The sequence below is a fragment of the Dendrobium catenatum genome, unplaced genomic scaffold (assembly GCF_001605985.2).
Source record: "Dendrobium catenatum unplaced genomic scaffold, ASM160598v2 fragScaff_scaffold_636, whole genome shotgun sequence".
Classification (NCBI taxonomy): Eukaryota; Viridiplantae; Streptophyta; class Magnoliopsida; order Asparagales; family Orchidaceae; genus Dendrobium; species Dendrobium catenatum.
Window position 1 is genome coordinate 516,562 of NW_021319098.1, and position 144,179 is coordinate 660,740.

The following is a 144,179-nucleotide window of genomic DNA, read 5'->3' on the forward strand; positions in this document are numbered from 1 at the left end:
TCTCCATTCCATTGTCTAATAATTTAGAAGATATGTTAGGAACTAGATTGCCATCAGCTGTAGAGGTCTGGGAAAACAGCCCGAACCTGTGAGAAGGAAAACTATACATGATATACCGAGCGGCTTAAATAAGAATTTATATCAACTACAGGGAACTCACAGTGGGTCAAAGGCCGCTTTGGATAAATCAGTCAAGAATTCTTTCGACAAACCCCCATAATCAAGACCGGCCTCAGGGAGACCGCATTCACTGATGAATGACACACTGATTCCAGATTTCAGTCTTGGCCCTAAAGAATTCAATTGTCTAAACCCATCCTCAACAATGTGATCCCGTCGAACAACAATTTCAACTGAGCTAAGACCACTAGCAGATACCTCACCAGCTGCTCTTCTAACTACTTTGTCCATTTTAACTAATTCCCTAAACATTTGAACCCTGCAAAATTTCTCATAGTTTAAACTATCAAGAAAAAATTAAAATAATAGATGCACATCACATTAGAGTAAAAGGTAAACAAAGTTATATCGCATTAAGCTAAGCCCTTTGAAAACATTGGCATATACTAACGCAACTCATAATTATATATCGAATGAGGTCCCTATAAACTTTGTAAATAAATTAGTACCCGTTCAACTAACTTAAAGCCATACACATTACAAAAATTAAGAAAATTAGACATTCTTTACAAGTTAGTAACTGCTCTACACAACCACAATATATTTGACACAGCTGCAGAAATGGCAAAATATGCCAACTAAAAAAGCTAGCTCAAATCTCTAATTATGCACCTAATTACAAGAAATTGAAGACTAAACCACCAAGTAGCAATATTATGAATCTCCTAAAAAAAATTAGCAATATTATGAAAGAAACTCAAAAAGTATTAGTGCAATAAGACTAGCTTACATTTTATGAATCTAAGGCAAAGCCTATGTAATAAGTTTAGAATGATCTCAATTTTTATGAAATAGCCATGATGTAAAATGTTATATTCACCATCAACTAGTGGACAAAATACATGCATACAAGTTAGCTTCGAGAATAAAACAACTAAATCCATCCGGTAAGGCATCGATTGCTAATTTGCAGTAAGGCGTTGATTGCTAATTTGCAAAAAGGGGTGGAAAGAGAAAGGAATACATGTTATCATTAGTAGGTTCGTGAAATAAAGTAAAAATGGATAGTTTGAAGTTTGGAATACTACAAAAGCTTACCAAAATTTCAAATTCAGAAATATCAATCCCAATGCCATTGTATGTAAAGATCTTGGAAGTTGGTTAGCATATTAGAAGTTGTTGCCGAGGTGTTAGGTCATAACCTCACCTACATCAAATTTTTGCACTAGCACTCGCATGTCCCAATGCACTCTATGGTTTTATATTGCTAGTTCTTTCTTATAGCTAATTTGTTAAGGGTCATCATAGGATCCAAACATACTAATTTAAATTAAACATATGTCCTATCAGTCAGCAGTGAACTTGTCAACCACTTATGTTGTATTAGGAAATTGCACAAGTTTCCAACCCGTCACTCTTTCATGGATCTTCTAGTAAGTGTATGTGGTGTTACCAAATTGCAGCAATAATCACACCAAAATCATAACTTCAAGGGTTTTTTGTTGACGTAAAGTTGTCGTTAGGGACCACAAAGAGCTAGGCAGCACCCTTCTCCAATGGATGAGGAAATTGAGAGTTCCATCAACAATTTTTAGCAACTATCCTCCAAGCGAACCTTTAAAAAACTTCTTGAACAATGTGTAGTGACATTGTTACTAGAACTTTCTCATACATTCCATCAAAGATCCATGTTTAAACAACCATTTGTTCACAATGATTTGATTGTATAGTCTTTCATCTTCAAGACACTCCCACCCATGCACTTCAAATAGATCAAGTTGTTGGCAATAGCGTCAAAGGATATTGTATTCCTACGTAATAAAGGATTCTACCTACTAAAGTTCTTGAAGAGTCCTTTTGATAGAAATAATATAGATGTGTTTTCAAAACTAGAATAATTTTTTATGGTTGCATTTCAAATTTCATATTTCATGTCATAGAGAAAAATAATAACTCTCTTATTTCTTTTGTAGTTGAATTAATGAGACATGATGTTACCATTTGATTTTGAAGTCTAAAGTCTAGATCTTATGTCTTCAAGGTTGTAACTCCATTGAATCAATCATCTTTACTCTTCTACTAGATATACATCATTACAATTGGGGCCATTGGAAATAATTGTGGCCATTTAGTTTGGGGCCAATGATGGAAGGATGAACAAGGGTCTCTTAACTAGATGCATTGTCTTAACTGGAGATATCTTTCGATAGTTATGTTGTATTTGCTCATATAAGAGAAAGCAATGCACTCAATCAAAGGAAAGAGAAAGGTTGTCAATAATTATTGCCTATGTTGCACGGATACGCCTATTTATGAGGCATGCTGTATCGGACACGTGTCGGATACGGATACGGATACGCCTCTGATACGGCACGGATATGTGTCGGATACGGCTTTGCCGTGTCCGATTAAAATATTATTTAAATTTGATCGGACATGCGTATCACTTGGTACTCGGTACTGCTCAGTACTCAGTATTGCTCGGTACTGTTCAGTACCGCTCAGTACCGAGCGATACTAGAACTCAGTACTGCTCGGTACTCGATACCGCTCGGTACTGCTCGGTACCGAGCGATACTAGAACTCAGTACTGCTCGGTACCGAAACTCGGTATCACTCGGATACCGCTCGGTACTGCTCGGTACCACTCGGTACCGCTCGGTACCGCTCGGTACTGCTCGGTACCACTCGGTACAGAGGGGTATCGAATGGTACCAAGCAGTTCCGAGAAGGTAGAGAAAACTTTAAAGCAACTCTTACAATAAAATTTGTTCCGGGGGCGCTGCCCCTGGAAACACCCGCAGGGGCGCTGCCCCTTATCCCCGCGACCTGACCGGGCAGGTCGAACCCCGCCAGGGGGCAACGCCCCCTTGGACCCCCGGCATAGGCGCAACATATCTATACTTTTTATTAAAAAATTTCATGTTTCAAATTCATGTGGATTAATTGTGTCGATCATTCTTACTTTTAATTAAAAACTCCATCTGCAGGACAATTTATGTTTTTGTTTTTGTTATTGTACTAGACATTTAAATATTTAATGCTTACTTTTATTTTAATATTATAAGATACAATGCTACAAATGTTGTTGCTTTCTCTTTTTTTTGTCTTTTCAAATATTATGCTTTGATTAATTTGTTATTTTTAATGTATGATTAATATATTATAATGATGTATCTGCGTCGTATCCGTATCCTGTATTTTTAAGAATTGTCGTGTCCCGTATCCGTATCGTGTAATATCCGTGTCGCCGTATCCGTATCGGTGCAACATAGATTATTGCAGAAAGAAGACTACAATAGAACAAAGATCTAGCCAAGTCTATGAAGCGAATTATAATGAATAGTCAAAAGAATGAGTGTCTATGTTGAAGGCAGTAAAGGCAAGCTACATCATCGAGAGACATAAGTCATAATAATGTTGAATCGCAACAATGAGAAACAAAGAGAGTCAAAGGCATTGAAGGCTTGTCACAAGAAGGCCTAATACTCTAATATAATAGGGTTGAGACATTATTTATAGAGGAAAGAACAAATTTTTCCTTCTTCTTATAACAAAAAATTAAATCATCTAAAATTGGAAATAAATAAAAAAATAACAAGGAACTAAGTGCAACCCATCAAGAACCACAAAATAAAAACCCAAATACCCATCAATCTATGTGTGCTCTTATTCAAATTTCAACACATATACCAATGACTATTCATGATGAAGATCAAATCAAATGCCTAACATCATATCATAGCGCTCAAATGGTCTTAATGAATGGAGTATATAATGTTGCCTCAAAAACATGGCAGTGTATTGAATCATACTAATCTATAAACTAGCACCATGATTTTTCAAATGATCGAACAAGAACAGCATTAACGTCTTCCGCCTCATTGAGTGGTCAATTTATGAAATACAAGATCGTACATAGTTATTGTATGGCCTTCGAAATTACACAATATATGTTTAAAAAGTAATTCTAGAATATTTTAGTATTATGAATTTGTTTAGTATTTCTTTCAATGATTTCACTTAATTATTGGGATTATATTATAAAACTTTAGTACTTAGGTTTAACTTTTAATTTAATTTGGATTTATCTTGTAACCTTATTTCTAAAAAAAGGGTTTAAATGGTTATAATTAAATTGTGAATTGCAATTGAGATATTACCCCTCTATTCTTTATCTCTTTTATCTCTTTTCATTTCATTCTATCTCTTCCCTGATTTATCCCTCCACGAGTAAGCTTCCTCATGAGACTTTCCTCTCTCCATTGATATTTCTTAGGATTCTTTTGCCAATCGGAAATTGGTATCCCCAATTCCTCCCTCCGCTAACACACCTCCCAAGGCAGTCGAATCTCTTTACCTCTCCTAAATGACAACCTATCTCACAAAGGCAATCAATTTTTAAGGCACTTTGAAAGAAGAAGAAGAAGAATAAAGATCAAGCAAGGTTATCATAAGCAAATGCACATCAGCAAATTGAAATCAAAATTTATGCTCCGAGGTCAATTTGATATTTAGATCATCCATCCTCTCCAATAAAGTTACCCAAGCACCGTTCACCAAATAGGAATTGATCTAATTACTCCTCATGTTCCAAATTAATTGATAATTCAATAAATATAACATTGATAAAATATATTAAATTGGGTGAAGTAGAGAATTCCTAATCAAGGGAGATAAGTCTAGCTAAAACTCTATGTCAAACGAAATAGCACCTTGCTCTCTAGGACTCCAAAAAGATATTTTAGAAATATTAATGGGCATTAACATAAAGGAAAAATGACGTAAAATATGAAAACATAACATTTTATTGTTTTTTTTTTAATTATATAATGTAGATTCTAAATCTTCTTTCATCATTAAGGCCAAAAATCAGTGTCTTCCTTTACTACTATTCATCTTCATCTGAAAAGTATTTTTTCTATTTTTTTGGATCACAATATTTTATTGCCCATCTTCAAAATTGTAAAATTTAGTCAGTGACCATTAACTCTGTACTTATTGAAGTAGTCTTATCATGTTATTATCATACTTGGCCTAATCTGTGTACATGTAATGAATTATCAAATTATTGTGGAAAATATAATATAAAAAAAGTAATCATCAATTTTATGTAAAATGAACACTATTTTAAAGTATTATTTGGGAATTCTAGCGCTGGTATCAAGCAATCTGGAAGAGCTTTCTCATAAATTACATTATATACATCTATGGCTTTTCATATTTACTCTAGATTATAAGTTACAATCTACGGTAGAGAAATCCTTCATCAAGGTTACAATCAAAAATTATACTAAAAAGTAGAAAGTAGCATCTTACTTGAAAAAGGCAGATGCCTCTCCCAAGGTGCTTTTGGATCTTAGCACAATGATGGTACTTTATCGCTAATATGTCTGTATAAAGAAACATAATACTTGTATTTATTAAGCAAATGATGGATGACATCTTAAAAAATAGTTGAATAGTTTTACCTTTCCTCAAATGGAAAAACATGCGGAACAGTAGTTAAGACAGAGCTCATGCTCGGAATATTTGAAGCGTCCCCAAGCTGCAAATTTGAACGGGCAGCTTCATGAGCTCTGGCAGCTGCAGCTATTGGGATGCGACCTCTGCCGGTTGGTGCTACCCACAGAGAAGATGGACAAAACTTGTGCCTACAATCTCGTTCATACAAAAAATGTAAACACTTAACAGCCGCATCTACAACAGGCTTCCTGTTTTGTACAGTATTGTGAATAAGAGAATTATACACAAATGTGTTGAGTACTGAGGCAATCTTCTGCTGCTGCTGAAGAGTAAAGGGAACCTAGCTCAAACAAAAAATAAAAAATAAAATAAAAAATAAAAAGACAGCAGGAGCGCAAGAGAAAGATCAGAGTCCATCAGAATGTTTCATCTAGTTAAAATGCATTCATCACCATACCTGCTTCTCATAGAACTCAATGTCATCTAGGATCAAAAGTAAGTGTGCATATATAGCACAAAACAGATGCAAAATGCATGATACATCATTTGAAATGCCATGGGAACCCCTCTTCATGCCTTCAATATCCCATGAATTAGGTCCATCCTGACTAGCTTGACTCGTTTGGGAAGTATCATCTACTAGATTAATATTCAAATCCGTAGATTTCCCCGCAATTTTTTGAAATAGGGTAAGCAACTTGCTTCCAGTATCCTTCGCACCCAGTTTTTGCTTTTTATCCCCACCTGTGCTGTTGCAACCACCAAAATTAGCATCATTTAAAGTATCTTCAAGGAGAGTGCAGCCATTTCCATGAAAAATGGAATCTTCTAAGGTTTCCCACAACTGTGTTATAAACCCAGGAGAGAAGGAAAGAACATTAAGAATAGGCAGTGACCCTCCAATAGGGTTTAAAGATGAGAATATTCTGAGCAAAAAGTTGTAAAAATAAACGATATCTATTAATCTTAAGTTTCCAATGCCTTTAGTGCCCTGATTTGACACACAAGAATCTTTTTGTTGGATTAGTTTACTTTTCTCTAACAAGGACAGAAGCTTCCTTAAATGCCACTGCTGATGTACAGGACTTAGAAGGTCAGCATATGCCAGTTTTCGCCCATTGCATTTCACGGAACTATTATCCTGTGCAGAAGGGTCGTCCATCTCAGCATACCCATGCTCCTTTCCGGTCAGTATCCCAACATTCCCAAGACAGTCTAAAAGGTTCTCAGAAATAGAATTTATGACTTGAACATATAATGTACAGTCTAGACCTTGAATGAAGTGCCCAGAGTCAACAGAATCGCTGCTACGCTCAGTTACAAGGTCTATAATATTGGCAAGAGCCCAGCCACAAGATGGAACTAATTCACCGGTAAATTGTAAAATTTCTGAATGTTCAAATTTTGACATCTCATCAAATACAATATCCTTGGAAACCTGCCACCACCTGCCATAATTGATTAGCTCATAGACTTCAAGTTGAGCCTATGACAACAGCATATAGCAAGAGGGAGATCTAAAAATCAAACAATTTCATAAAGGAGCATAGAAGTGCTTAGTCTGCCTAGAAAAGATGAGACAACCTTAATAAGCAATAAATAACTAGTTTTAAAAGGTTTCCTTAAAACCAATAAGACCATTACAAATTCAAATTTACAGAAACAAAACTGCAGAGAAACATAAAGAAGTGTAACATAAAAAAAGGAGAGTGATGAAAAGTAATAGCACCTACAAAATTAGCATATTTCTTTTTCTCATAGAGAACAAATAAAAAACTTCACCAAAAAGACGAGCTAAAGGTTCAAACAACACACCAGGTTAAAAAAGGGTTCAGAATTGCACAATATCAGATTCTTCGTTCTCCATTCATTAACGTGTCATGGGAGCCATAAAAATCAAAACCCATTATATAGAAAAATAAAGGCAGAGATTGCATCTCTTTCCATCAAATAATAAGTGAAATTATGAATAATAAAAGGCGAATATTAAATAAGAGAAAACGAGCTTACCAATAGAGCATTTAAACATGGACAAATTACAGACAAATGCTTTACAGCAGGAACAAGGAGATTTGGCAGCCTTCTAGTGAGATATGGAACTGTCAGTATGAATATAGAGTATTGTTGAAAGGATGCTTTCAGATCGAACGCATCACCATTGCTTTTCTCTGATTTGGATTGAAAAGGACGCAAAGCTAAAGTTAGTGCACTTGCTGTAATCAAAAAAATGTTCTCTGCTGGCGTAATACTCTTAAACTCCTCAAAGGCATTACAAATTTTGAGCTTCATCAAGAACTTCCTGATACTCGAGTACATAAAACTGCTTCTACCCATAAAATATATCAATCTTTTCACGGAAATATCAGCTTCTCCAATGTTTTCAAGTTTTAAGCTTTTCCATTGCTTCAAATCAGTTAAAGAAACAACCAAGCGCATTGCTAGAACAATAACTGATATCATCTGGTCATCATCATCGCAAGTGAAATCACACTTAGCAAGAAGAGAAAAACATAATAAGCTAAGCTTTTTTGCTTGGCAAAACCAGGTTGATCTCTCTTCAGCAGTACCAACAGCCAGGGAACAGAAGCTTTTCTCAGCATCTGCAATCCAATATTATGATATTTCAGCTATATTACTAATTAAGCAAGATATATCCTTAAAAAAATGTTTCACATACAATTTTTTTTTTTTTTTGGCAAGAAAATTTATACTATGCCAACTTCATCGTATTCTTGCTAAGCCGCAGGGGTTGGGTTCTTCAAATCCACAGCCAACTTCATTCATTGTATTCTTGAAAAGATACAGGGGTTGGGGTCTTCAAATCCACAGCCAACTTCATTGTATTATTGCTAAGACGCAGGGGGGTTGGGGTCTTTAAATCCACAGCCAACTTCAATGTATCATTGCTAAGACGCAGGGGTTGGGGTCTTCAAACACACCATGCTTAAAAAACTATGCATAGAACTTCCAACACATTGGTGAAAAAATGCACACTACAAAGGGATTTCCCCACCGTGTCAAAATAAGTAATTATAATTGGGTGCGGATAGGCCTTTCTCACCTACACAGTAAAAATATGCTAACAAAGGATTTTTCGCCACATCGGAATGGCGCACATGCCTTTTATGTGGCGATGGAAAATATCTTTGAAAGAAAAAACAACATCTAAAGTCAAGGAATAATGAATAAAGCATTTGCTAGGAACAAGAGATGGAGATCCATCAACAACAATTACATGTGGGAGCATCATTGTAAGTGATGAAAATAATTGTTGGTTACCTATCATATATGGGGATACACTAAATCTAAAATTCAAAACATAGTAAAATGAGCAATTGCAAACAGACCTGAGATGAAAATCACATGAGAGTCATGAGACTGAAATATTGAATGGAGAATGCTGGAGTAGAAAGCATATTCTTCTTAGGGGAGACTTAAATGAACATAAATGAGCACCAATAGACTTGATGATGGTATTGGGAGCTATGCTAAGTAACTGGAGGATAATTAAAATTTTCCAACATCAGGAAAATGAGTAATTAATCCTTAAATAATATTGATAATATGGAAAATATTAGCAACCACAATCACCAACATGACCACCACGTCCATAATTACGATAACTTGTCCACTCTGGCAACAAAAGTAGTCCAATCGTGATAAAACAAAAACATGGGCTCATCGACTAAGAGAATTCATGTGATAACAATGGAGATATTTGGAACAGAAGAATCGAACATCAATTGAGCTTGAAAAAATTATTAAGAAGGGTGAAGACTAGAGAAAATTTTGTCAACAAAAAACTCCGTTTTATTTTTGCCAAGTAATCTAATCAAGGGTAAAGGAGCAATATAGAAGAAGTTCGTCACTTTTTTTTCAAATTGCTATAATAATCTTAAATAAAGTTGTTGCATGGTTACCAAGAGAATATGCTAACATAAAGGGAATATACATACCCTAGAGATTTTACTTTAAAAAATGAAAACGGTTGTGGGTGCATAACGCACCAGCACCCACCCTTGCCAATGAATGGAGGGCAACCAACCCAGCCCGCTACACTTATCAAGGCAATTTTTCAAGCCCAAACAAGACTTTCACGCTTTCTTGAAAACCCAGAGGCCGTTTTTCAAATATCCATATTTGATTTTGGCACATTCAACACTGAACAAAGACTCTAAGACTAGTTTTGAGTAATTTTGAAGATTTTAGAGGAAAGTTCTAAACATTTTTTGCTCCAATTGATGAGTCAACTTTGAGGATAATGAAATTATGATTGGGGAAAGTTAGTTGGTTCGCGACCCTAAAGGAAGGTCTACATTGACATCCAAAGAGTGGACTCGCCTTATAACTTTTCTTATAACTAAGTTATGTGTTGCACATATTTTTTTCGTATGACAAAAATTAGGCTACAGAAATTAGCACGATGAAGAGTGAAATTACTATGGAGAACAATTTACTTGGTTCATGACCCCAAGGAGAGATCCCCATTGATGCACATAGAGTAGTTACGCCTTAAACATTTTTAAAATAATGATTTCATGACACAAATTTTTAAGACCCATATTACTTTTATAGAAGACTTTGATGGCTAAAAATAGGAATAACTGATATAACAGTTTAAAAATCCATCCAATCAAACACAAATCATGACGCGATTATGTGAATAAAAAACCTTCAAGATTGACTTTGGGCCCATTTGAAATATATTTTCAACAAACTTATAATTAAAATGAATATTTAGATAAGAAAAACTTAACAACACTAAAATTACTTTGATTTGAGTCCAAAGGATCCAAAATCAAGCACTCAAAAGTATAGTTTGGAGACTTTGTGACACCGTTTGAGGGGTCAAACAATCTTTGAATATTGCATGCTTACAATAAAAATGTCTCAAAAAGAGATATCCAACAAGCCCAATATCGCTAAATTATGGTGTCATTAAGACACTTAAATGCCTACAAAAGCATGCATGATCAAGGAGATCGATACAAGCCATCCAACAATGTGTATAGGGATGTTGGCTAAAACAACCAAAATAACCTTTCAAAAAACTATAAATCAATCCACATTCTACACATTAAGAGGACCTGGCAATGGAGAACACTTATATTTGAAGAATTGTAGAGCTATGCCCAATAACGACATCATCAACCACCGCAAATATCCAACATCACCCAAGTATCATTTCCTAACTATCATCACCTTCTACCAACAAATGATAGCATGTTCCACAACCCGACCATATCCCAACTATCATCACCTTCTACCAACATATGAAAGCATCTTCCATAACCCGACTACCATCTCCCATCACCAACGTACGTCATCACCTGATAACCGTCTGTTGAACGCCTTCATCTGTCCCCAACAAACAATGATGGCTCATTATTTGACTACCTTTGTTGACCACTGCCTGAAATTAATGTGTGTTTGTATATAAAATCTCTAGCATTTTCAATATTCTCATAGGAAGCCAACTAGGCAATCCATATACTGTGATCTCGCCTTCTTTAATTAGGAAAAAAGGTGGAGTTATGTAATTTTCACTTACAAAGTGGATTATTTCAATTGGTTAAAGTATTTCCCCTTCTTGAGTTTTTCAAATAAAAATTCATATATCACTTGTGAGCTTCTCTTATATATACATACGTGAATCTTAGTGCAATGCTAAAAAAAATACTCTCTACTACGATAAATCTTCTGATCACGCAACAATACTATCCCAAAAGTAGGTAGAATAAAAAATGAATTTTAATAATTAAATTTGTGTAATTTATCACTTTTCTAGTCCTACGTATATCCACTGCTATAAATGACATGTCTAACACATTTCAGCAGTATGCTTTCATATAAGAAGCTCAAGGGCTATTGTTCCCAAAAAGCTTTAGTCTCTGTTCATATACCACAAAAAATAGATAAAACTAATATGAATGGATAGTGAAGATAAATCATAGAAGAAACGATTAGGCTTAGATATGTCACCGTAAATGCAAACGAACTCTATCACCATCATTTTTGTGTATATCACCGTAATAGCAACTCTGCAAACGAACTCTATCACGTATATCCCTGAGGGCATTGTTGTCTTTTCTATTTTTGAGTCTTATGTACGAGGCTATTTATAGCCCCTATGTTTCTCTTTGAAAGTTAATGAATGAATGATTAGAAAAAAACTTTCCCCTTGCTTGAGTTCTTGTGAGACCTTGAGAGTGTTTGAGTGGTGAATCCCTAGGAGAGGGAACTCGGATCACCCACCAACCTTGGAGACGGTCGGGTTCGTGGTTTTACCTTTGTTCTACCTCTTGTTCTTCTTCCTTTCGTAACCAGCTCGCCGACCACCCAACCCCACCTTCCCCAAGCCACCGGCCTTCATAAACTCCCCTCCCTCCACCCGCCGGATTTCCCCATCTTCCCTTAGCCGCCGGCCCTATTCCGCCGTCCTCCCCCTATCTCCCTTCCACACATCAATTCATCTTAAACACTTTCCTTAAATAATTATTCCTTAGTTGGGAAGATTTTAAATTCAAATTTGAAACTATTTGAGTTTGAATTCTTTCCTAAATTAAGAGATTTATTTTAGGAAAGTTTCCAAATGCTTGCCTATTTGAATTTAAATTAAATTAGGATATCTTTCTTCCCTAATCTAATTTCCCAATATAAGGAAGCATTAAAGGCTCCCTAAATTTCCTCCCCTAGCCCCTAAGCCGTTGGCCCCCCTATTAATTCCCTTGGGATTTGTTTCCTAAATCCCACTCTCCACTTAGGGAATTAATTCAAATAGCCTCTTCTCTCCTTGGCCGAAATCTCATAACCCCCACACCTCCTTATTTTCTTTTCTAAAGCAAGCATTGAGATTTGGAAACAAATACCCCACCCTAGCTCCCACTCATGCCGCCGCCCCTACCTCTCTCCATCCCCTTTTAATTAATTCCAAGCTTGAGGACAAATTAAATGATTGATTGGCGCCTATTCCTCCACAAAATCTGAACTTAACTTCTCCCTAAGCCCTCATCCTTTGGCCGGCCACACCACTCCACCCCAACTTCAAGATAAAGAGAAGCTTCCTTTCACTTCGACAGAGTTCAAGGTTCCTACTAATCGTTAGAAGCAATTCTCGTCTAGCATTCATGAATGGCCGATCCCGATGCTGACTACGGACTTGCTTATGATGAACACGGCTTTGTGCACATTCTCCATTCAACCTTCTTTGACGTCAACCCGATGATCGATCACACAGTTGAGGACTACATAGAGCGCATCTTGGACACCTTGGTCGAGGCTATTCAAGAACAACTTGAGATCGTCGAGTGGAGGATTGCAACTGATCCTTGACAAAGGTTTTCTGATCTTCCTTTTCTCATATTTCTTAAATCTAATCCTTTCTTTGTGTTTTGATTATAGTCATGAAGGACGTGTTCGTCCGATTCTGCTAAGCTTAGTAAACGTAGGAATTTGAGTGCACTTTTTTGTTTCTAAATCTTATTGTTATAGTAGGGATTTTTCGTTGAACGTCACTATGTTTGCATGATGTTATTTTCTTACGATATTTTGATGATTCAAATCTCTTGATGTGCAACTTAGCCTAAACGACAGTGACCGCTCTTACGTTTTGATTCTTCATTTTATTTGCTAATAGATTTATTTGTTATTTCTCTAATCAATTAGTTGTGCAAGCTCTTGGTAAGTTCATTGCAAGCATCGTAGTCCTACATCACTATATCAAGCAAATGGTTGGAGTGACAACAATTGAGGAAGGAAATTGAAAAAATTACAATGAGTGAAAAGTGCATCAATTAAACAGGTATAAAAAAATTGTTTCTGAAACTTAGGAAGGAGAAAGGATAAACTTAAGGCAACATGTCTAAACTAATTCGGGAAGAATAAGTTTAATAACTTAAATAACACTCCGCAAGAACAGATGGAAAATCAAAATTCATAAAGCCATAGTTAGGAAGAAGGTAATGATGATGATGAAAACAACTAACTAAACTCCTACATAATTTAGACGGTGAAAGGGTACAATGGGCTATGTTGATGAAAACATTGAAGTTCAGATTACTTGCAGTCCCTCTACAAATTATAGAGGGCACTGAAAAAACATGGGAGCTAGGAGGGTTACTAATGAGGAGTTCAAGATGAGCATGCAAGTGCTGGCCTTGCTCGATCACCGGACATGCACCTTTATAATATCAATCCTAAATTAGCAATGAGAATTTCATGATAATATGAACATCAAAAGAAATGCATGGCATAGCTTTTAAATTAAATTAAAAAAAAAGGAAAAGATGGTGTACCAGTTATGTTTATATTTTGCAAGAGAATTCTGAAACACATAGAGAAGCACTTCACGTCGGCAAAATTCAGTTTTCGATGAGATGCCAGAGAATGACTAGTAAAAAAAAGGAAAGGCCTTATCAAGTTGCTAGAAAGCCAATCAACAGTTTCATGGTTATTACAACCATCTGCCAAAATTTCCCACTCTTCTTGAAGGTGCCCTCCAACCTTTTTAATCTCATAGTATCGCCTCCAAATTCGCTGAATGATAGAAACAGAAAGATTGTGAGATATAAGGAAGAAGAAAAAATCCAGCATTCTGGGGATACATCCAAAACGGCTTGCAATAGATCAGCCAGTTCAAGTTTTATGAAATCATTAAAAAAAAACACTGATATATAAAATGAAGAACACTTTACCAAGTTGTACTACATAGGCGCTCTTAGGTTTAATAATTTTAGCCTTACATAAAGCATGCAATGATCCAAAAAAAAATCAGGACAATTAAAAACAAAATTAGAAATATAGATTTACAAACCTTCTTTCTATTTATTAACTGGAACTCATCATCATCATTTGCCTTGTACCAAGATAATCCCTTTCTAACTTTAATTTTAAATTGGAGTTTGACGTAACCAAGACACATAGCCAATAATATTTGATGTTAAAAAAGGATGTCTAAGGATATAGGATTTCTCCAATACAAATCAAGAATGAGACACAAAATAGGCACACAATGAGAAATTAAACAAGCAAACAAAATCAAAAATCATAATCCACTAAATATTAATTTAGGCAAAGTTTCATCTCTTTGAAACAACAAAAAAACACAAAGAACTCGCTCCAACCAATAATTTAAATATCATCAAAATCATAAATATTCAAAAAAATCTGAGATCTAGTGAAAATCATGCAGCAATTAAAATTTACTAAGAAATAAGTAAGCCAAATTATAGCAAACCTGACCAATCCAGTAATGGTTTTCACCTCACGCTGATACAAGGACAAGATTCCTCTAAAATTTATCAACAATACTTAGAAGCACTGAAGGAATTCACATCCAACAGCAAACACATAAGTTTGAGAGGTATTTTACAAAGCCAATACTTCTTTTTACAAGCCTATAGGCCATCAACATATAATCAAAACTAGACCCATAGTTGACAGCTTCATAAACCCTCTAAAATCTATTTATTACTATTCATCATGATTTAGCAAGCATAAAAAATATGAAGTTACAGCCTTCACAGAAAATTAGTAAGTTTCAAAACCATCAACAATGCAGGATACAGAATCTCCAGGAAAGTAAATTCTGTGTTGATATATTAGGAAAGTCACAAGCTAGCATATCACAGGAAAATGGAAAAATGATATCAGCGAATTAGCGAAGGGAAGGAGGTGTGACATTGTTAAGGAGTTAAAGATGGCTCAACGACAAGCAATCGAGTAGAGGGAAACTCGACACACAGATAAGGAACTCTAGCATGAAAGCAAGACATAAAAAGGCAAAATTAACGAAGTAAATATACAATTCTTCCAAGAACAGAAAGGACAAATGATCTAGAAATACCTTGTCAAGAACAAATTGTTCATTATACTTACTAAAGACGACCTGTCATGCAGTCAATCAAAGCCAACTGCCAAACCGATATATGTGAAAATAGCTACAAGCGTTAATGTCGAATCTGCATCATACCCTATCGCAAGGGAGAGAGACGAGCAGAAGAGAAAAAAAAAAAAAGTTTTACCCTAGTATAGGCGTAGGTTTCTAAGCAAGAACACGCAGTATGCTTAAAAGGAGCAAAATATCTTTGCAAAAATGAAGCGCCAATCACGCAGCATATACAGCAGGTAACAGAACACAAAACATACTGGATCACAATCTCACTTTAAAATTTATCGAATATACGTCAATCCAGTACATCCATGAAAGACGCTAGCCCAAAACTCAACAAATGTTCAAGAACAGCCCTAAGGCAACAGCCGCACCGCGTCGTACGATAGACATAGAGGTGACGAGGGAGAAAGACAGAGAGAGAGCACCTGGATGAAGAGAGCGGCGGCGGAGGCGCGGCGGGTGAAGCTTCGGTGCTCCCGCTCGTGGGCCACCTTCTCAAGAAGGGCATCCCGGGATATTTCCCTGGCGCTGGCCCCGCGGAGAGATACCTGAGAGGCGCTTGAAATTCAAGGGCGTTACAATGGAGAAGACGGAATTTGGATCAAAGAGGGATAGAGACAAAGTGATCTTACTTGTGATTGTTTCCGCGAGGCAGACATGGCGTTCGAGTCGCAGCAGATTTGGCACTCACTGCCCTACTCTTACAGCAAACCTTCAGAAGGAACTTTTATTTGGTCCGACGTACGTAGAGCTACTCTCGGTGGGCACTAAGATTGCAGTCACAAAATAAAAAATATCGAACAATATCAATAATAACGAGAAAATATCATTAGGTGAAGACGAAATATCGAGTTATACCGAGTTATATAGAGTAATACCGAGTTATATAAAAAAATACCAAGAAAAACTCTGTTTTTTTTTGTATAATTCAATATTGCTCGGTATTGGTCTTCCCAGAACGTTATTCCTCCATATTATCAAACAATACCTATTTGGGTAAATATTTCATTTTTTTGTGTTTAAATTTTTAGAAACAAAAAATTTGTGTTTATCTATTTGAATCAAAAATAAATTTTTTAATTAAAATTTAATTGATTGTTAGATAGTAAATGCTCAATGATATTCAATTATTGTAATAATCAATCAAAAATTTTATTTTTCAAAAAGAATGGATTTTTATAAAGAAGTTATTTATGAGTCAATTATTTCTAATCTAATGTAAAATATTATCATTTCAATTTTGAATTAAATATTATCTTTGTTTGGCAATTGCCTAAAAATTCTTATAATAAAGACTAAAAAAAAGATTGAGGGGGATAAATTACCTAAATAACTATATAATAAAAAAAAATATTTTTTTAGGGGGGCAATTAGGACCTAAATAGATTGGAATCGGACTCCAATCTCTTGACACTGATAATTTGGTAGTGTGGAAGTAAATGCAATCAATAAGAAATGTCACAATCTTTATCCAACACATAAGAACGCACTTCTTATAGCATCTTAGGACCTAAATAGTTCGTCCATGCAACAGATGGCAAAATGATGACACTAAGACAAAAATTCTATACTTGATTTAAATCACAAGAGAACAAAACCAACCTACCAATTTTCTAATTATTTAACAAAAAAATGAAAGTTCGTTAGGGTGTTAGGCCCTTATGAACTGGCTCAAGGCTAATAAAGAGAGATGTGAATTGGAAAAGAAGATTCTTAAATCAAAGCACAAACCAAAACCAATATCACCATAATAAAAATCAAATGCGGAAGTAATAAAGAAAGAACACACCGAATTTATAGTGGTTCGGTCAAACCTTGACCTACGTCCACTCCTTGGAGGCACCCTCCAAGTATTGCACTACAAAAGTGTCTCTCTTTTAGCCCTCACATCTAGGCGGAGAAAAATTTAGAAAAATTCTGAAAATTAGAAACTCTAGAAACTTTCTTTTGTCTTTCCAAAAAAGTATAAATAGGCCCTTAAAGCCTTTAGAAAAAGTATTCATCTTCTCTTCTTCTCCTTTTCTCCCTTTGTCCTTACAATTGAGGCATTCCCTTGGTCTTCCAAGGCACATCTCTTTGATGGGAAGTCTGGAGATTCTCCTTTCTCCCTCTATCCTTACAATTGGGGCTTTCACTTGGTTTTCCAATGGCCCTCTCTTTGCAAGGAAGTCCGGAGATCCCCCTTATTTCCTTCAACATCCTTAGGAGAAATGTCAGGTGTTCGTCTTCCACCGAGAGATCCTGCGACCCGGGGAGTCCCCGTCGTGGCGTATGATTGCGAGCATAGGCCAAATAAAGATGCGAGGGTGGATGAAACAACGTCGACTGTTACAAATGACTTTCTATTCCTTTTTCGCAAGAATTATCATTTCCCGAATGATGTGAAAACGATGGTCCCTCGGAGGTCTGATCGGGCTAGTCTTCCTCCTCCTGGGTACTTTACTGTTTCTGAGATTCACTTGCGGGCTAGGTTACGCTTTCCACCCCCTACCGAGTTGATTGAAGTTTTACAACGGTGTGGGGTGAACTTATCCCAATTTTCATTCAGAGCGATGTCGGTGACTGTGGGATTGATTGCTCTCTTCAGGGATCGAGGAGCTACTTTGACACCAGAGCATCTTTCACGGATGGGTCGATTTACTAGTGACATGCAGGGGCGTGTAACCTTCCGATCCAAATGGTTAGATGTACGTACTCGTGATCCTTCAAAGAACTGGACTAGTGTATTCTTCTTTGTGAAGAATGATTGGGGCTTAATAGAAAAGCGGGGGAAGATGAAGGATCTGTCATCCCCTCTGCATGTCAGTGAAGAAGACATTATGAGAATCTTGAAGGTTCCTGATCTCGATCATCTTTTATTTGAGGTTCGTCATATGAGTAGATACACCGAGGAAGAGTTCCTATTTAAAGTTGGGCTGTCATTCCATGCTGGGAGGTCTGATGCAAAAATATTGAAGCCGTCTTCCAAGGTTCCTGAGCCTCCTTCAAAAGTGGCTCCCAAACGACCGGCAATGAATAAAGACCCCCAGGTTTTGAAGAAGAAGAGGTTGGAGGGGACTGCGACAAATACCGATAAAGCTCTACCTGACTCTTCCCCAACCAAGTTGCATATCCTTGAGGATGTTTTGAGCCACCAGTGTATTGGACACAGTAAAACTAGCAATTTGGTTAGTAGCATTTCCCAATGCTTTTATTTTCTTTTCTTCTGGGATAACTTCTAATAAAATTTTCTTTTTTATTTCAGCTGTCACATCTTGGGATCGAGATTAATGATTGGAACAGTGAATTTTTTAAGATTAAGTATCTTCAGAGAGAGTTCAAGCGAAAATATGATCAGAAGGTCAAGGAGGTAAAGGTGCTTGAAGAGGAGTTGAGCGAGTGCAGGACTGAGTTGGCCAATACAATGCACTCTGTATCTCTCCAAAATCAGTAGGCAGATCGGCACCAAATAGATCTGGAGGAGGCTCAAGTGATAATCACTGGTCTTTTGAAGGACCAAAAGGCTTCTGAAGATAATATAGCATCACTTGAGGCAAAGGATAAGAAGTCCCAGGCTCTTATAGCTGAGAAGGAGGCTGCTTTATCTGGCACAGAACCTTCGAAAGTTATTGAAGATTTCAAGAAGTCCATAGCTTTCAAGACTATTATTTAGGATCACGTCCAGGAGGCTCGAGATCATGTCTACGATATAGAAGTGAAGGGTTTGGAGCAGCAGTGTACTGAGGATGGATTCATTCGAGGCTTCTTTAAGGGGTTCGCTTAATACAGCGAAAGACCGGAGCTCAAGTCGAAGGGGTGACCCCTAGCCAGGCTTCAGATGACTTTCCTTCAGGTTCTGATGGTGACGAGGTAGATAGTGATCTTCGGAAGGTCCTGGATCTTGATGTGGATGATGAGATTGTAGATGTTAAGTAGGATTTTTAGTTCTTCCTGTTTGTATTGATTTATCTTTTTTAGAGATTGTGATGTACCTGATATTTCTGTTATTGTGTGATGTCTACTTTGATTTAGTAGTGGATTATTGATCTGTTTTTATATGACTTAAACATTTTAGTGTATTTATGCAACCTGAGTGAATTTTATTTATGCTTGCTTAAGGTTCTTTGCCTTCCAACTTGCATGGAGAGGTTTAAGAGGATCTATCAAGGATGTGTGACTTATTTAAGGTTATACACCAGAGCCTTGTTTGATGACGCCAACCTGTATGAAAGAGGTTGAATGCATCCACTAAGGATGTAGGACCTATCCGAGGTTGTACGTCAGAGCTCTGCTCGATGACGCTAACCTGTGTGGAAGAGGTCGGGAGAATCCACCAAGGATGTAAGACCTATCCGAGTTTATACGTCAGAGCCCTGCTCGATGACGTTAACATGTGTGGAAGAGGTCAAGAGAATCCACCAAGGATGTAAGACCTATCCGAGATTGTATGTCAGAGCCATGCTCGATGACGTTAACCTGTGTGGAAAAGGTCGAGAGAATCCACCAAGGATGTAAGACCTATCCAAGGTTATATGTCAGAGCCCTGCTCGATGACGCTAACCTGTGTGGAAGAGGTCGGACCGAATCCCCCTGTGATTGATTATCTAATGACTGAGTTATAACAACGATTGTGTGTTGCTCAAAAATATTGAAGTTCACAGCTTAATACAATTTTTCTCGAGGAAGACAAAGAAATAAAGTCTTTACTGCTTCAAACAAAAATATAGTCCCCAAAGACAGCTAAGGGAGGAAGAAACTACAAACACCACAAACAACAATCAAAATTAAAGACAAACAGTACTGAAGTCACACAATACTAAAGACATACGATACTTAAATCAAACAGCACTATTACGCTCTACTGATAGTACTTGCGGAGATTGTCTATGTTCCAAGTCCGAGGAAGCATTCTTCCCTCAGCATCCTTCAATTTGAAAGTTCCGGGCTTTACCATAGCTGCTAATATGTACGAGCCTTCCTAGAGGGGGGGAGAGTTTATTTCGTTGAGGGCCTTTGCCTGCTGCCTCGATGCTGCGCAGAATCAGATCTCCAACTGATATAAGTCGCGGCTTCATCCTTCGGTTATAGTGACGGGCAATTCTTTGGTGATATGCAGCAATCTTAAGCATCGCCTCGTCTCTTGCTTCTGGAAGGAGGTCTAGGTTGTGCCTGAGTTTTTCGTCGTTGGCATTGAAGTCAAAATTTTGAACTCTATGACTTAGGACTCCAATGTCAACGGGAATAACAGCCTCTGTGCCAAAGCAGAGGTTATATGCCATTTCTCCAGTTGGAGTCCTTGCCGTAGTACGATAAGCCCAAAGGACATTTGGGAGCTCGTCAACCCATTGCCCCCCAGCCTTATCCAGTCGTGTCTTCAATCCTCTCAGAATGGTTCGATTAGTGATCTCTGTTTGTCCATTGGTTTGAGGATGGGTCACAGCCGTGTGTACTAGTTGAATGTGGAGATCTTTACAAAATGTGGTGAAGACTCTTCCGGTGAACTGTGTTCTGTTATCGGTGATAACTTTTGCTAGAATGTCAAAGCGACATATTATGTTCCTCCATAAAAACTGTTTGGCATTTACTTCGGTGATTTTTGCCAGAGGTTCTGCTTCTACCCACTTTGTGAAATAGTCCACAGCCAAGATGATGAACTTCCGCTGTCTCGTGGCTAAAGGAAAGGGTCCTATTATGTCAATCCCCAATTGGGCGAAAGGCCAGGGACTCTGTAATGTTGAGATCTCTATGGCAGGTAGATGAGTGAGGTTGGCATGTAACTAGCAATTGTTACATTTTTGTACGAGCTCCAATGCATCCTGCTTTGTGGTTGGCCAGTAAAATCCCTGTCTTAGGACCTTTTGGGCTAGCGCCCTTCCGCCCAGATGTTCCCCACAAATGCCTGAATGTACTTCTCGGAGTGCATAGTTCGCCTTTGAAGGAGGAAGACATTTGAGGTATGGCCCTGTGAATGATCGTTTATATAATTCTGCATTAATAATGGTAAAGTTTGCTGCATGCCTCCGGAGTCGTACCGCCACTATTGGGTCTTCAGGAAGAATGCCCTATTGTAGGAAAGTGAGAATGGTGTCGATCCAAGAAGCTTGTTTTGATTCATCTATTGATTGAATCACCCATGGGCCTTGCACGCTCGGGAAATGGATCTCCTCAATGTGCTTTATTTTGAAAACGTCTCATGTCGTAGAAGTTGCCAGTTTAGAGAGAGAGTCTGCCCTTACGTTCTGCTCCCGAAGGATATGGATGATCTGATGCTTCGTTATTTGGGCCAAAAAGAACTTAACTATATGGCAATACTAGGTCAACAATGGGTGGTGAGCATCAAACTCCCATTCTACCTGAGAAGCGACCAGTTAGGAATAAGTGTGAATCACTAAGTCCTGTACTTCGCAACTGATTGCTAATCTCAATCCGGCGATTAGAGCTTCATATTTGGCGATGTTGTTTGTTGCCGAGAACTTCAGTCTAAGCCCGTATTCGAGTGTAGCTTTATGCGGGGAGATCAGTAAGATTCCAGCACCAGCACCAAAACTCCCAGAAGCTTTTTCGACATATAATGTCCAGCAAGAGGAGGAAGGAGACACATCAAATGATTCATTGGAGGTGTGGTTAGTGCATTCGACCACAAAATCAGCAAGCACTTGTGACTTGATATCGGGTCTAGGTAGGAACTGTATATCGAATTCTCCAAGCTCTACTGACCATTTGATCAATCTTCCAGATGCCTCGGGCTTTTGGAGAATACTTTTCAATGGTAGGTTTGTATAAACCCTGATTGCATGTGCTTGGAAGTAAGGGCGTAACTTTCTTGCTGAGAAGACTAATGCCAAGGCTGTTTTATCTGCTAATGGATAGCGTGTCTCAGTCTCTGAAAGTACCTTGCTAATATAATAGACTGGGCGTTGAACAGTATCATCTACCCGAACTAAGACCGAACTTATAGCCTGGGAGGAGACGACCATATACAAAATTTCCCCTGGAACTGGCTTCGAGAGTAGTGGTGGCGAGGCTAGATAAGCTCGAAGTTGTTCGAAATCCTCCTGACATTTATCGGTCCACTAAAACCCTGAGCTACGAGCATCTCTGAGAACCTTGAAGAAAGGAAAATATTTGTCTCTTGAGCGAGCTAAGAATCGAGAGAGTGCCGCAATCCTTCCATTCAATCTCTGGACTTCTTTGATATTTCTTGGGGGTAGCATGTCTCTTAGGGCCTTGATCTTTTCCAAGTTGGCCTCAATCCCTCGGTGGGTAACCATGAATCCCAGAAATTTTCCTGAGGCGACTCCAAATGCATATTTGGAGGGATTGAGGCGCATGTTGTAAGATCGAAGGAGGCAGAAGCATTGTTCCAAGTCCAAGATATGTTGGGACTTCTCGAGGCTCTTTACTAGCATGTCATCCACATAGACTTCCATGGTGCGCCCAATAAGGTTCTTAAAAACTTTATTCATCAGTCGTTGGTATGTTACCCCTGCATTTTTGAGCCCGAATGGCAATACTATGTAACAGTATAATCCCTTATCCGTCTGAAAATCTGTCGCCTCCTCATCAGCATGATCCATTTATATTTGATTGTATCCGGAGTAGGCGTCCATAAAGCTTAGCAACTGATGTCCGGAGGTGGCATCAACTAGCTGGTCGATACGAGGAAGTGGGAAACTGTCCTTGGGGCAGGCTTTGTTGAGATCAGTGTAGTCTACACACATCCTCCAAGCTCCACTTGCCTTTCGTACCATCACGACGTTGGCCAACCAAGCGGGATAATGTACCTCTCTTATAAATCTTGCGTTTAAAAGCTTATCAACCTCTTGCTCGATTGCCAGCTGACGTTCTAGTGCAAAGTTTTATTTCTTTTGGATCACTGGTTTACACGCTGGGTTGATCTTGAGGGAGTGCTTGATTACTTCAGGATTGATGCCGGGCATATCAGCCGAACTCCATGCAAACACATCTTGGTTTATACATAGAAAGTCTACGTACTCTTTTTTCTCTGCATCTGAGAGGAGTGCTCTGATCTGTACTGTTCTCGAAGGGTGCTCATTTGATAAAGAGACACAAATAAGATCTTCTACAGGGGAGGCCCTTTGAGGAGTATCTTCGTTTTGAAGATCGAAGTTGTTGATACTCAGAGTAACTGATAAGCGTGGTTAAGCCTGCCTAAGATAGCAGGATTAATGGGCTACTTGTTGATCTCCACATATGGTCCCGATCCCTGATGGGGTAGGAAACTTCAGCTTTAAGTGGGGAATTGAAGCAATAGCCCCGAAGATTGTTTGGAGTGGCCTTCCAAAGATTGCATTGTAGGGTGATTCAGATTTCACTACAATGAACTGAATAGGATGTTCAACTTGATGGGGGAATTTTTCAAGTATGAATGGGAGACTGATTGTTCCTTCCACTCTTATGGGTCGGTTGTCAAATCCGTATAGTAAACCGGCAGCGGGCAGGAGTTTCTCTCTGGACAGGCCCATATTAAGAAAAGTTGAGTAGAATAAAACATCTACTGAGCTCCTATTGTCGACCAAGATCCTTTTAACATTATAGCATGGGTCGCTTATTCCTGCGCTAATCACCAGTGGATCTTGATGAGGAGTCTTTATGCCTTCTAGATCGGACTCTTCGAAGGTGATGGAGTGATCGGCATGAAGTTTCTTTGTAGGTGGCTCTTTGTTCTCCGCCATTAGAACTTGACAAGGCGTTGAAGGGCCCCCAGCAATGGTTTCAATTTCGACCACTATTTAGCGATTGTTCGCCGACTGTTTTTGTTGCTGATTTTGCCCCCCAGTCGGACCAACCTCTTCTCGGGCTGTTGGATTCTTGATGAATTGTCGAAGTTATCCTTGTCGGATCAGTCTCTCAATTTCTTCCTTGAGCTGCCTGCATGCTTCAGTAGTGTGTTCACGACTGCGGTGGAAGTGGCAATATTGCTCTTGGTTTCCGGCATTGAGCTTTAAAGGGTATGGCCACTTCACACTCTCCTGATCTCGGATGGCCATCAATACATTTACTCGGGATGTATTAAGTGGCGTGTACTCTTTTTCTTGGCGGGGCTCTCGTCGCGGCTGTGAGGGTCGAGGAGGAAGATTGTAGTTTCCTTGCTTCTTCCGTTGTGATGGGGGATTCTCCATCCCCGGGGGATTTTTACGCTTCCCGGTTGTCTGCTCAAATTGCTTCCTATGAGCATTGATGGCTTCATCGGCAGTAATCTGGGCCTCTACTCGATGGATTAGATATGCATATGAGTGGACCGTTTCTCGCATGAGTGCCGAGTAGAAGGGGCCCGGGCGAAGCCCAAGAAATACACCTCTAAGCAATTCGGGATCTACCCCTGGAACTTGTCGGGCTTATGTGGAAAAACTTTGAAAGTACTCTTTAAGAGATTCACCCTCGTTTTGACGTATCCCTGAGAGGTGGGAGGAATCTTTAACCATCCTTCGGTTGGCGACAAATTGTTCGACAAATAACTTGGCCAATTTAACGAATAATGGGATGGATCGGAAGGTTACACGCCCCTGCGTGTCACTAGTAAATCGATCCATCCGTGAAAGATGTTCTGGTGTCAAAGTAGCTCCTCGATCCCTGAAGAGAGCAATCAATCCCACAGTTACCGACATTGCTCTGAATGAAAATTGGGATAAGTTCACCCCACAGCGTTGCAAAAATTCAATCAACTCGGTAGGAGGTGGAAAGCGTAATTGATTCAGTCCTTTGTAACCGACTCAAATTCTAGTGGAATTATTTTTCAACTGGGCTGTGCCCCGTGGTTTTTTCCCTTTCTAAGGGTTTTCCACGTAAAAAATCTTGCTTTCTCTGTGTGTGAGCTAGTTATCCGTACAACGTTAAGACGCAGAATTAAATCTCTATCGCCGCGTATTTTCTAGCCCGCAAAAATTGTTATGAGTTAAACTATGGCAACAAAGTGGCATTTGGTAAAGTATAAGGGAGTTTAGTGGTATTTATTAAGTATTGAAAAAAATGCATGCTTTACAAGTAAATTATCCATCATTGAGCATTATGTATGTTAAAATTATTTTAAAAAAAAAAGTGTAATGTGTCTAAATAGTATGGCACGCCTAAGAGCATGGTGAATTGGCGTGATTTTAAAAATATTTTGAAAAGTAAAGAATTTTTCTCTCTTTTAAAATGACAATTTGAAGGTAAATTTCTTTTGTTGAAAAAGACAAACATGTTCTTTGTATTAAAGAAATTTTTTCTAGTCATTCAAAAAATTTTCTCTAATCTCAAAGCATAAGCAAACACAGTTCATCATATATTATCAAATATCACCATAGAAGATTGCAACAAGTAAAATTACTGAAAAATGAAATTGTAGAAAATAAAGAATATGCATATAAGATTGCAATAAGTAAAATTACTGAAAATTGAAACTGTAGACAATAAAGAATATGCAAACTGATGTGTAGTGTTTCACCCACTAATGAACTACATCTCCCTGAGTACTCAAGTTGGAGAAGGGAGCCAAGAGCGGTAGCTCAGGAGGCACATACAAGACGATGACCACCCACTTAGCACCCAAGGGTCCTGCAACAAGAGGATTTCATGAGACCACAATGGAGAAGACAGTAGGATGGAGCGGGGGAAATTTCAAGAGTTTAACAGAGAAGGAGATGCATGAGAAGAGTGCAAAGGGGTCGTGTTTCATGTGTGATGAGAGGTATACTCTAGGGCATAGGTGTAGGGACCGAACTCTTTAGGTTCTCACCATTTGTGATGATGAGAAAACTGAGGAGGGAGGCGAGGGGGAAGTAGAGGAGGAGATAGAGGAGAAAGTGCATCTGAATCTGGTAGAGGTTTCCTTGAACTCAATGGTATGATTCACCACGAATCATACCATGAAGGTGAAATGGGAGATAGGGGATAGGGAGATGGTGGTTCTGATTAATAGTGGTGCTACCCACAATTTCATTTCCACTCAGGTTGTCAACCAACTTGGAGTGAAATTGGTGGATATCAATTGTTACGGGGTGATGATGGGTACAGAAAATGTGGAGAAAGGCCAGGGGATCTATAGAGAAGTAGTGTTGACCATTCAGGGGATTCAGGTGAGGGAGAAATTTCTCCCACAGGAGTTAGAAAGTACATATGTCATCTTGGGGATGAAGCGACTGCAGACCTTGGGGGACTCCAAGGTCAATTGGGAGGCATTCACGATGGAGCCATAGCGATATAGGCAAAGGGAGGGTCAAAACATTTTGGGTGAGCTTCAATAACCTCTACTAAAAAAATAAGCTCATTAATGTTGAGCTACTTCTTATTCAGCTCATTAATTTGAATTTAATTGGGTTCATTCCCCCTCTCTAATGGCCCTTTCATTTCCCCACCTAGCTCCCCTTCCCATGACTCTCTTTCCCCTTCCTTGGCCCTTCAGTTTTCCCTGCCTGGCTACTGGTTCCAGTTCCTGTGCTGCCCCTCTGGTTCCTCCCATGGCTACTTGTCCTGTGGCTACTCTACCCCTTCGGTTCCTCCCCTGGCTGCTTGTCCCATGGCTATTTTTCCTGGTTTCCTGTGTTGCCTTTTCGGGTGTTGTTCTGGAATAATTCTGGCCTTCTAATTCCCAAGTTCTGATTGGTTCTTTTGGGGGATGTTTGGCTGCTTGTTTTCCCTCTCTCCGCCTATATTTAGGGGCTGTTTTAAAAAAGTGATATTATGTGATTTTTGGAGATGAAAACCTGAGGGTTTTTCTTGGAAAAGCTTGAGAACTTGTTCCACTTCTTTTCTCTCCTTCTTCTAGGAAAGCTTGCGAGCATATCCTCTCTTCGTCTTGGACTTCTAACCTCTTTCTTCTATCTGCAAGTTCGACACTACTTGTATCTTTATTCTCGAGCGATGTAAATGCAGTTTTAGGAGTTTATGTTTTAAAAGTTTATAAGTGTCATTTTATGTTATAAAATTATTGTTTTTTTGTTATTTTAAGAGTGTCTTTATATCTTTTTAGTGACCTAGGAAGTGTTTTATTTTTGCTTGCAAAAATTAGGGGTTGTCCTAATTTTTGCTTGCTTCAATTTGGTATCAGAGCTTAGGTTTTGTGTCTTCCTATGCTTGTTTTGTGTCTTTTTTTTAAGTGTTTAAAAAATGGAAAATCAGAAAAAAAAATTGAGTAATTTGTGAAAGAATGCAATCCAAAAAATCTTGAAGTCCCTCTTCCAATGGACAGATGTATTCCGACAAAAGAAAGTTCAACAGATCCCCTACAGAATGAACTATACAAGCTTCAGTTGAAGATGCATCTGTGTACGGAGCGATATATGAAGAAAAAAAAATTTCTGCATAATCAATTCAAGCATGAACGAGAAGAGATCCTAAAAAAGTATGCGAACAAGAATCGAAATTTGGATGCGCCTCCATCTCCTCGGGATAAATCTAAAGCAACCTCATCGGGAGATGAGTTCTTTCAACCGGGGGAGAATTGATCTAGGCAAAGGGAGGGTCAAAACATTTTGGGTGAGCTTCAATATCCTCTACTAAAAAATCAGCTCATTAATGTTGAGCTACTTCTTACTCAGCTCATTAATTTGAATTTAATTGGGTTCATTCCCCCTCTCTAATGACCCTTTGATTTCCCCACCTAGCTCCCCTTCCCATGACTCTCTTTCCCCTTCCTTGGCCCTTCGATTTTCCCTGCCTGGCTGCTGGATCCGGCCTGTGCTGCCCCTTCGTTTCCTCCCTGGCTACTTATCCCGTGGCTGTTTTTCCTCGTTTCATGTGTTGCCTTTTCGGGTGCTATTCTGGAATAATTCTGACCTTCTAATTCCCAAGTTCTGATTGGTTCTTTTGTGGGTTGTTTGTTTTCCCTCTCTCTACATATATTTAGGGGCTATTTTAAAAGAGTGATATAATGTGATTTTTGGAGATTAAAACTTGTGGGGTTTTCTTGGAAAAGCTTGAGAGCTTGTTCCACTTCTTTTCTCTCCTTCTTCTAGGAAAGCTTGCGAGCTTGTTCTCTCTTCGTCTTGGACTTCTAACCTCTTTCTTCTATCCGCAAGTTCGACGTCACTTGTATCTTTCTTCTCGAGCGATGTAAATGCAGTTTTAGGAGTTTATGTTTTAAAAGTTTGTAAGTGTCATTTTATGTTATAAAATTATTATTATTTTTTTATTTCAAGAGTGTCTTTGTATCTTTTTTGTGACCTAGGAAGTGTTCTATTTTTGCTTGCAAAAATTAGTGGTTGTCCTTATTTTTGCTTGCATCAAGCTAAGGGTGGATGGAAGAAATGTGGTGATCATGAGAGATGCAGGGCTATTCAAAGCCATGTTGTTACTCAAAATCATGGTGGGGAATATCCAAGAGGTGGGGGAAGGCTATTTGGTGGAGCTATATAGATTGGAGGGAGTTAGATTAGAGGAGTGAGATGGGACATACACCTCTGCATACAATCGTTGATCTAGCAATTCCAAGATGTGTTTCATCCACCTCAAGGATTACCTCCATCGAGAGAGTAGGAGCATGCTATCACGTTGAGGGAAGGTGTGTCACCCATTAGCATCAGGCCCTATAGATATCCTCAATTTCAAAAGGATGAGATTGAGAAGTTGATTAGAGAAATGCTGGAGGCAGGAATTATTAGACCCAATATCAATCCTTTTTCTAGTGTGTTATTGGTGAAAAAAAATATGGCAGCTGGAAGTTTTGTGTGGATTACAGGGCGATCAACAAAGAAACTGTGCTAGACAAGTTTCCTATACCAGTGATTGATGAACTGTTGGATGAACTAAGTAGAGCAGTAACGTTCACCAAGATAGATATGAAGTCAGGATATCATCAAATCAGAATGAAGATGGAAGATGTGCCAAAAACGACCTTCAGGACTCATGAGGGGCATTATGAGTTCTTGGTGATGCCTTTTGGCCTTACTAATACTCCAACCATATTTTAGTAACTCATGAATAAGGTCTTCAGGCCCTATCTCAAGTGATTTCTTTTGGTGTTCTTTGATGACATCCTAGTTTATAGCAGGATAGAGGAGGAACATTAGGAGCACTTGAGGAGGGTGTTAGGGGTGTTGCAGGAACATCTATTGAGGGCCAATCTGAAGAAGTGTTATTTTGCCCAGACAAGTGTGGAGTATTTGGGTCATATTTTGTCCAAAGAAGGGGTGACAGTAGATCAATAAAAAATTGAGGCTATGTTGAGATGATCATTACCTAAGAATCTGAGGGAGCTGAGATGATTCTTAGGACTGATAGGATACTACAGGAGATTCGTGAAAGGGCATAGCACTATGGGCCATTGATAGAGAAGTTGAAGAAGGATGGGTTCCTATGGGGGGAGGAGGCCACGACAGCTTTTGAGAGTTTCAAGAAGGCTATGACTATTGTGCCAGTCTTAGCTTTACTAGACTTCACTCAGGTCTTCATAGTGGAGACATATTCTTCAGGGTATGAACTGGGGGTAGTGCTCACACAGAATCGTCGACCCATTGCTTATTTCAGCCATGTTTTGACAGCTAGAGCCAGGCTGAAATCAATTTATGAGCGGGAATTGATAGTCATTGTATTAGCCATCCAGAAGTGGCGGCCCTACCTACTAGGTAGACATTTCATTGTCAGAACATATCAGATGAGCTTGAAGTACTTGTTGGAGCAGTGGATGGTGACGGAAGAGCATCATAGGTGGTTGTCCAAATTGCTGGGTTATGATTTTGAAATCCAGTATAGGTCAAGAGTGGAGAATAAGGCGACATATACTTTGTCCAGATGTATGGGGGAGTTATAGTAGTGTCAATCCCAATGATATTAGATTGGGAGGCCATTAAGGAGGAGAGCGCTCGAGATGAGGAGTTAGGGAAGATTAGGGCTCATTTATTGAGGAAAAGGAGTAGCCACCCTGGGTATTCCTTAGAGGGGGAGAGACTTTTGTACCAAGGGTGGTTTGTGATGCCTAGGACATCAGTCCACATTCCACACTTACTCAAGGAGTTCCATGGTAGCGCTATTAGAGATCACTTAGGGGTGCAGAAGACATATAGGAGGCTAGCTTCAGATTTATACTGGAAGGGGATGCATAAGGATGTGGAGGAGATGGTAGTCAGATGTGAGATCTATCAGAAGAACAAGTACATGGCCATGTCTCGAAGAGGATTACTACAGCCGCTAGCCTTACTAGGTTGAGTATGGGAGGAGATATCCTTGGATTTCATAGATGGACTTCCCCGGTTAGAAGGGTTTATAGTGATCATAGTGTTGGTGGATCTGTTGAGCAAGTATGTTAATTTCATTCCCCTATGTCATTTATACACTGTAGTGATAGTGGCATTAGCTTTCATCAGAGAGGTGGTCAGACTGCATGGAGTACCAGAGGTTATAGTATCCAACATGGATAAGGTGTTCCTCAACCACTTTTGGAGGGAGTTGTTCAGACTACATAGTACAGTATTAAAGAGAAGCACTGCCTACCACCCACAAACGGATGACCAAACAGAAGTGATCAACATGAGCTTGGAGACTTACCTCGGATGCTTTGTATCGGAGACACCCAAGTTATGGGCCAAATGGCTATCATGGGTGAGTATTGGTACAACACCTCTTATCACTCAGCTTCTCATATGACACCCTTCAAGGTGTTGTACGGAAGGAATCCACTTCACTTGGTACATTTTGGGCATAACAATACTCCAATTTCTTCAGTAGAGGAGTACTTGGAGGAGAGGGACAAGGTATTTGAAGAATTGAAGAGGCATCTGTTGAGAGCTCAACAGATTATAAAGAAACAGACTGATGGGCATAAGAAGGACATCCAATTCGTGATAGGGGAAATAGTGTTCTTGAAGCTCCAACCTTACAAGCAAAGTTCAATCACCAATAAGAGGAATGAGAAGCTGGCTCCAAGATACTTTGGATCTTATGATATAGTGGAAAGGATTGGATCAGTGGCTTATTGGCTAAAACTAGCAACAACGGCGAATATACACCTAGTGTTCTATGTATCTCAGCTGAGGAGGACAATTGAAGATTCTGCAACAAGCTTTGAGTTTACCGGTGACACTAACTGAGGATTTAGAGGTGATTTTGGAACCCTTGGTGTTGATGGGGGTTCGCCAGAGAGAAGATGAAACTAAGGAAGTGCTGATCAAATGGAAGAACCTCACAGACTACGACGTCGTATGGGAGCCATATGATAGGGTGAAACATCAGTTTTCTTGTTTCCACTTTGAGGACAAGGTAATTCTTTGGGAGGGCAGAATTATTAGGCCGGTTCAGACTGAACCGGTTCAACCCCAATCGGCCCTTGCAGGGCCGATTCTCTACTATAGGAGACGGACCCCCTAAGGGGGGGGGGATGAACTGTCGCCCAAGCTTAGGGGCCCGCTAGGCAATCCAATAGGGAATGAAGGGGAGGCTAGGAGAGGGAGGGAAAATTTGAATTCGAGATTTGAAATTAGAGAATTTTTGTATTAAATAGGAGTTGTCTAGGGTTAGGGTTATGCTTATTATTGTATTATCTTGGGGTTTTTTGGGTGTTTTGGGCTTTAGATTCATCATCTAGAGATTGGGAGAGAATGATCCTCCTCTCAAATTGAGGATCAATTGTATCTTTGCTTGTTCTTGCTTTTGTTTCGATTCCTATAATATAATCTATTATTTTGGATTGTTTTCATTGAAGATATTGAGGTTTTCTCGTTGTTTTTATCTATCTTGTTAGTGTTTACTTGAAATACTCAAGTATTTCTTATCAGAATGCATTGTATGAAATGCATCCAATAGTTTATACCTACATAGGCCCCGACGAGCGTGTTGTAGGTACACACGTGATGCCTGAGAATGCAGTACAGGTTAAGAAATAAATTTAGATTCAAACTCGATTCTCTGTCGGCAAGTAGACAGAGTTGACAAGGTTCAATCAACACAAACGTAACAACCTATGAACTCCCCGATGATGACCGTGTTGAATGTAAATTTTAACATGAGGGGTTCATATATTTCTTTAAATGCTCTCAATTTTTCATAAAATACAAGCATTTGCTAATGCCCATGAATACCCTGATGATGATCGTGTTGAATATTTATCTTAATAGGAGGGGATCATATATTTTCAAATACCCTCAAACTTCTGCAAAATAAAAATATTTTTAAATTTCCTCAAAATCATCCCAATGATGAATGTGTTGATAGAAAATCTCAACTAGAGAGGACCACAAATATCACAAGCATTTAAAATACCACCTAAACGCCCATAAAAATCCAAACTCCAAAGTACCAAAATCTAGATATTTAAAAAATGAAATAAACTATTAAACCATTTAAAACAAACACCCATCCACCTTCCGCAAAAGTTTGTCGAGCTGGATAAATTTGAAGACTACTCTAGCTCACAAAGAGTAATGTCTAGTCGAGAATATAATTAGGATTCATTCTCAATCAGTCTCTTGCCAGTAAAGATGTGGCACGCGTCCTCTAATCGGTGTTTTTGCTACCAAATGGCACCACATCGTGGATTCCGCTGCCAAATGGTGTCATAGATAAACGGTCATGATCAGGACCCTCTAAACTGGGTGGTTCATCATAAAATGAAACATTATATTACGGTCATGGTCAGAGCCTATATGCTCCCCAATGATATTAAATCCTTGAGATATGAATCAATAGAATATAATCGATAGGGCACAAAGCCCTCTGCCAGCTAAGGTCGATTCAAATTTGACCCCTTAGACAAGCATTCACCCTAGGTCTATAAGGTACCCTTGGATGACACAATCATGGTTGCTGACAAGGATTCTTCTGTCAGGTTGGGTCGACTACTTCGTCTGACTAAGTAAACCAGGGACCGTGATGGTCCGGGACAACGTAACCATGAGATCTTGATCGGGCTGATCATCACTCTCCCCACCATCCGCTTTAAGTGCAAGATGGTGAAATCTAAATTTTAAATATCAAATCTTTCAAATACCCTAAACCAATGATGCTACTATATGCTGAATATTACGTATCTACGGATACGATGTATTCATTCGACGACTAGCCTTAATTGAAAGTTCTATCTCGTGATCGGGAGGGGTAATTAACTATAGGGGCTTACACCTATGGAAACCAGAACTCAGATCATAAAGTCCTCGCAAAAAAGAGGGTGAAATCTCTATGTGTGTCTTATCTTCAAACCCAATTTGCTTTCTGAAAATTTACCCTAGTACTAAATCCGTTAAAACTCCCCTCGAAAGCAAAAAAGTGAAAGGTGTGGACAAGCTGGGGCTTGAATTTTCGATGCCCACACCACTTTAATGGCCTTATCGATTTGTCTTATTTGTTTAACTTCCCATGGGACCAGCCATCTCAAAAGTACTCTTGTATGAGTATGCTTAATTTTGAAGTTTCTATTGAAATTCCAACTGTTACACTAAATGATATATTAACGTCTAAGAATTCAGTTTTATTCTGGCAGTTTTATTCCTGTTTCACTATTAGTGTTTGTTTTCATGGTTTTTTTTTCTTTTGCCTCATTATTGTAAGTTTTGATTTCTTATATTTGCTTGTTCAGTTTTTATTTAGTTTTTAGTATTGCTCTGCAACAGAGTGCCGAAATACTCTGGATAAGACTGATGATGATTATGACTATACTTGAGTAGCGTTATCTTATAGGATCCACAATGAATTCTGGAGAATAATGATTTGGTATTGATATATGCAAGTATTTTGTACGCAGGAAATACATGATCCAACTGGTAACTGGCTATCTTCCCAGTGTCATTTTGCTTCTATTTTTCTATGCTGTACCACCAACAATGATGCTATTTTCTACTGTGGAAGGAGCTATCTCCCGCAGTGGCAGAAAAAAGAGTGCATGTTGCAAAGTATTATACTTCACGATTTGGAATGTTTTCTTTGTCAACGTTCTATCTGCATCTGTTATCCATCAGCTAATGTTCATTTCCCATCCAAAAGACATCCCTTTTGTTCTTGCTAGAACTTTACCAGGACAGGTAATTATTTCTGCAACGTTGTGGATGATATTGTGAAGCTCGTTGCTGGCCCATATTAAGTTAGATATTTTTCATTATTTTCCATTAGAGGAAGTTAACATGATCTGCAACAGGGAATTTTGCTTTTGGAAACCCAATGTTAAATTAAAAAAATTGTTTTAAGAAAATGTAGTAGAAAGTTTATGGGATAGGACTGCATGGTGAAAATTGCATCTACTTCTTAGTTTAAAGGTCCAAATCCATGCAATGCCTAAGAATTTTTGGTGGTACACTGCAAGTTCTCTCTGTTTATCTAGTATCTGTACCAGCTCGCTGAAAAATTTCTTAGCAAGTTGGTTTGAATTCATTTTTTTTACCTGCTATTAAGAAGAATAGAGCTATAGATGATAATATATTTTCTAGAAATAAAGCTGAATTGTTGAAATGAAAACGTATCTCAGGAGTAGTATTGAAAAAGCAAATATCTTGGACAATTAATAATAAATTTTATGAAACTATAATTAGACCAATAATATTTTATGGATTCAAGTATTTTGCAATGAAAATTTAAGCATAGAAATAAAAATGTTAAGATATATTATATATATATATATATATATAAAGATAATGTGGTGGGTTTCTTGTATAGAATTATACTATCGGCATTGCAATGGCATTCTAGCCCTCCATCATCGGTAAACTGAGTCCACAATGGCATTCTAGCCCTCCATTAGTATTGCTCTACAATTATAAAATAAAATTTTATTAACCACTAATTCATAGGTAGTGATGTCCTTAGTCAACAGTACTCTTTGGCATTAAGCTTAAGATGTAGTTAACCATAGGAGCTTCAACCATTGAGAAACCTCATCTCCCATATATAATATAAACTATTGATAATTCAAATTATTGTCTATGAGGAATCTTTGGAGAAGTAAAACAACCTTCCTTTGAAAACTCCATGCTAATCATCATCTAACCCCTAGCTCCAAAAGAGTTCGAGTCAGGGAGGGGCATTAAACTTGTGCTTGTGGTGATTCAGCTAGAAAATATTTCTCTCCATCTTTGGACATTATTGTTTCTTGTTCTCTCTGTGATGCAATCAAGGTGCTTTGTCCCTTTATTTGTTGTTCCTTGGCTACTATCTGGATGCTTCGGTTTTCTCCTCCTTGGCAGCTATGTTGTTGCTTCGGTTCCCCCCCCCCCCCCCCCCCCCCCCCCCCTTATGCTATGTGGATGCTTCGCTTCCCCCCTTAGCGGTTGTCCCTTTGGTCCCTGTTTGCTGCAGTTTTTTAGGTGTTCCTATTGGCTGTTTGGGAGGTGCATTAACTAGGTGTATTAATTATTTTTTTTTCTTTTTTTCCCCTATAAATGAGGTTGTTTGTTGTAGTTTTAGATGTATGGATATGTGATGATTTTTGGAATGTAAAACATGCTGGTTTGTTCTAGCTTGCGAGCTAGCCTTGTTTCCCTTATTCTCTATATTTCGTCTTGGTTTTCTACCTCTTCTTCTCTATCCACGGTTTCCGCCCCATTTGTATCTTTCTTCTCTTAATTAATATAAGTTGTAAGGTGTTGTGTTCTAGTATTGTTATATTATATATGTGTTTGTCTATGTTTATGGTAAGGAAGACTTTTAGTTGCAATCATAATGTATTTTTTTTTTGCACCAATTTAGTATTAGAGCTTTAGGTTGTAGGTCATGTCTTCCTTTCTTTTTAAAAAAATCAAAAACAAAAAAATGGAAAGCCAAATACTCAAAAGGCCGAAGTTCCACCTCAAGATGCAAAGGAGTCTGTAGATTGTGAAAGTCAACCTTCTATGTAGTCGATCTCATCAGGAGATGAGGATTTTCCATCATGGGAGAATTGATGCAATCAAGGTGCTCTGTCCTTTCAGTTGTTGTCCCTTAGCTGCTATCTAGATGCTTCAATTTTCCCCCATTGGTGCTTCGGTTTGTTGTCCCTTTGGTCCCTGTTTGCTGCAGTTTTCTAGGTGTTCCTATTGGTTATTTGGGAGTTGCGTTAAATACATGTATAAATTATTTTTTTTTCTTTTTTTTTCTCCTATAAATGGAGTTGTTTTTGGCAGTTTTAGATGTATGGATATGTCATGATTTTTGGAATGTAAAACCTCCGAGTTTGTTCTAGCTTGCAAGCTAGCCTCCTTGTCCCTTCCCCTCTACTATTTTGTCTCGGTTTTCTACATCTTCTCTATCAACGGTTCCCGCCCATTGTTATATTATATATATGTTTGTTTATGATAAGGAAGACTGTTAATTGCAATCATAATGTAATTTTTTTGGTTGCACCACTCTGTCGCTTACATTGATGTCATAGGTCTAATCAATGGTTCTTTCCGACTATCAGACTAGAGCGTATCATTCAACCATTACATCATATCAAAATATCTCCTTCAAGCAATAAGAATGCAAATGCGAGTCTCTTCAGGGATGATTACATCATTACACTAGCTTTCAAACCCTATTAACTACTCTTGTAGGTTTTTGCATGAATATTAAGCCTCAACAATGGCTGACAAATTGATCACAGTGGAACTTTCTCAAGGGCTGACCATGAAACTCCTGCATTTCATGCTAACTGCCATGGTGGTTGTAAATTGTAATATCCTGAAATTTAGGTAAAAGAAAATAATTTTATTTGAATTATCTTTTATTATAACAGTTCAATTATTTTTAATTAAACACAATTAGATAATTTCCAAAATCTGAATAGGTGCTTTTATTGGATGGGTAGCTTGGGAATCAGTTATCATGGTGAACCCCATTCTCTTATTCCTTTATCTGATTTGGAAGGCACGCATGCAGAAAACAGTGCATAGGAAAAAGGAAATATTATGTTTATTAATGTGGCACTCTACAATACTGATAAGGGATATTGTGGTGGAGTCATTCATTCAACCTTGGGGCAATCAAGTGCAAACAGAGATAACAATGGGGAACCCCACCCCATATGTAGCCAAGGAAGTATTTCCTGAACAAAATGGAGCAAGGCCCATCTAAACAATCAAGTGACAAGAAAGCAAGTACAGCAGTTAAATAACACTGTCAAGGTTGCACCTCTTCTCACCCAGTTAAAGAGGCCTAAAATATCTTCTACAGCCTTTCACCGCCTGGAGAAACACCCGTTGTAGAGAAGAAGCCAATACTTTAATAAGTCGGCAACCCTAGTTGCTTGTTCAGCTTTTAATCTGCCTACCCCTCCTTAGGAAGGGAGCATGATTTTTGATGCATCCTCACCAAGAAATCTAGGATGGGGAAGAAATAAGACGAAGTCCCACCACTAGATGAAGTTGATGATGAAATCATCTCTTCCTGCCCACAATAAGTACCAAATGCTTGCGAGAACCATAGCCCAGAAGGCATGGATAAAGAACAAACGATTGAGCAGTGAACAAGGCTATAAAGGGGAAAATTCTCAAAATCCATCTTCCAATATCTACAAAGTTTTACAAGCTTTTACAAAGGCACCTAAGCCTTATCAACCCCTAAAACACGAGTAGATCTATGACTCATAGGGGGATGGATAACTTCTTAGGAAGTTCCGTTAAGAGAATAAAACTGCGAGGCTTTTTAGATCAAAGCGAATAATATGTCTACAAACGAGACTTTGGCCTGTTACGATATAAAGATTTTGTTGATTAGTATCTGTTTGAGGTTCATCTTAATGTACACTATGCAAGAGTTACTTAGCTGGTAGTCATTCAGAAGACATTTCAAACTGTCACCCATTACTCCACAGTTATTTTTCTGATGAAATTTGTAAGAGTGCTAATCCATTTGTTTGTCAAAATCTCAGTCATCCTTTGGCACTTGATCCCACAGTCAAGATGAGAATTCGTAGGAGACTCACCTGGATCACGCCAATCTCCTTCTATATTTGGGTGGTTGAATTAAGAAGGATTATATTGAGGCAATTATGTATCAATTAGAAGTCATTTGTTTCTTTATTAAGACATCTTGGATAGATCTATAAATAGAAATAATTTTGTATAAGAATTAGAAGGCATATTTTTCCCTCTAAAATTCTATGAATTCTAACATGGTATTAGAGCCACAAAGGAAGAGGGAACCATCGAAGCCTGAAGCCGCAACGGAAGCCTCGATCCTCCTCGTGGAAGAAGAAGACGAAGTCGGCGATCCTCCTCAAGGAAGAAGAAATCGAAACTTTGCCCTCGACGGAAGCCTCACAGAAGTAATAAGAAGCCGAAGACTCGCCCTAAGCCGTAGATGGAACCCCTGCCGACAAAAGCTTGCCAACCGACGTCGAAGTTGAGCAGAAGACGCTGGATCCGACCGGAAGGGGCTCCCGATCCAGATGTCGTAACTTCCGATCAAACATGAAGGGAAAGTCGTTGAAGGAGCGTAGTCGAACAGCCACAAAGGAGCCAAAGAAGCATCGCTTTCCTACACCTCTTGTGTAGGAACGAAGCCTTGCGACCGAAGCCAAGGTCGCAGACGGAGCTTACAACGCGGACAGAGCTTCATTTCCCATACGACAAAATCGAAGCGTGCGAACGAAGCCATAGACAGAGGCAGATGGAGCATTACTGACATATGTTGAAGACGAATGCCGATACGCCAAAGACAGACGCCGCAGAATCCACAGTCGGTGCCGCAAGAAGCTGCCAACACTGCTCTCATGCCGACGCCGAAACCAGGAGTTTTTCGGGATGGAGAATGGAGATACTCACGCATGCGCCCTACCTGCTGCTCGATCCGAGTTTTTAAAACTCGGCTTTGTTCAGTTTATTAAACCAAGTGGTTCGATTAATTAAACCAAGAGATTTGGAAAAAAAAGTCTTAAATCAGATCTGATTAAGACCAGATAGCAGCCTTTATTGCTGACATAACCAAATCAGTCTTTATTGTTGACATAATCAAATCAGCCTTTATTGCTGATATAATCAAATCAGCCTTTATTGCTAATATAATCAAATTAGCCTTTAGGGCATCTCCAACCGAACGCCAAACGAGCGTTTGGCGTCATTCCTTCGCTCCAGCCGAACGCCAAAAAATACTCCATTTGCTTGCGGGTGAACAGTGCAACGCCAATATTGGCGTTGCACTGTTCACCCACGCCATTTTTCTCTGTCAACCGGAAAAATGCGGGAAAGGAGAAGGGTCGTTACCTTGGCGCAGAAGCAAAAAAATGGCGTTGGATTGGAGCAGCATCAGGTCATTTTTGCTTTTTGCGGTATTTTGGCGTGAAAAATAGAGTTCTCGGTTGGAGATGACCTTATTGTTGTTATAGCACCACAATGTCTGAAGAAAATTCAATACAGCGCTTTCATCAAATTGAAGAATCTATGATACACCAAGGACAGGGTGACCTCCAAAGCACGCAACCTTCATATCGCCTAAATGGGAAAAACCATCTAAAGTGGTCTCAATTTGTGAAGACCTACTTAAAAGGGAAAGACAAATTCCTACCACCGGCCTTCATTGCTGGAATTCTGAAGAATACAAAGTTCCCACAACCGGCCTTCATTGCTGAAATTTTAAGGAATACAAGTTCCCACAACTGGCCTTCATTGCCAAAATTCTAAGGAATATTGGTCTTTCAACCGGCCTTCATTGTCGGAATTTTGAGGATAGGTTCCCATCACCGGCCTTCATTGCCGGCCTTCTCTTGCGTTTTTTATCCTATCTATAACCAATGCAACATTCATTGTTGCCCTGCTCAACATAGCCTTCATTACTACCCCGCACCTTGCAAGCTTGATTGATATAGCCTTCATCGCTATCATTTTTTGTCGTCATAATGTCTGAAGTTAATTCCTCCCAAAGTTTTGATCAAATAGAGGACTATATAGTGTACCAAGGGACTTGTTAGCTCTACATCTGTGCGACTAATTCCAAGCTGGGAATGAAAGATCTATATTCTCCAGCTTGAGGGGGGTGTCAAAATCTCAGTCATCCCTTGGCACTTGATCCCACGGTCAGGATGAGAATTCGTGGGAGACTCACCTGGATCACGTCAATCTCCTTCTATATTTGATAGCTGAATTAAGAAGGATTATATTGAGGCAATTATGTATCAATTAGAAATTATTTATTTCTTTATTAAGACATCTTGTATAGATCTATAAATAGGGATAATTTTGTATAATAATTAGAAGACATTTTTTCCTCTAAAATTCTATGAATTCTAACACCTTGCCATTGACTAGACAGAGTAGTGGATATTCTGAGCTATTGAGGAGAGTTCAGAACAGGGATGCCAGAGGATTTCATTAATCCAACTACCATAATAGAGTTTTAGCCCTTTCCATTCCTAGTCATGCAATTTGAAGAATATTAGATGCATCATTACCTGAAATGAATCTTTCCAGAAGTTCTATGCATTCTAACCTTCATAGAACTTCTGTTAGTGGTCTTTCTGTTACGTTAGTCATTTACTGATTTTTTTTCCTCCAGGACAATAATGTCTGACATGAAATCTGCACCACAGACTTCGTTGCTATTCTTGTCTCAGAAAAATTGAAGCTAAACAATCAAAAGCTTCCCGTTACCGTGATTTTGATGAACTTTCCCTGTCTTATAGTGAATCTTAAATGGAGGAAAGGTAGCTGATATAAAACTGAAAAAAGTGAAAGGAGGGATGTGTAATCTATCCATATAGATAGAGAGAAAGAATCTTACAATTCCTTTTTTGAGATCAAATAGGACATCAGCTCTTTTTTATCTATATGTATTTGCTTCCAAGATTTTTCTCAGCGCGTTATCTTACAAATTTTGCTTGCTGAAATGTCGTAAGTGGCTATGTTTTTATGCTCTCGGTAAAATACTATTTATGTGCTCAAAGTGAGACAAATATTCTTTTGATATTTTTCTTTTCCTTTTACAGGCTACCTTTTTTATTACTTATGTCTTGACTTCAGGCTGGACAAGTTTATGTGCTGAACTGGTACAATGTTTTCCCCTTACTTATAATCTGCTACAAAAGTATGTATTTAGAAAAAAGTTAGATGATCCAAATATGGTGCCAACATTCCCATATCACACTGAAGTTCCGAGAGTCTTGCTTTTTGGGCTTCTCGGATTCACATGTTCTATTTTGGCACCATTGATATTGCCATTCTTGATGGTGTATTTCTTGCTTGGCTACTTGATATACCGCAACCAGGTTAGCACTTGATGAGCTTTGTAGCATTAATCAGATATCACAATATTTACTCTAGCCTAAATCTTTCCATTGTGAGAGAGACTTTCGTTTATATGCATCTTAATTCTGAATTAATGAAGTGCCTTGTGGTATGCTATTTTTTGCTTAAGCCGCATATTTCTTTTAGTGAAGTTTTTTTTTTTTAAGAAGTGAAGAGTTGGATTGATGAAGACAATTTTTATAATATGAGGGCCTAAAATTAGTAAAATGAAACAAAATAAAATGTATGCATTTAATGCATTTGAAATTACTAAGCACTAATCAATATTTTTTAAAAAACAAGTGTTATTGTTAACTATAAATGATTAGTTTAAGAAAATTGAAGGCATGTTAACAGAATAGTGATATTAAGCTGGAAGTAACTTCCATCTTTTATATGTATATGAGGTTTTATATGCATAATATCCAAAACTATCTTATTTACATATTTAACACCCAAAACTTTATATTTAATACCATAACACTTAATTATGTAAGCAACATCAAAAATATCATTTTCTATTAACTTCTTGTTAACTTCATATTGCCTTTCTCACGGTACGACTTCCTCAACTCTTCTTCATTATCGAGGATTTCAAGATTGCATATATTGGGTCCTGTCGATAGTCTCCACAAAAATATCTTATCACAACTTCCTCCAATTTTCTTTGTTATCGACATACTTTGCTAGTTCCATTGATGGCCTTCCTCTAGTGAGATCCCATTGTGACTTTCTCTTCTCGTTTTTTTCAAAATTGAACACGCGGCCAATGAGCCCATTGATTGCCTTCCCTAGTGAGATCCCATTGCTCCTTCCTCACCTCTTATTTAACGTACGTGAGGCGGAGTTAATAGAGTGGTAGATTAAGTAATAGTAATGTTTAAGTGTTAGATAAATATGATAGTTTTGAGTCTTATGTATATAAATTTTCAAATATACGTTAGCATCGAAATAAGTTTTGATTGTAATATAACGCACTTATTTAATCAAAATAAAAAAAAAAACAATAAAATGAAGCATATTTTAAAATACAATATTATTTAATAATTAGAAAATAAAGTAATTATTATAAAATGATGCACTTCCTAACCATAACTAATTAGGCTAATTCATAACTTAACTTTCTTTGAATTAGGTCTGATTAAATTTTGTTTGGAGTTAATAATTATAAGATTTTTTTCTAAAATGAAAATAATTCTTTGGGCAATAAACTTAATGAAATAGCTTAATCTAATATATTATATAGACTTTCTAACTTTCAGTCAAATAATATGCTTGAAAAAGAATAAAATCATATATGTGGTAATCATAGTTGGCAAACGTCAATTAATCAGAGAAATATTTCTTGGTTGTTGGATGGTAGGCACTCTGATGAATTCAATATTGTATATTATTCTTTACTAAATCGAATTATTTACAGGAAACCATGAAAGTGGATGAAGAGATTCATCGGTAGTTGGGCTCTACCCTATGTAAGAGGAAGACAACTTGCTTAGTCAATTTGATCATATTGATTTAGATTTGGTTTTCATATTTTTTTATTTTGCCTTTAATCTAGGACTTTTGGGTTAAAAATCATATTTATATAAAAATATATCTAAACATATAAATATTATATAATTAATATTATGTTTTATTTCATTGTTTAACATACCAAAAGTTTAGTTAACTTGCTCTTAATCATCAAACTTGCAAAAATCCTTATCTAAATCATATTTTCATATATGTCCTTGCTTCAATTTGTCCCACTAAATAGAACTTGAATTCCATTCTCTCTGTATTATCTTGCTGCTTAATGTGATTGTGCTTGATATGGAAATAAATGTCTTATATGCCACCATGTAATCGTTGAGTTTTATAGAATGTGTTATTAGTTGCACTTTCCACAGCTGGTTACTTGCTGATTATTTTCATTCTGCAGATGCTTAATGTTTATCGTACAAAATATGAGAGTGGGGGACAACTATGGCCCGTTGTGCACAACTCCACAATATTCTCCCTTGTCCTTGCACAGATAATAGCCCTCGGAGTATTCGGAATAAAGAAATCAACGGTTGCATCAGGTCTAGTCGTCCCTCTTGTGATATTCACCCTCCTTTTCCATGAGTACTGCAGGAAACGCTTCCTCCCAATATTCAAAAACTTCTCTGCACAGGTTGGCTCCCTGCTTGTTTTGTACAACTCTGCTGTAAGCCAAATGCTTAACCATGAGGCTATGAACCTTGGCATTGAAACATATCTTTCTATTATCAAAGAGGAAATGAACTATATGTTCCTTGCGAAATGCCTTGCTATCTGTTATTCTCATTCATAGCCTGATGTATTTTTGGACCCTTGCAGGCCCTCGTTGAGATGGATAGAGAGGATGAGATGTCTGGAAAGATGGAAGAAATCCACCTGCTACTTCAATCTGCTTATTCTCAGCCTGTACCCAAAGATAAAGATGAAGATGAAGATGATGTGGTTGATGGGGGTGGAGACGGTGGAGCGGAGAACTCTGCTTCAGTAATTTGATTTTACTACAAGCAAATGAGCTGATTTTGTTTTGCGACGTGCTTGGTGCCATTTTTAGTCATATTCTAGCTCATCAATGTAAGGATCTCCTTCCTCCAGGAGCCACCTGGACAGAACCGTTTCCTTGGCTTGTAAATCTTAGTTGATCCAAGTATTAATTTCTTTTTTTTTTTAAGTGCAATAATGTTTAAAATTGTCAGCTTACCACAGCATTTTTCTAGGTTACTGGCAATCTCGCACCATGAATTCTACTAGTGAATAAGAACATGATCCTCGAGCATGAAATCTTCATTGCGCTACTAAGCCTGCCAATGAGTGTTTGGACTGCAGACAGAATGCAAAACCTCAGGTCTTTTGTTTGTTGCATAACTAGAGGGTAGACTAAGATAGATATAGTCATCAAGCTCAAGTTGTAACTTTGACTTGCCATTTTCTTTTTCTATTGAGTAAATTAGACCAGTTTCTGCTGTCTGAGATGTTTGCAGCATATATCATAAACCATATGGTCGAATTTGGCTAAACAATTAACCCAATACTACTATGTATGCAAGCTCAAAAAATCATTTATAGCTGAACAGCTTACCTTAAAATCTCATGAACCTCAACATTACTAATGATCATTGGAGATAACATGAAGGCAAATAGGTCCAAAACAATCAACATCAAAATGATAACAATAGTTTCGCCTTCCAGCAAAATTCCAGCAAATTGAGACCTTCATCCATTGCAAAATTAATTATGACAATTAGCCTTTAATAAAAATCTTCCTGTAGGTTTTTCTTATGAGATTTATAGACACATTTCCTCTCTATCAATCTACAGTCTTACTGTTCGTGATTTAAAAGTTTAAACTAATTGCAAATACAAATTTTTTTATTTAATTATACAATTTATTTAGTGATTTGTATTTTAGGTCATTTGTGTGAACATGCAAGTTTTGATGTTTTTGAGAACGAAATGTGTTCACTAATGTTCTAAATCCTGCGGTCTGATTCAACTTACTTGGTTCAAATATCTGGTCTGTTGTTAGGTGCCTTGAAGATATTAAAGATCACAATAGAAGGAGATATGTGATTCCCTGTTTTAACTCTCCTATAGTTATACAGTACTATTAATTTTATGGGATGGAGCACAGCTGTAAATGCAGGTTTTTAGTAATTTTGAAAGTTGGGGATTGTTGACCGTTATAAAAGGTAAATGTTTTATGTCTGCATATGCGAAATATGAGACCGATTGTAATTTTTCAAAAATAAAAAAAAAATTAGTTCTTTCTCAAAATGTTATGGTTGTTAGATTTTGAATTCTTCAAATAGGATACAGTGTTGACCATCAATTTTTGAAAGAATTTATTTTCTGTCCGGAGCGAGCAGGATGATAATGGATTGAAAAATTATGCTCACCATTGTTCAAATTCAAAAATAATTGGGCAAGATAAAATGTATTGAGTGAGCTCAAAAGAAAAAAAAAAATAGAGCGAAAGATTAGATAGAAAACCTATCAAGTGCTTAGGCTAAAATGAATGGATTGCTTAAAAAAAATTATTTATCTTTATCATATTGTAATGATTACATAATGAATTTAATCCATTAAGATATAGACATGCTAGAAGAAATGGCTTTCTGCAATATACCACTTGCTTGTTTTGGTTATACAACAGTCTAATAGCTTAAAGGAAAAGATATAGCATGCTTTAGACACCTTTACCTGTTCCTTCCAAACTTTGGGAAGATGTTAACATGAATTTTATATTAAGACTATCATAAAACTATTAACAAGTCTAATATAATCCAATTATATTATAATAAAGTGGTTAATTTTTATAGCTTACCCAAAATCATTATGGCTAATAAGGATGGAAAATTCACCGAGTTATTACTTTAATTTATTATAACAAAAAACAGGATAAGAAAACACTTAAAATACAATGGCCCAAAATCATCTGGATAAATATTGAAAGGGGCTAGGTGTTTGCTAGATGATACCTTTTCCTCTATCAGAAAACTAAAAGTTATAGAAAAACCTTGGCCCCGCTCCTTGGCACCATAATGGCTACTCTAATCATCATGGAAATAAACTTTGTGTTGAGATATAATAATAGATATAACTCGGTTATGATTTTGGGAGTACACACAATAAATATTATATCAAATGGAATCCCTCAGAAGTAATTCATTTGTTCTACAAATTGCTATATTCCATGCCCAAGAGAGCTTTCAACAACAAACAAGAAATATAAGCCAACTCGTTTTGCTTACATGCGATGAGCTGCAATTCAGTCTCCGGTAAGTTGCAGGGCATCCACTTCTTCCTTATTCTGAATAATTTTAGCTTGTTTCATCTCTTTTGCCAGCCATAAGATTTGCATCAATCCACCATTACCAATGTGGCAGAAAAGCACCCACCCTGGTATTCTGAACCTCAAATAAATGAATCTCAGAGTAGCAAAAAATAATCCAATGCCCCAAACTTCTTTCATATTATTTCCACCCTGATCAGCGTCCATGAAATCATGAATAAGTTACACAACAACAACAAAAGAATGTTTCAAGAGTTTTACTGTTCTACCATCATCTTAAGTTGTTAACCTAAAGGGATTTCTAAAATTTGGTAGAAACTAACCTTTACATTGCTTTCAAAGAGCTCTTGACAGAATTCATTCAATAAGTCTGCCAGAAGTACACCTATGAATAGACCCAACGGAACCAAGAGCTCTCTGCCAGCAAAAACTGCCATGAGGGCATCATACACTGAACTGAAAATAAGCAGCGCAATAAGGGACGATGTAAGTGCGTTCTTTCCAACAACAAGAAGGCGCTCCTCAACCATCAATTTTGCTTTCTCCCAGGGGAATTCTTTTATGGCTTGTGGAGAGGCATCCAAAATTTGGCCTGCCAAATTGTGCAAGTAAGATGAAAACTTGGTCAGATAATCAATATGTTTACCAGTTGAAGCCTTTATTGAGCATGCTATCGGAACCAGCCTATAAAGGGATCTTGCCCTTCCTGTGAACCTGCAATGACAAAGTAGGTCCCTCTTACTGTAGTTGATTAATACCTGTCAAAAATGTAATCAAATCAAATAAATCTTTCAAAAAGAAAAGCAAATCCAGAGTCAAAATGAAGTTAGAACATCTAATCCTTATGGTGTAGAACAGACTCTAGAAATTTGGAATTTGTCAAAGAATAAAAACTCGCAGATATAAACAGATGCCTGCTAAATTCTCTCACGCAAATTACACTGCATTTGATCTTGCTGCTACAGAGAAGCATGGTGAAAGTTATGAACCAATAAGTTTTCAAAAGGCTGCATCAGGAAATGATGAGTATTCATGTTTGAGAACCTTTACACCAAAAAAATGAGTTGTAAATGGTTCTTTTTTTTAAAGAAAGGAGCTTCATGGATTGAAAGAATCAGGTTTAAGTTGATGCTAGTAACTCGAGGCTTTTCTCAAACTGAAAGGGTTGATTATTCAGAGGTATTTTCTCCTATGGTCAAGCATAAATTTTGCTTGTCTCAAGAATATTAGAAACATGTTTCTTGTCGGATGCATGCAAAGACTGTTTTCTTTCATGGATAATTGGAAGAAAAACATCCAAATAAAGCAACCACCTAGTTTGAAGAGAAATATGGAAACAATATGGTGTATGGGTTACAACAGTCTCCTCCATCAAAGTTATAAAAATTTTGATGAGCTTATGAGGAATATATATACTTTGAGAGAAGTCTCCATGATAGTTGTGTCTATCTAAGAAAGTCTTTTGTAGGAAATATGTCTTATCTATTATTATATATATAGATGATATGCTAATGAAAGTAAAGATGAGAGAGAAGTAATGAGGATGAAACTTCAACTTATGTAAGAATTTGAAATAAAAGATTTGGGATCAGCTAAGCATATATTAAGCATTGAGATTGTGAATTATGAAAAGGGAACTCTTTTCTTATCTAAAAAGGGGTATGCAAAAAGTTCGCAAAGAGGTTCAACATGGATAATTCAATACACCTTTGACTCAACATTTTAAGCTCTAGTTTGAGAACTTAAAATCCGCATAGTTATTCATATGGAATAGATGCCTTATTGTAATGTTGTTGGGTGCTTGAAAGCTAATATTCATTTTATTCTATGTAAAAGGCAAAAATTTAAAATAATAATAATAAAAGAAACACGAGGAACCTCAATTGAGCTCACAAAATAGATGACAACTGAAATTTATTATATCTTTAAAATGACCTTAGATAGTTTGAGAACCTTAAACAATAAAAGCTTCCATAGACGCATTGTTTTCTCTTCCATTCGACTACATATTACATGAAACAAACAAAAGTGCAGTTTTTCCCCAATCGCCAAAGTTCTAAATCCAAACCATAAAATCCGCATAGTTATTCAGATTAAAATAAACGTCATAAAGCCATTTACATCAAAAGGACTTGATAGACTCAGACATACCAAAAGATCCTGAAGGATTCAAGACATGGGGCGTAAAAAGAAGAAAGCTTACCCTAGGTTCAAAACCAAAGGGAAGTTTCGCGGAAGTGGTGAGAGCAAGCGTCATATTCTCTTCTCTAATTGTGCCGTTCTCTCCTTTTCTCTCCCTTCAGCTCTCCCCCGCTTCTCTCTCTCTCTCTCTCTCTGATTCCGGGCACAGGGTTTAGTCCTTTAGGGCTTAAGTCTTAACTCATCGTGAAGAATGACAGTAAAGCTTAGCGGGTCAGCGTTGGAAAACGTACACGCTCTTGGTGGATAATTTGGGCCCAATCACTACTGGGCTTTCCAGCCCATTTAGAATTGTTTCATAAATGGAGCGTCACGATAGCCCACCTAAAAGATGGCCTTCACTCTGACAGAGCACTAAAATAAAAATTTTATACGATCAATTATAATAAACAAATAAAAACTCGTGCAATATATATATAAGGCTCCATACCTATCATCAATTTTGATTTATTCAGTGTTTAAGTATTTTAATCGAAAAAGTTAGTCATCAGTTGAAATCGAAAAAAAAAAAGTTTCATTACGTCAATCTTTCATTGCATGGTTAATTCTATATTTAAATTGGATGAATTTAATTTGACTAAATAATCAGTTTTTTTTTTCTTTATTTGAGATTGCATGGTTAATTTTGTGTTTAAATTGTCCTTTTATATATATTGATACTTTAAACCTATATATTTATTGGTATGAGCATCATTATCCAACTGATTTAATAATATATAACATTTTCACCTTCATTTATTTCATTATCTTCTCTCATCTTCGAAAAAGAATTCGGCTCATGTTCACTGAATGATTTTGAACTCAACAATCATTAATAATTTTATCAATATTTTCAATTTTGCTAACTAACTTTAACAATGATGCTTTCATTGTGAGCTGAGCTCATTGATTCGAATTAATGATAAAATCAGTACTATTAAAATCAAAGATTAGATGCATATATTCTTCTTCTTTTTTTATCTATATATTAATGGAGTGTAAAATGAAATATATATATATATATATATATATATCTTATTGCTTCTCTTCTCTCTTATACTGTTCTCACATATAAAACACAAGAGAAAGTCAAGTAAATAATACAAATGGACACCACGCTTGAGAAATAAATTAGAAACAAAACAGTTCAACCTGCCTCTCGAAGCATTGTGGCACCAATTTGGAGCGCTGCAGCGATAGTCTGGAGCGTTGTTATGCTCAAGCCTGTATCATCATGATGTTGCAACGCTCAAACTCGCCACGTTGTTGCATCACAAAGCGCTGTGGTGCTTTGCTCTAATAAGTGAAAATAATTTTATGTTTTATGTGTTATTTTGTCAATGAAAATGTATTATTTTAGTTGTGTTTATGCAGGAAAATACAATGGGAGAAAAATTTTAAGTATGGTACAGTGTCGTGTCATCGGACACAACACCGCCGTAATGCCATCGTTAACACCACCAAAACACCCACATATGGGCATGGTGGTGCCTAGTGTCTGTTTGAGTAGTTTGACAGTGCCGCAACGTCGGAGCAATCAACGCCACAAAGCTCATTCTCTATCTGCACATCGCCATGGTGCAAAAGTCCATTGCTGCCAAGCCAATGGGAGTGCCACGTCAATGTCGCATTGCTTAACTATCAGTAGCGTCGCGACACTACGGTTGTAACCGTTCAGGCCACAATCTTCCAGTGAAGCGACAATCAATTCATTAAACAATGAATCCATGTCAGCAAGGTAGCGCTACAGCTAAGGAAACCCTTCAACGCTACAGCATTAGTTCATTTTATGGGCTCTGCAATGTAAGTGTCTCGAGCACTACGATGCCAAAATCCGTTTTCTGTGTTTTTCTATAAATAGTCTGTTTGTAATGTTAATATAGGAGTTCAATCACTTGTTTAACTTCAATCTTTGTAGTGTTTACCTATTTTTCCTTAGGAGTGACAACTAAGATAATTCAGATAAGTACTGGAAACATTTCACTGAGTACTTGGCTTGTGTTTGTAGAAGCAATTCTTTATGTTCGAGTTTAAAGGAGATCACTGAACACGTACATTTGATGATATCTTTTCTTCTGTACTTTCTTTTTTATACAATTATTAAAAATGAATTTGCTTCGATTGTTCTTATATATATGAAAGACTTTTTTTTTTAGAATGGGGGTATTTACCTGTTGCCACCCAACAGCACTGAAAGTTAAATTGACTTTGACTATTTTATTCAATCAATTTCTCAAAATTGGTCCATTTATAGTAAATAATCTTAGGTGTCTCATTACAATATGTATAAATGGTAGGTTTATCCTCAAAACTAAATAATTTAAATTAGCATGAGTAAGATATTTTTCTTCTTTGATTTAATTTATATTAAAAAAAAAACTGCTTTGTTGAGTAGGATAAGCTTAAATTGTATTGAAAAAACTTTTTAATTGAATTATTTAATATTTTTGAGAGACGATCATATATTGTAAGGACTAATATTTAATCTTTATTTATTTTTTTAATCAGTTAGTCAACTATCCTGTTTCTAAAGTGAAAAATAAATAGAATATAATAATTAAGATACTCTTGGTCTAGCTAGCTAGGCTGATTATTGATGAATCCAACTGCTAGAACATTAAACCCACTTCCCAACTACTCTAACAGCAAGGGAAATTAATTATTTGTTGCAATATTATAAGCAGTAGATGGGAATGAAGGAAGATGGTTTTTCCTTGATCTTGTCTTTTGAAGCATGCATTTTTTTTTTTTTTTTTTTAATGATACTACTTGTTTGAGTGAGCAACCGGCCAATATTTTGTAATTTCTTTTTTTATTTATTTAAGTTCATCTAGATTTAGGATCTAATTGGGATGACTGAAACATTTTATAAAGTTTGTTTTGAAGTTTGTTGTGAAAAAAATAATTTCGCTACTATAGTTGTAGAAAATAATCTTCAACCACAAAATTTTTTGAAAAATAGTGAGAAAATAATTGTTAAACGAAACTATAATTATTATCTGAAAAGTAAAATAGATAGAAAGATGTCCCAATCAAACTCTAAGTACTTTAAAATAAATCATTCAACATAAGTTATCATTCATAAATTGCTCAAGAAATGGCCACGAATTTTGCAAAGCTACACAATTATTAATACTTGAATCCTAACTATTGGCTTTTAACACAATAATCATTACTCATCAACATTTTTAGTCGTTTAGAACAAGTTAATCTACTAGGATGCAATACTTGATCAAGAGGGCATCAATTAAAGCGTCCCAAATGAAGCCTAAGATGAATCAAAGTACATGTGGCTTGATCAGAAATTGCCTGTCTTATGAGAGAACTTTTATTACGTCCGGTGCAAGGACGTAGAGGAACGTCCGGTAGGAGGCAATTTCCCGTCAAAAAATCAGGTATTTGCTCGGTACAACTAGGTATTATTTGATAATAATGAGGAATACCGTTCTCTGAAGACCAATACCGAGTTATACCGAGCTGTATCAAGAAATACCGAGTTGTACCGAGTTTTTCTGGGAAAAACTTGGTACAACTTTGGTATAACTCGGTATTTGCTCGGTAAAACCCGGTATAACTCGGTATTGGGTCTTCAAATGATGGTATTCTTCGTTATTATTTGGTATTGCTCGGTATTTGCTCGGTACAACTCCTTTTTTGACGGGAATTTGCCGGAGGACGTAATAATTGTTCCTTATGAGATCAAGTATAGGGTGGTGATAAAGACTTCTGTTGTGAAACTGTGGAAGTCTTCGGAGGAAAAGTATCTACCGAAGAGTGTGGAGAATCGGCTCTATATATAATGCTAGCTCTATAGATTTCTGCTGAGACATGGGGTTACCATGGATGAGAATTTGAATGATTTCACAAAATTGTTAGTAGATCTATTAAATATTGTTAAGAAGTTTGTAGATAAGAAAATTCACTCCTTCTATTGAATTTGCTCCCATTTGAGTATGAAAACTTCACGATAACTCTCATTCATGGGAAGGTCTTGACTTATAGTGAGGTGACTATGACATTATTGAATCATGAGTTCCATAGAAGGGATAATGAATATTTAAAGATGGATTCGAACGAGACTCTTACACTCCAACAAGAAAGGTATGAGAAATAGAAGAATAAAAAGGGCGACAGCGGTAATAAGCGGGATAAGTCTCGTGGGCATAGTCTTAAGAAGAATTAGTGTGCTTTATATTTAGAGACAGCATCATTCGATGGGCGGTGATATTTTATCTCTTTTAGTGATGATTGCTCCATATATGTTTGGATGCATACCATGAAGCTCAAAAACGAGGTACTAGAGATCTTCAAAACTTAGAATAAGTGGATTAAAACTCGGACTGGTAAAAGGATCTGGTGTCTTTGATCAGATAATGGGGGCACACGAATATATATTAGATGCATTCTTATAATAGTTTTACAGATCTAGGATAGAGCACAACTTCACTGTTAGAGAGACAACACAATAGAATAGGGTGACAGAGAGGATGAACCAGACTTTGGTGGAAAAAATTGATGTATGTTATCAAATGTCGGGTTAGATAGAGTCTATTAGGCTGAGGCTATAGACTGTACTTGTTTAAAATTCTATGATTAGGGAGAGGAGAAGATTGTCATTAGCATAGATGTTACATTCGACGAGGAGAGCATATTGAAGTCTCGGGATTCAAAGTAGGTGAAAAGTTCTATTGGGATCACAAATGCACTAAAAAGCTAACGCGCGTTTGATGCAACTCCATTTGTTCCACATATTACATTCATTTCTACCCAGGTACCTAATTTAATTATAGATAAGGAGGTAGAAGATGATGTTGAGAATGAGGTTCCTGCTCAAGAATTAATTGCTATGAGTAGGACTAGACGCTAGAATAATCCTAAACCAGGTTGGTTAAATAACCACATTGTATTTACACTTTCATTTATTGAGGCTGAAATTCCAAATCACTATAAGGAAGAAGTAGAAAGTCTATATGGTGATTTTTGAAAGAGCACTATAGATGAAGAGATGAAGTATCCTTAGAAGAATACTACTTCGAGATTGGTGAAGCTTCCTCCAAGAAGGAAAGCCAATTGGTGCAAATGGGTGTGTACGTATAAAGAAGGAACAATCTTATGAATATGATGTGTGGTAGAAGGCTAGTTAGTGGTAAAAGGCTCTACGTATGGATAGAAGGAATTGACTATGATGAGGTGTATGTTCTCCCTAGTGGTTAAGCATCCCTTGACTTGTTTTCACTTGGTACTTGTAGCATACTATGGTCTAATTTTGGAGCAGCTCGATCTAAATATTGCACAAGTAGTTCACGTTGTGAGCAAGTTTATACATGATCCAAGGAGTCATTGACAAGCTTTGAAGAGTATCCTGGGATATATGAAGGGAATAGCTAATGCTTGCTTAGCATTGGAAAGGCAATCATCTGTTGCTACCAAGCATATTAATTAATATAATGTATCTTTTTTTTTTTCAGAACTTGATTGTTGAAGGTAATGTCCAATTAACGAAGGTAAAACTCAGAAGAATTCAACGTCATACTCACAAAGGTACTATCAGAATTCAAAAGTTCACATACTATCGAAGTTTGGTGAACATTCGAGCTCATGACTAATTGTCCACTTAATTTGAAGAACCATGCTTGGCAATCCCTTAGGAGGGAGGGTATGCGGGCAACCATTTTGATGCAAGGGTTCAGATAATGGAGCATGATTTGTCATTTTCTACTCTCTAAAGTGAAAGATGAGGTGGAGATTGTTTTAGAAATCTTTCATTATCTAATTTGGCAGAGATTAGGAAATACTTTATCGGCTAATTATTGCACTAATTTAGAGTTCTGATTGCTACCAAAATTGGGAGATTTAATTTACAGTGATTAGGAGATCTAATTGACATAATTATATTTTCATTTATTAGTCTTCCTTATTTTATTTTATTCTAATATTTGCATTATATGTCTGTATATAATTCTTTAATTACATCGATAATGCAAATATTAGAATCATCCATTTATGATGACTCATTTATCGTCTAATCAAAGACTCGCAGTATCATTCTACTTGTCTTCTTGCTATCGTCTAACTATTCAAACTCTGAATTCCATAGAACAAGTTAATTAAGTATATGAATCGATCTCATAAGCCAAAGAAAAGCATAATTATTGCACTAATTTAGAGTTCTGATTGCTACCAAAATTGGGAGATTTAATTTACAGTGATTAGGAGATCTAATTGACATAATTATATTTTCATTTATTAGTCTTCCTTATTTTATTTTATTCTAATATTTGCATTATATGTCTGCATATAATTCTTTAATTACATCGATAATGCAAATATTAGAATCATCCATTTATGATGACTCATTTATCGTCTAATCACAGACTCACAGTATCATTCTACTTGTCTTCTTGCTATCGTCTAACTATTCAAACCCTGAATTCCATAGAACAAATTAATTAAGTATATGAATCTCATAAGCCAAAGGAAAGCATGCATATAAAACTAATTAATTAATAAATAAACGGAATATAAAAACCAGGCGTGCTTTTCTCCTTTACCACTGATCAATCAGAACCATTTTACCAGCTTCTCCTTGGAATAAGAATAACTAATACGTACATATTAATTAGAGAAGTATAGTATGCTTTTGGATCTCTCATGATTTGAAGAGATGGAATAATAAAAATATACAGTACATCATTGCGTTGGCGACTGTTCATGTCATTGAATAAAACAAATCGTTCATTTCATTAAAGCTGTGAGATTAATAATTAATAAATACAATAAAGAAAGAAGCTTTGTTTGGAGTTCTGGACAGGATAGGCCGAACTTTAGCTTCATTTTATTTTTATAATATCAATGGTTTTAAAGGCATGTGAAGTTCAAAATGGCTATTGACGTTTTGCATGGGGATTGTTCTTCCATGTACACTTCCTTTTAGAGATATTCTCACCACTTTACACTTTACAGTAATGATGATGGATATCATTATATTTAATTATATGCTAATTTGTAGCTATATGTTTGCATTGAAATGCCAAAAAATGAAAGGCTACCCCCCAATCGATTAGAGTTCGTCAGTCCGTATTAAAAATTTAAAATAGAACGACGCAGTTTGTCAGCAGCGAGTACTGAATTATTTTATGGAAACTAAGAATAAAGAGAGAGTTCCTTATTAAGATATCTATGAAAAGAAAGGATTGAGGAGAACAGTTTTTTGTAAATCATAGAGAAAAAGAGAACAGGTAATCCAATCTGATCGAGTTATTGCACTAATTAATTATTTTCTACCTCGCGTACCTCTTACCTGAATGGTTATGAAGAGAAGGATTCTACCTACTCTTTAGTTTTTGTTTCTAAAAAACATCTTGTACGTACTAGTGAGGGTTAGATACTTAGGTTGGTCTCTATCAATTTATTACACAAAAGAAGTTAAAATATCTTACTTTAAGACGACGTGCGGTAAGTTAAAAAAAGGATACCATTTTTAATTTGCCATTCTCTAATTTTACAAATTTCAACGTTTATCAAGCTTTTATGTTCCTATTTAGATGTTGATATTTTTCTGTCTTCAACGTATTTATGGTGAGCTTGAACAAAACTGACTAATCAATGACAAACTTTACAAAAATTACGTCAATTACCTTAAACCATTGATCTTAACCTTGCTAAGTACCCTATGATAGTTGCAGAGCCTTCTAGAAAATAGCTGAGGAATAATGATAATGGTAGGATCGGATAATATTGCTAGTCAAGCAACGACGATTAAATGATAATAGTCGAGGAACAACGGCCGAACAACTATCAAGTGATGATGGTCAAACGACGATAATCAGATGGCGGTGTTCAAATAATGGCGATCGAACAAGTGTGATAACTAGCGGTCATTGTTAGTGTAAAATGTAAACTAAAGCTCCAGAGTACTTTATATCCCTAAATTCTCCCAAATTTAACCCAAGATCCATACAAAGTTGAAAATGATGGTCTATTTATAGTATTTTTAGAGTGATATAATATTTTAATAAATTTACCTAAAATTTATCACACTCCATTGGGCAACCCATATTAAATTATTTGACTATGATTATTCATTTAGCATTTAGGAACCATAAAATGCCTCATAATCAATTGATGTTAGGCTTGTTGAATTTATCTCATCGAGAAGTTCAATATGACTATTCTAGGATTATTTAGTCCTCTAATTAATAAATTTGAAGTTTCTAATCATACTTCAAGTGCTTGATTTTTTTCTAGTTGAATTCGAATTGGATCACCTTTATTAGTGTTCTTGTGTTTGTCTTATCGAGATTTTTAGTTTGACTATAAATTTGTTGAATTGATCAAAGCTCGGATTGTTTTGAATTTATTTTTGAAAGTCTCTAGCACATGCAATTCATCAAATTTTGTGTCAATCGACTGAATTCTTTATAGTTGTATTTAGTTAGTTGATAAGCTTGTTACGATTTATTAAATTCTCTAATTTGTATTGTGTGATGCTAGAAGAATTGTTTCCTCCATTTTATCCATCACATTACAAACATTCAGAGTGGAGATTTCAAGGTAAGCTTGTGAAACCTCTTAAGTAAATGAAAGCTAAGCTTTAATTAAATATCGAGACACCTTTTGGTATAATGTCTAGAATTTTCTTAAGAAATTTTGCAGTTAAGCGTGCTCATCACTGAGTAATTCTGAGATGGGTGACCTAATGAGAAGTTACACAAAAAAGATAAAACCGTAAGGCTCTTAGGCAAAAACAGACAATATCTCAATAGTTAAGAGTTTGAATTATTATAAATGATATCAGAATAATATACACCAGACGGAAGATGGAAACTAAGTGTCATACAAGACAAAGTGATATGTCATGGGGCTACCTCTTGAACCCTGTATGGGACAAAGTGCTACATGACGAGAGTCACCACTTGAACTTATAGGGGGCCACCTCTAGAATCCTATATGGCTGGTGGATAATTCTAGGATAAAGATGCTAATTAACGAGGAAGTAAATTACTTAAGTGAGAGAGATTGTAAAACCTCTTAAGTAAATGAAAGTTAAACTCTTAAACACCAAGACGTCTTATGGTGTAATTATTGGAATTTTTATAATTAAGAAACTCCGCAGTTAAGCATACTCATCCCGGAGCAATTCTGAGATGGGTGAACTACTAGCTAGGAAGTTATACCAAAAAAACAAAACTGAGAGGCTCTTAAACCAAAATGGGCAATATCTTGATAGTTAAGAATTTGGGTTGTTACAAAGCTATCCTTACTCTTCACAAAATAGAAAATTTTCAAGTGAAGACTCGAACTGGTCTTCACAGCTTGAATTTTGACAACATGATCTGAAAAAAGTTTTTCGAGCGAGGAAACTAATTGGCAAAAACTTGAACTAACTCTTGTGCGGGAGTTATATCAAGTGGTGGAGCTATAAATTTATTTTAGTGGGGGTACAAATTATTATTTTTAAATATTCTCTCAATTTTTTATCTAAATTTGAGACAAATATTGAAAGTTTTTTTTTATAATTATTATTTTAAAAGGGTAAAATATAAGTTGAAAAATAATATATAACTTATAAGGCTTACTAGTTTTATTCTAAAAAGGTTTAATAATTCCTTCAATACTAATACTATCAAATATTTTTTGCTCAATGTAATGACAAAATTATCATTCATATACTAATACCCAATTCTATATCATAACCGCAGACTTTTTATAATAATCATAACAAAAAAATCTGTTTCAACTATAATATCCTAAAATCAATACAATCAAATATATATTTTAAATCAAATTCTAAAATTTTTAATATATCATAAGAAAATTTTGATTTAATATTTTTTTTTTTTGTTAAAACCCACGGAGAGGCCTACGTGTTAACTTCAAAAATCGGTTACAAAGTTCTTAAAAGGACCCACCAGCTCGCTACTACTCCGAAGAGCTACAAGAAAAATGAAAACAAAAAAACCTAAGAGCTGGTTGTTCCTTTTCCTACGATTACAAAAATAACATAAATAAAGACTCGGGCTGTGAGTAAGCAGCACCCAAAAAAGGAAGATCCGATTAATCTCGTTTAGCTCAAACTTCCTGCAAAACAACAGAAGAACAAAGAAAAGAATTGCAAAAAGAAAAGAAGAGAACCTTGCAGTCGTTATAGCTCCCAAAAAAACAGATTAAATGTATCATGCAAGAGATTCTCCAAAAAGAAACACTAATAATAAACCAGTTAATACAATAAGAAGAATGTTTCGAATTCCTACTGGGTTTCTTATAACAAAGAATGTAGACAATCTCCAGCATAAACCCCACGTTGTTACCAGAGATCCAGGCGTCCAGACAGAAATCCTGGTAAACCTCCTCCCTCAAAGATACCAAATAATATAAGCAAAGCCAACTAAAGGAACAACCAAATTCAGAACTGTTAGCATTAGTCGTAGAAACCAAAATTAAAGGCAGGCAACAATCCAGATTCAGCATATGGATCTCATCCATAGACCAAAAAAGACTCACCTTCCCAGGACTAAAACCCCTGATATTGTAAACAAATTTCTGAAAGCAGAAAATTAAAAACCATAACGAATGATTGACTAACCGTTTACCTATGATTTAATATCTTAATGTAATTTATTTTTATAAAAAAATCAGACCTATAAAAGTTGATTAAAAGGATAAAAAAAAGTCATAATTTAACTATAATTTTATTTGAAAAATAATAAATAATAATAATATGTACCCCCACCCCCTTCCTCTAACTTATTTGAATTGGCCTCCTATAAAGGAGAAATTATTAAGTGAGGTCATAGATACTGTCCAGAGTCCGAATCAGAACATGTCACATCACTTAAAAACCATAACGAATGATTGACTAACCGTTTACCTATGATTTAATATCTTAATGTAATTTATTTTTATAAAAAAATCAGACCTATAAAAGTTGATTAAAAGGATAAAAAAAAGTCATAATTTAACTATAATTTTATTTGAAAAATAATAAATAATAATAATATGTACCCCCACCCCCTTCCTCTAACTTATTTGAATATTGGCCTCCTATAAAGGATAAATTATTAATTGAGGTCATCAGATACTGTCTAGAGCCGAATCAGAACGTGTCACATCATTATTTTGTTGTATATCAATGCAATGTACAATTGTTTAATTACCAGGTGATGTGACATATCTTGATTCGTCTCTGAACGATCTGGTGACCGCACATAATAATTTCTACCTCTAAAGAGATATCACACGGTAAGGATGAAGCCGTTCGCCCCTTTTCTTTTGTAGTAGATCTAAAATTTACTGATTGCATCTATTTAGATATTTTAATAATATTGTCCTCGACATTTTAGAGCCCATATACACTTAAGAAAAAGTGGAGAAGATGACTTGATAAAATTCATATGCAATTACATTTCCTTAGAAAATGTTATTTAATTAATATATATAGCTCAATGTATTTATTTATTTAATTTATTTTCACAATAAGCATGCATCATACATAGAGTATCCCCTGTGGGTCATCCCTTCATGTAAATATATATATAGATGCCACTTCCAGATTTTTTTTTTAAAAAAAAAAAATGTTAAGAGCTAGAGGATGTACGTGCTTCATTTAATAGAGCTAGCTGTAGACAAGGATCATTTAGCGTTGGCTGATGAGTTATATAAAATAATGGAGATTGTGAAAACCAATTAAGTAATTTTATCTACAACTAATTTAGAATAGCTGTTAGATAATGGCAATAAAATTTATGAGAAGTGGATTAGGTCATGTGCTGCCAGAATTAAGTGTTTTATAATTAATATTAATGCTATTAATTAAATTAGGAATTAATTAAGGAATTTATATGCAATCATTTGGGTATTAATTATAAATAGTTTAGTTGAACATCTTAATTTGGTAAAGTCAACTTATATATTCCTTAATTTAGTTTTAAAAATTAGACATATTCCACTAATCATGAAGAGAATCAATTAATGAAAGAGAACTTTATTAAACCAAAAAATGGCTAAGCCGGCCACCCCTCTACTTATGATCTAATATACAATTTTTTAAATTAATAATTTGACTAAAGATCACATTATTAATCACTTATTCTTTTAAATATGAGTAAAAGTGTTCTTTTATTATTTATTTATTATATGATTAATTATTAAATGTCCTAATTATTTTCTACCAAGAATGACTACATGAGCCATTTAATTATTTAATAATATTTAGTTATAAATAAAAAATGGCATGATTAAAGATAAATTAAAGTGTAAATAATCCATCACACCTTTTTAAAAACTAATAAAACTAAGAATCCATATCTAATTTCTTTATTTAAGAAAATATGATTAATTCAGAACTCTAGCTAGTAAGTAGTAACCGATCGAAGAAGTATATATATGATCTTTACCCATTAAAATCTTGTGAAGCTTCACCTAGATTGAAATTAAATTAATATTACTAATTTAAATTAAAACCAATGTATAATTCAAAAAGAATTATAGCTAGTCATAATTAAAACCACATTATCTTAAAAGAAGGCTTGCTTGCCAATTGCCATGCATACACTCAGCTGATAATTATTAGGGCTTTTTTTTTTCCCAAAGCTGAAAACCAGAACAATTTTCCTTAAAATAAAAATATAAATTTAATAATTACATCTCCTCTGCATCCGAACAGTAAGTTAACTAGCTGCCATTGTTTCACTGCTCCCCAATCCGCATAGGCTCTTCATAGCCGGATGCCATAGGTATTACTGGAAGGGTGAAAGAGTTCATCTCACTCCAAATAAAGCTTTCGGATACATTAACGCTCTCATTGATCAAGCTGCTCATTCCATAGAAGAAATCAAATCCTTCAAGCTTCATTAATGAGTTATTATTAGTGAAGTTAAGTCCTTGCTCGAAAAATTCTGGACCCACATTCCTAAACGGCGAGCCATCGTTCACTATATTCTCATGGATGGAATAAGCCATTGTACTATTCACTGGAGTTTCGTCATAGATGGCCTGTGGAATTTTTAAGGAAGGAGCAACTTGGGCTTGATGGGATCCATTTCCACAGCATGGAAACCTCACATCAGAAAGTTTCATCTGTAATTTACTGATTGAACCTTGGCTGTAATGATCATTAGAAGCAAAATCAGTAAAGTGGAACGGAATTGTGCTGATGGCAGGCTGTTTAAGCCATCCGTTGTTAGCTTCATTAGAAGCACTTCCAGACTGACTATCAGCTTTCTTTTTCATCATAGCTTGCTTTAGAATGCAGGAACGACGGTTCTGTTGATTTTTGCGCTGTTTGCCGAGGAGTCTTGTCTTCAGCTTAGTGTTCCAGTGATTCTTGATGTCGTTGTCTGTTCTTCCAGGAAGATGCGCAGCTATAATAGACCATCTGAGATTAAGCAAGCTAACACAAGTTATGACTTATGATCACCCGATAACTTGAATTTCAGGAATATTGAGAGTTCTACAAATGGAAATCAAACGCATTCAAAGCCTCTTACTGTCAAACTTAATTTATATATATCTTAAAAGTAACATAGGAGAAAAAGAAAAGGGGACATATATACATCCATAGAATATTACATGCATGCGTACGAATTGAAGAGATTTATTGTGAAATATCATAAGCATAACTATTAGAGATAACACATGCAGATTCCTAATTAATCAATGAAGAAGAAGACATATGCTGCAATATTGAGCAACTTGAAGAAGACAATGGCAAATAATGTATAAAACTAGGGTTAAGGATGAATAGACCTAAATAAGTAATTAATATTAATAATGATTAAGCTTGAAAGATTTCGTACTAGGGTGAGAGATGCAGACCTTAAATTACTTTTTGAAGGAATACAATTCGAAAAGGAGAAAACTTTGAAAGATCACAATTAAATAATTAACTCGATCGATGATAAGCTAAACATGGTGAGATGAAAAAAAAAAAATTTAAAGTAAATCATTAATGAAACCTGCTTCCAATTGCAATATAAAGGCTGCATATGATGCTATCTTCTTCATCCGAGAAGCCTCCATGCTTTATATTTGGTCTAAGATAATTAAGCCACCGAAGGCGGCAGCTCTTCCCGCATCTCTTGAGACCTTATTAGAATGGAGTAATTCGTCTATTAAACCCTCAATATGGAAATCTGTATATATATATCAATACAACGAACACATCAACATATACGCATGTAAAAGTAATTACCAATCTTTTGAGGGAGAGCAATCCAGTTGCCTCCCGTACCATGCTTCTCTATGTAAGACTTAAGCCTTTCATCTTCCTCAGGAGACCATGGACCTTTCTTCACGTTGGCTTTGTCACAGCAAGGAGCTCTTCCCATCCTGATTGATTCTAATCGTTCTCCTTCTTGTCTGTTGGGGAAGAGGATGACTGGTTCTTTCTCTTTCTTTTTCCTTTTTTTTTTTTTAATTTGTTGCTTTCTTCTCTTCATGCTCTAATTTAAAGATTAAGAAAGAGGGGTCGGCGGTGTCAAGATAAAAAGTAGAGGATTATTTAGAGTTAAAGGTAGGCGGCTTTCTCTTGGTTCTATATTAAGAGTAGAATCTTTATGAAGTTTATGATCAGTGACGAGAAATTAGTGTGTCATGTCCTTCTTTTAATTTCTTAATTATTTGTTAATTATAAGAATGTTATGCTTAATCACGAGTACATAATCTGTAATCATATGAAGTATAGGACATACGTGCAAGATATATGAATACAGGGCCTGTTCAGCCAAGCCAGATATAATTCCACTTTGATGACATTGGACATGAAGAAACGCCTGGTTTCTGGATTATGCATTGGGCGAGATGGTCAGGATAATAAATTAAAAGTGGAATAATAAATATAATCTTTTAAGTAGTACTGATAATATATATATATATATATATATAAAAGCTATAACTTATTGCATATATATATATATATTATTGCTAAAATAATTTTAAGAAATCACCTGTAAAAAATTTTGTTGCCAATCCTCCACCCGGAGGAATGCATCAAATTCATGAGGATGCACCCGCAAATGAGCCCTATCAATGAAATGCCAAATAACATGCAAATCATCAAATAAAATACATCTATAAGAAAAATATGCATGAAATTATAAAAAGGCAAAATTTAAGCAAAAGGGAAATAGGTTGTATCTTCTTCCCTAATTATAAGAGAATATAACTATTAGTAACAATGGCCGAACCAAACATTTAGGAGCGAAGCTCCCACCCAAAGAGTAATGGATGAAACAATGTATGATTTCAACAATTATTTTGATGAAACATATATATATTTTCCCCACTCTCTGCTGCGTGCTAGGGTTTCCTCCAGCGCGTGGGCCTCCAGCTCTACTTTGCCTGGTTCCTGCATCTTCCTGCTGCTTCAAAGAGGCATTCCTGCATCTTCCTGCTGCTTCAAAGAGGCATTCCTGCATCTTCAAAGAGGCATTCCTGCATCTTCCTGCTACTGGAGTATATCTGGTTTCAGGGGAGTTTTATTCTACCTTATCTTTTATTTTGTTGTTTTTCGATTTGTCTTTGTTTTCGTTTGTTTCAGCCCGGGTGGCCAGAATGGCCTCGAATCGGCTCTTCTTGGATCCTAGTTTTTTAGATGGATCTAAGAAGTCACTGTCATTTTTGGATGTTTTATCTGGTAATGCGTCGGATGTCCGTTTCTCGCCGCTCAAAATGACTTCTTTCTGTGGTTTACCAGCTGTGTGAATCTCTGAGGAGATTACTTCTTTAGCCGCACCATTTCAGTTTGCTTTGGTGGGAGGTTTTCCTTCCCGTATGCCTAGTTTGGACTCCATCTAACGTTTTTTCTTCAATCTTAAGTTATCAGCTGAGTTTTCAGTTACCTTACTAGATTCGTCTCATGTGTTAATTAAATTAGCTAATGACATGTATTATAGTAAAGTTTTTTACCATCGTTCTTATCTGGTTTTCAATTACTACATGAAAATCACTAAATGGTCTCATGCTCTTGATATCGATGTGGAATCCCCGATTATTCACATTTGGATATCCTTCCCTAACCTTTGGCCCCATCTTTTCGCTCCCCGGATCCTTCATGCTTTGAGATCTTTATTTGGTCGTCCTCTTAAAATTGATACCGCCACCTCTGTTTGCTATCATCCCTCATTGACATGTTATGGTTGAATTGGATTGGCTGCTTGTTCTACTGTTCCTTAATTTGTCTCATGTGATTCCTGTTGTTGATCTCCTCTTTCATTACCTTTTATGGGTGGGTCTCCTATTGTTTTGGTGTAGCCTGTTGATGTGCTGGATTCCCCTACCCATGCTATTAAGGCCTATGATACGGGTGTGCCTACTGTCGGGCCTATGTCTTGCCCTGAACTTTCCCCTACTGCCCCTGAACCTGCTGATGATGTTCATGAGTCACATGCTATTACTAATCCTAATTTAAACCAGGTGGACTTTGTGGTGATTGGAGTTGAACCTATTTCCCAGGCCCCTCGGTTATGTGCTAGTGACGTTGGTGAATTGAATTGTGGTGTAATTTTAAACCTGTTTTGTCTTGTGCAAATTTTATTCCTGCCCCGCGCGGTTAATTTGGCTATGGATGATGTGTCTTGTGTGGTCACTGAGCAGTCTGCTTCTTTTGTTTCTCCTTTTTCGGGTATTACCTGGTTGTGCTGACCCATCCCCTTTGGTTCCTGTAATTTTGGATGCTGCCTCCTCTTCTGTTAATTTGGTGTTGGATAGGCAGGTTCATGATCAATCGGATTTAGTTTCAGATGACAGCTTTTAGGGCAATATTAATTTTGTTAATATCTCTATTACGGTTATGTATAATATTGAAATGAAATATTATGTGGCTAAGTATGTGAAAAAACTTTGTTTTGGTTCAAACTAACTGGTTGATTTTATAGGATTTCCTTTCTTTTCCTTCTATTGGGGAAGAAACTAATTATCATGGATTCGAGAAAGACTGTTTTGTTGTTCGTGGTGTTCTTAATGTGAATGGTAATAAGCAAAAAAGAAATAGGATTGGTGCTTTGGCTCTTACGATTTCGTTGGTAGTTTTTGGTGTTTTGGTGGACAATGATGAGGAGGCCCATGCTTCCCCTTGTTGGCTGAGCTGGCTGGCAACCTGGGTGTCATTTCGGCCCGGGTGGCCGGAATGGCCTCGAATCGGCTCTTTGATCCTAGTTTTTTAGATGGATCTAAGAAGTCACTGTCATTTTTGGATGCTTTATCTGGTAATGCGTCGGATGTTCGTTTCCCGCCGCTCAAAACGACTTCTTTCTGTGGTTTACCAGTTGTGTGAATCTCTGAGGAGGAGATTACTTCTTTAGCCGCACCATTTCAGTTTGCTTTGGTGGGAGTTTTTCCTTCCTGTAGGCCTAGTTTCGACTCCATCTAACGTTTTTTCTTCATCCTTAAGTTATCGGCTGAGTTTTCAGTTACCTTACTAGATTCGTCTCATGTGTTGATTAAATTAGCTAATGACATGTATTATAGTAAAGTTTTTTACCATCGTTCTTACCTGGTTTTCAATTACTACATGAAAATCACTAAATGGTCTCATTCTCTTGATATCGGTGTGGAATCCCCGATTATTCCCATTTGGATATCCTTCCCTAACCTTTGGCCCCATCTTTTCGCTCCCCGGATCCTTCATGCTTTGGGATCTTTATTTGGCCGCCCTCTTAAAATTGATACAGCCACCTCTATTGGCTATCATCCCGCACTGACATGTTATGCATGGTTGAATTGGATATCACAAAAAAATATCCAGATAAAGTTTGGCTAGGTTCCGATAATTTGGGTTGTCTTTCTTCTTCCCCTGCAACCAGGAATGATATTGTTATTGTGGAGAATGCTGGTGATGTTGTTATTATGGATTTGGTTACTCCTAATCCTTTGGGTTAGTCAGGTTTTGTGAGTGAGAGTGATGGTTCGGTTGGATTGGCCGCTTGTTCTACTGTTCCTGTGTCTCCTGTGATTCCTGTTGTTGATCTCCTCTTTCTTTACCTTTTATGGGTGGGTCTCCTATTGTTTTGGTGTAGCCGGTTGATGTGCTGGATTCCCATACTCATCACTCATGCTATTAAGGCCTATGATACGGGTGTGCCTACTGTCGGGCCTATGTCTTGCCCTGAACTTCCCCCTACTGCCCCTGCACCTGCTGATGATGTTCATGAGTCACATGCTATTACTAATCCTAATTTAAACCAGGTGGACTTTGTGGTGGTTGGAGTTGAACCTATTGCCCAGGCCCCTTGGTTATGTGCTAGTGACGTTGGTGAATTGAATTGTGGTGTTAATTTTAAACCTGTTTTGTCTTGTGCAAATTTTATGCCTGCCCTGCGCGGTTAATTTGGCTATGGCTGATGTATCTTGTGTGGTCATTGAGCAGTCTGCTTCTTCTGTTTCTCCTTTTTTAGGTATTACCAGGTTGTGTTGACCCATCCCCTTTGGTTCCTGTAATTTTGGATGCTGCCTCCTCTTCTGTTAATTTGGTGTTGGATAGGCAGGTTCATGATCAATCGGATTTAGTTTCAGATGACGGCTTTGAGGGCAATATTAATTTTGTTAATATCCCTATTACAGTTATGTCTAATATTGAAATGAAAGATTATGTGGCTAAGTCTGTGAAAAAACTCTGTTTTGGTTCAAACTAACTAGTTGATTTTAGAGGATTTCCTTTCTTTCCTTCTATTGGGGAAGAAACTAATTATCATGAATTCGAGAAAGACTGTTTTGTTGTTCGTGGTGTTCTTAATGTGAATGGTAATAAGCGAAAAAAGGAAAGGCAAAAAAGAAATAGGATTGGTGATTTGGCTCTTACGATTTCGTTGGTGGTTTTTAGTGTTTTAGTGGACGATGATGAGGAGGCCCATGCTTCCCCTTGTTGGTTGAGCTGGCTTGCAACCTGGGTGCCTCAACTTTGGATTATGGATTGTGATCGTATACTGTCACCTACGGATGGTCCATGCTAGGCTGCTTGGCTAGTGCTGGGGGCCTCCATTCCTGAGTCCCCTTTCGTTGCTTATTTTGCTCTGTTTGATTTTTGGGATTTTACTCACGGGTTGTAGGCCTTTTGTTGTTGTACATTAACCCCTTTGGGTTAGTCAGGTTTTGTGAGTGAGAGCCCCCCCCCCCTCTCAAAAAATGATAGTTAGACGATAGTGGCCCAACTATAGTGATTGGATTTCTATGGTATGATGGAGATGATCAAATAGTGGTGGTATGGGCTATGGTTTGTTGGTCATTGTCCATTGATGATGGTCCAATAAAGCTTTAATATTCTTCAAGCATATATGTTCTTTAGCATTCCATGATAAGCGTCCTCCACCATGTTGAGAGTGAAGCATATTTATATCTTTTAAGAGTGGCATAACCCCGAAATGTACCCAAAATTTGGAATGAACCATACTGACTTTATTGATAATATACTAATTTTTCAACATTTAATTAAGTGCATTAATGATGTTAAAATTATGCGATCTTAGTCTCATTGGATTCATCTCGTCAAAATGCTCATTTTAAATATATGCATAAAAGTTTTTAATCATTTTATCCTCTAATTAATGTCCAATTTGAATGTACAAATCTTAGCACCCTGAGTCATATTTGGTGTTAACATTGTGCATCGACCTTACAGGAGAGGGTGTATGTTGACACTATTGGCGACAATGGATGACAAAGTCAACAGGTGTCAGTGGGTTAAGCAATGAAACGATCGTTAGAGGATCATAATCGGGAAATGGTGATTAGAGAACTATAGTCGAGCGACAGTGATCTGGAGATCATAATCATGCTACAATAATCGAAGGACCATAATTGGACAATGGTGGTTGGAGAAACAAATTAACAATGTTAAAATTGCGCGATCTTGGGTTCGCTGGATTTGTTTCATTATGATGCTCAATTTGAATACAAGTATGCCAAAGTTTAGATCATTTAATCCTCCAATTAATATCTCAAATATTTTAATTATACTTCAAATATTTAATTTGGGCTCATTTGAACTTTAATCGAATTGCTCATAGTGTTGATGCTTTATCTTGTCGATATGTTCATTTAGACATTATATTTGCTGAAACTGGAGCCTAGAGGGATCATGAATTTTGTTCCATAAACTTTCAATTTAAATATGAATCAAAATTTATATTTGATCAAGTAGATATTATTATTATTATTACTATACCATCATAACAGAAAGTTGAGCATGAGCATAGCCATGAAAGTAGTCGTTTACTGTATCCAAGAAAAAAACCATGACTGGGTGTAATCATTGTGTGATTAGAGGGATCATGAATTTTGTTCCATAAACTTTCAATTTAAATATGAATCAAAATTTATATTTGATCAAGTAGATATTATTATTATTATTACTATACCATCATAACAGAAAGTTGAGCATGAGCATAGCCATGAAAGTAGTCGTTTACTGTATCCAAGAAAAAAGCTATGATTGGGTGTAATCATTTGTGAATTTAATCGTCTTAACAAGAGCAAACCTCCATCATTAATCGTGTTACTCAATCGAATGAGCCGTAATCATTCTGTGAATGTTTAAGGATCAAATTTAGGACTTGCAGAAAATGGGGATAGAACCCTTCATCTTTTTTATCAAGAAAATTTCTCTTTTTTAGTAGCAATCTGTGCAGTTTAGATTTTATTTGAGACGACTTTCTTACTGCTTGAAATATATTAAGAAACAATAATAAAATCGTCTCAAATGAAACCTTAGCCACTTATAAAGTTGACAATGAATTTAAGAAGCTTGAATGTTCAAAATTGTCTTGAATAATTTAGGACTTGCAAACTAGAAGCGTTTCATCATAAATTATGGGCGGATTTGTACTTAAAGAGAGAGGGGTCAATCAAGGCTCAGAATTGCCCAATTGGAAGGCAACTGGAGGATTTATTATTCTGTGCGGGGTTCGGAGTGCGTCGGAGACCAATAAAAATGGCACGTGCCACATCACCTCATTACTAAACTCGATACCCGCGATGGATACCCCTAAATATTGTTGGATATCCAGTGCTTAACTGGACGGTTCTCCCGTCCGGTGTCCATACAGAATAAAAGCTCCAACTGGAGGCTGTCGTTGTCACTGAAGGTGCATGACACACCTATGCAAAGTGCAAGCCGAACGGAATGAGGGTTGTGGCCGGGAGTACTAGGGAGGATTAAATGCAAGATAGTATTATTTGATTGATTAAGAGATTGGCATATCTTTCTTTTCTACTAGGCTTTAGACGTGTAGGTCTTTTACTGGTAATTTATGAATGATATTTGGCTGTTAAATAATACAATTAATATCTAATAAATAATATGTTCACTTCTTTTCTTTGTCCTCCCTATCTTCTTTCTCTACAGCTCTCTAAAAACATGCTTCAAAATTCAAAACCTTGTTCTAAATTATTAGAATTTGACTCAACTCATAATTAAGGAACTAATTTCAAGCTGATTTTAATCTCCAGTACATGCGTACAAATCTAGTTATTGTTGATGATTTTTTATTTCTCATTGAGTCAAATCACGACCTGATATCAACCCTATTCTATTATTACTAATTTAAAACAATATTCATATGTAACTCATCTTAATCTATTAATTAAGAGCTTTAATTATCAACTAAAAGATCTTGAATTTGAATTTTAAGTAGATGACTTATGTATGAATTTGTTTTACTAGACCTAAATTCTTAAAAATTAAAAAAATTTACTAAAAAAATAGTTTAAAAAACAGTAAAAAATTATTTGTTAGAGTAATCATTGGCCACTCGTAACCTTTTGTGATCAGTAGCTTCAGCTTTGCGGGTTCACAGAAAGGAATCGACCCGGTGTCTTTTCTGTAACCAGTGGCAAAAGCCTGCTAATGAGTAAAACATCACATAGATAGCGAAATTACTCGGGACACAGCTGTTAACCAATAAAAACAGCACAAGTTCAATCATCTGGTGACGAAAAGCTATTTAATACAACACAAAACAAAAACCCAGCAGTTAATTTCAATGGCTGCTGTAATTAAAGATGAATGAATGATTGAAATCAAACACTAAACCAAGCGATTGGGTGAGCTGTCCAAGATCTAATGATATGTTTGCCACAAGCAAGAACGAGGAGAGATAAAAGTGGTCCTCCAGAAATAGTTAGTGAATTTGAAGTTGTTAATCTACCACCACAGTCCAACACAACTTGTCCTCTGAAAGACCCATCTGTAGGCTTGTCAGTGCAGAGTAGAGCTGCTGAGACACAATACCTACTCCGTCTCCATACTCCACCCTGCAAAGCAATCATACTATGCTTTATCATCTTAAGGCCAGACTCTTTATATATGAGTTTTAGTTTAAAAAACAAAAAAACAAAAAAACAATTTTGTAGTCTTTGTATAAATCAACAATTACCGACAAACTATGGAGAAGAAATAAGCTTCATCTATCAAAAAACAAGGGTATAAGATGTGCTGAATCGCACAACTTCTCCAGAATCTCACGGTTAAGAACAATGTTTTCTAAGCTTAATGTCATACACATTGGATTTTGTTTCAAGGTGCATAAAACCAAAAGATAAGTGGCGTTTTTTTTTTGCTAGAGCTCTCATAATTTGTATATGTTTTCCACACAAAAAGCATTTTTTAGGGATGGCTTCACCCATCCTCGGGCAAGTTAGATTTCACTTAGACCGGACTCTTAAATTTTCCCTAAATTAGTTCGATACTAATCAAATTAATTTGAACTCATCAGCCTCCTATTATTAGCTTGACATCATACAGTCATCCGCCCATATCTTATCCTTCTCGGCCCTTGCCGAAAGCTCAACATCCATAGATCTATCAGTTTGGCTGCCTCCCAGTCAACAACTTCCCGACGAGACCCAATACCATGAAGTCGCCAACCTGGCATTTTGCCTCCTCGATGCCTGGCCGAAAGCTTAACATCATAGGGTTGTTGGCTTGGCTGCCATTCGATCAACGTCTTCCTGACTGTTGACCTGAACCTAAGCTAAAAAAAATGAATGCAATAAAATAAAAACAAAATACCTGCTCAAATCCTGCCCATCCCGATGCTACTACAGTGCTCATATCCTGCAGTCAGCGCCATTTCAGAGCCAACTACGAGCAAATCCCGCTCTCGATCCACACTCTGCTCACGTTGATAAAATGAAGAGCTTTGGCTCTCTTCTACTTGCACGCTCTCTGCCAAAGTCCACTATGACGTGCTCTCTTCATCACGCTCGAATCCCTTCCTCCTCACTCCCGGTTTCTCGTCACCTACTATCCAAGCCCGACGACCTAGCCGCACAACCCGTCCTAGTAGTGGCACAACTTCCCTATCTTGGTGCCAGTCTTTCGATCTCCATCCCATTCTAGTCCCTCAACAATCCTGACTCCACAACAGACAAAGGCCTCCTCTTCGCAGCCATCTAGCTATAGCCGCAAGAAAACCTCCAATTCCAACCCTTCCTCACGCAAAGCCATTCTCTTGTGCCAAACTCACACCAATTTCAGGCCAAACCCAATCCTATAACTCGATCCTACACGCGAATCAGAGCCGCATTTGACCTATTTCCTCCTGCTCTGATCATAGCAATCGGTCGAAGCCTCTGATTCACCTTTGCAAAACAAGCTACACCTCTGTGGGCTCCGAAAATTCAGCCCCGGCCTCCGCCCGCACTGTTTATGCTTTTTTTTTCCTTTCGGGGAAGTTTTAACTAATTAGTTCTGGGATAAATTTTGGAAGGCAAATGGGTTTGTAGAAAAGACACTACCCAGAGATTTCGCCCTCATTTTGTGAGGACTTTATGATCTGAGTTCTGGTTTCCTATAGGAGCAAGCCCCTACAGTTAATTACCCCTCCCAATAATGAGAAAGAACTTTCGATTAAGACTAACAATCAATCAATAATAAGTGTTGGAGCAAGAGGCTCCGCTTTTGAACTTATATAATACTATGTTGAATGTTTAGATAAAAGAAAGAATAAGATAGACCCCGAACAAAAATCATATTTTGATTTATTACTATTTTGGGTGTACAATTTTGTTGTAAGATAAAGCTTACTCATGTATGTCTATTATGAAAATTTGATGATATACAAATGAACCATGAATAAATAAATTTTCAAAAATGCTTCCATTAGTACATTTTATAAATTTTTAAAATTATCATTTTAGATATTATGGTATACAAAAAAATAGTACATGTCGTTGTTCACCTCGCATCAACCTATAGGGATAGTCGAGGGTTGTGACACAGCATGAGCACCAGTGCTAACCAATGCAGACTACATCGACAAGCAGTTCAGACGAGACACCCAGCACCATACAAGGAGAGCCGAGAGCACAAGTGACTGTGCATGCAAAGAAGGGTGCTCCAGACAAGAGATTTGTGACCACATGTAGTGGAAACCACAGCTCACGAGCACTTTGTGTGAGCAATAAGGTGGGAAGAAAGAAGCCTCGCACAAGGCATGAGGATCAGGAGCATAAGTCCCTCACTATAATTTACTGAGGATCATAAGTGAGACAATAACTAGATTTTTGAATATTTAGGCATGAACAATATCTTAGTGACACCACAGCCGTAATTAGAATACCTATTGAGAAATCATTGTCCTATCCTTCCAAACTATCAAGCATACAATAATATAAAAATCATGCATGATCAAACCTGGCCTTAAGTTGTAATTCAAGAATATTACTTAAAAGATGAATTAGATGAAGATTATGATTATATTTGAACTCTTTCAAGAATGTATTAAATTTTGATCAAGAGTTATAATAGAAATTTGAGTCTGCAATCTAATTGTGATGAATTTGAATATATAACTATGTTAGAATTTTTTCAAAAACCTACACTTAACTTGAGCAAGAGTTACAGTTGAACTTGAAGCTCAAGTGAAATCAATTCAAAGGAAATAAAGCCTATTTTTGAACAATAGTAAGAATTTGAGCCCGGAATTAAATTTGAGTGCGAGAATCATTATGAATATAAATCTCAAATCAAAATTAACGTATAACAACAAACAGAACCAATAACATCCAAAAAGAAACATACAGTGACAAAAAAAAGTACAACGTTAACTCAAACGACAGTAATGTTTCGGTTTCTCGGGCAGATAACTAACGAACATAAAGCAGAAAAATGGATGCAATCCGCGAGAAAGGACCATGCATAGTAATCTCAGATGCACGCAAGGCAATTCTAACATAAACTTATAGGAGGATTCTATTATTTTCATTTGAATACAATCTATTCAAAGCAAAATGTCAGACAGTCATTTCACGCCAAGAGAAAAAAAATGGATGGAAAAAAATTACCTTTTTCCAAGGTATGTAATACTCCCCACAGGGGATACAACCACAGCTGTTCCCGTACAGAAAACTTCATCAGCCTCAAGCAATTCATCTATGGCTACAAGCCGCTCCTCAACCTTCGCAAAAATGTTATTTACTTGTTAAGACATTCAGAAAAATTACCCACATATTTTAGCTTGCTCTAAAAAATAATTCATCCAAAAATTTTTGATGAGGAATATTCACAAAAATAAATCACGTTAGAACCTAAAAATATATAAAATTTCTTAGAACATGACAGATTGCATAGCAGGAAATGTGACGCAGAATTAAGACCAGGAATTATGATCAACAAGAACAACCTTACCTGTATAACATGAGTTCATGAAAAGACTACAACAACAACAACAATAACATCAAGGTTTTATCCCACTACGTGGGGTCAGCTACATGAATCCTGATGTGAAACCAATTAGGAATTGCACGTAGAAATTTATAAAGATTAAATTAGGCGTTGTAATGTCAACCAATGTTTCACTTAGAAAAGATTTTACGAATTGAAAGTTCTCTAAATTGATATGACAAGTAATTACATATTAGAAGAACAAGATCTGAAATAATATCAATCATAAAATGGAAAAGCAAGTGCAATAAACTAACAATCCACCACGTAACAAAGAGAAAAGTCAACTCGAGTTTCCCTCACTCGCGCTCTTTATGATTTTAGCGGAAGAATAATCGCCACAATCCGGAAGACGACACCACAAGGAAGAGGAAGCCTAGGGTAGAGATCCAAGGAAAGCTAGCCGGAGGAGTTTTGTGAAGACGACTGGTGATTCGCCAATGCCCGGTTGGAAGGCGCTCCTCGATGGAAGGTGCCAATGTGAAGAGGATGCGGTCAATGTATCCGTCAACGGTCTCGTCAACCGTCATTTTCACATCAAAGAAAGGAGAGTGTAAGAGATCCGTTCATCCTTGACCATCATAAACGAAACCATGGTCAACTTCGGGATTGGCCATGCACTAGTGGGAAATTGGAGGGAAGATGCTTGTTCTTTCCTTGCAATAGAGCTCATGAGAATTGGAAAATTCCAAGAGGGAGGACAAGGGAGAGGGTCGGCCAAGAGTAGAGAAAATTAGGGCTATGTGGGGTCTCGGTTTTGGGATATGGAAAGAATATTCAATCTGAATTTAATTTCATATTCAATTATATGGGGAGGGAATATAACCTGAAATTCAATTTCAAATTCAAATAAAAATTAGGGCTTCAAGAGGAAAGAAGGGCAATTGGCCATGGAGGGGGGCCGGCGGCATGTAGATAGAGGGAGGGGTTTGGGAAAGGGAATTTAAAGGTTTCCTAAAAGTGTTATCCAATTTAGGAATAAGAATATTAAATCATATCTAATTTAAATTAGAATTAAACTTAAAGTGATGTAAAACGGGTAGGAGGCGTTACAAAGGAGAGGATCTCCTCTCCCAAAATCTGAGAGAAATCAGATTTCTTGCTTGAAAGAGGGAGAACAAACTCCAAACTCCTCTTATAGAATCTGAAAACTGTTTCAGATTCCAACAGAAATCTGAGAAGAAATTTCCGATTATGCAAAGTAAGAATAGGAGCTTGGAAGAAGAGAACTCAAGGCTTCAAAGTGCTTGGCTTAGGCAGAGGGAGAGAGGTGATTGGAGAGAGAGAGAGAGAGTTGATCGGGTGAGAGAGGATTCCAGGATTGGATTCCAGAAATAAAGGAAAACAGAATTTGGAAAGAATTAAAGAGGTGGGGCTGTGAGGGGATTTCGTCCAGGGAGAGAATCTCAGGTTTTGAACTTATTTCCCAAGAACCGGCTGTTTATGGAATTGGATGTGGGTTGCTTCTAAATGACCAAGTCAGGTTTTAAGAAAGAATTTAATATTTGGCCCTGTAAAAAAAAAATTTCGGCTGCTATGTCTTGGAAATATTTCTACAGGAAAGAGGGGCTTAATGTAGGAAAGATTTCCTAAGTTAAGCTAACGGTGAGAGAGTGATTTGTGGAGGGAAAATCTTGAGTTAATGAGGGAGGCGGCAATGAAGAGGAAAAAGGGGGGGAAGAATTAAGTCTATTTCCAAAAGTGAAATTACCCTTTTGGAAACAAATTAATCCAAGCAAAATGAGGGGAAAATTCGGTCAAGGGGATTTGGGTAGATTTAATAGGCTAGGAATATTAGGTAATTACTCAATTAAATTTAATTTGAATTTGAAATTCAAATTTGAATTTGAAATTCAAATTTGAATTTGAAATTCAAATTTGAATTTGAAATTCAAATTTGAATTTGAAATTCAAATTTGAATTTGAAATTCAAATTTGAATTTGAAATTCAAATTTGAATTTGAAATTCAAATTTGACTTGATTGAAGAACTTTCCTAAAATAGACTCATTAAATTTGGAAAGATTTTGAAAATTCTCATTTAGAAATTTTGAATTTTAAATCTATCCGCATTCAATTTTAATCTAAAATAGGAAACAAACTTGGATGGGGAAGGAGGAGATTGACCGGCGGCTAGGGGATGCTGGCCGTGGGCTTGGATGGGAAGGGTGAAGCTCGGGTGGGGTAAGATCCGGCGGCTATGGTGAGGATTTTAGTGGAGCTTGTTGTGGGGGAAGAGTGGGGAAATTTTAGTGGGTGAATTGGATGCGACGAAGAAGAACAAGGAGGGTGGTGAGTGAAGACGAAAATACAACGAGAAAACCACGAACCCGGCCGTCTCCAAGGTTGGTGGGTGATACGATTTCCCTCTCCAAGGGATCTCAAATCACGAGCCCGGACCCATCCTGCGGCTGGTTTCGAAGTATCAAATTGGCTATCAACACTCAGAATAAACTCTATCGTATATATTATGCACAACAAGAGGTTGAGAGAGAGATGATGTTGAGGAATAAGGGGTTGAAGGATGATGAGGACCCGTTGGTGTGTGATGATGTGTCGTCTGATAATGAGTGGTTCATAGATGATGAGGCAGATTTGTCATTATCAGACTTACAGCTAGAAGATCTAAATGTGGATGTATTGAGGGGCGAAGCAGATCAAGTGGGTACATCCACTAGTACCACACCACACACATCCACTAGCTCTGCAGCACAACAATCAAGTAAAGGTATTCCACAACTTTTTATATGCTATTGCATTACATTTATATCAAGTGAGCAATTAACATGCTAATGATCTTTTCTTTTATTGAACAGGGAAGAGAAAAGTGAGTCATATTGAAGATGATGATGACATGACATTCATAGATACAATTGGAGAAGAATATTCAATTGAAGACCCATTTAGTGATGGGATATGATTGCATTTTATATGTTTTTTGTACTTTGGGAGTTTCGTTGAACTAATATTTTGTGATTTTGTACTTTGGGACATGATTTTATTGCATCTACTTTCTTATTTTCCACTATTTTCATATATCATTTAGATGTTTTTATTTTAAAGTACAAAATTGCTATTATTTTCCTGCTAAAACCCTTAATTTTTCATTTACGCAATTCTGTGTCCGTGAGGCTTACGCCTCAGACCGCCTCGAGGCTTACGCCTCGCCTCACGGACGAAAACCGCCTCGAGGCTTAATTACGCAATTTTAAACCTTGGTCTACCTCTACTTTTCTTAACATAGGTTAAATCTAATACATCTAATCTCCTAACCGGATCATCTGAAGGCCGCCGTTTTATATAACCAAACCATCTAAGGCGACTCTCTCTAATCTTATCTGTCACTGGAGCTACTCCAACCTTTTCACGTATATGCTCATTCCGTATCCTGTTTCTAAGAGTAAAGCCACTCATCCACCTGAGCATCTTCATTTATGCAACACTTAACTTAATATTATGCTTCTCTTTTAATGGCCAACTTTCTATGCCATAAAGCATTGCATGTTTAACCACAATCTTATAGAATTTTTCCTTAAGTTTGAGTGGTACTTTTCTATCACACAACAAGCCCGATGCATTCCTCCACTTCATCCATCCAACTTGAATTCTACTACTAATATCACCATCACTTTGAAACCAACTCAACTTCACTATTTTAAATATTTTTTATGTAATACATCATCATTCTATTCAATTAGCTCTTGTATTTTTTTCCCTTTAACATTAACACATAATAATTTCTCAAATATTATTTTCATCTTTTCTTTTGCAATGAATTGGCCAACAGGATTAAAACTAGAAGATTTTGAACAAATCCAGTAAGATTACCTGTAATACTATCATTCAAGATTAGAAAAATGAAAATTAAATACCTGAAATCCTTGGCTTTGAGCAACTTCAATTATACTTTTCCTTGTAATCCCAGGTAATATTGTTCCCTTTATTGCTGGAGTTGATATGACTTTGTCCTAAAAAATGAATAGTCAGTTCTAAAAGTAAAATAGACCAGCAAAATAGCTAGTTAGAAGCATAAAAAACATTATGTAATTATAGCCTGAATAACTAATTTTTAAGTCATAGACAATGCACTGAACACAAGATGAGATCAAAATGTCCAGAAGCCACGAAACCTAGGCCACTTTTGAATTTAACACAAAACAAAAAGAGGGAAGATAACAGGAAATTCAATCAATAAAAGAAAAACTATGATGGAAACATCCGATAAATAATGTCAAATGCGGTTTAAAAAATTTAGCTTCTCACAATATAACGACAGAGGAGTGCTAAGCACTTTGCTGTAATGAGCAATGTATATACCTTTACAACAAAAACATTACAGGATGACACTTCTTCAAGGTATTTCTTGTGAACCGAGTCGAGATACAGAACATCAGAATATCCTTTCGCTTTGGCTATAGATTGTGCCTTTAAAACCTGAATAAAAAAAAAAATGCTTAAAATTTTCAAGCAGAACAGATGAATGTAGGGATTTTCCAAGGACCAGACGTAAAGAATTTCTTCTCATATCATTCTTATCTCAATTATTTAGGTATTGATTAATAAATTCTCATTCTCCATTCATTTTTTTTAATTTCTACTGGTGCTCAATCTATTTTGCAGGAAGAATTTTTTGTTATGAGAAAATTAATATATATATATATATATATATATATATGAAAATCAAAGTATGTTTTAAATTGAAGCTTGATTCGCAGTAAGAGAACAATGGAAGGAATATCAAAGGAAAACTTCGGTTGAAAAATGTGAAAATCCCAAACTTAAATAAAAAGCTTTAATCGATTGAGAGAAATAGAAAAGGCTATTTTCCTGTTTAGTACAAAAGACCAAGTTAATGAGAACTTTAACCTTTTCCACAATATAACCTTCTTTTAGGTAAACACGTCAGTATATCTTCATCCAAATCTTCCAAGCAAAAAGAAATAAAAAAAAACCCACTTGGATGTGCTATTGTGATGGAATAAATAACATCAAAAGCACGGTTAGATAGCTTCTTAGAAGCCATAAGAGTACTCGAGTAATTTCAGCCTATTTTGGCATCTATAATCGTCTTTTCAAGAGTCAATTATCTGATTCCCTCATATGAAAGCGGTTCAGACCTCTACATCTTATTCTTTGCTAGCTTCTATGTATAACAACCTAATCATAAAATGGTGAGAAGGAAGAAGATACACTGTTAAACTTGATCAAATTACATCTATGACGAATGTTAGAGAATCCAGTAACAAGAATCTTAAAGCATTGCAATAAAATCCCAAACTAAGCACAAACTTTATCAATCATGACTTAATTCAGGTTAAACGAAAACCATGTCCAGAAACCACATTAATATTGAATCAACAATAAAAACTCGTCCAATGCTTTGAGATAATGCTAAGTACGAAAATTACACAATCTAAGGAATCAGAGCTTTTCATTACTACCGGTAAATTTTCTGATAGCAAATCTAGAGACAACTAAAATAACTGCAGTAGGAAGCATTTCCACAATTCTACTTTTGATGATGTTAGTTGAGAAATTCGTTAAAATGCTATATGACGTCTCAAAACTGGAACATAATAAACAAATTAAATTTATGTTATAAAAATTTGTTGCGTACAGTAAAGAGGTTTCTCACAAGTATTTACCGCAGCATAATTTCCAATAGTCTTCACGCCTCCAGTGCCACCAGGAATTGCCCGATGAAATTCATTTTCAACTATTAAGTTTATTGGTGCTAAACCCTCCTGAACTTTTTAAAAGAAATGCAAACATCAGTGACATCTGACCACTAACAGTATACTGCAAATGAACACCAAAGAATATAATTAATCAAAGGCACGCAAAAGGGAAAGCGAATTAGCAAGGCACAATTTTCAAACAGATCAAAAGGTGACCTTTTCATCTGGAAGAATTAGTGCTTGATATGAATCACCAAACAAAAAAGAAATGGTCTCTTCCATGAAGTTCTCAGTAGTAAATCAAATGATGGTAACTACGGTCTCTTGAGCTTTTTAATGACTTATTTAAAAACGGAATTCATGCATGAGAGAAAAGGAAAAGAAAAAGAAAAAATATAAAAGCAAATATTTTTTTTTTCTTTTTTTATTTTTTTTATATAAAAACAAATATATTAATACAGAAAACCTTGCTTCCCATGTTTCTGTTTATGCGTGTTTGGCGATGGATGTATAGGAACTACATGAAAGTGTAAAAGTAATAAATGACATGAATATGGGTTCCTTATGTGGACGCAATGTAGAACATAGGACAAGTACCTTAAAAGAGTGTTTTTATTTTGACAAACCTTGAAATAATTCCCAACGGGAGATACAAAAATAAGAAATGTGTACTCAGGGGCTGGTGCAAGTCCAAGGACGGCCCCACTGCCCATAAGCAAAGGTCTAATGTACAATGATCCTTTCCCTGGAGGGGGGACCTGCATGAAAGTGAATCTATTCAAGAGAAAAATCGGCAGATTACTGCTTGGTAATGATAGAACATAAAACATGAACTGGACAATACCCAGCGTTTGTTAGCCAGAACAGTCTCCTTTACAGCATCCACAAAGTGCTCCACAGTTGGTGATGGCATGCACATCCGCTCAGCACCAGTCCTCATCCGCCAAGCATTTTCCTCAGGCCGAAATAGTAAAATTGATCCATCTTCTTTCCTGTATGCTTTCAAACCTTCAAAGAGTCCCTGAAACAGAATAATGATACTCTAATTGATGCAATAAGAAGTATTGCATGCTAGAAAATTCACGGTCATAAGGTGAGAGTTTTATATTCTAGCTTTGCACCAAAATCCAACAAACAAATAAATAAATAAAAGGAGTACAAAAAACATCATAGTTTTTAGGTGGAAAACCTAGCTGATTTAACCAAAATTTATAAGAAGCTAAGGTTGCAAACAAAGATGACGTCTCCCTTTCGAAATTTCATAAACATATACAAATAGAACAAAACGATACTATTATATCCCACAATAGTTTAAACAAACACTTGGATTCCTTACAACTTCAAATAGAAGGATATAACAACACCTTACAACTTTTCATAGTTTGAGAAGAAAGATACAATGGGAGGGTTATCATGGAGAGAAGAATTAGATAAGAAGGTTGAGACGAAGTTTTAGAGGAGAAGGGGAAGGAGACTAACTCGCAAGCTAGTAAAAAAACCCTCAGGTTTTCTTTCCAAAAATCATCACCAAAACTCTCCAAAAACAGCCCAAAACTCGTCGAGAGCGACAATCAGGTGATGCTCAGATGATGGCAGTTGGGTGGTGGTTCAATGGCAATAGTCCAATGGTGACAGCCTGACAGTGGTGCTCAGGTGGAGCTTTGAGATATTCAAACCTCTGAGTTCTATTGAATCTCAAGCCAATGTCCCCCTTCATATAGAGACTAAGTGCCTGTATATATATTTAAGTGGCATGCCCCATATATATGGAGAAATCAGAAATACTCTATCAAACTATCTATATTGATTCCATTTATCATAGTCCACACTCTTTCTACATTTAAGTACCTTAATAATGTTGAAATTAAACGATCTTGAATCAGTTAATTTGTCTCGTCAAGAAGCTCAATTTGGCATTAAGAATGCAAGATTTGAAAAATCAATTGTTCATCCAATTAATATCTCAAAATTTATAATTATGCGACAAGTGCATGATTTGGGCTTATTTGGACTCGGGTTGCTCACTTTTAATGTTGATATCTTTACCCTTCTATTTTCGAATATCAAAGCTCGTATCAACAGAAAATATATTTTTAAGCCCTCTTAAAAGCTTCATAGCACAATAATTATAATTTTGAAGTACTCATTGAGTGACTCTCTCTCTTTCTCACAAATTCCCAAGAGATAGGAAGAGACCATGAAAATTCTTCAATTTGCAATGAATTGTTCGACAAAACCTGACAAACTTAACTAACGTGTGGATGGTCTCTCCCTAAATAGAGTAGAACCATGTGCAAGTTTGCCCCTTGAGGGTATCGATGAAGATTTGACAAAAGACGGCATTTGAGGCTTGTTGCATGTGCATGGTGGTTATGTAGTGATCGATATATTCATAAGGGTCGAACATCCTATCGTAAGAGTCAATGTTTAACAGCTTGAAACTTATTAGAATTGGGTGTTGAAGAGCTTTAATTAGAAGTGATGACTCTTGAAAAAATACAATGAAGAGAGAGCTCATTTTCATGCCTTATGAGAAATTCTACTTTGACCAAGTGTCGTAGAACATCATGCAAAACATTATGAAGGGAGTCGCCAATGAGGCGAGGATGAGCCAAGTTCCTCGTGATTGTTGGAGGAGTGTGAGCTATGCAAGATGGATGGGTAGAGCTAGTTATGTCAATGAGATTGACATCATGTTGTGATAAAGGAATAATTGTTTGATGGTGAGGGGATTCTCTATAGGTGTTCTCAAGCTGGATAATCTGATGTGGTAGTTGATCCTAATGGAGGTGGGTCTCTTCATGCTATATCGGCTTTTGATGCCGAGTCCCCAACGAGAGCTGAAAGATTTCATTCAGAGGCTATTCTATCTTGTAATATATCTTCCACGAACAGAACTGATGCATCTTTGCAAGTAGGATTACGCCCATCAAGGTAGAAAGTGGCAGAGGCTTGGCATACATAGTTTAAAGATTGGTTCTTGGAATAATAAGTGTTGGAGCAAGAGGCTCCGTTGTTGCAATTTTCATTCTTGTTGACCATCTAACAAGTGTCCATAACGATAGTGGGATAGGTTCATGTAAATGACGTCAAACTGTTGCGTACAAGAAAATTTGCAGTAGTAGAGTACGAAAGTTTTGCATCCTAGCTTTGCACGCAAAGATATAGCACGTACAACAGAGTTTTAATGTGAAAATCCTGGAAAAAGGAGAATCACAAGGTTTGACCTAACTAAAATGATTCATTATGTTAATTTTAATTACAAATGTTTGCTCGTCCCTTGATTTGGAGATGACAAATTTACAAAAATATTGGGGTTGGCAGAAAATATCATAGTCGACATGGAATAAAAAGTGTTCAAATGATTGTGGCTGAGAGACAGCAGTCCAACAATGTTGGTCGAGTAGCGGGGGTCTACTGATGGCAGTGGTTCGACGACAGTGTTGAGTGATAATGGTCTAAAAATAGCATTTGGGCAACGATGATTCGATGGGTGTGGTCGATAGCAACGATCTAATGGCAATAATTCCACTATGGCGATTGGGAAGTGATTCTATGGTTCAAAGATAATAGTCGAATGGTGCTCTGAGGGCAATGATCAGGCAATGTTCTGATAACAGCAGTCAAGTGAAGGTCCGAGGTTGGTGGTCCAATGGTAGTGCTCAAGTTGAGCTCTGGAATTCTTCAAGTCTTAGAGCTCTTTTGAATCTCAAGCCAAGAGTCTTTTTCATGTATATAATGGTTTTGAGAGTGATATGCACAATAAATATGAAAAAAAAATCCAAAACACTATCAAATATTTCGTATTAATTCCTTTTATCACAATATATTCTTTTTGCATTTAAGTGCCTTAATAATACCGATTTTGGGCTCGTTGGATTCATCATGATGAGATGCTCGATTAAATCATAAGCACTCGAGATCTAAAGATCATTTGGTTGTCCAATTAATATCTCAAAGTTTCTAATAACATATGAAGTATTTGAATTGGGCTTATTTGAACTTGGAACAGCTCATTTTGGCATGGATAGGTTCGTCTTGTTGAGAAGTTCGATTAGACTATAAGTTTGTTGAAATCGGAGTTTGGATGGTCCTGAATTTAATTATGAAACTTTTCAATTCAAATATGGATCGAGATTCATGCCCAATCAAGTCAATTTTTCATGGCATATAGGTTCTTGAACTCAAACCATATTAACCCAAGTTATACTTATTCCCAATGCTTTCCAACACTCAAGATGCAGATGAAAAGATTGACGTTTCATTGAATGACTATTATTTCAAGGGCAATGCAAAGATATCAATCCATAATCTCATATAGTAGGCTTAATAAAGAATTGCTTTTAGCAGTAACATGGCAAGTTGAAGTTCGTGAAAGTTAATTCTTACTAAGCTAAATAACCAATTACAACCAGAAGATCACTAAGAAATCAATGAACTTATTTAAAATATTAAAAAATTAATAATATCAAGAAATGCTCTACTTGTCCATAATTTAAGATCCCAGCAGATGGGCACATCTGAATGGGTCCAAAACGCTGCAATCCCCCTTCTGTGAACACTCCATCTCTGGGTGACTTGGCAATGTACATATAATCAGTTGGAACTAGTCCAAATCCAAGATTATCCCAGTTGATATCAGCCAATTCGGATGCTTCCCTGCAGGATATGACTACCCAACTTATCACGAAGAAACAGCATAAGAGGTAGAAGAATATTAAATTTGCAATAACTTAAAAAGTCATAATGCAAAAAGAAGAATCTTAAAACAATCACAAAAAATTGTGCAGCCGGAAGGGAAAAGATTTTTGAGTAAAACGTAATGAACGAAGCCGTACTTTTACAGCCAATCTTATTAGAATATTACTGAAATATGGCCAGCAGGACCAAGGAGTGTGTGGCAGTCTAGAAACCAGAAACTGCCTTAATTTTTGGTACAGTAATCAACTAACTGATAACAATACAGCCAAAAATAGAGCTCCAAGACAACACGGCAACCTTTATTTTTCCCAAGTGCGGGACATAATACCTTGAGATCCATAAACTAACTTTTATTTGGCCAGAAAAGACACCATTCTTTATAACTATTAATCAGCAAACAAAACAAACCAATTAAAATGGGAGAATGTATAATGGCACTATTGAACATAGATCTGCATCCCATACACAACTATTGATACATGAGTTGGAAAATAAGGTGAAACAGTATGAAAGAGGCATCATCAGCTCAAGCATCAGGTCTTTTTTCAGATTTAGCATCTCAAGATTGCATAAAGTTCATCCATATCCATAGAGTTCTGTAAATTTGCATGTCAAACCAAAAAAGTTTACACAACTCTTTTTCTTATTGGTTTAGTTAAAGCATTGAAAGTAGTAGGTACAACACGCATGGTTACCAACTGCCTTAAGAGAGAGAGTTCCACTTAAGATTAGGCAAACGCTAAAAAAAAAAAGTTGCTTTATAGCCGATAATATCCAAACTTCGTTGAAGGATCAAATTTCCCCAACCTTGCATATATGCCCCACCAAGATTATTTTCTAATGAAAAATGTTTGGAAAGAACAAATGTAACAATCGATCTGCAACTGGGAATTCATTCACTCTGTGCTCCACGGGTTATTTTGTTAAGTTCAAACAGATGATTCCAACACCAACAACAACAAAAGCCTTCATCCCACTATGTGGTATCAGCTACAATAATTTTTTTTTCTATTCTATTAAGAATCAAATTCTCATTTTAAATTAGATCATCCCACCATCAGGGATTATTTGTAATATACATAATAAAAATTAAAATTGTATGTAAAATAACCTGGGTCTCAGAAAAAGATTCATGAAGTTAGTAGGCCGTGCTTTTGAAAAGACTGATTTATTAGGTAGTAGGTCACGCTTTTGGGCAGAGAATCATAGAAGAAGTAGGTGGATACTATTAGAAAAAACAGATTATCAGCAAGTGCATCTCGTCATGATCCTCATAGCCTAAACCCAAAGGTTTACAGCCGACACCATAAATCCTTCGCTATTGAATTTTTTGTTGAGTGCTATATGAGGTGATATTCTAAGAAAAGGAAATCTCACAAGCATTCCTTGTTTTATGCTCTTCTGAACCGAATTTGCTATTTTTATACAGTATTTTGTTTGGGTAAAAATCTACTTGAAAACAGTAACAAAAAAGGGTAAGTAAATGTTACAAGCAAACATACATACATGTGTTGCGGATGAAAAGAAAGAAATAAAACGGGCAGCATGAGGTACAAATATTTTGCATGAAATATCTGCGTACATACTGGATGGTGCTTGTTCGGCTTGCTTCACATCTTGCATTTGATCCCATTAAAGCTGCAGAAGACATGAAGTGAAGCTGATTCTGAACCTACAAAGCACAAATGATTTCTTATTTGTAAGTAAAAATATAAAGCATTATGCATTGAAATATTAAAATTCAGGAACGTGGTCTCAACTTAATAGCCATCCCAATACAAACTTTATTCAGTTGAATTTTCTAAATCATCTTTTCTTTCTAAATCATCTTTTCTTCTCACTAATAAGAACACTATGTAAGAATAGCGTGTTTTAGTAGCCATTAATTGCAATCAGGAAAAAAAATGGTCCGCAATTCAAAGAGAACAAGGCATTATTATCACATTCTATAATTCATAGCAGGATCCCTAAACTTTTATTAAAATGAAAAAAACGTGATGAAAACTCACCTAAGACAATGAGCCCTATATTGCTATCAGGAACAGAATCCCAATACAATTCCACAAGATCTGCTATCCCAAAATATACATCAGTTGATGTAGCACAACGAGAGCACTTTCATCAAAGCATCACATCAAGACATCGTCATCAAGAAAACAACACAATGCATGATCAAGGCTTGAATAATAGCATGGAATCAAGATGAAGAAGGCATCGTGATTATCACCATAATCAACATAAATCTCAAGAAAGATAAGTGGTCAAGCCCTTCATGAAGAAATCAAGCACATGCTTAATTCCAATACCACTTCAAAGGCAATGCAATCTTAGATAAGTTCAAAGCACATTTTCTGATCATTTTTGCAAGACCGCATCAACTTTTATTCTATAAAGCAGAGTTATTGGAAATGGGATAGAGCTGATCCAACGAAAATACAGCACTTTCATTAAAACACAAAATCAATATTGGAGCAAGCATCATCATCAAGTACAGATCACAAGGCATGATCAAGGCTTGAATAAAAGCACAGAAACAAGATGGATGACATATCATGATTATCATCATCATCAATAATATAAATTGCAAGGCAACCAAGTAAGAGGCAGCCCCTTCATGAAGAAATCAAGTGAATCTCAAATTCCCAGAACTAAAACCACTCCATTTTTCATACGAGCCAGGGACGTCCGACTACCTTCAAAAGCTAATGAAAAGAACTCCAAATTTTCCTATAAGAAGGTGCAAAGTTTGGTCATTTCATGCTTCGATCAAGGGGGAGAATGGAAATTAATTGAAGATTAGAACCACTCGCTTTCCTTTTTTTTTTTTTAGGGGGGTGCAAAATCTATGACTATATTATTTATTTACTTTAAGTTACATTCTTTCTTTGCTTGCTGTGCATGTCAGTATGTCACCAATCCATGTAAACTAAGTGATCAAAATTAATTTTTAAATAATGAGAAATTCCCCTGGATTGGAAACCCTTGAGACTATAATAATTAGTCATGTACGATTGTCTTTATTATTGTTGAATAAAATCACTTTTGCTGGTACAACACTCTAATGGAAAAGCTTGAAGAACCCTACAGCTTGGAGTGGCTGAGTGGTTAATCCGTAAACTCTAGCCACCATACTAATATAATTTTCCTCCAAAAACCTAAAGTCCATGGCCACCCCCTCCTCTTTAAATAACCCACTTGGCCAAACCTTAAACCCTACAACAAACAAAGCCATAAATCCACTTTGACAATGACCAATCATAACACCAGCCTTGCCATATCTACTTGCTATGTTTGGATCTTAAGCCCCCACAAGCTTCAAGAGCCATCACCCATCAAGATTCTCTTTTAGCGCTTACAATAGTAATGTATACTAACGTATCACTCAAAATTTATCCAATTAGTCCTAAGAATTACAACATGAACAGCTCAGTTTAATACAAGAAGCACTCTAACATAATAGCTTAGCAAACTCTACCATAAAGACATAATAAAATACGCACATTTTTGGCGTTCCATCCTTCAATTTAAAGAAATGATATTCTGCATACATACAACATCTTAGGCAATCACTCACACCATATGCATAACAGCCCCTCCCCCACAATTATCATTGCCACACCCACAATTATCATTGCCACAAGGAAACAAAAAAAAAAAGACAACATAATATAGGAAAAATAAAAAAAATAGAATTAAAAATAGATAGACCAAGGATTTTTACTCCTATGAAAGAAAAAAGACTTAATGTTATTGTTGCTACTGTTGAAAAAAAAAATTATGAGAAATAAGCAAGGACTCACTAACTCAAAATTATAGAGACTTGTTTGCCTATGACATTTGGGGAACCACTCACTCAAAGGAACCAAGGTTGAGAAAACCGGACCGGGCAACGAACCGGTAGAGAGAGCGATTCACGGTTCGATCGGTTCAACGTTCAACCGGTCAAACCGGGGTTGAACCGGATGACGTAATAAATACAATTTAGATGATATAAAAATCATATAATAATATAACTTTTTTATTAAAAAATAGATTGAATTCAAACATTACTAATATCTTATATAATTTTAAATTTAAACATATTCAATTTTTAAATTTATATTAACTTACAAATTAATTAATAAGTTTATTATAAATAATCCTTAATTTATGTTATATATTTATAATTTCTATATTAGATTCATATTATTATTTTACATTTATAAATTATTGAAGTTAAATTAAATCATTTATTATAAATAATAAATAAATTAATTAATATTTATGGTACATAAAAAAATAAATGATGATTATAATTTATTTTATATTATTAATTAAAAATAAATATTATTTAATCATAAAAATATTATTTAAAAAATTTATTTTAAAATGAATAGTGTATGTTGTAAACTTAACGCGCATTAAGTTCTTACACAGTGCGCTATTCAATATCATCAGCAAAAAGCAAACACCAAGGTACATCCTCTTGAAAATGTCTAGTGAGAAGATCCAGGACTAAAGCAAAAAGAAATGGGCTTAAGGCTGATCCTTGATGTAATCCAACCAAAATAGGAAAATACTTGGTCAAACCACCTTGTGTTTGAACACAAGTAATAGCTTCTGCATACATATCTTTAATGATTTGAATATAAGCATTATTAACTCCTTTCTTTTCAAGAACTCTCCAAAGCACTTCTCTTGAAACTTTATCATATGCTTTTTCTAAATCAATAAATATCATATGTAGATCCTCTTTATTCTCTATATTTCTCTAACAAACCTCTCAATAAATGTATGGCTTCCATAGTAGACCTACCCGGCATGAATCCAAATTGATTTTGAGAAACATTAGTATCACGCTGCAACCTACGCTCCATAACTCAGTATGACACATTAACTTAATTCCTCTATAATTCGCACATTTTGGTGCCACCTTTATTCTTAAAAATAGGAATTAACACACTCATTTTCCACTCATATGGCATCTTTTGTTCTCAAAACAGTATTAAAAAGTTTAGTAAGCCAAGAAATTCCTTCATCTCCTAAGCATTTCCGCATCTCTATTGAAATATCATCAAGTCCAATAGCTTTAGTATGACACATTAACTTAATTCCTCTATAATTCGCACATTTTGGTGCCACCTTTATTCTTAAAAATAGGAATTAACACACTCATTTTCCACTCATATGGCATCTTTTGTTCTCAAAACAGTATTAAAAAGTTTAGTAAGCCAAGAAATTCCTTCATCTCCTAAGCATTTCCGCATCTCTATTGAAATATCATCAAGTCCAATAGCTTTTCCACACTTCATTTCTTTAAAGTCTCTCTAACTTCGGTTTTACTAATACGCCAATAAAAAAATCTTTATTTTCATTTAGGGTGCTAAAGTGACTAAAGTCAATCATATTTTCATATTATTCGTTAAAAAGTTTAGCAAAATATTTCATGCATCTTTGTTGAATATCATCTTCTAAGAAAAGTTTTTTTTTAATCTTTATCTTTAATATACATCACTTGAACTAAGTCCTTATTACTATTATCTCTTTGTTTGACTAACTTATACATATATCTTTCTTCATCCTTAGTATCTAATTTAGATTATATAAATCATTAAAAATTAAACTGTTTGCATCGCAAATAGCTTTTTTAGATTCCTTATGAGCCTCTTTATAGCTTTCCCAATTATCAGAATTTTTATATCTAAATCAATTTTTATAAATAAATCTTCTTATTTTTTATCTTTTCTTGTACATTTGGATTCCACCATTAACTATTTTTACTATTATGAGTTTTTCTCTTTGAAACTCCAAGTACATCTTTTGTAATATTCTTAATATCACTAGCCACTTTTTCCCACATAATATTAGCATCCTCATGCACAGACAAAATCTTAAGATCTAAATTTTTACTCTCAAAAATACTTTTGTTAATATTTTTTAAAAGCCCCCATCTAATCCTAAAAAATTGTTTTACTTTATTTTATATTTTTTGCCCCTTTATCTTAAAGTCCAAAACTAATAATCGATGTTGGGTACATCAATTTTTAAGAGGCCTTACACCATGATAGATAAAAAGCTAAAGAGGAGCATCACCTTACTAAGTAGTGATTGACTCAAGAAAGCAAAAGCTAAAGCCAATCTAGTATGAGTCATTTCAGATTATGAAGAAGATTAGAGGCAATGTTCGCCAACTGGAGTTTCCAACATACATGAAGACATATTTGGGGGTCAATGTGGAGCACTTAAAGCCATCCAAGAATTTTATGTCAAATGTCGATACTAAATAAGTTTTCCTTGAAATTGATAATATGTTGACGGAGTGACAGGTACCATTTGAGTTGGACAAGCTAATGGAGAAGAGAATAGCCACTACAAAGGCATGAACAAAAGGAGATTTATTGCATTTTCAAAGGCGGGTCAATTTCCTAATGCAGTGAAGTTGTACAATAAGAGGTTGAGAAAACAATCTACTCTCTTCTCAATATGTAAGTTCACAGAAATGAAATCCTCCCAAAAAGGGATCCAAGATATGGAGATTAAATCAAGTGGATAACTTACCAAATCATCATTGATAGTGATTTGGGAATCAAACCGTGAAGAGATTAAATGGATTGAAATCATTTAATCTTTGATGGTTTGATCTATTGATGAAGAAACCAGTTGTGGTGATTCTTAGATTACGCCATTAAGCTAGAAGAACAAAATAGCAGGAGTACAAAAGTGTACATGGATTTTAAATCAGACACCTAATAATTAGTATAAGGAGGAAGAAAATTTGGACATTTGGATGAAAATGAGAACAATGGTATTTTGAATTTTGTTGAAAGTTTAAATTCAAGAGAGTTTCTATCTTTTCACGTGTTACTTTAGAAATTATAAGATCAAGTTCAAAATGAATTTCAATTGTATTATGCCTACAAATAGGCATATTTTCTGCAAAAGAAAATCAATCCAATTATCTAAAAGCCTCTTTCTCTCTCCTCCAAATGCTAGCCTTACAAAGCAAGCCAAAATTTGCCACCTGAAGCATCCCAGCTCGTTGGTTACTTGTCACCCTTCATAAACTCCACAACAGTCAACCAATTGCTGCTCCTTCTGGTAGTTTCCAACGGTCATCCAAATGTTTCTGTGACCATAATAGGGAAGGAGTTGGATCTATGCTTGCTGATTTACAGCAAACCTCAAGTAGAATATAGCAATTGATGCTGTCTGGGAGTAAAAGAAACCAAAAAAATAGAGAAGAAGTCATTTGCAGCAAGAAACAATAATTAAGGTACCTAATTTTGATTAATAAACAACTAGAGTTCCTCCAGAAATCGTGTAAAATCCTTACCTATTAGTTCTAACCACTTGTTCCAACTCATCTCATGATGTTTAGAGATTAGCATCAGACCATTTATCTTATTCATTACACTTCCTGACGCCTTTTTTCCCCCACCATCCTTCTTTCCCCTTATACTTTTCCCCTAAAAAAAAAACCTTCTTCCACATTCATTGCAATTCCCTTTAGAATCAAATTTCCAACCAGACACTACATCAATTGAGGCCTCTTGTCACAGTGCCACCCCAAGCCCAATAATTTGATTAGCGACATAATTTTTAAAATAGTTAATTTCAGAGAAAAAACTTGTGATATGCACGAACATTCCTATACAAAACATAAGAGAATCTTATTATAACAAAGAATGACTGGTGGGTTGGCTCAATCAAACCGAGCATGAACACAATCATTCGCGAAATATTCGGCTTGCTGAAGACACGTGGCTTAAATAGGAATATACCAGTAACAATTAGATTTTCAAGGGCGCAACAAAAAGTGAACAATTTTACAAAAAGAAAAAGTGCAATATGAATAATAAAGAATCCAAAAATAAGAAATGGAGAAATAAATTGACCGGCCAGTAACAAAAACAAAAAACCTAGCCAAAAAGGCAAAAAAAAGAAAGAAATTAGAACCTTGATACACGAAGGGGAGCGAAATCTGCTTCCATGATTCACAAAAGCGGGGCAGCTCGACGAGTAGAGGAGGGGAGCAAAGTCGCCCCGGTAACTAGAAAGAACGAGGCCAAACTCCATCGTTCTTATCCCCGTCTCTTCTCTTCAAAGAATCAGGTTGAGAAAGTGGAAGAGAGCGGGGAAGGAGAAACTAGCGAACGCCGCACCCGAAATCGCAGTGGCGGCGGCCAACGAGAGGAAAAGAGTTTAACCAGATGTCCGAGACATAGGGCGGAAGTTGGCGCTGGAAGTCTCGGTCGTCATGGAAGATCACCTTTTTATTAGGTTAAATATTATTTGTTTTTAAATGGTAATGTCGATTTTAAACTGTATGCAGGCTCTAAGATATGTAGAAAATAAATAAGAAAATATATCATATTTTTCCAGATAAGAAAATCATATTAAGCAACTAAGATTAATATTTTATATGACATTTTTAATTATAATAGTTTTAATATAAATTTAAAATTTGTAATTAATACTGATATATTTTATATCAAAATAATCTGATAAATTCTTTTTTAATTACTTTAAGAGGCCTGTAAGAAGTATAAGAAAGTAATATGCGATGCAAAAATTTTAGTTTTTATTAATTTATATAATAAATTAGATAGTAAGGAGGGTGAAAGATATATTTATAAGTTAGCCAAATAAAAATATAGGAGTAGTGAGGATTTAATGCAAATGAAATGTATTAAGGATGAAAATAAAAAAAAAAGTATTTTTATTTGAAGAAGATATTCAACAAGATGGAAGAGATATTTTGCTAAATTTTTAAATAAGATTGTGATAATACGATTGACTATAGTAACCTTAATATCCTAAATAAAAATAAAGATTTTTGTTTTTATTGGTGTATTTGTAAAGCCGGAGTTAGAAAATGATTTAATGAAAATGGTGTCGAAAAGCTATTGGATATGATGATATTTCAATAGAGATGTGAAAATGCTTAGGAGACGAAGGAATTTTATTAGCTTTCTAAACTTTTTAATATTATTTTAAAGACTAAAATGATGTCAGATGAGTGGAGAATAAGTGTGTTGATTCTTTTTTTTAAGAATAAATGTGATGCACAAGTTTTTGCAAATTATAGAAGAATAAGTTAATGTGTCGAACTTGAAAACTTTGGGAGAGAGTTATGGAGCTAGGATACGACATGATACTAATGTTTCTCAATATCAAATTGTATTCATGTCAGGTAGGTCTACTATGGAAGCTATTCATTTATTGAGAGGTTTGATGGAGAAGCATATAGAGAATAAGGAGGATCTTCATATGAATATATGATATTTATTGATTTAGATAAAGCATATGATAAAGTTCTAAGAGAAGTGCTATGGAAAGTTCTAGAAAAGTATGGAGTTAATAATGTTTATATTCAAGTTTAGGGTTTAGGTTTGGGCTAAGGTGAGATAAAATTTTATGATCTTAGCTAAATATTGTTGGATCAATTCACTATTGGAATTGGAGACAATACAACCTAATGGTGATGATAAGGTATGTTGAGAGGTTGTTAATATTGCTGAAGATGGTCATATTGGTTTTCCCATGTAGGAAGCAGTGAAGAAAATATAAAGGTGGTACCATGGATAATAACCAAGGGTTATTGGGATAGTCCATCTCAGAATGGAAGAGGAATTGAATGACCTTAGGTTAACAATTAGTTGAAGGTGATAGGGACAATCCCTCTCGTAATATAAGGAGGGTTAATGACTATATATTGAAAGTGATGAAGGCAATTGTGATAGTCCATCTCTTAAAAGGAGGGGATTAAACAATTGGAGGCAAAATAACAATACCTCTCTCCTTGAAGGAGAATGAATTGATCAACCAAGAATTGCTGGGAGATTGGAGGCTTTCAGGACAATCTCGATCTCTCTCAAATAGGATGGGAAAATTAAGAGATTAGGAGTTATAGAAAGTTATAAGTAATCAAACAATCGCTTTATTGGAAAGAGGACGAACGGATTGATCGACAATCAAAGTTGATTGGGACAATCCCTTTTTAGGAATGAGGGGGAATCTATTGACCAAGAGTTAGATAGTGACTAAAGCATTTATAAACAATCTTTCCCTTTGAAGAAGGGGATAGACTGAATTAAATAAATTAACGAACTACTAGAGGTAACGAATATAATCCTTTTATTGGATAGAAGGCCTTCTGATTAAGCAACCATGAGTTAATTATGAAATGAGAATCCATGATTGCTAGAATCACTAACATTAATTTTCTATATTTAATCAAAATTGTATATATAATTTCTTCAACGTCGATATGAGGATTTACACAAAAAATGCCTTATTTTTATTAGCGAAAGGCACACTAGATTGTGTCCTCCCATGATCAAAAAACAACTGGGTGATCCCACCTCTTTGTTGGCCTGATCAATCCAATCAAATTGGGGTTTGTGTTGGGCAACTAATCAGTAGATAGTGGTGGTGGTATGAAAATGGTTTTCTGGTGATTGTTGTTTACGAAATCTTTAATAAATGAACAACTATATGCCTTTTGAAACACTCAACCCCACAAACCCAATGGAGTTGTCATTTATGATTGCCCGTACAAATTTTTGGAAGATTTAAAGATGAAAATTTCATTCTATGGAAAACAATGATAATAAGCTATCATTTTTGTATCAAATTATTCATTTTCTAAATCTAGAAGATTTGTGAATCATATGCTTATATATGTCATAAGAACTCTAGGAAGTTTAAATCTAATTGGGCAAGTTGTGCTTAAATTAGTGATCATTATCACAATCTAGTGCAAGAGGATAGGTCTTCACAAGAGAGGAAGTATGTGATCGGTTGGATGGCCCTGCAATGAACAAATGGTTTGCCACAGATAGCTTTTGAATCAAAGGCTTGTCGTGGCATTAAAAATTCTAGGGAGTTTAAATCTAACCATATTATCCACCACAAATCGCACAAGGAGAGTGACAATCAGCTTGGGCTAAGCCAGCCCAAGCTTGCTTGTTTTGGCTAGCTTATCCACTTTAGTTTGTTTGTTTTTTTAGGACATTTCAGAGTATTTGATTGAAGTATTTTATGTTATTGTTAGAATCATTACAATGAGGTGGTCATTTTACTATAAATTCGTCACTTAGAGTTTGTTTGATCCTTAAAACACTACAGAAAAATCACCCATTTCCGACGGCCTTTTCCCAGCGGAAATTGAGCCTTCTCCGGCGGAAATTGAGCCTTTTCCGGCGGAAATCGAGCATTTTCCTGCGGTTTTGTAATTTTCTGACGGTTTTCCGGCGGTTAAAATGCCGCCGGTAAAAACGGAGCCGGAAAATAAAAACCGGTGGTTTTTTCCGGCGGTCTTAAACCGTTCACTACAGGAAAAATGGCCTATACCGGCGGTTTATAGGCTGTCGGTATTACCGACGGCTCCGCCGGCGGTTACGCCGTCGGACTCTAACGACGGCCAAATCGACGGCTTAGCTACGATACACCGTCGGTATTACCGACGGTCTCTAAACCGCCGGTACACCGCCGGATATCAACATTAACCGGCGGTTATCCGGCGGTCTAAACCGCCGGTGATAAATGATTTTGTTCCGGCGGTCTAGACCGCCGGATATCAACGTGAACCGGCGGGTTTCCGGCGGTCTGAACTGCCGGTGATAAGTGATTTTGTTCCGGCGGTCTAGACCGCCGGAAAACCGCCGGTAAAAGCCCTAATACGACGGTTTAAACCCTAATACCGGCGGCTTACCGACGGCCGCCGGCGGTTATACGATGTACGCACGACTGTTTAAACCGTCGGTAATACTGACGGCTATAACCGCCGTCCACCGCCGGTACCTTACCGACGGTCTAACGGCGTCGTCCGGCGGTCTAATGAACAAGACGACGCCAGGTTTAACCGTCGGAAAACCGCCGGTAATTTGACCGGCAGTTTTCTGGCGGTTACAATACCGGCGGCCTAACCGCCGGAAGACCGACGGTTAAAATTCCGATGGTCACCGGCGGTATTGGCCGCCGGCAAACCGCCGCAAAAATAAACCGCTGGTAAAAAGCCGTCGGAATTGGTTTCCTACGCCGTTTTTACCGGCGGTTAACAAACCGCCGTTAGACCGCCGGTAATTCTACACTAACCGCCGGAAAAAATAGCCGGTTATCAGCGTTTTTCCTGTAGTGGTTCAAATTAAAAAAACAGGAAAAAGGCCCCGCAAAGGGCAGGAGAGCCATTCGGGTCGGGTTTTCGGGTCGGGTCAAATATTGACAGCTCTAATTGCGACCGCCACCCCGACTCCCGCGCTGCCGGCGCCGCGCCAGCGCCCCCGCACTCTAGTTCCCGGGCTGCCGGTGACGCACTCCCGCTCCCGCACTGCCGACGCCGCGCCAGCGCCCCCGCGCTCCCGTTTTCGAGCTGCTGGTGACGCACTCCTCCGCTCCACGCTGCTGCTCTGCAGCTCCCGCGACTGCCGCGAGGTTCGAACCGCGTCAGTTGGAAAGAAATTCATGCAACCGACCAAATTTCTAAATGTGTAAATACGTATTTTTTGTCAATATTTTTTATTTAAACTATATTCCGACCGTAAATAATTTAATTTTTAATTATAAAAAAATGGAACTAATTAATTTAAAATAAAAATTAACTAACTAATTAATTTTAAAATTAATATTAATTAAATCGTTAATATAACTTTTAATAATTATTTGTTAAATCATTTAAATAGTTTAAAATTTATTCATTTTTCTTTAATTTTTTAAAAGCCACTGGAAAATTGGAAAAGCCGTCGGAAAGCCGCCGGAAATTAGTGATTTTCCTGTAGTGAAATAATTTTGATACTAATAGTTGGTTCAATATCTTTTGAATTGATTTATAAGCCATAATATCCATGTCTTGAAATTATGCTTGATTATATGAGATTTTTGACACCACATCAATTCTAACCAATTTTTTTAATCCCAAGTAATATGTGTGGGGTTATGTTCGTTTGTTTTTAATTGAAGACTATTTTTAGAAGTCTTCATGTAGAGCTTTATACTTTAGAGGGTGTTTCTTATGGTTAGCTTGTATTTATAAAATTTCTAACTTAGGATCTAGTGGATGATTAATAGAACTCTTGTCAGAGATTGAACCTTCATGATGATTGCTAGTAAGTGATCGAGCTACAACCTTTGATGTTACTTGCACGATCTTTAATCCTAATGCTAAACACTTTGAAGTAGGATAAATATTGATATTTTTCTCTTGATTCAAGAATTTTACCCTTAAATCAAGGCTCCTTGAAAAGAGGATGATTTATATCTTTCCGAAAAGGATAATCACCTTCCTCCTTTAATCTTGTTGATCCTACCACTTTGGAAAAAAAAATTTCTTCGGTATCTCTTGATACATAGCACAATCTTGTCATGCATGAAATAGTCCATGTTTTTCACCTTGGGACTTATTGGATATTTCCATTCTTGTGTACTCATGCGCACAATATTATCATGCATGAAATAGTGCATGCTTTTTACTATGCTTGAAGCCTCTTATATCACATCATCCTATTACCATCCAATAAAGTTATATATAAAGCACTCAATTATTATTATATTAAATTTATTTAAAATATTATTAAAACTTTAATAATCATATAATTATAATTATATCATGTATAAACCACACACTCATAAGGTATCTCACTTTAAAATATTTTTATTAATTATCTTCATTAAAGACTATTATGAATTTGATATTGCGTTCTTACATTGCCAGAAACTTTCTAGTCATCTTACAATTGCTTTTAGTATTGGTAATTGTTGGATGGTCGAAGGAGAGGAATGCAACAGGGTTGTTATGTGATAGAAAATTAATGTCCCTCTGAAACTTAAGTGAAAATTCTATAAGATAATAGTGAGACCTGTAATGTTTTATGGTGCAGAATATTGGCCATTAAAAGAGAAGCATAATATTAAGTTAAGTGTTGCGGAGATGAGGATGCTCAGGTGGATGAGTGATTTTACTCTTAAAGACAGGATATGAAATGAGCATATACGTGAAAAGGTTGGAGTAGCTCTAGTGGAAGATAAGATTAGAGAGAGTCGCCTTAGGTGGTTTGGTACATCACATAAAACGGCGGCCTTACGATGACCGGTTAGAAAAGTGGATGTATTAGATTAAACTTATATTAAGAAAGGTAGATGTAGAGGTAAACATAAAAAGACTTGGTTATAAAATATTAGAAATAACCTTTCTTTATTAGATTTAGATGAGAATTTAATCCTTAACGGAACACAATGGAGAAAAAAGATTCATGTAGCCAAAGCCACATAATGGGATAAAAGTTTGTTGTTGTAGTGGTAGTATTGGTAAGTGTTCTTTCATACACATGTCCAATTGTTTGTGCAGTAAACTCCAAAGAAATTATGTATGAAAGAAAATGACTGGCATTATCCAAGAAGTCTGCACCCTAGCTTTTTATTCAGTATTACTAATTTTCTTCCTTCACCTCTTTGATAACCAAGTCCTGGATGGATGGTTACCATCATCAGCTGTGTAAAGATGAATAATCATCTCCATCATATATAGGAGCCACTCATATCCCCATATCATGCAGTCCAAATCATTCCTCTTCATGAGAGATGTTCCTCCACGGATCATCATCTCCTCCTACCCTGATTTTGCTTCACTATTCAATGGATAACTAGTAAGAGCTAGCTCATTTAGCCGCTTGTAAATGAAAAATATATTTCTGAGAGTGAAATTTTATTTTTATTCATTCTAAAATGCCGAGCCGAATCGAAATTCTCACTTCAAAGAGAGTTTTGAGGATGTTTTTGGAGTTCAAAACACGTGTTAATTTTTAATTACATTAAATCTAATGATAAATTTGATCACAAACTTTATCATTTTTAAAAATACAATTTCTATTTTCAAGAAACTAAATGAGCACTTAGCCTAGCTTGTGTCTTTTTCTCCTATTCTGATATCTCTCGCTCTCTGTCTCTCTCACATCCGAGTAGCCTCCTTGTCATCTTACACTGACATCCCAGTGGGCTTTCTGATTTGTACTACTACCCAACAAAAGTAGCGATCTCATAACCTAAGGGATAATATCTTTAAAAGTCAAACTAAACTGGATGGCATGATCCATGCAATAATGCCAATATCAAGATCAAGATTCAAGATAAGGCCCAAAGACAAAGTTCGGTGCTGCTTTGCTTTTTTCTGAAACTTGTGATATCATCATTTTGATTTTTGTAATACGTACAAAATGTAGTTGAAAATAGATCCATGTATATTCTAAGGGAGTTCTACTTGTATCAAAATACAACACCACATATATAGCGCTATCAAATATCTAAAAAGAAAAAAAGATGACTCATATTAATTGTTCTGTGCAAAATTTGGATGAAAACTGAACACATTTCTTTGAAGAGTTTTCAATATTTCTTGATAGTTTGCAAGCGCAATGGATATCTTCCGAAATATTAATATATTTTTTTGTAGTTTTAGAAAGAGATGTATTGTGTCCATGGGTAAATTTCTCTATGAAAATAATAATTAAAAAAAAACCCAAAATCTGCAGTCTTGTTTGGTTTGCCTTTTTGTCAAGCAGGGGCAGCCACAAAAAAAAAACATTCTTCCTTCTTCCTTTGGCTAAAGACAGGCTAATTTATGGTCATATCACAAAAGAGAGGTTCTTTCCAGTGAAGGCCATGCTGTAATATATGGAGTATAACATTGAGAAGAGATGATCCGTCCTAGTTCTTTCCTCTCTTGCAGGTAAGTAACGATTTCGTTCTAAATAAATTGGAACTCATGTACTATATGGGAATGCAGCTCAATTTGACATATTATTTGAAAACTTTGGCTTCTAATCACGAGATTATGAATTTGAAGTTTTTTGCCAGAGTTTGATCGAGATTAAATTTTTTCAAATATTTATAAATGGGGAAGCCAAATCACATATGGCCTAGTTAGTTAGGATTAATTATTTTGTGTAGACGTCGAACGCGGTTTGGAGACCAACTAGAGTGCACCACGTCATATCTTCGCTATATCACGGTTAGCTACCGCTGACGTGGTTGTACCTGATTCACCTCCTAATATAGAGCTGTGTCCGACCTCCACATAGAATAATTTCTCCCTAGTTAGGGCCGGGATGGCTTGTATGTTTGTGACAGATTTCAGCAGGAAGGGCTGTGAAGAATGATTGCTTAGTTTGATGATTAAAAGGCGAGCTTTTGCAAGCAATTGATTAAATTAAATTAAATGATAAATAATTTAGTTTAAGGGTAGCTGGTTTGTACATTGAATCATTGACGTGGCTTTAATTACTTTGATAAAATAAATTGAACGCATGCATGGTCAGTTGAGTAGTTATGGTTGAACTGCTCCCATTTATATTTTATTTGTCTTTTTCCCCATCTTTATTCTTCAACATAAGAGAAAGTTGAATTTTGAAACTTTTAAATATTATTAGTGGCTATGCACACCAAGTTGCTTTCTAAAGTTGGCGCATTATTGTTACTGAAATTCTACAAAGAATTCCTCATATAGAAATTTCTATGCAATTTCCTTTTTTTTTTTATTTGCATGCATTGGAACTCTATTCAAATAAATTTACACAGAAAGATATTTAGGGTATTACAAGAACATCCATATAAGGAATTCCTTATATGATTTATATGTCATGTCATGTTAGGTATTGTTTTAATATTTTTTTTATATGTCATGAAGTAGTTTATTTATTTATTTATTTTTTTGGAAGTGGAGTTTAGTATGTAATTTGTTTTGGTGTGTTGGTTGGGAGACCTTCAACTCTACAACAACAACATCATCAAGCCTTTATCCCACTACGTGGGGTCGGCTACATGAATCCTTTTTCTCCATTGTGTTGTATTAAAAGTCAAATTCTCATTTAAATCTAATAAAGAAAGATCATTTATAATATTTTATAACCAAGTCTTTTTAGGTCTACCCCTACCTTTCTTAATATAAGTCAAATCAATACCTCTACTCTCATAACTGGGTCATCGGAAGGTCGCCGTTTTATGTGATCAAACCATCTAAGGCGACTCTCTCTAATCTTATCTTCTACTGGAGCTACTCCAACCTTTTCACGTATATGCTCATTTTGTATCCGACCTCTAAGAGTAAAACCACTCATCCACCTGAGCATCCTCATCTCTGCCACACTTAACTTAGTATTATGCTTCTCTTTTAATGGCCAACATTCAGCACCATAAAGCATTGCAGGCCTCATTACCATCTTATAGAATTTTCCCTTAAGTTTGAGGGGTACATTTCTATCACATAACAAGCCTGATGCATTCCTCCACTTCAACCATCCAATTTGAATTCTACTGATAATATCCCCATCTATTTCACAATCACTTTGAACAATAGATCCAAGATATCTAAAAGGTGTACTCTTATTAATGACTGATCGACCAAAGTCACAATCCCCTCACTAGGTCTATTACTACTAAAATTACACTCCATATATTCCATTTTAGATCTACTCAAGCTAAAACCTTTAGACTCTAAGGTTGACCTCCATAATTCAAGTTTACCTTCAACTCCCTATCTAGTCTTATCAATAAGAAGAATATCATCAGCAAAAAGCATACACCAAGATACATCCTCTTGCAAATGTCTAGTGAGAACATCCATGACTAAATCAAAAAGATATGGGCTTAAGGCTGATCCTTGATGTAACCCAACCGAAATAGGGAGACCTTCAACTCTATAAATTAAAAATTTAAAAAAAAAAAATCAATTCACTAAAAATATACTATACAAAAACAATATATATTACAATTTAGATTTTGTTTGGGATAACATTTTAATGATTTTCTATAATAATTTTTTTGCATTTTTTTAAAATAGCGAAAAAAATAGTGATAAAAATTTATTCCAAATAAAACTTTAATGTTTTCACTTTTCATATTCAATAAAAAAAAATGACGTCATAGATGATGCCATATATACGAAGAGAAGCCGGTACAAGTCTTTTTCTATTATCTTGTCTTAGTCTCGAGTTTGAAACAGAACGCATTCAAATTTAAGAAGTTTGACGAGTTCATGACTAACCCTCAAATGCTTTTTTTTAAAATAAATTTAAGATTAAGTGCCTCTCTAATCATCATGATTATTGAAGAGATAGAGTTGGATTTGATTTTGCTTCTTACTTTTTTTCTACGAAAACTTTTACTTTGAACAAAATGATCGATCGATATTAATGGATCGATGGCTAAGATCGATTTAAACAGTTTGACCTCTCCAATAACCGAAGGATCTAAATCCAGCAAACCCATATGGCCATTGGCAAACCACCACCTTCCACTACAAGAAAGGGTTCTTTTATTTTCTTTATCTAATGCAGTCATGCTTAAGTAATTAAGGATATGACCTTTGGCCACCGAACTTTAAACCAATTTTACGTAGCAGTTGTGTATGTAGTAACCAAAAATTAATTAATCATAGCAGTATGTATAATTATAACGTAATTCAGAATCAATTTATTTAATTCAGTCGCTTTCTATACATCGTTATAATTATTATTATCATTGGATTTGTGTGACCTTATTTGATGCTCACGAGATTCCTCCACTCCTTTCTCCACGCGTACGTCCATATACTGATTGAATTAAAGAGTAATTTTGGAGGATCAAGATATTTTAGAAATTTCTCATTTAAATTTGATAAGTAATTTTAAATTATTGGATTTATTTTTAGTTTTATGCACTAACAATTAGCTGAATGTTTATGTAATAATTTAATGATTAAACTTGATTAAATTTGATCAGAATATATTGATAAAAAAATTTCCACGAGTTGTTTAAGTGTTTAAACATGAACTGGTTATGTTAATCAATTTCAAAGTTCCCAAAAAAAAAAAAATGTTTGTATGCTGTGAAGCCAGAAGGCATGAGCACGTAAGTAGTGGTTTAAATTAAATGAATTGAAATAAAGGCATGCATGCGCTGAAGAAGGCAGACAAAAAAAAAGAACAAATAAAATATTTAGGAAAATTAATGAGGGTATTGGGCCTCTTTTTCAATTAAGAAATTATTAGTTGAATTTAGCTTACGATTTTATTATTATGGGATAATATGTTGGGAAGTAAAGACCACACAACATAACAAATAAGAAAATAAAACTACGGAAAAGTATATCAGAATTTAACATGAAAATATCTGAAATTTGTGGAAAAAAATCCCACAGAGCCAAACCATACTAAGAAATTCACTATAAAAAATTGAGAGAATTTGTATGGATCACTTTCTCTCTCTCTCTCACTCTCTCATTGATTCAATCTCTTTCTCTCTCATTCTTTTTTTTGTCTCTCTTCACTTCTCTGTTCATTATATCTCATAACTAATAAATAAATACAACTCTATAATATGAAGGGACGCAACCCTTCAAGTTAAACATGAAAAACGCCCCACTAGACTCACTATGTCACTACTTTAGACACTATGCTTTTTAGAAAAAGTCGTAGTGAAATAGCTCAGGCTTTGGAGCGTCGCAAGTTGCAACGTTCCATTCTCTGTCACCAAGTTGATGCTACATCATCGCCATGTTGCATCCTATGAGAAGCAATGTGAGGCACCCCACAACCCCTTGACAATCTCAACAATCAGAATTGACGTATGAGTCAACAGTACAACCTGATTGATCGGTACAATCAAATTTCACACAAAACTAAAATTATATATTTATATATAATTTATACAAAATATTATAGACTTATGATTAAAATACACACTCCAACACTGTTACTTGATGATTCCATCGTTGGAGAACCAACTTATAATTAGATAAATATAGCTTACAGTTTCTACATTGAATCTGGATTTTTTGCTTACATTAATTATTATGTATGTATTAATATTGTATTAGAAAAATATGAACTCAACACATAAAAAAAAATTCCTAAATAATCTAAATTAGGAAATTTAATGGATAACTAAAGTGATAATGATGATCAATCTGGGTGACCTAACTTCGATGTATGGCCACAAATGAGCTTTGGTGTCACAAGGCTTCACGTGGGTGTGACCCCACAACCATGTTTCTCAAATAGAGCTATATGTAATTTATGCAAGTTGGGTATTAGTTGTATGATTAATATATTTAGATATAAAAGTCATGCAAATCATTAAAAAAAAAAAAGATTGAATTAAGGTATTAGTGGGTATGACGTGCCTATTGGTGGAATGTGAAGGACTATTCATACTAAATATTGTGAAAGACAGTCGCCATTCCTAATTTCCTATCTTAAATAATTTGTTATTGACTTGTGAATTCTTCTTCTCCTATCCCATCATTATAGTGAATTTGTATTCTGTAAAATCAACATCATCGATCATTATTAGGGGTGTCAATTCGGGTTAGCGGGTCGGGTTCGAGTTTAACCCGGAACTGACCCGGCACTGTTCGGGTCAACCCGAACCCGACCCGTTTTTAAAAACGGGTCAGATTTTTGGGCCCGAACTCGAACCAATTCGGGTTCGGGTCAACCCGACCCGACACAAATGACCTGAAGTTGACCTAAAATTGCTAATTTTCGGGTCAAAAATTGGGTCAATATTCGATTTTTAGGCCAAAATCGGGTTAATCTTGGGTTTTCGGATAAAATATGATTTTTCGTGTCACTTTCGGGTCAATTTCGGGTTGTTAGGTCAACCCAAACCCGACCCGATTTTTAAAACGGGTTGATTTGTTCAACACGAACCCGATCCGTTTCGGGTTCAGGTTGACCCGAACCCGGATTTTTTTGGGTCGAGTTCGGGTCATGTTTCGGGTCGTGTCAAAAATTGACACCCATTACTTAATTGTTTTTTGCTTGAAAATATATATCAATAAAAAGGATCAAAATTGATTTTTATATATTAACTAATTTGCAGTCTAAATTTGTTGCGTTATGGAATATTCGCGGCGGTAGAGAAATATATAATTTAACATCTTAGCGTTGTACGAAGATCCAGCACACACACATATAAATAGAGAGGGTGTATCATTCACTAGAGACACTAAGATTTTTATATGGAAAACCCCTGAAAGGGGGAAAAACTACGGGGCCTAGCCCAGTTTGAATGAGTCCACTATTATTGCAGTTGATTACAAATGAGGCCCTTCTTTGGGGGAAGCCCTTAGCTTGATGTACATCTTATACAATACATTACATGATGAGAATACAAAGAATCACTACTGATGTGTTTGTTTGGTCTGAAGGACTATAGTCGGTGGGCGACATAAGTCAGAATGGCCGTACGTAGTCGGTGGGTGACAAAGGCCATAAGGACTGTAGTCGGTGGGCGACACAAGTCAGAAAGACCGTAGTCGGCGGGCGACGGAGGTCGGATGGACTGTAGTCGGTGGGTGATGTAAGTCAGAAGGACGGTAGTCGGCGGGCAACGTAAGTCAGAAGGACGGTAGTCGGCGGGCGACGTAAGTCAGAAGGACCATAGTTGTCGGGTGATGGAGGTCGGAAGGACCGTTGTCGCTGGGTGACGGAGGTCGGAAGGATTGTAGTCAGCGGGTGACATAAATCAACAAGACCATTGTCTGACTACGAAGGTAAGAAGGATGATGTTCGGTAGACATCCACTAATCGACATAAATCCAACATCGAATAATTATCTCGCAAAAGTCTGACAACAGGCAGAAGTCCGGCATCGGGTAGAAACTTGGAGACGAGCGAAGGTCCAGCATCGGGTAGAAGTCCAACGTCATATGGAGGCTGAGAAGAACTCCGGCGTTTGATGATATTCGGGCAGAACTCCGGCGTCACTTGGAGTTTGGGTGAAACTCTGGCGTCACATGGAGGTCGGGCGGAATTCCGGCTTCACTTGGAGGTCAGGCGGAATTCCGGCGTCACTTTGGTGGAGTTTCAGCGTCAGGTGAAACTCCGGCGGTGGTCGAGGAGGAGTTTCTTCCCTCCTATCCTTCTCTTCTTCTTCTCTTGCTTCTTGGTTCTTCTTCTATTCTTGCTTTTTTGTCCTCTCTCATGAAAAATGAGGGGTCTATTTATAGATATTCTAGGGTGGCATAGCTTGTAAATAGGTGTGAGATCAGGGATAATAAGGAGTGGTCGAATGGACGGTCGATATTGAATCCCTTGATTATTCACCGTTCGTCAAATATTTGAATGTCTTAATAATGTTGGAATTCAGCTATCTTGGGCTTGTTGGATTTGTCTCGTCATGCCGCTCGATTCGACTATAAGAACGTCATATTTGGAAATTGTTTGGTAACTCAAATTATGGTTTGAACTTTTAAACAGTGCTTCGGGTGCTTGATTGGGACTCATTTGGGCTTGGATTGAGTCGAATTAGGTGTCGTTGAGTTCATATTTCTGAGACGCTCAGTTTGGTTGAGTCGAATTAATGTGCAGCCTTCGTTTGCAAGGGTTTTTTTCCGCTCGGTTAGGGCTTTTGCCCTAGCCGCCTTCCTCTCCGGCACCGTCTCTCTCTCGCTCCCCTTTTCTTATGGCGAGTAAAAGGTTAGACCCTGGCTTTCTTGAGGGTAAGCATTCCAAATCCTTCAAAGATGTGTTGTCTGGTTCTGATGCATCTAAGGTTTTTTCTGATTTTCGTGTGTCTACGATTCGGGGTTTTCCAGCTTTGTGGTTTTCGGAGGAGGAGTTCTTGCATCTTGCGAAACCTTTTGAGTTTGCTTTAGTGGGAAAGTTTCATCTTAAACGGCCGGCTTTGGATTCGATTCGTATGTTCTTTTTCAATCTTAAATTATCGGGGGATTTCTCTGTTACTTTGTTGGATTAGTCGAATGTCCTGATCAAGCTTTCTAATGATCTTGACTATGGGAGGGTTTTTATGCATCGATCCTATTTCGTTTTTGGTTATTTTATGAAAGTTATCAAGTGGTCGCCTCTACTTTACCTGTCGGAGGAGTTGCCGATTGTCCCAGTGTGGATTTCTTTTCCGGGGCTTCGTCCCCACCTATTCTCTCCTAGAATTCTTTTTGGTTTGGGTTCTCTTTTTTGGCCGCCCGATTCACACCGATAATGCTACGGCCGTTGGTTCACATCCTTCAGTCGCTCGTATTCTTGTAGAAATTGACATCTCCAAATCTTTCCCGGACTCTGTTTGGCTGGGGCCGGATAATCTGGGGTATATTCAGAGAGTTATTTTTGAAGAAATGCCTAATTTTTGTATGCATTGTAAAGCCGCGGGTCATAAAAAGTCGGATTGTATTAAATTATTTCCTCATTTACGACTGGTTGTGGAATCAGCTCCTCTGCCGGTGACACCTGCTTCTGACCCCGACGTTGTCAACTTTTCTCCTTTAGCTTTAATCGATCACTCTTCTATTCTGATCTGTGTTGACGCTGGCCAGGTTGCTGGGTGTGTTGTTTCTCCAGTTGGTATGGTGGAGTCTGGTTTTGCTTTTAATTCGGGTAATGTTGATCCTATTCTTAGGGGTGCTGATAATAGTTTAGGGGTTAACAATGTTATTTTGGACTTTGGTTTAGCCTGTGGTATTTCGGATACTGGAGCTTTATCTGATTTACCTGTTTGTTATGTTGAAAATGTTGGTGTGGAGAATGGATTCGATTTTGTTGTAGTCAAACCTGCTTCTGCGAATGTTAATTCGACGGCTGATTTTAATTTGGTTAGTGCTGGCTCCCCCTCCGATCGTGTCCCTGCTTCTGTCGATGTGAGGGGTGGGGCTCATGTCTCTGATGTCATGCACAGTGTTTTGAACTCTGTTGTTTCTTCCTTACCTGATATTGAGGTGTGGTCTTCTGAGGCTGTTTTGGGTGGTGAGGTTGTTAGAAGTGAGATTAATTCAGGTGCTGGATTTGTTATTCCTAACTCTTTTGTGGATGTGCCTGTGAAATTATAGAAACAAATGCTATGGTTTATCATGTGGGTGATAGTTCTGGGATGGATGTGCGGTTTCATCTCGATTGGCTTCACTATTTGTCGTAAGCTGAGTCTGATTCCTCTTTGGATCATTGTCGAGGTTCGGATCCCAGACATGATTTCAAAATGGTTCGTGACCGTCCGGTTTTTGTCGGTTCTCGTGGCAGACCTCATGGGAGGGGAAGACGTGGTCGTTAGTTTATTTGGCTCCTTGTTTTGCTCTGTGGATAGTTTATTTTAAGCTGATTCGTCCGAGTTTTTTGTTGGTTATGGTTGTGACAGGCGATGATGTGGTCGGGGCTCGCTTCCTTGTTCTCATGCCTCCTGGCAACCTTTGGTGTTTATTTTTTGCTGCATTGGCTGGTTGGCTGTTATGGTTTTATCGCGGCGTTCATCACCAAATTGGAGGGTCGGTGCGTGGCTTCGGGGGAGCTGGAAGCCTCTGCCAATTACTGAGCCTAATTTTTCTGTTTTATTGTATTTCCTTTTATTGCTTGTACTTTGTTTTCAGCCTCTTGTAACCTCTTTCTTTTTTTAATAAAAGTTCTGTTTAAAAAAAAAGTTCGCTGATATCGAATTTCAAGTGATCCCGGATTTAATTTTTGAAGTTTCCAGGTCGATTTGCCTCTAGATTCGTGCTGATCAAGATAATTTTTTGAGGATATATCAAAGTTAAAATTTAAATCTACAAATGATCAGAGTAAACTATTTTTAATGTATTTAGCATTTTTTTAATTATTTATAGTGAATTTTATAATATTCACATTAATTGGAGATACACTCATTATACATAAATTATGTTTTAAACAATTTATATGTTACTCTTTTTCTTTTACTAATAGTTTCATACATTATCCCAATCATGGAATAAGAAAACTAATTATATTTTATCTATTTCTTCACTTTTATTCTTTTTAAGATGAATTTATTTCTTCACTTTTATTCTTTTTAAGATGAATTAATTAATAGATAACCTCTAATATTATATATATATATAGTACTATATCTATATATGTGTGTACATGTTCAAATTAATTGTTAATTTAAATATATTTTCTATATTAGTTTTCATGAATGTTATTCTGATCATTGTTTAAATTAAAAACTTAAGAATAGACATGATGATTTGAATAGTCTGAAATCAACCATGCAAATTTTGTATATGGAGGGCCCCTCGTCCTCATGAACCTCCTATATTTTCTCCTGGGCCGTCTGAAAGCCTTTTTCATTCTTTTCTTGCCCCACACGCTTTATGCTCCTTTGTTTCTTTATAAGACTTTTCTCTCCACTTCCCTTCCTCAATCCTTAGACAACTTCACGTGATCACCTCCCATCATTTCTCCACATAGGACCGTAATTAAAAGGACATGATCGATGTATGCTAATTAATTATTTGTTCAATGAATTGAATTTTATTTTATTTTATTTTTAAGTGGTATTTATATCTATCACAGAAAGACTATGATTTTTAATAGGCTCCATTCCAAGCATATCTTGCATTCACGCATATTGCATGCATGTCCCTCATGTCATCATATATGTAGACATGAAGGAAGCAGCATGGAAAGTGGAGGTACCATCATGGCATCAATAAATATTTAATAAGAGTAAATATTGACTCTTCTCACATCCACTCACCTAATTAATTGAACATTTTTTTAACAATATCCTAATTGTATCATAGAATATATGACGTTGATTCATAGCCTCCTTCTTAATTTATTAACAAACTCTTCTTTTATATATATAACAAGTCATATAATTAAATATGTGTATGTTGAACATGCAATGATTTAAGGGAGAACAATTATGCACCGAAATTAGTTGAAATTTAATTCCAATCATAATCATGATTTCCTCCCTAATCTTTGATTGAGGCTTAATTTATGACATTTTCTTATTGTTTTTTAAAGTAATTTTTTACTACAAAAAAATTTTAGTTCAAAAAATTTTTGTACTAAAAAACTACTTTATAAAATAATTACTTCTTTAAAAGGTACTAATTAAACTCCATGATTGAAATATTCTTTATGTGATATATTATGTGCCATAGCATCATGCATGATGTAGAAGGCGTTGGAGGGCAACATCATCATTTTTTTTAATATTGTTAAATTTGTTGATTTGAATGCATGAGTCTTGATAAAATTTTTCTATATCTTTTATATGGCATATATATATAGTAATGAAAATTAAAGAAGTTGAAAATATATTATAGACCTCTTGATTGTCATAAAAAGAAAATTTCATTCTTCAGAAGTTAAAAAGGGTAACAATCAAGCATGGGTAGCATATATGATTCTTTTGTACATAAGGAGAGAAATTAATCAAGTGCATGTCTACCTGTCTGTATCAATAATAAGAAAGCAATACTATTATTCTTGCTTTCTGTACATTAGTTTGAAGCACCTATCTGCATAAATAATGATTGAGAAGTACAGTTTTTTCTTCCTTTTTACAAAGTACTGATCAAACTAACACATATGGCAGAGGCTGGCTTGAAACTACCACTAATCGAAACAACAGCAGAGCAAATCTACTATATTTTCCTTCTTCTTCTAAGCTAATTATTCAGCTCCCAAACTTTAGTTATGAAAACAAATAACAAAGACCCGTGGGTTCTGTTTCTTCAATTCAAGCTGCTTCAGAACTCGCCAATTAAAGCTAACAAGTAGCAGAGTGAGCAAAGGGATTAAATAAATGTTGCGTGGGCTTCATGAACGAGCCGCCGCTGATATCTTTGCCATCTGCCTTGTTGGCTGCTCCAACGCCCGCTCCGGCGATCCTCTCACATGACGGGCAAACCATGAGGGTGGCGGCCGGAAGCTGCATGAAAAGAGGCGGCGGGGGAGCTGAGAACTTGATGGCCCTTAGCTCTTGAAGCTCCTTCTGTAGCCTTCTGTTCTCCTCTGTAAGGGTTTCACAGCACCTTCTCAGGAACTCACAGTCCACCTCTGTCTGCTTTAACTTGGTCCTGCGATACAATAAATATTATTGATCAAGAAGATCAAGATGTTGATTCATTTGTTAATTAGATTTATATAATTAATTAAGAGTTTAATTTATACATAGTTTGATTATCACATATCTTGCTTAATTAATCTATTTGTTAGCAATGGGCAATTTTGGTGTGTTTATCTACTAATTATATATTAATTAGGCTTGGGTTGTCCCCGATATTGAAGTCTTTGGCCTAACATGATTATTATTTGTGCAGAATAAGCAAACCAAACTCTATTAAATGAATTAATTATGGTAGGAGGTGGATAAGGAGATTAATTAATTGATACCTTGCTCTTCTGTTCTGAAACCAAACTTCAATCTGCCTTGCTCTTAGATTCAATTGCTTGGCCAGCGTTTGCTTCTGTTTCTGATAATCACATATAACACAAAGTAGAAGAAATATATTGAGAATTAGGTAACATGAGATTTATAATCATCATATGCAGATCATCTGGTGTTTCTTTCAATTATGTAAGTAGAAAAAAATCAAATATATGAAGAAAAGAGATTTACAGGATTAAGAGTGCTATGCTCCTTGAACCTGTCCTCCAAAAGGGCAGACTGCTCCTTGGTGAGCCTCAGCTTCTTCCTTGCGGCGGCTTCGTCATCCTCTTCCCTCGAACGCAATAAGGAAGAGCCTCTCTCGACCTCTGTCTCCTCACCACCAACATCCAGTTTCTCCTTCTTGATGTAATTAGTAGTTGAGAAAGAAGAAATCGTGCTATGGGGAGACGATAGCCTAGCCTCCTTGGGCGTCGTCGTGGAGCCATAGATTTCTTCGGAGAGACTAAGGGTGAGAGATGGCTCTAGCGGAGGTGGCGGAGGCTTCGGTTGTCGCCGACGGAGGTTAGCAGGCAAACCCAGTCCAAGAGAAAGGCCTGTGTCACAACTATCCTCCTTCTCCATGATAAATAATTGCTTTGGCTTATGATCTTAATTTCAATCAGTAGCCTTCTTGATATATTTCTTGGTTGGAGGGAGAAGAGAGGAAGAGAAGCAAAGAAAAGAAGTATGGCTGATATATTATTGAGAAAAGAAAGGGAAGGAATGAGGAAGGGGGAATGAGTAAGGGTGAAGGTTGGGAATATATACCTGAATAACATGGATGAGGTTGCCAAGGTTGACAAATTAAAGAGAAGACCGGCTTCCTAGGACTGAAGAAGGACTAATGAGGTAGGAACTTAAAATAGGATCTATGGCTTTGGTGTCTTGTAACACATCAAGAGAGTGAATTATTGTTTAGAAAAATAAAAAAAACTCCTTTCCATTGAGGAAAAAAATGTTCAGTGTATATCTCCACACATTCTCTCTATTAATTGTCCTTGTGATTTTAAACACGGAAAAAATAATTACATCAGGATGACAAGACTGACTTCAAAAATTGACAAATTAAAATCATATAATTTAATTCATAATAAATATAAATATAAAATCAATAGACTAATTTATCATATAGTATGAAATAGAAATATTTATTTAATAAATATAATTCTTCTTAAGGTAAATTATAAATTTATTAAAATAATTTTTTTGTAAAATTGATGATAAAATAATAAAATATTAAGATTATATTTTTGTGTAGATATTCTATGCTATTTCTTATATATTTTTACTCTCTTTGAGAATATATATGAAATATTATTTTTAAAATCTCATTGTGACAGGTCATTAGACTAAGATAATTTAGTTCATTTTTTTCTTTTTAATATGATAATTATCTCTATTTTTTTTTCAAATTTTAATGAATATTTTTGTTCAATATATGTAATGTAAAATTATTATAAAGTTGATTTTTTTGACCGCATTTAATTTAATTTTCAGAAGCTTTGTAAAAAAAATGATATCAAAGTTAATTAAAATACTAATGTCTTCAAATAGATTATGTTAACAAATTAATAATGAAAACTCTATCTAAGTACCTAGCTCTCATAAGGAAAATGCTTTGATTTTGATTTTTTAATAATTCAGGCTTTGTGATATCATCGATCACTTCGAATAGCTAGTAATTAGTATTTGTTAACAAACATTCTAAATGCAAATTAATTAGTGCTTTTTTACTCAGGTCAAGTCGTTCATGTAATGGAACTTTATGACACTATCAGATGGAGTATCAAACAAGTTTGAATTTTGGGTGCTTGCAATAATTAAGAATGAGCTAGCTAAGTCTTGTAGTTTTTTTCTTTCTTTCTAATTTTTTTAAATTAAAACTTTGGTGTCTTGTGCGAACTTTTTTTTTAACTAAAATGTATGTGGGATTTTCTCACAAATTCTAGACATAAAATTCCCATTCTATTATCATGAAGATTTTAATACCCAATAAATATTTAATGAAAAGTACTAAACATTTGTTTTATAAACGTATATTAAGTATTTAATTAAAACTGTATTCTATACATATATTAACTAGAAAGTACCAATGCCTAAATTAATAATTGGTAATCCCGTGCGCGAATAAAGAAGCACAAAATTATCATTAGTAGTAAATTATATTGGTTTATTTCTTTATTTGTTGAAGGAACCAATGAGTTTTGGACAGCTGAACGCATTAGCACGTGGAAAGACATTCCAGCAACTTGTGTTGTGGATCTTTGCATAGATATGCATTGACTTCGATTCCACTCCATAAGGCCGATATCTTAATTATCTGTAAGCATCCATGATTAGAGAATAATTACATCATAAGTAACCCAAAAAAATAATAAAAAAAAAGAAGCGACACAAAAAGTAGTTGTAAGAGAACAAAAACATTTATTTAATCACCACAGAAATAAACATTACTTAGTGGGGGACACACCTTCCCTTTTATAATGTGTTTACTTATCTCTTAATTAAACGGAGGTTAAATTCATAAAAAAAAAAAACCTTCTTTACAGTTCACACGCCACTTGTTTCATTGGCGGAAATGGGAGCCACTGCACCGACGGCCCCATCCTTCTGAAACAATGCACTGCCACGTGGATTGATGACGTGGTCCGGCAGGAAGGCCCACCAATGATTTGCTATCATGGCATTTGATTCCATAGAAGACGGGTTTTGAGGAGAAAGTTCAGAAATGAAGATAAAGGGTGGGTAGATAGCACAATCGTACGTAGCATTACCTTTCCTTTTTTTTTTTTTTTTTTTTTTTTTGAGAGAGAGAGAGAGAGAGATGTGATATATAAAAGATGATTTATATTTTCTCATACATTTAAAAAAAAAAAAAAGCTAAAGGTGCATAACAAAGTTATGTGCGGAGATTTTGTTTGATATTATTGTCTTCTTTTGTCTTACATTATATTGCATGGTTGAATAAAATAAATAAATATTGTGCTCTCTAAAGTCCTCTAAGAGTAATAATAATTTAATGAAAAAATATTATGTCAATTAATATTAGGCATATTAAAAAATTAATATAATTATTATACCTTATTTTAAACTGCAGGTTAGTGTAAAATTAAATAAAATAATCAATAATAAAAGGCAAAAATATAAAAAAACATTTCTTAGAAAGCTGTCATATATAATAACGTTACAGGAAAGTTTTATTATTATTTTTTTAAGTAAGTGAACCTTTCAAGTTATTATGCAAAAATATGCAACGAAAAGTTAAACTGTAGAGAACAGAGTATTTTATTCAAATCAAAAGATGATCGCATAGCATAAATAGATAAATAAATAAAATGAATATGCTGTGATTTGGCAGGCCTGCTTGCTTGCTTTGGCGAAACGCATCAATTGACCCGTGATCATTGTAGCTTATGTGACGTGTCATATGAGATTTAATTTGGTGGATGGATATATAGATCAATTATTAATGTCACTGTTAATATATATTCTTTTTTAAATAAATCAAATGCAATAGGTTAAAATATATGCATCGTCTGCTACTCGTCATGCATGCATCTTTTTCACCAAATATTTCATCCATATATTTTTACCTAAAAAAATAAAAGCATTTCTTACAAAATTAAATGTATACACAACTTTATTAATTCTCAATTAAATGTAAACGATTAAAAGTAGTTAATAATTAGCCTGTATCAAAGAGACTTGCAAGAATAAAAATATTTCCATTTCTCATAATATATATATTTTTTCACTAAAAATATAATTTCGTAGATTTTTTGGTAGGAATTATCGTATTGTAAAAATAGAAAATAAGCATGCATGAAATTATATCCAAAGTTCTCGAACTCACAAAAAAGAAAAAAAGTCTAAGTATGTACACAGTTAGGATAGAGGAGGAACTGGCACACGTACGTTTTTTTAGCGATAATAACTTGTCTTAATTAGTATAACGTGTGGGGATTAGCAAGCTCATTTGTGCTTTAGCTACATCAGATAATTATGAGCCACCGACTTAAAAAAAAATTGGTAGGTCATGTCCCCACTCTTTTGGAGGCTTATGACTCACATGCTCATGATCATGAAACGGCTGTAGAGAAAAAAATTCAATAACTTAGCTCATCAAGTACATCAGTAGATTAAAAAATTTTTGAAAGAGACACTAAAAGTTTTATATGAAAATTTTAAAAAGATTTTTTTTTTTTTTTTGGAGAAGCCTTATTTAGTTGAAATGATTTCAGTAATGTATGTTACAAGTTATAAATGATACTCTTCTTCTAAATGGAGTACATACTTATACAATATAAAAAATATGAAGTATGGAGGATTTATGGTATTATGGTATGATGACAATAGGAGCATTTGAGACAATGTAGTTGTCTTCATAAAATTGTTTGTGGCATATTCTGCCATTTTCCTTTGTGATATATAGCGGAGATCATACTTCCAAAAGAGTGGGGACATGACCTACCAATTTTTTTTAAAAGTTGGTGGCTCATAATTATCTGATGTAGCTAAAGCACAAATGAGCTTGCTAATCCCCACACGTTATACTAATTAAGACAAGCATTACCTTAAAACTAGGTGATCTTAAGCTCGTTGAATTTCTCTAATCAAGATGCTTATTTTCCTATAAGCCCACAAGCTTCAAATATTATTAATTATAACAATTTTTTCAATCATATTTCAAATGCTTGGTTTGACTTATTTGGAGTTATATTATATCACAATTAGTGTCATTGAATTCATATGATTGAGACATTCAACTAGACTATATTTAAGTTTGTCAAAATTTGACTGATACCAGATGTGAGATCCCTTCACTTGAGGAAGAAGCACTTCCTCATGGATCTTGAAAGAGGAGGAGGAGGGAGAGGGGAGAGGGGAGGCGGTGAGCCAAACTATGCAAATCTTTATTCCTTGGCTGCTTTCCTAATACAAGCTAAAGCCTATTAATAGGCACAAAAGCAACACCTACAGCTATACAAATAGCTACACAAAAGCAAACCTAAATCTAGGACTAATACCTAATAGGATTCATGCTATCTATAGCTTCTCCTCTCCCCTTGGATCCTTTCTTTTGAACGCTCATTCACATTTCATCTTTTTTGTGCATTTAGCATAAGAACATAAAATCTAACTAATTAAGTCATTAACTTGCAAACTCACATCTCTGTCATCAATCACATCACACCCACCTACACCTCCACCTACACCTTACACCTATACATGTGAGTATTCTAAACGTACATGACCAAGGCGTGACCATGCTGCCATGTGAAATAATGCCTGAGTGCTCCAACCCAATCTCATGCATGCAGAAAAAATGATCTTGAATCTTTTCCTTCGCCTTGACAAACCACACGAACTATAAAAATAAATTGTTCTCCCGTTCTTCAAGCCGCCGCCCGAACCTCACCAAAATCTAGGTCTGATAATAATTGATGTGATAATAAACACCAAAAAATAATACAAGTCACACAACCAAACCCATGAAAATTATGCGATTTATGTGGTTCGACAAAGAATTGCCTACATCCATGGGGAGGGGATGATTTAACTATTGTGGTGAAACAAGGCTACAATTGCACTCTTACAAAAACTCTCAAACCTATATTTATAGATTTGAAACAAAATTAGTAAAGAAAACTTAATTATTGAAAATAAAATCATGGCAATTAGATATCCCAATAATTAAATCTCCCAATTAATACAATAATCATGAACCCTAATCAATGCCATAGTTAAAGCTTGACTAATTACGACACCAATTTTGAAACAAACAAAAAAACTTCCATAATATTAATTAGGTGTGCATTTGTTGGGTGTTTATTTGCAGCTTTCTACATTAGGTTTTGATTTTCTCAATTAATAACATATGGTAGGCTAGTTTTATTATGGTTGAGGGAAACCCTTTTCTAAAGAATTTAAGAGGACTAACTTAATGTCAAGATATGATACTATAGATGAAACAAACAATGACAACTAATGATTTTTCATTTGGTGACATCTATAGTGGTATTGAAACACTTATAAATGTTTACATATGTCATGCTCACTATCAATATTCACCATTTAGGATAAGATCTCAATTTTTAGCACAACCTCAATCTCTAAATCTATTTCAAATTCATCATCAGCATCTTCATATTTTTTTTAAAAGATTTTAATTGTCAACATAAGTGATGTGGAGATGTATAGATTAGTAAGCATAAAAAAGGGGATACGTTTAGGTAAAGCATCTCAAGAATACTCACATGTATAGGTGTAAGGTGTAGGTGGAGGTGTAGGTGGGTGTGATGTGATTGATGACAGAGATGTGAGTTTGCAAGTTAATGACTTAATTAGTTAGATTTTATGTTCTTATGCTAAATGCACAAAAAAGATGAAATGTGAATGAGCGTTCAAAAGAAAGGACCCAAGGGGAGAAGAGAAGCTATAAATAGCATGAATCCAATACAAAAGATAAGAATAAAATGAATAAAAGAATAATATGAAACTAATGTTTCAAAAAATAATTAAATTCTTCCTATCATACAACATTGGAGCATTTTATACATGTTAGAGTTCATAGTATTTGTCTATATCTTTTGTTAGAAATTAAGGAAAGAAAATAATATACTCTTATTAAATACTATAAAATATTCAAAATAAAGTAAAGTATATTTAATATTCATTAACCCAATAGCCATTTAAACTACTAAATCTAAAAGTCCATGTCTTGATTACATACTAGAAAATATTTAAAATATAATTTTCTTATATTTAAATTTTGTACAATCCATTTGTCACAAAAAAAAAAAAAAATCTATTTGATCAAGCGCAAATATCGTTCCAGTATAGTTGTTGTTTTGCACATTTCTTATGATTGAGTGGTTTATTGTTGTTTTTTCGCATATAATTTTAGAGGAAAATCGAGCAAAACAGCTGAAGGTCTACTTACAATTTTTTGCAAGGGTAGGTGGTGCAATTGACTATGTCATATGTGTCTCAAGGATCGTTTTAGCTAGTTGTATGGTCAAGATTAAGTTCTTTTCTCGTTTTAACGAATTTGTATAAAATCTATGAAGTTCAATGGAGCCATGGATACATGCACCTCGATGGTGGAAAAGGAGTCGATCCATCAAGTGGTTACACATCTCGCCAATATTGATGTGATGAAATTTGAGGAATAAGAAAACTGTAATATGTGGAGATGTGAAGTGATGGATGTGTTGTGCTCTTTGAATATAGAGGAAGTTATGAATAATGATGAATATCCCAAAGAAATATTTAAGACAGATTGGCTGAAAATGAACCAGAGTGTATGTGGCTTGATAAAAAATTATCCCATGAGGTCAAGTATGGGGTGATGATGGAGACTTCTACAAGAAAATTATGGAAGACTTTGAAGAACAAATATCTCATGAAGAGCATGACGTCTCCATATGAAACACTGACTCTTATATTATTAGATGAGACATGGGGTTATTATTAATGAATACCTTAATGATTTCACAAAGCTATTGACAGATTTGTTAAATCTTAATGAGGAGGTTAGAGATCAAGGCATATGTCTCCTTTTGTTCAATTCACTCCTAAATGAGTATGAAAACTTCACAATAATACGTATTCATGGGAAAGAGGTCTTGAATTATGGTGATGTGACTACAATATTATTGAATCAAGAGTTCTATCGTAGGAATGAGGGATCTATTGGGTTCAGGTAAGGATCTCATGCTTTAATGAGAAAAATCTAAGAAGAAAATTTATAAAAAATGCGGCGGCGGCGATAGCAAGAGGGGCAAGTCTTATGGGTGTGGTATTGGGAAGAGTCAATGTGCTTTCTGTTTAGAGACCGATCATTGGAAAAAAAATTTGCCCGAAGTTGAAGAAGAAAGGAAAAAGTGTTTCCTTTGAGGCAAAGGCAAACCTTAATGTAGAAAAGTGTGATGAAGACTCCAATGTATCAATATATGCAGTTTCTCATAGCTTGTACACTTATGGCTCATATTGGATTCTGGAGACGGGTGCTATTTATCATATTTGTCTCTCTCGAGAGTGATTTTGAACCTGCAAGGAGCTTGTTAGCGATATAGTGACTATGAGAAATGATCAAACTTGTTGTACTATAACATCAACTTTACTAATGACAGGAAGTATCCAATAGTGTAACTTTCTAATGAACATAAATACTCTAAATTTTATTTTTATATGGTCATAATGATATGAACTAATTTTTAATGTCTTTGTGATTTAAAATTAATTCATTATTCATATACATTTACAAGCACACATAATTCCATCTAAATAATAAATAATATTAATAATTTTCTAAAAGAAAACACAATTTTTATAGGTTCATAAATAAAATTTAATAATTTGTTCAAAAATAATAATTTAATAAATGTTGTATATATCTATCAACTCTATCTTGAAGTTAGATAGATTAAGATCAAAAGTGAACTAATTAATTAGTCTAATGCAATCAAGTTTTATCCAATTAGGTCATTTAATTTTAGTTAGAGCACTACTTAGCCTAATTATAAGTTTTCAATGAGATTTTTTTAACAAAAATAAAAACTTTTATTCAAATAGAAGAAAATTATAGACCAAGGCTCCTAGCCATTACAACATCATAGTAAAAAGTCAAAACAAATAACTCGATACAAAACAATGATAATAAAATAATTCGAAATCGGACTCAGGAACAAAATCCTCCCTACTCCAACCACGCAACCAATCACGGACCATCCAGAGGTGAAAAGTCCACCAAATCCAAACCACCAAGCAATCCAGGCAAAGTCCAAATCACATCGGTTGCCAACCAGCCAAGTCAGCAAGAGGTAGCTGGGGGCTTCCACATCATTGTCCACAAAGCCATCAAAAACCACCTCCGAACAGCAATGGCAAAGCCTATTTCTTATTACATTTATTCTTACGTTTATTACCATCATTAGATCGAATAGGGTCCACAATCTTAATATGCGCAAGCTCCTCACATTCGCTAAAATCCTCATCTTGCTCCCCATCAAACGAAGATGAATCACTCAGAATAAGCCAATCATTTTGTACAAAAACAGAATTTTTAACCGATTTAGCCACCTGAGACTTCAATTCACTAGCAGACATAATAGTCTTCTGAACATTAATAAAATTAGTTGGACTTCCCAAAACAGGCGAGACCACACTAGTGTGGACAAAGGACTGTGAAGGGGAAGACACGCCAACAAACCCAGGGTTAGCAGGCACCCCGAAATTCATCTCCCCGGATAAAACTGTCGGGCTAGGCCAGAGGTGGAAAAACCACAAAAAGATAACAAAAAAAAAAAAAAAACCACAAAAAAAAAAAAAAAAAAAAAAAAAAACACACACACTGGACAAAACAACCAGAAAAAAAATCACACAAAACCTGGACATAACCGGAACCAGAAGAGGCGGCTGGCAGCCTGCTAGGCACAAACCATGGCAGAGCGCGGAGCGAATGTCAATAAGAGTGACCACAAGTTTTCATTGAGATTTATCATATATAAAAATCTTATTTTAGGGTCTAATTGAAAAGTATTAATCACTCTATTAGGAAGGGCTATATACCAATCACAAAATAATATTGTATATCTTTATCTAGCTCAAAATGCATATAAGACATTTTTTTAACGGTATATTAAAGAAGCAATCTTTTATCAACGCACACAAGTTGCAAATTGCCAAATAATCACATATATATATATTGTGCATATTAATAAAAAATTTACCTGATATTGCACGAATGATCTCATATTATGTGGTATATCACAATAGAAAAAAAATATTCCTGTTTTTTTTTTTCCTTAAATTATGCGGTAAATCTCAGTAAAAAAAAAAATCTTTAAATGTATATGAATTAATGTGAATGGAATAAGAGCCCGCAATGAAATTTCAATGAAATATGGCGCAAATCCTATCTCATCATAGTCACAAAATCCTCAAATCTTTGGTGGGCCTCCACTCTCCCAATTAACGTTGCACACTGCCATTACCAAATTCTCATCTCCGTCCACCATTTTTTCTTGTTGAAAATAATCAATCTTGCACTATATTAAGAATATACCCAACCAAACTTTAATACTTTGACAATTAAACATATTTAAAAATTTCTAAAAATAATTAGTGCACCTTCAACTGATGCATATAGTTGGGTATGTGTTCAATAATTTTTTACTGCTTTATTTTTCAGACATTAATTATAATTTTATTTGGCTACTGATTTATTGTTGCTTTCTCACTGTTCTTTAAGAAATTGTGTTAGAAAACTTCTTTATGGAATCATAGTAACTCGAAGTTGTTTTCTCCTTAACAAGTTCACTATGAACTTTATAAAACACTATAGTCATCTCAAAAAGTCTCTTATTCTTCTAATAGTATGCTTTCTAATAATTTCGAATATTATAGTTATTTTTCAAAATTTTAATCCAAAATAATTTTATTTGTATATAAATTTCTAATGCATTACAAATGTTTTCATGTACATCACGATGTAGAAAATTATTTTCATATCAATCATGAGACCAAACTAAAAACATAAAATTATTATTATTATTATTTTAAAAAGGGGACTTGCCCCACTTTATTCAATAAAAGGAGAAAAACAATAAGGCCTAGAGGCAGATAAAGCAAAGTACTAGCTGAAGAAAGCAAAAAAAAGAGGAAATCAACCTCCAACAAGGAGCAAAAATTAAAACAACTGCTAAGAAATCGAACACCACTGAAGAGGGCAAAGATGCTAGCCGGACTCAGGAAAGCTCCTGCAACTGCTCAAAAGCCAAACAAGGACCATCTAATGGCAGAAGCAAATGATGAACAAAGTAGAGGATAGCCAACAAGCAAGCATCAACCCACAAAACAAACAAAGGCTCTCGATCAAAAAGAGAAGAGCGACCACCACGGTTGCCAACAAGTGAAGGCTATAAAGGTGGTGAACAAAAGTATCCTCATTATTGTCCATATTAGTTCCTCTTCGATTTTGTCCTACAGTGAATCCCACCGCCACGGGAGAAGGCGTGATCCACAACACGCCCCACCTTCAAACCATAAAACTCTTGAAAATCATCCATATGCTCAACTATGTCATCTCCAGCACCCCTGCAGGCCAAGGATATTGATTCATCCAACCAATTAGATAGTTCCTCACTATTGTTATTCAAAGTTAAATCCAACTGGGTTTTCAATTCAGTATTAGAAATAATTGAATTTGGAACATCAATAATTGGCACATTTCCCTCAATACCCACACGATTAGGTGTCAAAGGCCATCCCATATAAGCCAAGGTGATTCAAGATTAGTCTCCTTCAATTCGCCATGTGATTCATTCAAAACAAACTTTTTAACATTTCACACTACCATGTTTAGCCTATCCTCACTAGCAATTCCTTGGCAAAGCCCAACATCCAGCATTCAGTTGACATCATAAACAACAACATTAGTGGCTGGCCTAACCTTAGCACCCAACCCATCAATAAGCAGGGGAACTAACCCTTTAGAAGGAGAAACTAACTTTACATTAGGATAATCTGAACCATCATCAACATTTAGGGTTGGGCTAGATGAATGGTTCACAATACTCAAATCAGTAGTAACACCCTCACATTTGACACCACGTAAAGCCAACATATCCTTACACATTTCCCATCAACCTGAGAATCAATCCCAATAATGACATTGTAATCAGTCGTCTTAGGAGCAAGAGCAGGGTCATCAAAGGATCTGAAGCCATGTGATTAGGCAAATCAGTTGTTTCGTGAACCAACACATTAGCAAAGCCATTTCTCGTAGAACAAGCAATAGAAACCTGTCGATCAACAATCCCATCCACAACGACAACATGATAATTAAAACCCCCCTCCATCAGCCCATCCTTAACAGACGAGACCAAAATGACAACATCGTTACTGTTATTATTCCCCTCAAACAAAATAGGATTAGAAATATTATTATGAACAAGCATCAGAGAAGAGGGCTGGATGCGGCATTCTCCCCTAAGATGACCTAAACATTTACAGGAACCACAAAATGAAGGAAATTCATCCATCTTAATCAATTGAATATACCTTAAATTCTGAGGCCCAAGTCAGATTTTGTGCATGTATTTTTTTTGGTAATGTCCAGTTCAACTAGAACACGCGCAAGAGAGGGTCTATGGTAAAATATAGAACCCAAAGTGTGTAGAATCCGAGAGGAGAATAGATGCAGTATTAGGTTGGGGAAGAAGACCCAAATGGGAATCACAGGTGATTGAACAACGATATCCAAAGAATGAGACCATTTAGTTAGTTTCATAAAGTAATTGTAAACAAAATATGATCTATGGTAAAATATTCTACTATAATAAAGATCAATTGTTAACTTAATCAATACATGTGATGGATCAAGAATAGTAATAGAGAAGTCAGTAATAAGCTTCTGATTGAAAAAAACCTATGAATGGAATTCAAATTTGGTCGGCGAGAAGGGAAAAATCCAACCCAAGTGTACTGAAACGGAACCACAAGTGCCAAAATTTCTTCTTCTGAGATCTACAAGGGGAGTAAACCACGAAAAGAAGACTAACGCAGCTCAAGGAAACAACCATTAGATTGCGAACCAGCAAGGACATCAACAAAAGACCTCGATTTCAGGATTCATTTTAAAAAAAAAAGGGATCACAAAGTCACTTAATTAACAGCCATTAGAAATGAAGAAGCCAAACCGGAAGAAAACGAAAAAACCACCACACAAATTAAGAAGATAAAGAGAGCTTCCGTGGAATCACCAAATGATGAATTGCCCGGAGGGAAACCCTAGCAGAGCAAGAGCGAAGCTTCTTGATGGGATTATAGGCTTTGAGTGATAAAATTATAAAACTAAATGTAAATACAAATAAGGACTTGTTAACTCGTGATATGGGGACCGGTAATTATTGTAATTAAGAAAGCCATAGGGGCCTTAATTTCTCCTTTAATCCGGAGCTAATCTCCAACAAGAAGAAGTGGATTAGTGATTGTTAGAAGCTAGAGCTTTTATCTCACTTTGATTAGTTGGTGAAAGAAAAGGCCGACATCCACCAACTATAATGCCGCATGGTTAGAGGAGCTAATCGCATGATTAGTACTTTTTTGTAGTGGATTTAATTTAAATTAATTGATGGTACGTGGGAATTAAAGTTGCTTACTATAAGAATTATTGTCTCAATATTAATCATTAACTTACAATTTAAAAGATTAAAATCATTAAAAGTTAATACCTTTATTTAAGAATAAAAATATAAAATAAATTGGTCAATTTGTGGGATATTAAAAGGGAAAAAAAGATATAGTTCAATAATATCAGATAATTTTCATTGAAAGAATACATTTAATTTCAACACGACATGATAAAATATTATTTTTGAGATGAATACAAAAAAGATGTCAGTTGTAATAAAATTTGTAATATACTATCCATCAAATATAATCATGCATCCTGAGAAATTTAAAAAAAAAAGTTAGAATATTATAATGAGAATTTAATTTAGAAAGAGTTTTAATATTTTTGAATTTATTTCAAGATGAATAAAATATAAAATTAATTGATTATATATGTTTGTATTTTTTGGTCCAATCTCAATTAGTGTAAATTTTACTAATTTGCCATCCATTAGAATGTTTTAGTTTATAAATAGAAGTGCATTGCATTGTCTGCAAAGTGAATTTGAATAAAGGATTTAGCTTGGTTTCTCTTCTCCAAGAGCTCCTCTTTTTCCCCCCTCTCCCTCTCTCATCCAACAAGATCCAAGAAACTTAAGCTTCTTCCAAGAATTTTGGAAACAGATATATTTGTCCATAGATATTAAAAATTTTTCTCATAATAAAATAATTGTAATTGTTGTTCTTTATTTTGTATTTTTTACTATGCATTTCTAAGACATTTTAAAAAGTTAGAGAACATCTAATTTCATAAATTCGACATCATTAAATAAATTAATCATAAAAAATAGATGGATCAAAAAATTTTCATGAATTATTGATGTTGCATCAGAAATATTTTATTGTAAAGTCATTCAAAATGCATGGAACCTAACATTACTTACAAACCCACTCAATGGGCCTAATGGAATGGGCTGATATCGGTCTAATTTTTAAAATTAGAGCCCATCTAATCTGCAATCACAGAGCTAGCTGAAGAGCTGTGCCGCTTGGTTGGGCACAATTAAAGATTATCTCATAGCCGGAACAGATCTTCTATTATGAACGGCGTGGCAGTGCTTAAGGGCCCCTCAAGCTATCTAATTAGTCTATTTTATAGTTCCCTGACAACAATAATCATTGGGCCGGCCTTTTTTTAATAATTAAAAATACCCACCAGAGCCCACAGGGTTTCCATTCACAAATAAAACCAAAAAGAAAAATTATTACCTAGTTGTCATTAAGAATATCATTAAGTTGAAACCGGATGTAACATTCATCATCAATATGATTTGCTCAAATTTATAGTCATTATATGACTTGTCTAAAAAAAAAAAGATTTGCTCAAATTTCATAAAATTAGACTCCAAATGTTAATAGAAATTTTCCCTTATATTTAAATAGCATGAAATTATATAATTTATAATTACAAATAATATAAAAAATATTATGTTTATTTTTAAATTTATGATAAAATAATGAAAATATCAAGACATTTACATTCACTAGAGTAATTTCCGTATAAGGCAAACAAAATTTTCCTCCATTTATATATGATAATGAGATATTTCACATTTCATATCATATATTTTTGGGTGAACTCATTTCATGCCACGTGTTAATTTTTAGTTGTTATTCCAACTCATTTTTTTCCTTTTTATTAAATAATTTTAATTATGGGTGACATAATTATTATTTCAAATGAGAATAGGCTAAATAGCTTACACTAAATTTTAGAGATACACAACTTTAATATATAATATATAGTTAAAAAATGAAGACAATAAATTTGAGTGCATAATTATTTAACTTTTTTTTTAATTTAAGAGTGCAAAAGCTATAATAATTACTATGCAGTTAAAAAGATCGGATCTGATGGTCGACATAAGAAATTTCTCCCATCTCATCCGGGCTCTAATTCCCTAAATGTCCCAAAAAAAACTATGCTGTTAAACATTAGTAATAATTATCATTAAAATGATTGTAATCTTTATTTAAGATGATAATAATAGTGTAATTTTTTAAATACAAGTTGGCTCCATATTTAATACCATTTTTACTTTAAGGGAGAGAGAGAGAAAGGGAGAGAGGGGAAGAGTAGGAGTGCAAAAAGAAAAGGTCCTTTATGTTTCCTTTGTGGTGTGTGCACTAAATACGCCTCGACAAGAGTTTTCTCTGGTGACTTCTGTGTCACCCTTCGTTCAATTACTCCTCTCCTCTCCCTCCCTCTCTCTCTCTCTCTTTCTCTCTGTGGCCTCTTGCTTCTGGCTTTTGTATTTGGCCCTTTAATTAGATATGGCAGGTCGGGTCTTCCTTCCTCTCCTTTCCTCTTCATTCATATTAAATACACAATGGCTAAAAGCAGCTAGGTAGCAGAAGAAGAGGCCGGCCATGGCCAAGTTCATCTATGCAATGTTACTACTGTTCTTCACCATCACAGCTGCTTCTCTAATTCTGCTTATGGAAGCTTCTCATTCTCCAATTCCTTCTTCATTGATATTGAATGCTACATTCGATCAAGACAAGAGAATGGTTCCTGCTGGATCTAATCCTCTACATAACAGGTAGAAATCGATCATGAAATGCAACCACCGTCCGGCTTCATCAGATTAATTATGGGACGCCAACCATTTCATTTTTGAGTTTTTCTTACTCCTTGCAGAGTTTTGGTTTCATTTTTTGAAATTTCACCATGTCTGTATATGCTTTTCCATCAATGGGTCTTCTTCTTTTTACTGCTGTGTACATGCAAGGAAAATATCTTCTAATTTATTTTTATATGTTGATATATAAAGAAGTATATATATATATATATATGGCTGTAGTTAAGTTCTAATTTCTGTGAATTCATTACGGTGAAAAAATGACATCAGGACCTCTTAAGCACTGCTGTTTGCCTTATTTTTTAATTTATTTTTATATAATTTTTATACATATATATCAGTCAAAATAGTTTTATGTAAGACAACTAAACAATAACTTAAGACAAATTCCATACAAGTCAAAATACAAAGGACGTGTGCTGCATCATGCTTAGTAGTTAGTAGGAGTAAGGTAGTTCTAATATAATTTTTTATTCAAAATATTGGACAAAATTTTTGGAATTAATTAAATTGCACAAAACTTGGGTGAGGAGATTTTGATTATCCAGTTTTAGTTAATATGAATAAAATCTAAGAGTTGATTCATTTTTAAAAAAAATTGATGAATATATAATTCATCATCATGCATGATCAAACTTATATTAGAATATTCAGGTTAATTTTTTTGATTAATTCACAAAGATATTCCTAATTAATTTGATTAATAGTGAGCTTAAATGTGGTCAGGTTCTTTCTTAATTATTGGCATGCATCAAGTACTTGTTGGACCACACTACAGGCCTGCTTTGATTACATGATATAGGATAGTAAATGAAATAATTATTCGCTAATTAATTGTAAATCCTCATCAGTTAGCTTTAGCTATAATGTTGATTTGAAAAAGGTTGAGAAATTAGCTCCATCTGCGTTGTGTTGTGTTGTGTTGTTGCAAGGTGTCTTTGTATTGCTGGAAGGAAGACGCTGATCGATCGACATATAGTTATGATAGGTAGTTGTGGTGTTTATAGTTTTGATGAAAGATGTGATAGAGAGGCTCAGGCTATTATTATAAAGAAGAGGAGAAGTGGGCAGAAATTCTGCAGCTTTTGCCTTCTTCTTTCTCTTCAAGTGCAAAACGGCAATCGAGAAGAGAACAAGCATAGTTGTTTGGTTGACGATGCCCATCGCAATGCTGCTTCTTGTCTTGAATGGGTCCTTGCTTGCCATATATATATATCTGTACAATTATGATCGATGCATTCAACATACTTTTACGCAGCTTTTATTTAATGCTTGGACATGTGGGAATTATATTACGAGTCAGTTTGATTGGACATTGTTGTGTTTACTTTAAAATATTAATGAAATTATGTTCTAAATGTAAAATTTTTTTTAGTCTCGACTTTCTCTCTCCTCAAAAGATATTTTCGTTTTTATAAAATTTTCTCTCTCTTCCAAATGACTGAAATTAGCTTTATAATACACAGATCGGCCCGGCCGATCGCCAAATCGTCCCGGGACGATCAGACCAGAAAAATCGTCCTGGACGGTTCCCAGAACTATTCTCAGGCCGATATTTTCTACAGTGCCGATCGGCCTAGACGATCTGAAATCGTCCTGGACAATCCTGAGAGAAAAAATCCAAATCAGAGAGGAACAGTAAGAGAACGAGGTCTCACACTGACCCAGTTTGAATGAATCCACCATTATTGGCAGTTAAGTACAAATGAGACCCTTCTTTAGGGAAGGTCTTAGCTTGATGTAACAAATATACATCATATAGCGTGTGTTACATGCTGAGATTAGAAAAAAAATCACTATTGATACATCTGTTTGGTCAGTAGAACCATAGAAGACAACGACGGAGGTCGGAAAGATCGTAGTCTGGTGAAGGTGGTTGGAGGGACCGCAGTCGACTGACTATATTGGTCATAAAAGACCGTTGTCTGACGACGCATGTCGGAAGGATCACAATCTGACTATAGAGGTCGGAAGGATCGTAGTCGGCGCATGATAGTGGCCAGAAAGATTATTGTATGGCAATGGATGTCGAAAGGACCGTAGTCGCAGACGACAGCAGTCAGAAAAGACTGTTGATCTGTGAAGGTGATTGGAAAGATCGTAGTCGGCTGGCGACAGATGTCGAAAGTTCGATGATGGGCTAAAATTTGGCTTCATATAGAAGTCCGACGAAAGTCTAGCGACAGACAGAAATCAGGCGACGGGCGGAAGTCCGGTGTCGAGTAGAAATCTGGCAATGGGCGGTAGTTTGGTGTTGGTAGAAGTTCAACGAAACTCCGACGACGGGTAAAAGTCCGGAGACAGGCAGAAGTCCAGCGACGGGCGTAAGTCCGGCGTCGGGTTGAAATCTGGCGACGGGCTGAAGTTTGACGTCAGATAGAAGTCCACTGTAAGTCCTGTGATATGAAGAAATCTTGCGACAGGTGGAAGTCCGACATCGAGTAGAAATCCATTGAAAGTCCAGTGACGGGAAGAAGTCCTTCATTTGGCAGAACTTTAGCATCACACCACATCAAGAAAAAAAAACACAATGGAAAAAATACCATGATTTAACGTGGAAAACTCCAAATTAAAAAAAAAAAAAATTAAGGAGTCACACAACACCAATAAATTGACTATGAAAAGGAAAGAAATTATACAAACCACTCTTCTCATATTCTCTTCTTATCTTTCCACACTTCTCACACCATTATACACTTAGAATGAGCAAAGAGATGCATTACAATTACACCAAATGAAATAAGAAAAGTTTTCAACCCCAACTCATAGTTATGCGGTGTAATACCTACCACACCTTAGCGATTAACATATCTCCACCACCCAAACCTTAAGTAGGGGCTGCATTGCTCTGCTTCGACCCTTCTATGAGCTCCTCATTGAGCGCAACCAATAAAATTGATTTCTAAGGTAACAATTCAATCCGACCAAATGAAAAAAATCAGATTCCACACATAACTAACATATCTCAATCTTTTGTATATTAAAGATTGATTAAAATATTTATATGCAATAATTATTAATTCACATCCAAGGTGTTGAAGACACTTTGACTTCACTCCTACTTCGTTCAAAATGTCAATTTTTTGGACATCACTTTAGAATATTATTGTACATCTGATGCAACATCTCAAGGCTTTCCTTAGGTTCTTCTAATCATTTTCCCTGCTAGCATTCTTATCAATACCTCAAATCCTCGGTTGCCTCTTTGAACAACATTTTATAGTAATCTCATTGACAACCCTTCTTCTAATATATTAAATTTTGTCTGATTGGATGACACTATTTCAAACCATCAAATTATCAGTATATTTACATTTCATTCAATCTCTTTTTTCCTTTTTGATTTCTTCCCTTAGGTTGAGAAGTATTTCCATTTCCTCCACCCCTTTATTCAAAGTATGAAAATTAATTCAATTTTGAACTATCTTTATTTTTATTTCATTAAAAAATTTTCAATTTGATTTTGCTCAAATGTTAATATAGATTCTATTTAAAATTTTATATGTAAATATTAATATTAAAAGGTGATAGTTCCTTTTTGTAAAGATAATCAATTTTGATTATTTCAACATCAGCGTATTTCTAATAAAATATTATATGTGATCATATCAATTGCGAGTCCGTAAAAAGGGCTCTACATGCGGAGCTATTATTCTGTGCGGACACCAGCCGGTTCTCCTGTACGATTACGTTTAGGTACTAAGCTTGGTACCGCTATCGAGCGCGGTACCGAGCATGATACCAAATGCGGTATATTTTTAGAATGACGTAGGCATTTTTATTGGTCTCCGGACGCCATCCCGACTATACATAGAATGATAAATCTTACTTGCGGGCCTTTTTTGTGCGCTGTGGAATATGGAATCGGATTGAAACTTCAGGTCGTGGAAAACTAAACAGGCTTTCACATCATTTCATGAACCTATATTTTGGGCCGTTGACGGGCCTGTTAAGTAAGCATTAGCAAATTTTTGTTCGTAGTGGGTTAGAGGTCGTTGACAATCTTTGCTATTGTTACAACAACGCTAGCGTTTGTGTTGGTCAAAGTCATTCTCCTTTTGCACCATTACAGTAAGTATAATGTAAGTTTCTAAGAAACAATTAAGACCTTTTAATTATCTATTAATTATAATTATAAAAAATTTGACAGCAGAGGATTCGATTTTGAAGTGATTTCAGAACCATTTTTTATCACCGTAAACCTTAAACCCAGTGCCTATTAAGGACATTGCTATGAATCTTTGCTCTCTTGAAGTAGTGAAATCCTCAACTAATAAAAGATCACTTCTCAGAATTCAATCCGAATTCATCCAAGCTTACACATTGAATAAAAAAGAGCCGTGCACCAGTTATAATTATGAAATTTGGTTTCATCTCTCCATTTTACAGGAGACTTTTCTCGGAAAAATTTTCTTACTGCTTTCTAAAGTAATTTTTTAGCACAAAAGTTTTGTAGTTCAAAAGATTTTTGTAATAGAAAGCGATCCCGAACAAAGCAAGAGTTACGATAACCATGAGCCAAATCATTCTTCTTAACCAAGGGATTAGAGTTTACATAAGGATTTTTTCTTTTTAGAAATTTCATTTTAACTAATGGTGTTGCTATCGTTAAGCTAAAGTCTTCATAAAAACTTTTGATTGTATTGTCGGGGGTTAATGTTTTATTTGAGACATCTTTCTTACTACTTTCTAAATCAAGTTTTTTTAGTAAAAAAAAATTCTTAAATTAAATTTTTTTGTACAAAAAAATGTTTTAAAAAGAAATAAGAATGATGTCCCAAAAGATGTTTCGCCTACCTGCACTTCGGCTTGTCAGACACATGAAAATGTTGATCATATTTCTACTACTTGTAAAATGCTTATTCAAGAAATCAGTTACAACAAGCTAACAATTCTGTTTCCCTTATTCAAATTCAATCTCTTCAGCAAAATACAAAAGTTAATCCGATTATGGGTCGAATTTATTATCATGCAGCATATCAAATTTGGAGGGCTCAAAATGATAAGAAGCATGGACGGTCATTTGTTGTCATGTAGTGTCTCAATGTAGGAAGAAACAGACAGGGGTTACTGTTCGCTCCAGAAAAATTATCTTTTTAAATTAACTAAGAAATGCGAACCCCACTCTCACGAACTTAGGATTCCCTTTAATTTTTCTGGAGGTAGATTGAGTTTCCTATTTAATCAGATTTCCCCTGAGAGTAGTATCAAATTTATTTAAATTTGAGTTCTACTTCCTATGAGCGCAAGCCCTCATAGTTAATTACCCCTCCTAACGTATTAAAGGAGAACTCTCGATTAAGGATGAAATATACTTAGCTTCGTCCAAGAAGTGTGAGAATGTGCAACAAAGATTTAAATTTAGTTATGGGGGATGAATGTACACCCAATCAAGATCCCATGGTTCCGTCATCCCGGGTATACCATGGTTTTTGTCTACCAACACTAACAATCATTGATTGTAGTGTCCAGGGAATCTGATTAGCAACCATGGGTTGCCTCCTCTCAGGGATCCCAAGTATACTGAAGTGACAATTTGTGAATTTTAGTTTAGTTAAGTTTAGTTTGGGCTGGGGCTTATGACTTCCTTAGAAGTTGTCCGTTAATTTGTTTAATTTGGGGCTTACAGCTCCAATTAGGAGTTACCTTGATAGTGGGACTTACAACCTCTTTTAAAGGTAGCCCAAAGAATTTGGATATGAGTGGGTCTTGTGGCTTCTATTAGAAGTTGCCTGTTAATTTATTTAGTTTGGGGCTTACGGCTCCAATTAGGAGTTGCCCGAAGAATTTTTATTGGGTAGGTCTTATGACTTCCTTAAAAGTTGCCTAATGGGGAGTCTTATGACCTAGCTCTATAAGCTAAGTGGCCCGTAGGGTGGGTCTTACAACCTAGCCCTTATAGATTAGGATGCCCGAATGGATTTGAGTTTCTATTGTAGGTTTGTTCATTTAGAAGTTCCCTAGCACGCGGGTCTTACTGCTTTGCTTAGAAGTAGCCAAAGTGGCGGGTCTTATAGATTAGTTTTATAGACTAAGATGCCCATAAGGGGTTTGAGTTTTAGTTATAGGGTAGTTTTTCTAGAAGTTCCCTAACACACGGGACTTACTGTTTTACATAGAAGTAGCCCAAATGGCGGGTCTTACAACTTAGTCATATAGGCTAAGATGCCCAAAAGGGATTTGAGTTTTAGTTATAGGGTCGTTCGTTTAGAAGTTCCCTAACACGCGGGTCTTACAACTTCACGTAGAAGTAGCCCAAATGGCGGGTCTTACAACCTAGTCATATACGCTAAGATGCCCAAAAGGGATTTGAGTTTTGGTTATAGTGTCATTCGTTTAGAAGTCCCTAACACGCGGGTCTTACTGCTTCACGTAGAAGTAGCCCAAATGACGGGTCTTACAACTTAGTTATATAGGCTAAGATGCCAAAAGAGATTTGAGTTTTGGTTATAGGGTCATTCGTTTAGAAGTTTCCTAACACGCGGGTCTTACTGCTTTACATAGAAGTAGCCCAAATGGTGGGTCTTACAACTTAGTCATATAGGCTAAGATGCCCAAAAGGGATTTGAGTTTTGGTTATAGGGTCATTCGTTTAGAAGTTTCCTAAAACGCGGGTCTTACTGTTTCACGTATAAGTAGCTCAAATGGAGGGTCTTACAACTTAGTCATATAGGCTAAGATGCCCATAAGGGATTTGAGTTTTAGTTATAGTGTCATTTGTTTAGAAGTTTCCTAAAATGTGGGTCTTACTGCTTCACGTAGAAGTAGCCCAAATGATGGGTTTTACAACTTAGCCTTATAGGCTAAGATGCCCAATTAAAGGGTCTAGAGTTAGGTTGCTTTCTAACTATTACCCCTAAAGACCGGACTTACGGCTTTCACTGAAAGTAGCCAACATAATTTTAAGAATATCGTTTCATTTAATAAATATATGTTTAGTGAAAGAATTGTTTATAGGATTTACTATTCTTGTTAGAAGTGACCTATAGGATACAGATTAGCCAGGGCATATAGCTTTAGTCATTTTACTCCCTCAATGCCAGTCTTAGTGTCATGTTTTATGCTCGTAGCTTATTTCTACTACAGCAGTTTGTGGCTTTACTTAGCATTGTCATTTATTTGTTTCTACCGCTTTCAGCACTTTGCTTTGAATGTAGTAGCATTTTACTTTTTCAGCATTTAACTTGTATTTATGATTGTGTTTTTTTTTTTTTAAATCTATTGGCTTACAGGTGCTCGTAGTTAGTGGTTGCGACTGCAGGAGCTTACAATCACAAGTGATGCAGTTGTAGAAATTAGAGCTTGCTAGGAGCATTACTAGGAGTTGGGATTTTGCTAGGAGTTTGGGACTTTGGCCAGGGACCGAGGTCGAAATCCATCAGGGGCTGGTTTTAGATTAGGATTTTGGAGACTTTCTTTGAGTTTTGTGTTTTGGTTAACTTTCTTAAGAGTTGATTTTAGTGTGAGTTGTACAACGTCCATTAGTGTGAACATTGTTTTGGATATAATTTGATTTGATTTGAATTCAATTTAATTGTATTAATTAATTGAATTGATAAAAAAATGAATTTTAATTAAAAATGTAGTTCATTCAATTTATTAGTTTAGATTTTAAGTGTATTTTAAAATTAGATGTATGTTAAATTCAATTTGAGTAAGTTAAGTTAATTTGCTCAATTAATTCATTCAATGTTTTGATGTGAAGCATTTAATCATTTAAGTTCCCTTGTTAAGTTTGGTAAATTTGAAATTATTTAATCGGTTTAGATCAAAGCTTCCAATTAATTAAAGTTTAATTTTAATAAATCTTATATCAATTGAAAATTAATTATTTAATGATTTAAAATTTTGTTAATTAAATGGTCTCAATTTAAATTAATCAATTAAAATTCTGTTATGCTCTATTTTTAATTGTTTTAAAATCTTAAGTAAATTTACAATCAATTAAAGCTTAGATAAAATTATGATTTAATTGTTTAGATTTCTGATCTGATTTTTTTTTTAATTAAATGAATGATTAATTAATGTCCCAATGTTAATTAACTAATTGAAGTTAGGCATAAAAATGTTCAATTGAATGTCTCCAACTTTCTAAAAAAAAAAGTTTAAGTTCAGGATTTTGTAGAAAATTTTGACAGCCTCCGGGCATCCTCTCCCCAGCCCCGGGAGGTAAGGAGTGGCTCGGCTCGACTGGAGCAAATCAACGGCGAGCAGATTTGGCCTTCAAAAGCTTTGAATGGCGATGATTGGTTGCCGGAGATTGTCGAAGATTGCATTTTGGCTAAGTCCTGAATTTTTAAGAAAATTTCGGCAACCTCCCGGCGTCCCCTCCTTGGCGCCGGGAGGTAAGGAGTGGCTCGACTCAACCGAACTGAAACGAATAAATGATGTCATGATGAGAAGATTGGGTCTTCAAAAGCTTCACTTGACAATGATTGTTGATTGCTGGTTATCGGAGGTCGCTCATTTGAAGATTACAGCCTCTTTCTCCTTATTGTTTATTTTTATTATAATAATAATAGAGATGTTAATAGATATAATTATTATTATTATTATAAACCTAGCTCCCTTTCTTACTCATTGTTCCAAGAAACCGAGAGAGAGGCTCTGTTTTTTGGCCAGAAAACCAGAGGTCGCTCGCTTGAGGGAGTCGAAGGTGAGATCAGAAGGTGGGGTTTGGCTTTGCTTGCAGAGGTTGAGGACAGATGGAAGGTTTATGAAAGCCTAGTTGGGCAGCGTCTATATGCGAGACGGACCAGGCTTAGGCTCCGATCTTGAACGGTAAAAGGAGGCCGGCGAAAGGCTTCAGATTCGCAAGAGAAGTCCGGTCGAAGGCCACTGATTTGTTGCTTGTATTCCTAGACAAAGAAAGCAATCTGGTTTGTTTCTTGTTTGAGACGGGCCGAAGAAGCCGAGAAATTGGAACCGGTTAGCGTCTCCCCAAAAGCGTGTGTCCCAGCCCTCAGTTGTTTTGTTCTTTTTATGTATTGAAGCAGCAGTTGTTCCCACGAAAGAGGGCCACTTCGACGACGTGGGTAAGACGACGTGCTTCAGTTATCTTTTTTTTTTCTTCTTCTTTGCTTATCTAATTTAGTTTAAATCAAATAGTGAAGCAAATGTCTGGATAAATGAATTATAATATCCATTATCATAGCACGGCCACGTTCAATTCGTCAAGGGACGACACTGATCGATTTGCTTTCATGCAGTTCAAACTATATAATTAATTGTCTTTCCAGCAAAATTCAGCAAATCGAAATATTGACTCCAACTTATTTGAGTCCAAATGGAATTATCCCAATTGTTTATATCTAAATTGTTTGTATAAACTATTGTCATCGCATGTATGAATTGCAGCTTGAACTTTCATTGTTATATATAAAAAAACTGCTGCTTAAAGCTTAAATCTATTCTTGTAATTACAAATTTATTTGCATTGATATCCAAATTTGCTTGAATTTACAGTTGCCGTTATAAAATGTAAATAAATTCATGGCTGCATCTTGACTATATAGGGCACCTTGTTGTGCATGCATAGTATTTGTCCTAATGCCTTAAAGACATTTGGATCTTTATGGATAACCACTGTTATCGTCCAATTCTTGAGCATAAGTGTTGCGACGAGCACAATTCATATATATTATGAATTTCAAACTTGACATCTTTAAGGACCCTGAAGAGGCTTACAAATCTTCTGCTGAAAGAAAATTGCCATGTAGTATCTTACTTTCACCTAAACTTCTACTGAATAATAATGAATTACGAATTTACTCAAATGAGGCATATGTATATATGGTAGTAGACCTCATATAACAGCCAAAATCCTTGCTTCTTCTTTTTTTTTTTTTCCTTTTTTTTTTTGGATTGGCACTATGGCCTTTCATAGTTAAATTCATCTAGCAGTGAATAACAAGCTTGTTCACCATATATAGACATAGCTGATTATGAGAACGTCTACCACTTCATTACTCGTTACATTATTTATCACGCGTGAAAGAAATGAGAGGCACTAATAAATTTTTTTTTTTAAACAGTTTCAAAGTTGAATATTCCCTTTGTTTGCCTCATTCTCTTCTTAACACATCACAACTGTTAGATTTTATTTCAACAGTTACCACGGGCTTCTCTCTGGTGCCCGTGAATTCCTTTTTCGCTTGATTTGAGTGGGTTTCTGTCACACCTAAAATGAGTTGTATTGGTGAGTTTCTAATACATTATGATTTACTTTACTTCACACTTTGTCCAACAAAACACCAAAAAATAAAAAAGTATCTACATTCCTTTTACACTATTTATTCTTCCTCCAATCAAACTTCCCCTTAATAAAAATGCAAATCTTCAAAGGAAAAAACAAAAAGAAAAAGTTTTGATTAATATTTGAATAATTGAAGCTGTACCAATACTATTGAATGACAATAAAGATCTGAGTCCTATATATGAATCTAAGAAGCAATGGTGGTAACAATCATGGAATGGTCTAACCTGGTACTAAATTTTATGGCTGCATATTTTTTTAGTGGTTCATACGTCGTTGATACAATGCCAAAAGTTTACAACAAAAAATGCAATGATTGAGGGAAAATAATAATACTACTTTTTCAAAGTTGTACTAATGTTTTTCATCTCAGAGCAATTGAAAAGACTTGGAATACAAGTTACCTCTACTCATGCTAGCTGCAAACACTAAAAGCAAATGATATAATAATAATAATAATAATAATAATAATTGTAAATATTTCCTTTTGTATTTCAGTATTTCTATTTCTAGGTGTTTTTTCCAGCTTAAGGGACAACTCTTGCTATTAAAGCTAGTAGAGTTGATGCTAGTTTACAGCTTACAAAGGCTTTTTGTCTCCGCTTATTTTACTTAATCTCATTGATTGAGCCGCATATTATTCCCTTTATTTTTGCAATAGCTCATATATATTACTGATATTCATTCTTGTTTAATTATGCAATAGATCTTATGTTTTATTACATGTATAATTTAAGTAAATATTGTTTGCACCATTATACTACTTTTTGTTAAATCTTTTTTTATCAACCATATAATTTAACTATTTTTTTCCGGCTCTTTTGACACCCATTTTTCTATTGGTCTAATCATTAAGCACAAAAATGTATAGGACATTAAAATCTAAGCCTACAAAAATTAACCCAAAAAGGCATAGCATAGCTTACATATTTTATAAACTTATTGCTGTGGAAGCAATGTAACACGATAAACAAAGAACAAAGCCAGAAGAAAACAATAATCAAACTATAATGTGTTTTTCTAACATTCAGAATGTCCTATTTCTTTTATTACAACAGCTATATTTATTTTTTCTCCTTCTAAATGTAATAGAGCATAAAATAAAGCATACATGTATGGTAGTACTATAGTTAGTTATATAAATAGTGGAAAATACTAAATAACGGTAACAAGGAGAGTAAGTAAGCCTGCAGTACTCAATACGGTAAAGTGATTTCACATCAGTCCTTCCCCACTTCAGAGGAATTCATTTTTGACGAATTAGTTTCATTTGTTGCAGAATCTAGTGGGTGATAAGTGGAGATATTAGTGACGTTGAATGTAGAGGAAGTAAAAATGTCTGAAGGTAAGTTCACCACATATTGTTATTTATTCTAAGTTTGATAGTAACATGGCTGATCTTCCTCGGACTCAGCTTCGAATAGGTACCTGCTGAAAAATCTCACCTTCCTGAATCGAACCATGACTAATTCACCAGGACGGAACACTTTAGACTACTAATGCACATAAACCTTATGCTTATACAATTGATTAGAGGCCTGTAATGCATTGCAAACATTTTCCAACATGGATTAGAAGTATCTAGTCATCTTAGTTGCCGCTGAATTGTGGCGCCTTGGGAGCACCGTGATATCTTCTATGTTAGTGTAGATGATATTAAAAGGAAACATACATGTTGATAGATTGGACATCGAATTATAGAAAACTCGGCCTGACTAAGAATTTCATCACATTTCTTTGGATTGTCCTACACTAAGCCTTGTAGTATATTGCCGAGTATGCGGTTCACTACCTCCGTTTGCATGTCGATTTGTGCATGATAGGCAGAGCTTAGTTTAAATTCGATTTGTAATTATTTTGAAATCTCTCCAAAAGTGACTATTAAATTTAACATCACGATCATAAGTGAAGCTTCAAGGCAGACTGTGGAGCTGAATAATTTCTCTAAAGAATAAACGAGCAATACTAAGGGCACCAAAAGTCTACTTTTAGGTGATGAAATGAGTCATATCTTTGAAAATTTATCAACTAGCACCACAATAGAATCAACACCCTTTTTTGTTTGTGGTAATCCCAATATAAAGTCAATGCTAAAGTCCTCCCAAATGGATATCGTACTGACAATGGTGTGTAAAAGCTCATGTTATAGCTGCTCCCATTATACACCTGACAAACCGGGCACCTCTCCACATACTTGGTGTCTTCTTTTCACAGATGAGGCCATATGAAGTAAGCTTGCATATGTTATATGATTTTCTCTCTCCCCAAGTGAGCCGCTAACCCTTCAGAATGCATCTCTGTAATTAGTTGTTGCCATACGGAGGAAAGCTTGTATACACAAGGAATTCCCCTTAAACAAAAAGCCATGTTTTAGTGAGTGTTCACTATAAAATTTACCTAATAAACATCGCTCCCAAGGTATGGCAAATTTTGGATCGGTGTAGTATAGATTTTTAAGTAATTCCATTCTAATGATTTCCATCTGAAGTTATACTAGTAGGGCTGAACGTCGACTCAAGGCATTGGCTACTCTGTTATGTTTTCCAGATTTATGTTTTAATACAAAACTAAACTTTTGCAAAAAAATTGTCCATCTAGCATGTATCTTGTTGATATTTTTTTGGTGTTAAAAAACTATAATGCTTAATGATCACTACAAAGTACAAAATCTTAATGTAGAAGATAATGTTCCCACTATTTAAGGGCCTGTACAACCGCATAAAATTCTTGTTCATACACACACCATCTCTACCTTGTTGGACTCATTTTCTTGCCAAAGAATTCAATCGGTTTGTTGTCTTGAGACAACACAACTCCAATCCCTACGGCTGAAGCATCTGTGTCAATGAGGAAAAGCTTTTTAAAGTCGAGTGCTGCTAGGATCAGAGTTGAAATTAGAGCTATTTTGATGGTGTCAAAGCTGTGTTGTTTCTCGATTCCCCGCTTGAAGGAATTTAGTTTCAAGCAATTAGTAATTGGGGTCATAATCATGCTAAAACCCCAAATAAATCTTTGATAAAAATTAGCTAATCCATGAACACTATGAATTTTGATAATAATATGAAGTTGTGGCCACTTGTGAATAATGAAAATCCTGCCAGGGTCCACGCTAACACTCTTCGTCGAGATAACGAAACCCAAGAAATGCAATGTTAGCATGGTGAACTCGCATTTGGGTTTGTTCAAATACAACTTATTTTTTTGTAGTACTTCAAAAATACAAGTGTTTCCAATGATCATCAACGGAGGAGCTGTACGTACTAAAATATAGTTGAAGTAGACCACATAACACTTTCATAATAAAGGTTTCAAAATTTCAATCATTAATCATAAGAACTTTGATGGTGCATTGCAACAACCAAATGACATTACCTTCTATTCATATAACTCAGTATGAGTCTTAAAGGTCGTCTTCCACTCGTCACCAGGTCGGATTCTTATTTGATGATATCCACTGTGCAAATTAAGTTTCAAAAATACTTTGGATCCCGCTAAATAGTCGAGCATATCTTCCAACCTTAGCACGTGGAATCTGTATTTGGTAGTAATCTTATTGGTAGTGCGACTATCAATGTACATTCTCCAGGAATTGTCTTTCTTTGGGACCAACAGAGCTGGTACTGCACAAGGGCTGAGACTAGGTTGTACTAGTAATTTATGCAATAACTCATCAATGATCTTTTACCGCTGTTGCTTTTCAGTTGCGCTCATTTTGTAGTGCGGTAGGTTAGGCAGTGAGTCACCGGAAGTGAAATCAATTTGGTGTTGTATGGAATGCATTGGGGGAAGTTCATCTGGGAGATCAACTGGTATTATATCTTTGAATTTAGCTAGTAGCTGGTATAATTCTGTTGGATGTTTGGTTTTATTAGTGTCAATATGTCCCTCAGCCACCACAATAGCTAAAACAATTTTCATTTCACGTCCTGATCGTAGTAGGGAATTATCGGATATGATGCATAAAGCGAATTTATCATTACTGTTAGTGATGTTACTACTCTGGGAATTGGGTAGTAAGCAAAACTTGTGCCCCTTCCAATCGAATGAATAGACATTAGCTCGTCTGTCATATAAGACTCCTATGTTGAACTGCCAGGGCTTGCCGAGAATTAAATGGTAAACATCCATATAAATGAAGTCACATGGGATCTCACATTTATAATGTAGCTCACTCGACACATGTCAAACACAGGGATGTCGAGTCCCTACTTGACCCAGCTCATCTTGTATGGACTTGGATTTCTTGTTGTCTTAAGTTGCAATGCCTAGACTACTATAGAAATGATATTCTTAGTGCAACCATTGTCAATTAGAAGTTCACGTACCTTACTGTTAGACCGGTCCAGTAAGTTCACGTACCTTACTGTTAGACCGGTCCACTGGACCGGTCCAGCCGGTCCACGCGGGACCGGCAGTTCGCAAAAAAAGAACGAAACCTCCGCCTCCTGCGGAGATCGGGCGGCACGTCCGCTCAAATAGAGCTTTTTAGGAAACGTTTTTTAGGGTTTTGGGAGGGAAATTTGAATGTAGGGACTGTTTTGGGATTTCCTTTTGATTTGTATGCATTAAATAGTTGATTTGGCTAGGGTTTGAGTATCTTGAATTTGGCTGAAATTTGAGATCTCTTAGATTTAGGTTTTCTTTGGGCTCTAGCGGCGTCTAGAGATTTGGGAGAGATCAATCCTCCTCTCGAATTGAGAATCAATTGTATCTTGTTGTTTTTATTCATCTACTAGTGAAATACAAGCTTTCCCTTGAGTTTTCTCTCAGTTTTCTCGCAATTTCTCGCTGTTTTCTTGTGTGTGGCTGCTGTCCTCTGCTGAAAACAGCAGTTTCCTTCTTGTTTTACTTCTGATTTGGCTAGGAGATACTTGAAATCAAGTATTTCCTATCACTTACCTTTAATTGTTAATTGTGCATTTAGTCCTGAAGATGACATTGAACTGAGAAGCAGCAACTTCTATAAGACACACACAATTGTCTCTCCCTTATCTCCAATATTTCCCCATACTCCTCGTCATTCTCAACTTCAGTTGTAGTGACATTAGATTCTAGTTTGCCTTCCATCAATTGTAGTTTTTGAATGTTTTGGCATTCATTAGACTTACGACCCAACTAGAAACATATGAAGCACTTCAAAGTGGTCGGCCTACTTTATGGATTCTCCTTTGCTGGAGCCTTCAACTTGTTGGGACCTTTATTCTCATCCATTTGCGAGATTCATATCATAGGAGAAGTGAGTTTGGTGCTAGGTTTAGGTACATTGGCAGCACTCAAATTTTGGCCCTTATTATCCAAAGTAGCAAAATCATTGAAACGGCGACGGTGTATAAAAGAACGCGATAGATGATTGAGTTGCATATTTGCATTCAACACAAAGTTAACAGCATGTGATAATGACTACACAGAATCCAGCTCCAGCTTGTCTTGAATTGCATCATTCAGTCCCCCAATGTAATCACGAGCTACTATTTGTTAGCCTCTTTTAGATTGTTGTGAGCACTAAGGCGGTAGAACTCCTTTGTATAATCACTAAAGCTCCTATGGCCTTGGTGATATTACTGAAATTTCATATATAACATTTGCTCAAAGTCGATGGGTAAGTAGTGTCCCTCGAAGGAGCTCTTTTATTCTAGGCCAATTTCGAACATTGATTTTCAAAAAATACGGTAAGTGATTCCACATCACTTAGGCTTCGTTTCTTACTGTTTTATTTTTAAGATCTCGATCATAATTTCTATCCAATCATTATTTTTTTGCTCCTTAAGAAAAATTGTATTAAAAAGTTGTATTCTACAATAGCTTTTTTATCTCAAACGAAGCCTTAATGATTGGTAGTGAGTAGTTCCCTATGCGGCATAAACATTCGAAGAAGGATTTTAACAAACCAATTTGCAGGTAGCGATTTCACAAGCATGCTCATGATGCCGGATAAAAAAAAATGAATAGGCAGATTAGCAGGAATGAATATGAGAAGACTCATCACCTCTTTGAGTGAATCTAGCAGAAACTGATGACAAGAACTCATCATCTTTGCAGTGACGTTCAATTCCTCTCCCTAAGAACATGCAAGCTGTTCCATGCGAAATTTGATCGGCCTCAACCGTGTACTCGAAACTTGAACGAAAGCAGATGTGGCCATGAAGTTCTGCAGCTATCAATCATTCTCATGCTACAGATTCTTGGACCAGCATTGTGTAGTACAACTTCATAAAAACTCTCTCTTATTGCCTAAAGAAGTAGATAATTTATAAATTAAAGCAGCTGTACTTATAAAAATGAGAAAAAAAATAAACAGATATTAAATGTGGTGTTGGTAGTTGGCGTTTGATGATATATATAAGTGTACAGTTTCGTTGGATGCAAGGTATCAGATCTGGCTAAGTAGCCCGTAGCAAGCCCCAAGTCCAAAGTGTCATTATCCATACAGATCTCTGATGAAGACCTGA

At 35.8% G+C, this 144,179-nt stretch overlaps 6 protein-coding genes and 1 long non-coding RNA gene across 14 annotated transcripts in view; 2 read left to right on the forward strand and 5 right to left on the reverse strand.

The window, feature by feature from the left end:
* Positions 1-16,198, reverse strand: part of LOC110110326 (E3 ubiquitin-protein ligase UPL7) — a 50,574-nt gene extending 34,376 nt beyond the window's left edge. For 4 of the 6 annotated variants that reach the window (XM_020841739.2, XM_028695438.1, XM_028695437.1 and 1 more), the window contains exons 1-8: positions 16,111-16,198; positions 15,904-16,026; positions 13,881-14,121; positions 7,597-8,186; positions 6,044-7,024; positions 5,592-5,926; positions 161-439; positions 1-86 (exon numbers count right to left, since the gene is read on the reverse strand). The exon at positions 1-86 is cut by the window's left edge and continues 167 nt beyond it. In XM_020841739.2, coding sequence (XP_020697398.1) covers positions 1-86; positions 161-439; positions 5,592-5,926; positions 6,044-7,024; positions 7,597-8,186; positions 13,881-14,121; positions 15,904-16,026; positions 16,111-16,137 — 2,662 coding nt within the window. In that variant the 5' untranslated portion in view covers positions 16,138-16,198. Of the gene's footprint in view, positions 87-160; positions 440-5,591; positions 5,927-6,043; positions 7,025-7,596; positions 8,187-8,263; positions 12,283-13,880; positions 14,122-15,903; positions 16,027-16,110 lie in introns of those variants that run through there. The other 2 variants (XM_028695439.1, XM_028695440.1) reach the window with 2 other exon arrangements.
* A 17,678-nt stretch (positions 16,199-33,876) lies between these two features.
* On the forward strand, positions 33,877-44,968 carry LOC110110311 (CSC1-like protein RXW8). 2 transcript variants are annotated; one of them, XM_028695441.1, is made up of 5 exons: positions 33,877-34,404; positions 41,253-41,531; positions 43,472-43,738; positions 43,891-44,142; positions 44,286-44,968. In XM_028695441.1, the coding sequence occupies exons 1-4, from the start codon at positions 34,135-34,137 to the stop codon at positions 44,062-44,064; spliced, it is 990 nt and encodes a 329-aa protein (XP_028551274.1). In that variant the 5' UTR covers positions 33,877-34,134; the 3' UTR covers positions 44,065-44,142; positions 44,286-44,968. The 2 variants fall into 2 exon arrangements, with proteins under 2 accessions (XP_028551274.1, XP_028551275.1); XM_028695442.1 differs by lacking the exon at positions 44,286-44,968 and having other exon boundaries at positions 43,472-43,705; positions 43,891-44,094.
* A 1,162-nt stretch (positions 44,969-46,130) lies between these two features.
* Positions 46,131-48,740, reverse strand: LOC110110299. Its single transcript, XM_020841699.2, has 3 exons — positions 48,564-48,740; positions 46,684-47,118; positions 46,131-46,552 (listed from the first exon to the last, which is right to left on the reverse strand). Exons 1-3 carry the CDS (start codon positions 48,615-48,617, stop codon positions 46,337-46,339), a joined length of 705 nt encoding a protein of 234 aa, XP_020697358.1. The 5' UTR covers positions 48,618-48,740; the 3' UTR covers positions 46,131-46,336.
* A 12,485-nt stretch (positions 48,741-61,225) lies between these two features.
* On the reverse strand, positions 61,226-62,865 carry LOC110110329 (transcription factor MYB36-like). Its single transcript, XM_020841745.2, has 3 exons — positions 62,730-62,865; positions 62,494-62,623; positions 61,226-61,913 (listed from the first exon to the last, which is right to left on the reverse strand). The coding sequence occupies exons 1-3, from the start codon at positions 62,863-62,865 to the stop codon at positions 61,226-61,228; spliced, it is 954 nt and encodes a 317-aa protein (XP_020697404.2).
* Positions 62,866-70,423: 7,558 nt separating this feature from the next.
* LOC110110320 (branched-chain-amino-acid aminotransferase 5, chloroplastic) lies at positions 70,424-92,840 on the reverse strand. 2 transcript variants are annotated; one of them, XM_028695444.1, is made up of 10 exons: positions 92,509-92,840; positions 86,160-86,239; positions 84,357-84,531; positions 80,717-80,893; positions 80,499-80,630; positions 79,840-79,938; positions 78,512-78,628; positions 78,067-78,162; positions 73,817-73,929; positions 70,424-70,783 (listed from the first exon to the last, which is right to left on the reverse strand). In XM_028695444.1, the coding sequence occupies exons 1-10, from the start codon at positions 92,626-92,628 to the stop codon at positions 70,669-70,671; spliced, it is 1,224 nt and encodes a 407-aa protein (XP_028551277.1). In that variant the 5' UTR covers positions 92,629-92,840; the 3' UTR covers positions 70,424-70,668. The 2 variants fall into 2 exon arrangements, with proteins under 2 accessions (XP_028551277.1, XP_020697390.1); XM_020841731.2 differs by having other exon boundaries at positions 86,160-86,245.
* A 17,774-nt stretch (positions 92,841-110,614) lies between these two features.
* Positions 110,615-112,628, reverse strand: LOC110110332 (homeobox-leucine zipper protein HOX19). Its single transcript, XM_020841748.2, has 3 exons — positions 111,904-112,628; positions 111,678-111,757; positions 110,615-111,361 (listed from the first exon to the last, which is right to left on the reverse strand). The coding sequence occupies exons 1-3, from the start codon at positions 112,294-112,296 to the stop codon at positions 111,052-111,054; spliced, it is 783 nt and encodes a 260-aa protein (XP_020697407.1). The 5' UTR covers positions 112,297-112,628; the 3' UTR covers positions 110,615-111,051.
* A 23,410-nt stretch (positions 112,629-136,038) lies between these two features.
* LOC110110296 overlaps positions 136,039-144,179 on the forward strand; it is an 8,470-nt gene continuing 329 nt past the window's right edge. The window contains exons 1-2 of the long non-coding RNA XR_002304681.2: positions 136,039-136,510; positions 143,629-144,179. The exon at positions 143,629-144,179 is cut by the window's right edge and continues 329 nt beyond it. This is a non-coding gene — a long non-coding RNA (uncharacterized LOC110110296). The remainder of the gene's footprint in view (positions 136,511-143,628) is intronic.

What these genes read in the sequence shown, in the direction of transcription:
- LOC110110299 (XM_020841699.2), bottom strand. Translation starts at nt 48,617, where the DNA reads ATGACGCTTGCTCTCACCACTTCCGCGAAACTTCCCTTTGGTTTTGAA. An exon ending in CCTTTGGTTTTGAACCTAGG is followed by an intron (nt 47,119 to 48,563) that starts GTAAGCTTTCTT and finishes CATTTTTGACAG; the next exon opens with GTATTAATCAACTACAGTAA. An exon ending in TCTTTGAAAGCAATGTAAAG is followed by an intron (nt 46,553 to 46,683) that starts GTTAGTTTCTAC and finishes GACGCTGATCAG; the next exon opens with GGTGGAAATAATATGAAAGA.
- LOC110110320 (XM_020841731.2), bottom strand. Translation starts at nt 92,628, where the DNA reads ATGGAGTTTGGCCTCGTTCTTTCTAGTTACCGGGGCGACTTTGCTCCC. An exon ending in GGATCTTAAATTATGGACAA is followed by an intron (nt 80,894 to 84,356) that starts GTAGAGCATTTC and finishes ATTCTGTTTCAG; the next exon opens with GGACTCTTTGAAGGTTTGAA. An exon ending in CCGTTGGGAATTATTTCAAG is followed by an intron (nt 79,939 to 80,498) that starts GTTTGTCAAAAT and finishes TAAAAAGTTCAG; the next exon opens with GAGGGTTTAGCACCAATAAA.
- LOC110110329 (XM_020841745.2), bottom strand. Translation starts at nt 62,865, where the DNA reads ATGGGAAGAGCTCCTTGCTGTGACAAAGCCAACGTGAAGAAAGGTCCA. An exon ending in TGCTCTCCCTCAAAAGATTG is followed by an intron (nt 62,624 to 62,729) that starts GTAATTACTTTT and finishes CATTCTAATAAG; the next exon opens with GTCTCAAGAGATGCGGGAAG. An exon ending in TATATTGCAATTGGAAGCAG is followed by an intron (nt 61,914 to 62,493) that starts GTTTCATTAATG and finishes GCTTAATCTCAG; the next exon opens with ATGGTCTATTATAGCTGCGC.
- LOC110110332 (XM_020841748.2), bottom strand. Translation starts at nt 112,296, where the DNA reads ATGGAGAAGGAGGATAGTTGTGACACAGGCCTTTCTCTTGGACTGGGT. An exon ending in AGCATAGCACTCTTAATCCT is followed by an intron (nt 111,758 to 111,903) that starts GTAAATCTCTTT and finishes TGTGATTATCAG; the next exon opens with AAACAGAAGCAAACGCTGGC. An exon ending in TTTCAGAACAGAAGAGCAAG is followed by an intron (nt 111,362 to 111,677) that starts GTATCAATTAAT and finishes ATTGTATCGCAG; the next exon opens with GACCAAGTTAAAGCAGACAG.
- LOC110110311 (XM_028695441.1), top strand. Translation starts at nt 34,135, where the DNA reads ATGATCCAACTGGTAACTGGCTATCTTCCCAGTGTCATTTTGCTTCTA. An exon ending in CTAGAACTTTACCAGGACAG is followed by an intron (nt 34,405 to 41,252) that starts GTAATTATTTCT and finishes TTCCTTTTACAG; the next exon opens with GCTACCTTTTTTATTACTTA. An exon ending in TTGTTTTGTACAACTCTGCT is followed by an intron (nt 43,739 to 43,890) that starts GTAAGCCAAATG and finishes GGACCCTTGCAG; the next exon opens with GCCCTCGTTGAGATGGATAG.